Source organism: Amphibalanus amphitrite, unplaced genomic scaffold, assembly GCF_019059575.1.
Source record: "Amphibalanus amphitrite isolate SeventyFive unplaced genomic scaffold, NRLGWU_Aamphi_draft 001295F_arrow, whole genome shotgun sequence".
NCBI lineage: Eukaryota > Metazoa > Arthropoda > Thecostraca > Balanomorpha > Balanidae > Amphibalanus > Amphibalanus amphitrite.
This window is the reverse complement of record NW_024882788.1, coordinates 1-141,017: the sequence shown is the minus strand read 5'-3', so window position 1 is coordinate 141,017 and position 141,017 is coordinate 1. Positions and strand designations below refer to the sequence as shown.

The 141,017-nt window shown below is 50.5% G+C and overlaps 8 protein-coding genes across 11 annotated transcripts; 3 read left to right on the top strand and 5 right to left on the bottom strand.

Annotated features, from left to right (window-relative positions):
* Window positions 1-1,662: 1,662 nt before the first annotated feature.
* Window positions 1,663-4,779, bottom strand: LOC122371941. The gene is made up of 2 exons (XM_043348741.1): window positions 4,117-4,779; window positions 1,663-2,307 (listed from the first exon to the last, which is right to left on the bottom strand). Exons 1-2 carry the CDS (start codon window positions 4,688-4,690, stop codon window positions 2,117-2,119), a joined length of 765 nt encoding a protein of 254 aa, XP_043204676.1. The 5' UTR covers window positions 4,691-4,779; the 3' UTR covers window positions 1,663-2,116.
* Window positions 4,780-49,745: 44,966 nt separating this feature from the next.
* LOC122371943 (periostin-like) lies at window positions 49,746-78,520 on the bottom strand. The gene is made up of 16 exons (XM_043348743.1): window positions 78,221-78,520; window positions 65,494-65,592; window positions 65,136-65,252; window positions 64,688-64,781; window positions 64,092-64,265; window positions 56,052-56,183; window positions 54,568-54,736; window positions 54,242-54,350; window positions 53,820-53,920; window positions 53,336-53,473; window positions 52,812-52,927; window positions 52,341-52,531; window positions 51,848-52,013; window positions 51,487-51,609; window positions 51,041-51,227; window positions 49,746-50,687 (listed from the first exon to the last, which is right to left on the bottom strand). The coding sequence occupies exons 1-16, from the start codon at window positions 78,322-78,324 to the stop codon at window positions 50,581-50,583; spliced, it is 2,127 nt and encodes a 708-aa protein (XP_043204678.1). The 5' UTR covers window positions 78,325-78,520; the 3' UTR covers window positions 49,746-50,580.
* A 3,366-nt stretch (window positions 78,521-81,886) lies between these two features.
* On the top strand, window positions 81,887-86,511 carry LOC122371946 (PI-PLC X domain-containing protein 1-like). The gene is made up of 4 exons (XM_043348745.1): window positions 81,887-82,059; window positions 84,332-84,464; window positions 84,899-85,032; window positions 85,304-86,511. The coding sequence occupies exons 2-4, from the start codon at window positions 84,341-84,343 to the stop codon at window positions 86,369-86,371; spliced, it is 1,326 nt and encodes a 441-aa protein (XP_043204680.1). The 5' UTR covers window positions 81,887-82,059; window positions 84,332-84,340; the 3' UTR covers window positions 86,372-86,511.
* Window positions 86,512-90,462: 3,951 nt separating this feature from the next.
* Window positions 90,463-100,211, top strand: LOC122371945 (xaa-Pro aminopeptidase 3-like). Its single transcript, XM_043348744.1, has 8 exons — window positions 90,463-90,694; window positions 91,476-91,606; window positions 91,945-92,767; window positions 93,230-93,330; window positions 93,874-94,017; window positions 97,373-97,493; window positions 98,974-99,147; window positions 99,531-100,211. The coding sequence occupies exons 1-8, from the start codon at window positions 90,601-90,603 to the stop codon at window positions 99,542-99,544; spliced, it is 1,602 nt and encodes a 533-aa protein (XP_043204679.1). The 5' UTR covers window positions 90,463-90,600; the 3' UTR covers window positions 99,545-100,211.
* Window positions 100,212-100,480: 269 nt separating this feature from the next.
* Window positions 100,481-104,224, bottom strand: LOC122371940 (origin recognition complex subunit 2-like). 2 transcript variants are annotated; one of them, XM_043348739.1, is made up of 5 exons: window positions 103,992-104,199; window positions 101,917-103,533; window positions 101,391-101,553; window positions 100,994-101,099; window positions 100,481-100,738 (listed from the first exon to the last, which is right to left on the bottom strand). In XM_043348739.1, the coding sequence occupies exons 1-5, from the start codon at window positions 104,039-104,041 to the stop codon at window positions 100,707-100,709; spliced, it is 1,968 nt and encodes a 655-aa protein (XP_043204674.1). In that variant the 5' UTR covers window positions 104,042-104,199; the 3' UTR covers window positions 100,481-100,706. The 2 variants fall into 2 exon arrangements, with proteins under 2 accessions (XP_043204674.1, XP_043204675.1); XM_043348740.1 differs by having other exon boundaries at window positions 100,481-101,099; window positions 103,992-104,224.
* A 1,223-nt stretch (window positions 104,225-105,447) lies between these two features.
* On the top strand, window positions 105,448-120,559 carry LOC122371939 (transcription activator BRG1-like). 2 transcript variants are annotated; one of them, XM_043348738.1, is made up of 23 exons: window positions 105,448-105,862; window positions 106,120-106,526; window positions 106,757-107,321; window positions 107,628-107,965; window positions 108,326-108,532; window positions 108,846-109,007; window positions 109,211-109,507; window positions 109,861-110,001; window positions 110,405-110,616; window positions 110,993-111,117; window positions 111,637-111,929; window positions 112,123-112,365; window positions 112,663-112,776; window positions 113,063-113,301; window positions 113,548-113,697; window positions 113,980-114,112; window positions 114,407-114,564; window positions 114,776-114,896; window positions 115,214-115,522; window positions 115,851-116,098; window positions 116,539-116,668; window positions 119,563-119,737; window positions 120,098-120,559. In XM_043348738.1, the coding sequence occupies exons 1-23, from the start codon at window positions 105,658-105,660 to the stop codon at window positions 120,208-120,210; spliced, it is 5,085 nt and encodes a 1,694-aa protein (XP_043204673.1). In that variant the 5' UTR covers window positions 105,448-105,657; the 3' UTR covers window positions 120,211-120,559. The 2 variants fall into 2 exon arrangements, with proteins under 2 accessions (XP_043204673.1, XP_043204672.1); XM_043348737.1 differs by having other exon boundaries at window positions 109,855-110,001.
* Window positions 120,560-123,534: 2,975 nt separating this feature from the next.
* Window positions 123,535-137,161, bottom strand: LOC122371935 (glycine-rich protein DOT1-like). 2 transcript variants are annotated; one of them, XM_043348734.1, is made up of 3 exons: window positions 137,149-137,161; window positions 124,606-124,632; window positions 123,535-124,315 (listed from the first exon to the last, which is right to left on the bottom strand). In XM_043348734.1, the coding sequence occupies exons 2-3, from the start codon at window positions 124,620-124,622 to the stop codon at window positions 123,826-123,828; spliced, it is 507 nt and encodes a 168-aa protein (XP_043204669.1). In that variant the 5' UTR covers window positions 124,623-124,632; window positions 137,149-137,161; the 3' UTR covers window positions 123,535-123,825. The 2 variants fall into 2 exon arrangements, with proteins under 2 accessions (XP_043204669.1, XP_043204668.1); XM_043348733.1 differs by lacking the exon at window positions 137,149-137,161 and adding an exon at window positions 125,007-125,198 and having other exon boundaries at window positions 124,606-124,649.
* An 860-nt stretch (window positions 137,162-138,021) lies between these two features.
* Window positions 138,022-140,847, bottom strand: LOC122371936 (keratin-associated protein 21-1-like). Its single transcript, XM_043348735.1, has 3 exons — window positions 140,799-140,847; window positions 140,030-140,469; window positions 138,022-138,033 (listed from the first exon to the last, which is right to left on the bottom strand). Exons 1-3 carry the CDS (start codon window positions 140,845-140,847, stop codon window positions 138,022-138,024), a joined length of 501 nt encoding a protein of 166 aa, XP_043204670.1.
* Window positions 140,848-141,017: the final 170 nt, after the last annotated feature.

Sequence of the window (141,017 nt, the reverse complement as noted above, 5' to 3'; positions counted from 1 at the left end):
GTCATGTTTATGCTTATAGATCCTTTTCATGTGGATTTGAACTCAGTTCACTCAAAAATTATTTTTGATCGACTTCTTCGTGAATCTGGACCAGTGTGCGTGGGCCTGAATTGGGGAGGTCCTTTGAACAGTGACGATTGGCCTATGAACAACAAATTAAGCTACGAATGCCTACCACATTATGCTCGTGCTCATTGGCAAAACAAATAAGCCTGTTTCTAGAGACACCGTTAATAAATTTCAAGATTCGTTGGCAATAGGCACTAGGCACAAGGCAGCGGTCAACTCCACGAAGTTCAAGCTCAATGCCTATGCCAGCTGCCACGTAGTTTCATGTTTCACTTCGTCTACAAAATAATTATACATCGCAAGTAATAAGTTCAAGTTATACTTTATGAGCATTCTTATTTGGGAATTTATGTTTAAACGAGCAAAATTGTTTTCCAATTTCTTCTGGAAGCGCCTAATGTACCTCAAGCTGCTGGCAGTATCAGCTCTCATGATAAAGGGAGCTATTTGTAAGAGCAGTTCGAGCTATTTACTCAGGCTGTGCGTTTGCTCCAGAAGCCGATACTCTCCGTACTATCGACTCGGGTCAACAGTGGCGCGTCGTGTTTGTCTCGCAGCACGCGCCGGTGGCCGCTCGTGCCCAGTTATCGCTGCCGAGAGGTGCAGCTGTTTGTGCGCCAGTATCGGCCTCAGGGGCTGTTTGTGTCGGGTGAGACGACCGTTTGTAGCGGCCACACGCGTCTGTTGTCGGCAGACCTGACCGTGTCCTCGGGTGATCGTCCCATTAACAGTATTTCTCTGACACCTTACAACCCAGCGAGAATCGGCGCTCGTAAATCCTCCACGTCTGGGAGCCGACTCCCGCTCGTAGAGGCTCGTGGAGCTGATGGGCGCGTGCTTAGGGCAGCATCGAGCCCAGGCGTGAACGGTTCATGGCCCGGGGCGGAAGGGCTACTGCCGGGTTCGGGTTCGCCCTCCGCTGTGCCGGGTCGTTGGCAGGCCAGTTACCCTCGGTACGCGTGCCAGGAACCCCCCCCCCCCCCCAGCACCCTCACACCCTCCCCAACTGATGGTCCCATCACACACCAATCCCAGTCGCTGCCCGCGGAGGGGTCATTTAATAGTGGCCCGATCGAGGAATTAGCCGGCCCTTATTAAAGGTCGGGCCGTGGTATAAATCAAGTTAACTGGGTGGCTCGATACAAATTAATCACAGGGGTGCTGGGCCCGCAGCGAATGCCGCTTCACACCACTGTGTTATTTATTTCACGGATGACCCGGCGCAGGAATGCGTCTGACCCACGCCCCAAGCCCGGACTGCATTCAGGAAGCGGCGTCCAATCCAGCTTTTTGTTTGTGCGTGCTTTGTGGCCAACGACAAGCGCGTTCAGTCTCTGTTAAAGTTGTCTGACGTCGGACGTCTGCATGTTTTGAATAACAAAGAATGCTGATAAATCATTCGGCGTCTTAATTGCTGCCGTGCATTTTGATAAACAGAAACTGAAGTTACGAAACTGTTATAAATCAGGGAAGTCGCCTGTATCTGGGGGAAAAAAAAAACTTCAATCGCTACGCCTGAACATTGCTCGATATGCCATTAGACGCTACCTACAAATAGACGTTTGAATCCCTCGTGCTGGAAAAGTTTGACGGTTTTGATTTGTCATGTTTATTGCTGTCAATATAATACAAATGCAATATGTCACGCTGGCACCCTCCCAAAACAGGAACAAAGCAGTAATAATGTCATGAAAACACCGGCCCACCTTATAACGCACAGCACTTCAGAGGCATGCTGACACATACACTTCAGAAAGGGCGACAAAAGACATCCACCAAAGTCGGCAGCGAGCCGTCGTCATCCTACACTGACCACCTGAAGTCACCTCATGGTCATCATAACGGCATTGTTCTACATGCACCGCAACGCAACGGCTGCAGCCTCACTCAACATCAACATTGGCAGCTAATCAATGGCAACTCGGGTTCAACACCTGTGCAATTTCACATTTGTGCACAGATAACGGTTCATTGGTTTTCGTCATCGTCGTCGGACGTGTCTTTTATCTGCTGTTCACGTTTGGCCTTAGGATTGATCACATGTTGACTATGAGAGCAGCTGCTCATCCTGTAGCTCGCTAAGTACCGACTGTCGGCTAGGTGCCGGGTTCCTCTCCTCTGAAAGCGCTACGTTGAGAGCTCCGGGGGCCGGTGGCTGAAGTGAGGACGAGACGCGTTTCTTTGGTGGTTCCTCAGCATTGACCCACACGCCGGCACGCTTTCGCGTCTGCCAGAGGTCTGCAACAGAAGAGATAGTGGGTTAGCATGTTGTCAGGGATGGAGAAAGTACACACGTTTTATAGCATGAACCACTGCTGACACTTACACGGATGCCGGTTTTTGATGAGCTGACAGCAGCTGCAGTCGAGGTAACAAGCAAGAGATAAGGATCATATAATTGGTCAATCGGAGTGTAGGACGCAATGTTTCTGGAGAGCTCTGCTCCCGACCCGGCGGCCGATCTGTATCTGCATCTCCCGGTGAGAGGTCTGAGCCCCGGGGCGGCAGGTGTCCAACGGCCGCGTCCGCCGCCTCATTAAAAACACGCACACACTCCTGGTAATGCCTGCTGAGCAGCACATCTGGCGAAAAACAAACGTTTTTGTCGACCGCGAGATGCGAGCTGCGGCGGAAGTGCTTTCACTTTAATGCCCCGACTGCCTGTTTTGTGGGATCCGCGTACATGTTTCGCCGCTGATGAGTGTACCAGACACGTTTAAGTTATTTTCTTTACAAGCGGTGTAATTATCGAAGTGAATTGCTCTGTAAGAGATGCTTCAAATGTATTACACGCCGCTTCGAGTCCGCTTCAAGGCGTTTTACTATGCCGGTTTTGTGGAGTAACGGCCGAAAACTCGGACACGCGGGGAAGGATATTGGGTTTCCGTGCCATCCGAGACAAAGAAGTGAGGGATCGATTTAGACGTCCGCCTGTCAACGGTGTCAAAGAACTCGACGCGACCATGTGCTATAAACGGCTCAAAAAGGTCCGTTAAAAACGCCGGCCGCGGCGTCCCTGTGGAGGCCGTGTTGACCCACATTTTTGCCGGCCTGTCAGCGGCCTGTCAGGCCAATCAAAGCTGAGCCGGGACAGGCGCCGCGCTCAGCCCGCCCATGACCGGTCGGCGCGACACAAGAGACCGTCTCCAGCGGCGGCGGATCGGGTTCACGAGCTCATAAAAATCGGGTGTCGAATGGCCTCCGGTCGGCTATCCCAAGGCTGGAGGACGTCCCCAACGGTCGTCTGGCCATTGTGAGCTGTATCGGACAGGAAACGGGATCAGACGCGACAAAAACTGGACGGACACAACAATCTGATGGTGCCTGCGTGTCTGCTCCGAGACGCCGTTGTAAGGTAAATAAATTACCAAGACGATCCATGGAGGCACACACCGGCTCACATCACGCGTCTCGGAGCGCTGCTTTAATTGGTAGTGCCCTATGAAATGCTCAAGCATCTCGAACATTGGTATCACAAGACAAGATTAACAGAAGAAGCCAGCTCGTCTCAATCCAATCGGCTAATTATCTGTTCCGTGTCGTATCCCTCTGCAGTTCTGCACCGTCACTGGATCCATTAGCTGGTGACAGGTCGGCTGTGTGTGCCTATCCGACTGTCTCCGGGCCTTCCTAGCTGGCTGGCGGCGTCCCTCGGCCGTCGCCCCCTCCCCCTCCTCTCCGACCCGGCGCCTGTTTACTGTTTACTCCCGCCTGGAATGTTGCCGCCGAGGAGGGGACGCCGGGTAGAGGCGCGGAGGCGGCGGGCAGAGCAGAGGAGCAGGTGGTGCGGCGCGGGCATTTAACGGCGGCGCATGGTGGCGGCTGCCTCGTGGCCGATCAGGGTCGAAGGCCGGAGAAAGGAAGCGATGACAGGGACGGGCACACCGAACAGCTGTCTCGGACGGCTCGAAATGATACGAGGAATGACCGGGGCTGGTAGAGACTGATTTATGAATTGGGTGTAACAAATTTACGATTATTTATTAAATGATTTGTGAGAGATTAAAGGAAAAACTAAAGGCTAACTCAGCACCTGCGAGCTCTTACCTGTGAGGACAGCTTGCTTCAGACGGGTGCTCGTCACGCCTTCCCTGGCAGCTCTGGAGCGAATTGAACTAGCTTCACTTTGGCAGCAGTTGAGCTGAGACGCCTCCGGCAGCGATTTTGTCGGGGCGTCGTCCACCGGCTGGAGCCCGATCCTGTGTTTTCCGGGGCAGGTGAGGGCTGACCGCGCGCTGTCCAGGCCGTCGGTTGGCTCGCCCAGGGGACAGTCGAACTGTAGCCTCCTGGCCGACCGGTGCATAGGGGTGTTCTCACAGGGGCTCTGACAGACGCCCACCCTCTCCCACTGGAACCGGCCCTCCAGCGGCTCCATCCGATCAAAGTCGAAGTTGTAGCGGCGCCGATCGGCGGCCCGGATGGCCGCCAGCTCTCGCTTCACGAACCGGCTCACATCGTCGGCGTCGACAGCAGAGAAGAGCCTGCGTCGGGCGCGACGACCGGCGGTGACCTGACCCAGGGTCAGTCGGCGCTGGATGGTCCGGTGAAGAAGGGTCGCTGGGCTGGGCGGCGGGACCGCAACCTTCAGCGCGACTTCTGGAAGCAGTCCGGTACACTGCATTGTTGATGGCTCGATACACTCCTCTGCCTTCACAAGTCTGACACCCTCACAGCCTCCTGATTCTCGCCTCCCCGAGCAGCGTTTGCCGGGAAACTGCCGGCGAGACCGACCGAGATCATCTCCACGCGGAGGCAGGCGCCGCGCCGTCACCGAGCAGCCAATCAGAGCACGAGCCGCCGACGATCGACCAATCAGCGGCCGAGCGGCGGAATCACTGTAATTGGGATATGGATGGAGACTGCAACTTCGCAGGGGCTAATAACACTCGCCGTAGACTGCAACGCGATACTGTGTATAGCACCAATCTCCCAGTTTCCTGTTGCTCGTATACGGTGACGAATAACTAGCGTGATATGAGTCTAGACAGGAAAGCAAACATATTTCAACCGTGTGTGAGCTTAACATCAGCAATCACGCTGAGGGAATGGAGAGTCCGACCTTTTTCATCGGTCACGGCTCTCGGGTGACTTGAAGGCACATGGTCTCGGGACTGGGCAACAAGTATTCGGGTTAATTTTTGGTCGTTAATTTCATATTTCCATCTTGTTTAGAAATGCTTTCTTCATCATGATGCATTATATAGACGTTTTGTCTGACATGTAAGGCTCAACCCATAACTGAAGAACCAAGACGGTGAAACGTAATGCCATTCAGATGCTTTGTTTTAGAACGATGATTATTGATCGGTTATATGGACTCAGCGTACGGAAATGATTTAATCAAAGACCAAAGCAAATAACTTAGACCAATGTTATGAAACTGAAGAATGTGATAACTAGACATCCATGCAGTTTGTGCATGGGTCCGAGAAAATGGATCTGGGATCTGATCTCATGGATCCTGATCTGGGTTCCGATGGAATTGCAGATCCAACTCTCAAATTTATCGAGCGATCCACTGAGATCATATCTCCGGGTATATTTTTAATTGAGATTCAGTAAGATCATAGATCTTCACTTTTTTTTGTCAACGCAGAAATCCTAAAAGAATCACTTTTTGCAGCTCACAGAAGTACTGCTTTATTAATTGTATGTCATTGCCCGTCTAATTCATAGTTTTGTGGCACTTATTGACATAGAAACCTGGTTTCAAATGTTGTGCTTAGTGGGATCCACATGGATTATAGATCCATGTTTTTTTATTTATCGTCATATCCTATGAGATCATAGATCTAGGATATATTTTCACGCGAAATCCGGTGGGATCATAGGTATATCAAAACTTGCAGTTTGCTTCGAGATCCACTGAGATCATAGATCCATCACCCGGATCCATGCACAATTGCACAAGTCTGGACTTGTAATGTTTAGTCAATCTTATCAAGTCATTCAAACGCTTGCTAAGATTTCAAGTTACGACTGGCTCAAATTATAAAAATGATAAGCTTTCTGTCATAAAACGTTTTCAAGTTTCGAGTGGTGTTCTGTTTGGTCCGGTCCGCAGAACTATGCAAATCGTAGATACAAAGAAAAGTTCTTTTTCCCACCGCTCTGGTCAGTCAGAACTTTTTGAGAATTGATGAATTTTGATTGCCTAAAAATATTATCAATAGCGGTGGTGGTCGATTCCCATGTTCATATTTTTCATGGTTTCAAATAAACTTGAAGTCGGGACAAACTCGACCGTTGTGTCCTAAATTGATGGTCTACAAAAACGTTTCCCCTGTCCATAAGTGTTTGTTGAATGTACCGCACAGAAAAACCGCCAAAGATCGGTCCTTTTGGTGCTGAATAATCTCTGTTTGAAGTGTTCCTGTGTCTACTCTGCATTGAGTGGCTTTTTGCGTGTCTGCCGGCCAGAGATACACATCTGGGCGGCGGAGAAAAACGCGTCGGCTACTGTACAAGATCACAGGGAGCTGGCGCGCTGCTGGGCCGCCCTCCGCCTGGGAAAGGCCTCAGACGCCGGCCAGAGGTCCAAAGATACCCCTCCAACGGTCGTGACGCTGGACGGCAGGTCGTAGATCTACATCCAACGGCCCTCGGACCCCCTCCCTCCGGCTGGTCGCCGTCAGTACAGGTCCCCTTCAACGGTCACACGGATCCCCATCCCTGGCGCCGGGAGAGCTCATTTGTATTCGCTTTTGAAATTATTTATCTTTGGTTGCTTGTTGGTTTAGGGCTACCTACTTGGCTAGGTTTTCAAGTCAAAAATGTCTAAGCTTATATGTTAAGTAAACAAACATACATATATGTAAGTATGTGAAACCATATTCATGCCAGAAAAGGGTACATTCCAACTCTCCATCCATCCTTTTAAATGGTAATTTTTGACGAAAACTCACTTCTCGGACACAGTGTAGTCAATAAAAACACCGTTTTGGACTGAGGGACCTGTGAACCCTGACATCCCTCAAGGCTGAGGCAAGAGTCTGCGGTCGGTCCGGACCTTCCTGTTCATCCTTTTGTTCCTGGGTCCCATCCCAATTTATGAGCCGGCCGGGCGTCTCGCAGTTCATTCAGGACTCAGTTACCGGCTTTAACCCGATCACCGAAGGATAAAGGGATCCTTACCGGCACGATACTTTTGGATAGTCCCACGTATGTCTGGGAGACACGCTGGCTGTCGGACACTGACCGTAGCCATGGCAACGGGATCATCCCGAAACAATCAGAACAGTCAAACCTGTCCGTCAATTGTTGCTATGAACTCGCTATGGACGCTTAGAGGCGTCTCAGGTGTTTTTTTTTTTTTGCTGCTATTTTGTGTGTATGGTTTTCAAATGTGTGTTAGCCCTGAAAATAGAACTGTCTGTGATTCATGAAATGACGCAGGATAAAAGTTTCTTTATTTTCCAATCCGAACTTTCTATGGCTGGCCTCATGCCCGTTGGGAAAGAGAGCTCGCAGTGTAATTCAAGACGTGACCGGGGAGGCGAAAGTACAGACACTTTACGTGAGAGTGCCATCACAGCGCGTGTCTGAGAGGGAGATCTGACCGGCCGGCCTTGATCTGCGACCCATACGTCACCGCGGCTAAAGTAGGTCCTCGGGCCGCTACACGATACGTCAATTAGCCACACCGGAGTTCGACCCGTCTACGGCCCGGCGCCGAGCCATTCATCCCGCTTCGACCCAGCCAGAAAGGGTTCTACCATATATCTGTTACAGGGAGTATGCGATTTCAGTTAGTTTGCAACGACCCTAGGGTGGTTGTAACCTCCCTGAACGATCAGTTTGTTTGCAACGACCCTAGGGACGTTACAAAATAACTGCTCGTTCCGGGACGTTGTAACGAAACTAGGGTCGTTGCAAACTCCCCAGTTAGTATGCAACGAACCTAGGGTTGTTACAAAATAACTAGGGAGTTTAAGAATTCATCGAGTCTCGTTTCACAGGAGGGCCGTCAACAATCTTTTCCAATGAAAATCTTGTTCAATCTAGTTCAGCTTAACCCTATTAGTGGCAGGGGGGGGTTGTTTTCATCCACCCCTCAGGTTTTTCGGGAATATCTCCGAAACCGCTTAAGCTACGATGCTGAAATTTTCTGACTTTTCCTAAAACTAAATTGGGCACATTCCCTGAAAATTTCAAGTTCATAACTTTACCAAGGGCGGCTCCAGAGCACTGGGAATTGGGGGGTCCTATTCGTGAAGCGAGTCATTTGGGCGATGATCACGATGCTGATGTATTATAACTGTATGCACCAGTTTTATCATGTGATAACATATACAAAGTTATTGTGCATCCTCTTTTGACACGTTTTTGCTATAATAGGCGGATCCAGGCGTCCAAAAAGGGGGGTTATGTTTTACCTCCCAACATAGGTGCCCTGACACCGCCTATGCATGACCAATACAATTGTAGTCGTTCTCTCATAAGAAAATTGTAACATAACAAGACCATTACCACCCTTTTTAGAAACAGTACCAACAAAAACCTTATTTGCTATACTTTTTGTGTACCCCCAATCTCAATGATCTGTATCCGCCTATGATTTTTGAAAATGCATATTTTTAGGATCCATGTGAATTCCTGGTTCATTCTTTATCGATCGGCAAAAGTTGCGTTAAGATTGGTTCAGAAACCTGGCCGTGATAAGCAGTCTAAAATGTATCTGCAATTTGCCCGTTTTTACCCCCCTCAACCCCCCTTTTGACATTTTCTTAATTTTTTTTTTTAGAAATGTAGATCACGTTGAGCGAAGTCGAATGCCGTTTGAATTTTGAAAATCGGTCCGTTAGATCTCGAGATATCAAGGGGGGGTCGTAAACAGCCCCCCCCCCCCTGCCACTAATAGGGGTAGCCAGGAGCCTGCCACTAATAGGGTTAAGAGAAAAGGAGAACACAATTTGAACATTCAGCTCAGGAGTATATGTGGTGCCCGGGACAAGGTACTTACGTAACTGTGATAATTTTGGCTGCATTATATCGCCAGCATATGCTTACATGTAGAAAATAGAGTTACTGGGGTAGGTGTGATGGATATCCGTCGCTCTCCGTGTGCGGGTTATCCCTCACACTTTTAGGGGTGCGGGTCGGATAAAACCCCTCGTTTTTTTCGCGATTATCTCGCGCTAAAAGCGGCCGATCGTGACGAAACTTTGAGTGTCCTCGAACTTATCTACGTTACTGGTTACACATTCCCTATACAGTACATGATCCTGAAACCAATGACCTTTGACCTTTGATCTGATTTCTGAGACCATGGCAGACCGAAATGATTTGCTGTTTATGTTAGCGCACACTAAATTGCGTTTCCAGACTTCTATTGTGATTACATATAAACGTGCCAACATATGAACTGATGGTTGTCCCATGCATCACGATGGGTTTCAAGTTGACTTGTCAGTTGTCGGCCAGGTCAAGGTCATTGACGTTTGGTGACTTCGGGTGACTGTTCCAAATTGTACGATTTTAAGGATTTTTTTTTAGCTTATTTCGAATCCAGCATTCGTTGAGACATTTGAGAAGTACGTATAGTTGTGGTGCCAATGCAACTTGCTACGAAGCTGTCGCTGGTGGTTTAGGTGCAGCTGCTATAAATAGGTGGTGCGGGTGGGACGCCTATAAGTACTTGACCCAAACTTACCCAAACCAGCCTAGCTTAATCCTCGCCCCCTAGTTTTTTTTTCGCGATAGCTCCGAACACGCCAGCAACTGAGAGCTGAAACTAGGCATACCTGACCTTTGATTCAATCCGGATCTTGTGACACCAACCAGATTTTCAGGTCAGGTTAGGTTACTGACCTATGACGTCATAAGTGGACGGTCCTCAGATGCCGCAACTTCGCAACGCCCTCAGTCCCAGAGGAGCTTTTACAGGGGATGAAACTTACAGAACGTGCATCTCCTATGTAGAAGTCTCACTACTTGTATTATTGCTTCCAAATTAAGCTTGATCCTCACTTCGCTCCAGTACTGTAGTGAATACCCTACCGGAGACCGAGTTTTACCGAGATACCCAGCTCGGCGAGCCGTGCGATAGACCAGAGGTTTGACATCCGGGGCCGTGTGTCATCCGGGAGTTTCAAACGCGCGGGTAGGGATGCGGACGTGACCTGTGGTCGGTCAGCGTTCGGCGATTTCGGCCTCGGGCGCCTCTGACGTCAGAAGCATGACCCGGCACTCGGGCGCAGCGCCCGGCGAGAGACGGGCCGCAACCGTGGTGCAGCTGGACGCGCGATCGGAACGGAATTCAGCCAGGACACGCATCGTAGGTCAAAGGTCAAGGGCACATATGGCCGGCGGGCGAGACCAGCGGCCGAAACAGAAGTCGCTGTGAGGCGAGGGCAGTGATCTGACGCCGGCCTGGGCCTGCACGATGTCTGATAATGTGTTCTGCTCTACTGCGGGGTGCTTTGACTGCGCTAGTTTCAATATTGCGTGTAATAATCATAAGCACAGTATGATTTAAAACAATAATGTCAATATAATCTGAACATATATTATAAACATTTTCAGATAATTGTTAACCTGCGCCAAGCAGGTGCTCGGCGCCAACCACCTCCCTCCCCCCCCCCCCACTAACTCGGCTCCTGCAGGCCACGCCCACGTATGCGACACGTGTAAGCGGCATTCGAAAAAGCTCGAAAATCTAAAAGAAAACGACTGTTTGTTTGCTTCGTGCAATTGGAAAAATAATGTCTGAGAAGGGACTCTCCTCGGCCAGCGACGTCTAGGACATAAATTGATTCCCTGCTTCAGAAAATGTGAGAAAAGGTTTAGCGTAGGTTTAAGTCCGTGTAGCACTCAAGTTGCCAAGCGTGTCAAATATTTTCTCACCCGTAACACGCCCATCCAGCGCTCCCCCACCCAATCATCGGCCTGACCACTGCACTGTGGCGCTCTCATCATCCCTGATTGGATAGAATGTGACCCAGCTATGCGTCACGCTCACGTGCCCGCCATTATCACAGGTCATTCCCGTGTCCCTGCCCCAGGCGCGGACTGACAGTCACAAGGTCCACGCACTGCTTCAGTCTGACATGCACCTCACCGGGACAGCTACCCTGGCGATACGGGAGGGGTTCGGGAGGGTAGGTATTCAATGCAGTACTAGAGCCAGGCGCGAATCAAGCTTAATTTGGAGGCAATAGTACCTCTAGGATTTTTTCCTAAAGATCACATGAGGTCAGGGGTCGGTCACGTGACCTCAACACTATAAGTCAATTGAGAAAAATGAAAACTGCTATTCTGGCGCCGGGAGCAATCTCAAACTATTGCAAGCACACGGATCGTGATTTCATGCACTCCTTGCAAAAGTTAGATGCTTCAATTTTGCATTGTTGACGTTGCGTGATTATGACGTCACTAGGGTCATACGAGCTTTTCGTCAATAACTCCTGATCAAACTGAGCTAGCGAGTCGGTCAAGCCACCAATGGACTGAGGAAGACCTGCCGAATCGAATAAAATGCAACATGACCTCTTTTGACCAATTTCACGACCTAGGGGTCTCTGACCTGACCTTGACCCGAGGTCAACACCTCAAGTTGACCTCATCCTAACAAAAAGTTTACCATTCGACACGCCTGAGCAAGGCGAGCACGTTTATGCAAAAATCGCGCTCTGCAACTGTTTTTTAAAAAAGTTATTGATCAAAAACCGAACCCGTGTCTTGGGTCACATGACCCGACCTCAGAGGTCACCAGTTGACCTGAGACCTTAAAATCGGGTACTAGCTGCTGTGTCTCCTAACGGCACACACGCTCGTTTTTTTCCGCGACGCTCTAAATCCAACGGGGGCGAAAAACGACGAGGGGGTCGTACCAGCCCTCCCCCCGGCCGGCGCGTATGTAGAAAACCAACAGGTCCTGCGGGGTTAACTCTCGCCCTTATTGGTGCTTTACTAGCTGCAAACGCACAGGGCGGGGTTAGGTTATTCGTTGACCTTCCAGGTCAGGCCAGTGACTCAAAAGTCGGGAAAATCGGGACCTATGACCTTTAACAGGTCATACTTTGGAGAGTTAGTTGATACGAGGTTTTTCGGGGCGCTGATCACGAATTTCATGTTAGCTTTGATCACCGATGATGTCTTGATGCTTTTAGGCCAGGTCGGGTCAGGTCAGGTCAGGTCAACCAGTAGGCGTCTTGCTAGCTGTCCATAATAGGTGTCAACCAACACTGACAGCTTCGTGACATTGTAGGAAGGCGCCAAAATTACTTCGTAAATGTTCAAATGGGTGCTAAATTCGAAATCAGCTCGAAAAACTAGCCTAAAAATATATGAGCCCAGAAGAAGTGAACTAAGGTCATCTAAGGTCAATGACCTTGACCTGATATTCACGTGACCTTGACACCCACCATAATGCATGGGACCACCATCATTTCACATGTTTGAACGTTTACGATCACAAAAAGACTGGAAACGAGCGGATAATGGCCGTTTTTACGAAGGGCTTCCTGGCGAATGTCCATCTAATTTGAACAAATCTGTACCAAATGTGCACCTAATCTACACAAAATGTGTACTATAGATGGCCGTTGTGAAATACTCCTGAGCTGAATGTTCAAATTTTGTTCCCCTTTTCTTTTTAAATGAGCTAGATTGAACAAGATTTTCATTGGACAAGATTGTTGACGGCCCTCCTGTGAAACGAGACTCGATGAATTCTTAAACTCCCTAGTTATTTTGTAACAACCCTAGGTTCGTTGCATACTAACTAGGGAGGTTGCAACGACCCTACTGTTAACGCCAGACCCCTTGAGACCCTAATTTTTCGCGATTACTTATAAATGCGTGAAGGAATTTCAACCAAGCTCAGGACATGGCCGTTTCAAGACAGGCCGAAACTTTTACAATTTAGATATTTTATCGCCATTTCAATATTTCAGGCACTTGTCATTGACTCGTAATGTTAAATTTCGAGCAAGATTTTCATCCGGTGTGTAGAGGCTATCACCAGTCAGTCTGTGATACGTTATGACGTCACAGCTAAGCCCCGCCTCTGTGGTCTTGGCCTGCGGCGGTTTCGGGCCGGCGCGCGGTCACTCTCGCTGTGGCGGGGAGCGGGGACGGGCGACGGTCGAGCGGTGCCGAAAGCCGGCGGAGTTGTGCGTAGCGTCTTGGCTGACAGTGCCCAGAGAGCGACATGATGACTAAGGAGTCATAAATGCTCAATGCGCATTGCTTCTACAATGCTGATATGTTCGCTGATATTTTTTTTTATATAAGCTGCATATGACGGGCAGATGGCATATAACTGACATAAGGTTAGGAAATATTCACCTGTATTTAAAGCCTATGGCGTTGCAGATAATGCGATAATGGGATGTCGGATGTCACCAAGTAGCTGCCGATTTGTACATCGCTATGCAACCATCGAACAACGCAATAATAAGTTAATTGCCTGAGCTTCACATCATACGGCTCGCTCGTATTTCAAACAGATACCCTACATCGAAAATCGTATTTGTTAGGAATCGTTAACGTTTGTTCGAAGCACGACTGAGTAGTAGGTTGAGGAGTGATGGTCCTCTTGGTCCTATATACAAGAGTCAACAAGAGCCCAACATTTACTTGACCGTCTGCTGCAATTGACTCATAGCACGTGAAGCGTCAGCGAAATTCATAGTCCTTCACAGATGGCAGGGGTGTCGTTTGTACAGAGGTCGCTGATGGGCACGGGTCAATGCCGCAGTCGTGGGCGGAGCCTAATGTCATATGACGTAGAAAGCCTCTATCCAGGATGGAAAAACAGTTAACATTACGAGTCAATGACAAGTGCCTGAAATATTGAAATGGCGATAAAATATCTAAATTGTAAAAGTCTCGGCCTGTCTTGAAACGGCCATGTCCTGAGCTTGGTTGAAATTCCTTCACGCATTTAAAAGTAATCGCGAAAAATTAGGGTCTCAAGGGGTCTGGCGTTAACAGTAGTTTCGTTACAACGTCCCGGAACGAGCAGTTATTTTGTAACGTCCCTAGGGTCGTTGCAAACAAACTGATCGTTCAGGGAGGTTACAACCACCCTAGGGTCGTTGCAAACTAACTGAAATCGCATACTCCCTGTAACATATCCACCTGATAGCGACAGTATCTCCGGACCAGTTCATCTCCCCGCTCCGTTTCCGTCTCTGGGCGGCGGTAATCAGTGCCGTGGGTCGTTTCCAGTGTTCCAGTAAGTGGATCTCGTCAGGGTCCCATCACCCGGGGCGTGGTATGACCGTCTCTGAGAGTGCCGCGGGATCGCCCCCCGGCGACCCGTCCGTCGTGATAATTCTGGAAATTGTCTCTCAGGCGTGTCTGTGGGCCACGTTGAGAGCGACTCAGGTGTATGCCGTAGCTATTTCTCACCGGCTGCCGTTGTTAGGTCGAGACTTGAGCACCGCAATTTTGCAGACTTCATCACAATTAGTCGCGTGGTCCGGCGGCGCCCTTTGATGAGTCGGCTCACCAGCAGCGTCCCCCAGTCCGTGCCGTCTTATTTACCTCCCAAGATGACGTTTATGGGGGACGCTAATTGATAAACGTATAATTATGTCAATTTGGTGCGTGCGGTGTGTTTCGGGGGTTGTTAAATACCCCTGTCTGAAGGGTTGGTAGGCGCCGTGCCGCATCCACCCACAGGTGTTTCAATGGTGATGCTGTGCTTGATTCCGAGGAAACAGGTGCTACTGAGTAAATTAAACACATAAAACATGATTTGTGTGAATTGGATGGAGTACTCTTGACATGAAGGTGGCTCAAAATCGAAGATAGGTAAGTCTGGCGAATAAAAATCTAGCGAAATGGCATTATCGATCCACATTTTAATTGAAACAGCTTGGTGATGATTGATATATCAGTCTAGCCCAGAAGGGACCGCACAGTACGTGTCACCTGTATAATTCCCGGTGAATTGTGACCGGTCACAGCTCTGAGGCCCTCTCCGCCATACCAGTGTCAGTGCTGGTGTGGGAGATATGCGCGATACAGCGGCGTCGGTCCGTATTTGGGCGCTGGGAGGGCACGGACTGGCGTCGGTGTGCGCTCTGCCGGTGGTCGATCGAGGGTGATGTGTTTACTGAGAGGCGCTGCGGTCGGGACAGGAGTGCTGTCAGGAGTTTGTGGTGGGACGCCCAGGAAGACATTATTTTGACCCCAGGAAGGTGACCGAGGGAGACGGGCGCGCGTAGGATGGGCAGATGGGCAAATGGAATTCGTGGTGGGCAGATGCACTGACCGGCATATGGACTGATGGACATGCGGACAGAAGGACAGAAGGACAGACTAACAAACAGACGGAAAGACGGACAGACGGCCAACAGACAGATGGACAGACGGGCACCGTCCGAACCATCCCTATCATATGCATAGACTCTACGAGTCTCGGAAGTCGACTTGCAGTGCCCACCTCAGAACATGACGAGATTTTGATCAAGTCGGCTCCGTTGTCGGCTCCGGATCGGCTTCGTTGAACCATTGACATTCACTAAGCCACTAGCGAGGATGCTGGAAATGGGTCTCACTCCCCCGAACATTTATTTATGGGCTATCCACACAGGCGTCAGGCAGGCGGTTCCCTCTGCCCTCCCCTCATTGTGCTGTCCCCACCTTAGTCGATTGTTTCTCCGACGGCCGGTTGACCAGCCGGTCATAAACTGTGCCATCCCTAGCCGGAGGATGACCGGACCAATTAACTCATGAGACCGAGACACTCGGCTCAAACTGATGGAGAGACGGAGACGGCGAGAGGTGGAAGGCGGAGGTTCAGTTACTTCTGATGGCTTCTTCAAACGATCGCGGCGAGTGTGGAATGCTCGGTGTGGGTGAGTGCACTCATTTTAGACACCCATTCTGTAGATTGTAGAACTATACTCGTCAGACAGTCAGTGGGGTCACGAGTCAGGTGAGCTGGCGGAGTCATGGGTCACGTCAGTTGGTTAGGTCGCGGGTCAATTCATCCGGTCGGCGGGTCTGAGACAGGCCAGATCACACCTAGTGAAAATGAGTCTACGGAAGTGTTGTGTAAAGCCTAAGCCGAATTAAGTCGGTCGCTAGAGACGACACAGGTCAGTTGGTTAATCCGAATCGCGTCAGCCGTTGAGTCCGGTTGAGTCCGGTAGGGTCGGGCCAGCGCGGCCGCCCGCTGGGCTTAGTTCCCACGCTGCAGCAACAGGGTACAAAAACCAGCCACGCTCATAATGACTCCCGACATAGCGCCGCCGTCCGTGCGGGGCCGATCAGGCTCGCGGCTCAATGGCGGGCCAATGGGAATGTGGGGATCAGCGTTCCATGCAATGAGACACGGTGACTGATTGGGCTTTAAACACACCGGCGAGCGGTCCATAAAAGTGCAGTCAATGGGACATCAAAGGGTGCTATGCTCGCGGCGTGCCATCGTACACCGGATTATAAAATGATGATGATATGTTGGATGATCCGTCTTTGAATTCGGTCAATTTTTACGAAGTGTGCTTGGATTAATCGAAATAAACAGTGTAAATGGATGATGTATAGAACTGAAACAGCATTCCAGCAGATGCTGATATTTTTCTTTTTCAGTTGAATGCCTGTGGCCATTAGGAGCTGGCAGGTGATCGGATTCCTTCATTCAGCAGACAGCTGAGCTATGCCCGCTGCTGAAGTAAAAGTGGCCGGCATTCAAATCGGGATCGACCGGGGTCATGGGCCGTGGCGTCGTCAGTCAGGTCATTTTGGTCACCCCGCTGCATCATCGCAAGCGATAAAGGACCACAGTCATTTATAAATAGTCACTTCTTTACTATAAATAGTGGTGTTCTTTCATGGACACTTATTCGTGATATTGAATGCTTTATGCCCGATTGATGGATGAAAATAAGAGTGAACTTCTCTTAAGTTAATCTTCTCAAAGCACCACTTGTAGAATTCAACGACGTATAAATCCCATTTGTTTGAAATATCAACGCGTTGATACCATCTAGTTCTTTAGCAGGACGGACCAGTACCTATTTTGAAGCTCTTCTCAACCCTTTCCCTTTCCAGTGCAGTGGTCTGTTCAGTATCGGCGGGATCTGGACTCATCCAATTATCCACTCAAGCGTTCCAGAAAGGGCGCCTCGGAACACGTGTTTCAGAGGAAACCCGATACCGTTTTAGGACTGAAGGGGTGTCGGGAGCCGCGAAAACTGTCCGTATTTCCATTTGTAATCGGGCGTCGTCCGGCTCGCGCCTATCGTGTCATCGTAGACGTCTCGGTCGAGATGACTGGACGCATTCTGGACAAATTTAACCCTGCCCGCGGGCCGAGACGCCGCTCGCGACGCTCGGCGTCTCGGCCGACGTCGCGACGCCGAGCATTCCAACCTCTTTCACAGATCTGTCAAAGGCCGTCTCCCGCGGCGCGACGCTGCCCTGACAAAGCCGCGGACCGACGGCGGGTATTTGTGTGGCACTTGCGAGTCCCGGGCGCACTGCTGGGCGGCGCTGCGCCGTGCTGGGACGCTGGAGTAAGGGGAGCGGAGGGCGGTCCTCCGGCCACCGACTGAACGCCCAGCACGGGCCGCTGGTCCTCCGCCCCCCGACGGCCAGCTGTTTCCGGAGGCGTGGGAGGCGGTGGGAGGACCGAACACGGTGGGGCGCTGGACTATTGTCCCTATAGGTGACTGGAATACCTGTGAAGTGGTCGGGTAGTTGGACGTTGACTTCATGTCATGCGACGTCTGAATTGGTGTGGATTGTACTTATTCTTCGAAAAATGGGTTTGCACGGACACGGATTCCGGAAGTTATATAGATAGCGCAACGAGTTTACATAAATGTTACTTTCTTTTTTTAAAAATTATCCCTCCTCGGTTCTTTCAATTCCGTTGCCACAAATTTCAAACTAGCCAATAACCATTGATCAAGTCTGCTGGTAATAGGAGGATGTTTTCATCAATTTTTTATTGCTGTCATTATATTCCATTTATTCTAAAGCGTTTAAAAATAATTAGGCGCCAGACGAGTGAAAAGCAAATAATATAGACAGCAACTGAGATGCACACCTGTTCCGGCTATAGCGGCTCCATTTGTGTCTTTACTACCACCACTCCCACGGCTTAGCACCACACTTTCCGCTGACTACCGCTTGTCGCGACGCCTCAAGAGCGTCTGTTTTTCCTTCCGATCGTCTGCCCTGCTACCATCAGCCAACCGATAATAACACGTCCCGGACAGATCTCCGAGGAGCGATTGGCCGTCCTCTCTCTGCAGCCTCCCGTTTACAAACAGCCAGGTGGACCAATCAGCCTTCGCTCTCCGTGATTTTCCCGTCCAACCCGGACCGGCTGCTACCGGGGTTTGTCCACGCCCGGTTTATGAATGTTATCAGTCGTCGGATTGTGGGATGTTTGGGTAATACGCCAGCCAAATTACGCGATAATCTGCTCAGATGGTCTGATGCATCTTGTTGGATTGGCGAGGACTGACCGGGTGACGCAGGGGAGATGAGAAAATCACCCCGATGGATCAGCGCCACGAAGGGTGCTGATTTGCGGCTGGTTGACGGCACCGGTAAATTACCCGTGACAGGGTATCATTTCCTCGTAAGGCGGCGGGAATCTGAGACAGTTGTGCGGACGTCTGGAGTCGGCTTTGCCTGGCTGGAGTGGTGAACACAGCAAATTAGCGAAACAGATTCGGCTTTACATCTGTTTCTAGAAAGGGAACGTTATTAGGCTGGCGGGTCACAGATCACGTGTACAACGATGGAAAGCGCTGCTTCCTACGGACTGGACACATTGCGAGAGAAGTCGCTGTGTTTAGCAAACTGGACTCAGGTCACGCACACATGGGGAGAAGTCACACGCATACAGTCACGATTTCATCGGGAGAAGTCATTACGTTCAGTCGCAGCTGACCACGTGTCCTGCATCTGGGATCAGTGTGACACTTTCACAAACAAATGCCGCTCACGTTCGGTAGTGATTCAACAACAAAGTGAGTGATGGCGCTGAGCAACAAACCATTTATTTGAAAAGCTGCCCGAGAATAACACAAGATCTATGTGGATTGTGGAAATTTCAGATTAGTTATTCAATACCTTCCTCCTTAGAATGTGTGTACCTATCTCTTTTTAGGCTACTTGAATCAGTTATAAGCTTTCCTTATGAGGTATTTTAGACATGAAGATGAAACGCTCAAACAAGAATCAACTGAACTTCACACTAGACAATTTTAAATCACACCAGTTTAAGCGCCACCCCTTATCACCCCTGCCTCGAATCCAAACCTTCTCATCACACCACGATCGCTCGCCGATGTATCCGGGGACTCACTGCCCTCCCATCGGTTCCTCCCCTGATTAATGGCTCGGACCACGGCCGGACAACTCAGTCAGCGAAGAAATGAGTCGGGCTGGGAAGAGCCGCCGGCCGTCCGAGATGAGATGAGGGAGCCTGGAGGCACTTCTGCCGGGACTCCATGAGTCTCCAAATCAGCAGGCACGGCGCTGGCAGCGGCTGGGGCGGCGCGGCGGCGGCGGCGGAGGCGGGGGCGGCCGTGGTGGCGGAGGCGGGGGCGGTGACCGCGGAGCAGACATGGCAGGTCGGTGGCTCTCCGACAAACAAACAGGCCCATTACGGGCGGCTGTGTCCACAGAGCATTGTCTCCATCGGTGACAAATGATGTCCAGAGCACGTGGGAATGGGCCGCGGGATCCGCCGGACGCCGCAGGACGAGGCTACCGACCGGGACAGGGCGACCTGGGACAGATATCGGCAACAGATGTTGCCAGTGCTGTGGCTGAGAAACTCGGCTAATGAAGTGAATATGAGTCGTCGAATTTAGTGAAGTGCCCAAGTTTTCTGGGTTGTCTCACCAGCCTGCTTAGTGCTTACTGAGTTTTCGAGGGTTCATTGGGATGCATTCGTTAGGCATTATTTATGCTTGCCCATTGCAGTCTATCAATGCTATTTTCGCTCTGTTGTCTCCTCCCTCACTTCTCACATGCCTTTATCGCCTCTCTCTCTCTCTCTCTCTCTCTCTCTCTCTCTCTCTCTCTCTCTCTCTCTCTCTCTCTCTCTCTCTCTCTCTCTCTCTCTCTCTCTCTCTCTCTCTCCCTAACCTTGCTGCCGGCTAGCTCGGCCGGTGACCGTGCGATACGTACCCCCTCCCCCCGAATCAGACCAACCAATCAGCTGAGTCCCTCCCCAGTGACAGCGCGTGCCCAACCTAATCCACACGTGCCACGATAAAATTTAGACACATCGACGCCATTGATAAAGCGGAAAGTGTAATTATGTCATTTTGTCGGCCTTTTAACGACCCCCTGGCAGAGTCATTTTCATAGATAGGCAGAGGTTCGGCACTTTAAACGGCGTTTGACCTTGGAGGGCAGATCCAGAGGTGGTGATCCGGGCCCGGTCCTGTCCACTGAGCACGTGACATGAGCGATAACTGATGACTGACGTGGCCCACGCCGGCGCACGTGACGACAAGATGCGGGAAAGTAGCGCCAATATACTGTACGTGGCCTCGGTAAACGTGGTTTGGGTGTGCGTGGTGCATTTCAATTCAGAGCTGAGGTTACGTGCACATTTAAAAGAAGAAATTTAATGTGAAAAAGCATGTTTTATAGGGAGGTTGAGCTGAATTAAATCGTCAATCCATTGAACCAAGTGTATAGTATGTCAATCCTATCGCAATGTGTCCATGCAATAAACCTACTTAAAAACATTGCATTATCATTCATTATCAATGGCAGATTGTCATCTTGTCGCTTTATCAAGTCCGATCGTTGGTACTCAGCTGTAGGTATCTAATATACTTCTTTCCATTCACAATGTTTAAATCCTTCCCGTCTTACCATGCATGCGGGCCGTCTACTCTGTTCTTATTCTCTCCGTCTACCCGGGTGCTGCTTCTTTCCACACTGCATTCACCGTGCGCCGCTTCTTTCCACACGGCGCTCTAATTCTCCCAGTGTGCCGGGCGTCGGTCATGATCCACATTCCGACACGAACCGACGCCCGTCCACAATGGACCGACCGAGCTGCTGATGGCGGCCGACGAGCTCGATTCGAGCTGCCGTTTTTACCCGGCGCCCCGTGCTGCTCGCCGAGCTGATAAAGGAGCGGCCAGATTAGCCGTGACCCAGACCGTCACGCTATTTTGCTCGGAAGGCAGTCCGGCGGTGGTCGACGCTTACGGTGGCAACCGTGAGGTTCATGAGTTATTCGGCCAGAGATGACCGATTTGTATCGCATGGATTCCCCCGGGTGCATACCAACCAAGCTTTACTGACCAACAGTGAAAATCTGAACGTAACGTAATGAGTCATTTTATTAGAATGGGTGTCAAAATATAAGCCCACACAGGTTCCTCCCCTCACACTTCACAATCACTGTGACTTATTTACTTTCTTCTTACGTAGCGACCAGAAAGCTGTTCAGTGGCTGCCGACTTTACTACTAATGTAATTAACTGCAGTCCCTGCCGCATTCGCTGCACCTCCTCAGTAATCAATATGCCACTGGTTAATCCCCGCTGCTGCCATGCTGCACCTGTTCAGCCACAGCCGCCGCCAGCCATTCCCGACTTCAGAGCTTCTAATGACAGGCCGGCGACCTCTCACGCGCTGAACACACTCCTTATTACAGAACCTGGTGTGAAATTAGGCGTCACGTGCCTCGGGCCCGCTCCTCCATCACCGCAGAGGTGCCGCGCAGGCGTCATGTCTCGCACGCACCTGCTCGGCTCGGGGTGTTCTTCTCTCTGCACGGCTACTGTCCGGGGCGAGTGGGTGGGGATTCCTACTCACGCACTGGTGGTAGACTGAGGCTTTTGTGTTGTCTAGTCGGTTGGAGTTGACTACTCTGGTCACTGCCAGAGGTTTGTAGTTTGTTCACTCCATCTCTGACTTCTACCAGCTCTCTCAAACTGAAATATCAAATATGTAACTTTAATTGATAATAATAGACCTAGGACTACAGAAGCTTATTCCGGTTTTGCAATTGGTTTATCAGTGTTAACTGCATAGACATTTGACAGAAGAAATTATCATAAACAGACAAACGATCAGCATATTGGTAATCAATTTATTGGAATGGATAGACATTTAATTCGGACCCTTTCAGTTTCCACAGATACTAGATATTTCAAAATATTTCAATTATATTGCAATGCTTCGACTCGGACCCTTTCCACAGATACTAGACATTTCAAAATATTTCAGTTAGGTATATTGCAATACTTCGACGGCATTCCCAACCGTATTAATGAACGACAAAGTGGCTGTTGCAGCTATGGCGCAATCGCCCCTAACACGGGCAGCAGCCGGCAAAGATCCAAAGCGATAATGCAATTCAGAGAGATGATCAGAGTGATGCCGCTGCCCCGCAGCCACCCGCAGTCCGTGCTGAGTTGCGTGCGCGGACCGGCGTCGGGCGCGTCTGCTCTAATTTGACCTGTCTACTGCCTGTTCTCCACACGTCAGGACGCGGCGCTTCTTGATTTAAGAAGTGAAGCCTGTCAGCGGGAGATGAGCAAAAACGATTCGCGTGCTGGCTACTGAATAACGAATGGTGCTCGGCCGGCGCACTGTATTTAGGGAGGGGATGATGTAGGAGGCTATTCCGGTAATATGCTCGTTTGGAGCGAGATATACGGTGTGATGAAGCTGATTGTAGCGCTGTTACTTTCTTGGCAATTATACACATCGAAGAAATCTAAAAAAGAAAGAAAAAAACGTTTTACACCAGTCCAGAAATTGTGATGACATACCTATCATTTGGCTGTTCCCAATCCACCGACCTTGACAGATGACAGGTGTCTATCACTTATAAAAATTTGCAAGCATGGTCAGGTATTTGAAGCCTCTTTTCAACCACATAGAAAGGGATGCGTTCAAAGGAAGTTCTTCCCTTTATGCTCCAGTTCAGTTTCTGTGCTCGATACCTACCTCCTGTTTATCGTGTTGGGGCCGGGCTCTGGCGTTAAAATCCCTCATATTGAAATCCCTTAGACGAGCCCATGCCGTCATGGCCGTCAGCCGTCAGCCGCCAGGCGCCAAACGCCATCCGCGCTAGCAGTCCACAGTCTATCAAAGGTCAGCTGCGACCCCCATTGTCTTCCGACGCCGCCACCCCTGACCTACGGGACCACGCCGAATGTGGCGTCTTCGCTGGCCCTCTTAGCATCACTTGAAATTGGAATGTGTCCGGGAGTGCCGGAATAGTGGAGTGGTCCGGCGTTCTGCCGGCGCCCGGGGCCAAATTCCGGAACATCTCACTCGGCCGGCTGGCCAGACAGGTGATGGTCGGCCGGCATGTGTCTCGTTAAGAGCCGTCTGCGAGATTTAAATTGCCGCACGGCGTCTGCCCCTCAGCGGATAATTTACGGCTGGATAATTGCTTCCTGAGGCGCGATTCGGCGTTCGATGTTATATGGTCGTGTCGATGCCATTAGCAGGACTGTGAAATGGTGAGAAAGGACAATGACTTTATTCCACACCGACAATTTTAGTAGTGAATAAACAATAGCTTTATGCTGTACTTTTATTTAGTATTTACATAGCGCAGTGGCCAGCACTGTCTTGAGCACGCTTATTTGGAACGGCAACAGTCTTTGCATATTGACGTTCAGTACAGCTTATGCTGCAATTGGGTACCATGATATAGGAGCACCAAGGAAGCTTCAAGAAAACGTCGCTCTGCCTACCAGCATCACATCTTGTTACCGCTAGGCAGACCGTGAAGCTCGCCTTTCTGCGACCGTCGCGTCGGCGCGTCTCCGCCCGCGAACCATTTCTCATCCCATAGAGAGCATCTCTGGGTGGCCATTAGCGGCCCCATAGAGCGGCGATTACCGCGTGTGTTTAGAGCCCGCGGGACGATCGCTCCTGTCCCTGGGTGGTCCGTGACGTGGCGGATACAATTAATTAGTGATTCATTAGGGTCTCTCGGAGCCCTTTCATTTCCACCGCTCTCCATTTGTCGAGATTCCAAGGATTGATGTGGGAGTGAGTTTAAAGACACGAGGAGCGGGGCGGTCCATGACCTCGCCGCTGAACCTCGCGGATAACCACCGCGGCTCTGTCTTTCAGCTAAGAATATAATTATAGGGACGGGGAGCTTTTCCATTGCTGGTTCTTTGGAAAGGCCAGCTATATTGAATAGCATATAAAAACAACGCATTGCCTGATTTATTGCTACAGCATGTCTTTCGGTATTAAATAATGCAAAATTTATACTACACACCGATAGGATTGATTTATACTGCCCCATGAAATTCCGTGCAAGTTCGCAGACTTTCGCACGGCTGCGGCCATCCATCTCTGCGAAAACCCACGGTTTATGGTCTCCCCCGGTGGTCCTTCCCCATTCATTCTCCCAATCGCCAACAACAACCTCCGGCTTTAAAGCGTCGTCTGCTCTCGTTTACCTTACGCCGGTACGGCCCCATGTCCGGCCGTCTGTTCCCAGCTCTCCATACTCCCAGCCGTCCCCCAGGAACCCCCGAGAGCGTGATCAAAGGATTACGGCCATTGTTGTGTACATCCGACCGGCCGGAATGCGTAGCGCGCTTTTTCCCAGGTATGCCCGTTGACCGTGGCGAGGGCACATGTGGCGACGGCGACGGCCCGCAGCCCCGATAGACAGATACTGATCCCAGACGGCGGTGGAGCGCATACCTCGCCAGCTGGACCCCGGCTGAAGATGCTGACAAACACGGAGACTCAGTGCCGGCCGGCCACCGCCCGGCTGTGCCCTCCTGTATGACGCGGGACGGACGGCTGTGTGTGTGGGGAGGGGGGAGGGGGGAGGAGGGATGAAGAGATAACAGGATGCGCTGGTCACAAGGTCGGGGCCCGGACGCGTGATCCCCAGGGAACGCACGCAGGGAACGCAGGGGGCTGGCGACAAGGGAGGTAATGACATTCCATGGTCATGGGGTATGCATGACGTCATGTGTCGTCCCCCCATGTGGTCGGTCGGGCAGTGCGGATGAATGGAAAAGAGGGCGAGAGTGAAGGGCAGGTGGTCAGACCCAGGGCTGCGGAGTCGATGGATTTTCGGCGACTCCGACTCCGACTCCGACTACGGCTTTCAAAAACCAGCTCCGACTCCGACTCCGACTCCCGGCAGAATTGTCGACTCCGACCGACTCCAACTCCCGACTCCGACTCCGCAGACCTAGCAGGGCTGCGGAGTCGACAGATTTTCGGTGACTCCGACTCCGACTCCGGCTCGGGTTTCTAAAATCGACTCCGACTCCGACTCCGACTCCGGTCACAACTGTCGACTCCGACCGACTCCGACTCCGACTCCGACTCCGACTCCGCAGCCCTGGTCAGACCTCCCTCGTAACCCAGCTCCGGCTATCACAGGTCCCATTCTGTCCCGGTCGCGCTGATCACCGATCTGAAAATAGCGCAGTACAAAATGCCGAGTGAAGCCCTTCGGAGGGATGACGGGTAGGGGAGGGTATACCAGCCGGAAGCCAAAAATAATCCTGCATTTCCGATTGTCGTGGGAACTGGCAATTATTATAACCTGGCATTGGTATTCAGCTGAGTCTTACCGACGCTAGCTTATTCATTCCACATCACCGTTTGAGCATATGTCGCCTCTACTAGGCCCAAGGAGCCTTGCTAAAGAAGAAATATAGCGTCATTTTTCATATTCATTCGTAGCGTTAGAGCCATCTTTTTTTTTGTACGCCGCTGTAACTTCAAATTATTTTCCAACATCGACGCAAGCACTAGAATTCACGTCCCTTTTTGTAGTTTTTTTTTTATCCGATGAGCGCGCGAACAAAGAAATAATAATTTTCTATCACACAACACGACGAACACTGAACAGTAAGGCGTAATGACATGATGTGGAGATGGAATTAAATTGATGAAATACTAGGACTTACTCCACAAGGAGATCGGAGATTTTCATTTCGATCTCCTTGTGGAGTAAGTCCTAGTATTTCATCACTGAACAGTAAGCGTATGCTAGGTCAGAGGTCGCAAACGGGAAGAGCGGCTTTTGTCGAAACCTGTCACAGACACTCTCGCCACAGAAAACGGTCCAGACACGGAACGGCTGTGACACTCGTCTCCTGCTGGGAGGGTCCGGGGCGACACGCGACATGACACGTGTCAGATCGGGTGTCAGGCGCGATACCAGCGGAGATGACGGTGTCGTGTGGCCCGCTGAGATGTCACCTATGCGAGCGAGGCGGGAGCGCTGGCTCGAGTCTGGAGTTGGACTGCTGTGAATCGGCGTAGACGGCTGACAATGTCGATTTATAAATCGACATTGTCAGCCGTCTACGCAATATGCAAGCTGAACTTTATCGCTGATGGGTAAAGGATTTACTTTATGACATAATGGATCCCTCTGGCCAAGGAAATTGCTATCGTGTAAACAGTGATGTACTCTCCAATGTCCATGTGTGTTGCGAAAAGAATATTTGTCGTTTACTTCTTTGGAAATCATATCACAGCTCACAGCACACCGCTGCCCGGCCGAGCTGCAAATGCATCGAAACTGGGTGCTCCTATATCGTGAATAGCGACTGAGCCACTCTCCCGGAGATCTTGGTAATGGCTGCTCGAGTTAATGTGTGGTATGTAGCGTCGAGCGATGGTCCCTCAGTACAACAACCTTAATGGTGAGTGATGTTTTTACCGAATACGGAGGAGATCTCTATCCGGTGTCTAACCAAATACTAGTAGTTTCTGTGAGTATAATGAGGAGTATCCTTCATTACCCAGCCACCACTTGTCTACTTACCTCCCCCCCCTCGAACCCTTCCCTCTGCACCCCGCCGTCCTCGACAGGAAGCACCCCGGTGGCAGCGGTGGCGGTGGTTAACGAGCGACCACCTCCCCTTCCCGAGTGATCACCTCCCCTTCCCCAGCGATCACCTCACCCTTCCCTACCCATGTTTGTGGGCAGAGACGGTCTATTTTGGCCGCCGGGCCCGGTCAGGGTGGTAATTTGAATGCTCTCCTTGTGGGCTGGACCGACTGTGGGTATACCACAGACTGATGGACAGATTAGGAGTAAAACAGGGAGGGCTCAGGCGCCACTGAGGGCTACAAATGGACCATTTTAACATTTCGAGGCCGGTGATTGGCCTATTGGCTATTGGAACGAGCATATGACACGCCACGTAACAACAACCAGCAGTAAAACTGTGCTCATGAGCAGCACCATGCTTACGTGTTTATTGTAAGATCATGCTTTTACACAAAAACCGTTTCGCATACGAAAGCCGTTTTAGACTGAAATGAATATCAATTTTTTTGTGGCGAAGTGGCGAAGAACGGAAGGTTTGAAAGAAATGGTTAAAACAGACTCCTACAGCTGTTCAGCAATCATTTGCATTTCAGTGTGAAAATCGTCTAGTCCACCCCTACATCACTTTAATGATAAACACTCAGAAAACACTTTGAGAACATTTTTGAATAAGGGCTCATATGAGTGCCAAAACAGGGCTCAAATCTGTATGATTTTAAAATCGGGATCAGTTAGGCGCCCTTTTCGGGCTCAAAGTACATTAGCCCCGAAAGCGGCATCAGTTCGTCTTCCTTTTCGGGCTCAATTCGAGCTGCGTTTTAGGGCTCCATACGACATTCCGCCATTCCGTCTTTTGCTGTTTTCAGTGCCATGTGTTGGTGTACCTACCGCCGTGATTTCAAAATGAATGGTAAGTTATTAGTTATCAGTTATCGCTATCTTTTAGAAAAAATCAAGATGTTGATGCTCATGCCATTTTAATCCCTTATCAATTAATGTAACGGAAGTTAGCAGGGATTCAGCAGGGGTTCAGCAGGGATTCAGCAGGGATCGACGGCCCCTACGATTTCGCTGAATTTTGGTGGAGAGGTGCAGAATGGTGTCCTCTATCGAAAATCCTAGTGCCAAAATGCGGGGAATCCATCAGGGGGGCCACAAATCCCAAAAAACAGTATGCCCTCAGGGCACAATCGACGAACTTTGGAAACCCTACTTCTAGCCGTCAAAACAGCTAAAAATGCACGTCATTCGAAAGAGGACAAAATTTTACGTGCAACGGTACCAAATTTAGGGGGCTAGCGCCCCCCTGAACCGAACAAAACAGCTTCAAATATATGGGCCCGGGAGTATGCCCTCGGGGCATAAACAAACGTTTTCAACAATTTCAGGCCTATAACATCGACAAAATCCAGCAATATGCACATCATTGGAAAGAGCGTAATTTCCCAAACAAAAAACCCAAGTAACATTTTTCGATGGGGCCCACCTGGGGCCCACGGGACCCAATTGAAATTTGGGGCCCAATGGGGCGGCCCCTACGATTTTCTTCAAAATTTGCACAGACACTCTCCTGGGCCCCCTCTTCAATCTGGCTGAAGAAACCTACCGGGGAATCCAAAGGAAGGGGCCCAAAGAGGGCCCCAAAGAGGCCCTTTCTAAGTATTGCCCCTAATTTCGCGACCAACCCCGGCAATATGCACATCATTGGAAAGAGCGTAATTTCCCAAACAAAAAACCCAAGTAACATTTTTTGATGGGGCCCACCTGGGGCCCACGGGACCCAATTGAAATTTGGGGCCCAATAGGGCGGCCCCTACGATTTTCTTCAAAATTTGCACAGACACTCTCCTGGGCCCCCTCTTCAATCTGGCTGAAGAAACCTACCGGGGAATCCAAAGGAAGGGGCCCAAAGAGGGCCCCAAAGAGGCCCTTTCTAAGTATTGCCCCTAATTTCGCGACCGACCCCGGCAATATGCACATCATTGGAAAGAGCGTAATTTCCCAAACAAAAAACCCAAGTAACATTTTTCGATGGGGCCCACCTGGGGCCCACGGGACCCAATTGAAATTTGGGGCCCAATGGGGCGGCCCCTACGATTTTCTTCAAAATTTGCACAGACACTCTCCTGGGCCCCCTCTTCAATCTGGCTGAAGAAACCTACCGGGGAATCCAAAGGAAGGGGCCCAAAGAGGGCCCCAAAGAGGCCCTTTCTAAGTATTGCCCCTAATTTCGCGACCAACCCCGGCAATATGCACATCATTGGAAAGAGCGTAATTTCCCAAACAAAAAACCCAAGTAACATTTTTTGATGGGGCCCACCTGGGGCCCACGGGACCCAATTGAAATTTGGGGCCCAATAGGGCGGCCCCTACGATTTTCTTCAAAATTTGCACAGACACTCTCCTGGGCCCCCTCTTCAATCTGGCTGAAGAAACCTACCGGGGAATCCAAAGGAAGGGGCCCAAAGAGGGCCCCAAAGAGGCCCTTTCTAAGTATTGCCCCTAATTTCGCGACCGACCCCGGCAATATGCACATCATTGGAAAGAGCGTAATTTCCCAAACAAAAAACCCAAGTAACATTTTTCGATGGGGCCCACCTGGGGCCCACGGGACCCAATTGAAATTTGGGGCCCAATGGGGCGGCCCCTACGATTTTCTTCAAAATTTGCACAGACACTCTCCTGGGCCCCCTCTTCAATCTGGCTGAAGAAACCTACCGGGGAATCCAAAGGAAGGGGCCCAAAGAGGGCCCCAAAGAGGCCCTTTCTAAGTATTGCCCCTAATTTCGCGACCAACCCCGGCAATATGCACATCATTGGAAAAAGCGTAATTTCCCAAACAAAAAACCCAAGTAACATTTTTCGATGGGGCCCACCTGGGGCCCACGGGACCCAATTGAAATTTGGGGCCCAATGGGGCGGCCCCTACGATTTTCTTCAAAATTTGCACAGACACTCTTCTGGGCCCCCTCTTCAATCTGGCTGAAGAAACCTACCGGGGAATCCAAAGGAAGGGGCCCAAAGAGGGCCCCAAAGAGGCCCTTTCTAAGTATTGCCCCTAATTTCGCGACCGACCCCGGCAATATGCACATCATTGGAAAGAGCGTAATTTCCCAAACAAAAAACCCAAGTAACATTTTTCGATGGGGCCCACCTGGGGCCCACGGGATCCAATTGAAATTTGGGGCCCAATGGGGCGGCCCCTACGATTTTCTTCAAAATTTGCACAGACACTCTCCTGGGCCCCCTCTTCAATCTGGCTGAAGAAACCTACCGGGGAATCCAAAGGAAGGGGCCCAAAGAGGGCCCCAAAGAGGCCCTTTCTAAGTATTGCCCCTATTTTCGCGACCAACCCCGGCAATATGCACATCATTGGAAAGAGCGTAATTTCCCAAACAAAAAACCCAAGTAACATTTTTCGATGGGGCCCACCTGGGGCCCACGGGACCCAATTGAAATTTGGGGCCCAATGGGGCGGCCCCTACGATTTTCTTCAAAATTTGCACAGACACTCTCCTGGGCCCCCTCTTCAATCTGGCTGAAGAAACCTACCGGGGAATCCAAAGGAAGGGGCCCAAAGAGGGCCCCAAAGAGGCCCTTTCTAAGTATTGCCCCTAATTTCGCGACCAACCCCGGCAATATGCACATCATTGGAAAGAGCGTAATTTCCCAAACAAAAAACTCAAGTAACATTTTTCGATGGGGCCCACCTGGGGCCCACGGGACCCAATTGAAATTTGGGGCCCAATGGGGCGGCCCCTACGATTTTCTTCAAAATTTGCACAGACACTCTCCTGGGCCCCCTCTTCAATCTGGCTGAAGAAACCTACCGGGGAATCCAAAGGAAGGGGCCCAAAGAGGGCCCCAAAGAGGCCCTTTCTAAGTATTGACCCTAATTTCGCGATCGACCCCGGCAATATGCACATCATTGGAAAGAGCGTAATTTCCCAAACAAAAAACCCAAGTAACATTTTTCGATGGGGCCCACCTGGGGCCCACGGGACCCAATTGAAATTTGGGGCCCAATGGGGCGGCCCCTACGATTTTCTTCAAAATTTGCACAGACACTCCTGGGCCCCCTCTTCAATCTGGCTGAAGAAACCTACCGGGGAATCCAAAGGAAGGGGCCCAAAGAGGGCCCCAAAGAGGCCCTTTCTAAGTATCGCCCCTAATTTCGCGACCAACCCCGGCAATATGCACATCATTGGAAAGAGCGTAATTTCCCAAACAAAAAACCCAAGTAACATTTTTCGATGGGGCCCTCCTGGGGCTCACGGGACCCAATTGAAATTTGGGGCCCAATGGGGCGGCCCCTACGATTTTCTTCAAAATTTGCACAGACACTCTCCTGGGCCCCCTCTTCAATCTGGCTGAAGAAACCTACCGGGGAATCCAAAGGAAGGGGCCCAAAGAGGGCCCCAAAGAGGCCCTTTCTAAGTATTGCCCCTAATTTCGCGACCGATCCCGGCAATATGCACATCATTGGAAAGAGCGTAATTTCCCAAACAAAAAACCCAAGTAACATTTTTCGATGGGGCCCACCTGGGGCCCACGGGACCCAATTGAAATTTGGGGCCCAATGGGGCGGCCCCTACGATTTTCTTCAAAATTTGCACAGACACTCTCCTGGGCCCCCTCTTCAATCTGGCTGAAGAAACCTACCGGGGAATCCAAAGGAAGGGGCCCAAAGAGGGCCCCAAAGAGGCCCTTTCTAAGTATTGCCCCTAATTTCGCGACCGACCCCGGCAATATGCACATCATTGGAAAGAGCGTAATTTCCCAAACAAAAAACCCAAGTAACATTTTTCGATGGGGCCCACCTGGGGCCCACGGGACCCAATTGAAATTTGGGGCCCAATGGGGCGGCCCCTACGATTTTCTTCAAAATTTGTACAGACACTCTCCTGGGCCCCTTCTTCAATCTGGCTGAAGAAACCTACCGGGGAATCCAAAGGAAGGGGCCCAAAGAGGGCCCCAAAGAGGCCCTTTCTAAGTATTGCCCCTAATTTCGCGACCGACCCCGGCAATATGCACATCATTGGAAAGAGCGTAATTTCCCAAACAAAAAACCCAAGTAACATTTTTTTATGGGGCCCACCTGGGGCCCACGGGACCCAATTGAAATTTGGGGCCCAATGGGGCGGCCCCTACGATTTTCTTCAAAATTTGCACAGACACTCTCCTGGGCCCCCTCTTCAATCTGGCTGAAGAAACCTACCGGGGAATCCAAAGGAAGGGCCCCAAAGAGGGCCCCAAAGAGGCCCTTTCTAAGTATTGCCCCTAATTTCGCGACCGACCCCGGCAATATGCACATCATTGGAAAGAACGTAATTTCCCAAACAAAAAACCCAAGTAACATTTTTCGATGGGGCCCACCTGGGGCCCACGGGACCCAATTGAAATTTGGGGCCCAATGGGGCGGCCCCTACGATTTTCTTCAAAATTTGCACAGACACTCTCCTGGGCCCCCTCTTCAATCTGGCTGAAGAAACCTACCGGGGAATCCAAAGGAAGGGGCCCAAAGAGGGCCCCAAAGAGGCCCTTTCTAAGTATTGCCCCTAATTTCGCGACCAACCCCGGCAATATGCACATCATTGGAAAGAGCGTAATTTCCCAAACAAAAAACCCAAGTAACATTTTTTGATGGGGCCCACCTGGGGCCCACGGGACCCAATTGAAATTTGGGGCCCAATGGGGCGGCCCCTACGATTTTCTTCAAAATATGCACAGACACTCTCCTGGGCCCCCTCTTCAATCTGGCTGAAGAAACCTACCGGGGAATCCAAAGGAAGGGGCCCAAAGAGGGCCCCAAAGAGGCCCTTTCTAAGTATTGCCCCTAATTTCGCGACCGACCCCGGCAATATGCACATCATTGGAAAGAGCGTAATTTCCCAAACAAAAAACCCAAGTAACATTTTTCGATGGGGCCCACCTGGGGCCCACGGGACCCAATTGAAATTTGGGGCCCAATGGGGCGGCCCCTACGATTTTCTTCAAAATTTGCACAGACACTCTCCTGGGCCCCCTCTTCAATCTGGCTGAAGAAACCTACCGGGGAATCCAAAGGAAGGGGCCCAAAGAGGGCCCCAAAGAGGCCCTTTCCCTCTTTGGGGGAGGAAGAGGGGGCCCAGGAGAGTGTCTGTGCAAATTTTGAAGAAAATCGTAGGGGCCGCCCCATTGGGCCCCAAATTTCAATTGGGTCCCGTGGGCCCCAGGTGGGCCCCATCGAAAAATGTTACTTGGGCTTTTTGTTTGGGAAATTACGCTCTTTCCAATGATGTGCATATTGCCGGGGTTGGTCGCGAAATTAGGGGCAATCCTTAGAAAGGGCCTCTTTGGGGCCCTCTTTGGGCCCCTTCCTTTGGATTCCCCGGTAGGTTTCTTCAGCCAGATTGAAGAGGGGGCCCAGGAGAGTGTCTGTGCAAATTTTGAAGAAAATCGTAGGGGCCGCCCCATTGGGCCCCAAATTTCAATTGGGTCCCGTGGGCCCCAGGTGGGCCCCATCGAAAAATGATACTTGGGTTTTTTGTTTGGGAAATTACGCTCTTTCCAATGATGTGTATATTGCCGGGGTCGGTCGCGAAATTAGGGTCAATACTTAGAAAGGGCCTCTTTGGGGCCCTCTTTGGGCCCCTTCCTTTGGATTCCCCGGTAGGTTTCTTCAGCCAGATTGAAGAGGGGGCCCAGGAGAGTGTCTGTGCAAATTTTGAAGAAAATCGTAGGGGCCGCCCCATTGGGCCCCAAATTTCAATTGGGTCCCGTGGGCCCCAGGTGGGCCCCATCAAAAAATGTTACTTGGGTTTTTTGTTTGGGAAATTACGCTCTTTCCAATGATGTGCATATTGCCGGGGTTGGTCGCGAAATTAGGGGCAATACTTAGAAAGGGCCTCTTTGGGGCCCTCTTTGGGCCCCTTCCTTTGGATTCCCCGGTAGGTTTCTTCAGCCAGATTGAAGAGGGGGCCCAGGAGAGTGTCTGTGCAAATTTTGAAGAAAATCGTAGGGGCCGCCCCATTGGGCCCCAAATTTCAATTGGGTCCCATGGGCCCCAGGTGGGCCCCATCGAAAAATGTTACTTGGGTTTTTTGTTTGGGAAATTACGCTCTTTCCAATGATGTGCATATTGCCGGGGTCGGTCGCGAAATTAGGGGCAATACTTAGAAAGGGCCTCTTTGGGGCCCTCTTTGGGCCCCTTCCTTTGGATTCCCCGGTAGGTTTCTTCAGCCAGATTGAAGAGGGGGCCCAGGAGAGTGTCTGTGCAAATTTTGAAGAAAATCGTAGGGGCCGCCCCATTGGGCCCCAAATTTCAATTGGGTCCCGTGAGCCCCAGGAGGGCCCCATCGAAAAATGTTACTTGGGTTTTTTGTTTGGGAAATTACGCTCTTTCCAATGATGTGCATATTGCCGGGGTTGGTCGCGAAATTAGGGGCAATACTTAGAAAGGGCCTCTTTGGGGCCCTCTTTGGGCCCCTTCCTTTGGATTCCCCGGTAGGTTTCTTCAGCCAGATTGAAGAGGGGGCCCAGGAGAGTGTCTGTGCAAATTTTGAAGAAAATCGTAGGGGCCGCCCCATTGGGCCCCAAATTTCAATTGGGTCCCGTGGGCCCCAGGTGGGCCCCATCGAAAAATGTTACTTGGGTTTTTTGTTTGGGAAATTACGCTCTTTCCAATGATGTGCTGTCGTACTGCGCTGTGGGTAGCGCGTGGCTGGACGGACGGTCCGTGACAATCTATTGATCTGTGGCTGATCTATTAGAGTGTCCGTCCGAGAGCCGTACGACGGCTGACAGAGCCTGGGGGTCGCGAACTGGTGTGGTAACCGTTACGCCCACCTGGGACGCCCGAGTCGGTACGGCACTTGCGGTGTCGTAACCGGATCGGCGGGAACCAGCAGAACGCTGTTGGACCGGCGGTGAAAGTCGGAACCGAGCACTCGCCCACCAGTGGGGCGTCTGGTCGAGCAGGTCTACCCGCTAAGGCAGCCTGAGCACGAACCAGTGGCAGGGTCCGATCAATGACCGTGGTCCGACCAGGGTGTCAGCGCAATGGCCAGTCAGAGGCGTCTTTAAGGGCGCAGAAGCCCACCTCGGTCGACTGTGGCCGGTGCAACCTAGTCAGGTCGTTTGTGTGAATCTCCGTGTTCTTCCTTCGCCTCAGAGTAGCCGCTCTTCTCCAAATGCCCGAGCCGTTTTCTATGTGTATTTGTCTTGTAGCGAACAGCAGAGTCGAGAAACGAATTGACAATGTCGTTTTTTTTTTTTTTTTTTTTTTTTTTTTTTTTTTTTTTTTTTTTTTTTTTTGAATTTTGCATCCCCGCTAGCACAAGGCTATAGCAGGGGAAGGGAAGCCGAAAACCGCGGTCACATGCTGGCCGTTCCTAGTACTACCAATATGCCCGCAGGCGCGGCGAGAGACAAGCTTAACGTATGAGTCACCGTCCGGCTGCCGGGAGAGCCCCTACCGCGACCTTTGCTCACAGTCATGACGTCACGACAATGGGCTCCTAAACGTACGGGCAGCGGCCGCCTCAGGGGTGCCGCCGTGACCTTTGCACGACACGTTCTATAGCGTATGGCACAGCGGTTACTAGGAAGGTTGAGGCCAGCGGCAAACAAACTTGACGCGCAATTGGCAACAGGTAACAGATTGATTAATAAAGCGGCGACAATATAAATGAAAATGACAACATGAAATGACAAATCGCATAGATGATCCCTACAGTACCCCCTCGCCAGACATGTCGCGGACAAAAGTGACATGGCGATATCTTACCGGAGGTCGTATGACGCGGCCGGAGCGGGTCGTCCGTAGTATCGGCTGAGGCTGCAATGGTGCAGCGTCAGCCTGAGCGACGGCTGCAGGGCGATTTGGTGCGTCTCCGTAGATCAGAAGCTCCGGGCCGCTGGGCTCATTGCTGAGCTGTGGCGCGGCCGGCGGGCCGCTGGACTGAGTACCGTGCGGCTGCACAGTCGGCAGGTCAGGCTGTCGATGACCGGATTCGTCTGGCGTCTCCAGGAAGGCGGCCTTACACCGGTCGATGCTGATGACTTCCTTTTTCTGTCGACGGTCGATGGTGATGGTTTTGGTGGTCCTTTCGGTAACCGGGAACGGTCCGTCGTATGGAGCGTCCAGCGGGTAGCGGTGACAGTCCCTGCGCACGAAGACGTGTGTCGCCGTCTGGAGTGCCGTCGGGACGTACGTGGCGCGCTGGACCGGACGTGGGAGTGTCGGCCGCACCTGAGACATGGCGCGCTTCAGGTCTTGTACGAAACCGGCCGGTGATGCTGCTGAGGCTTGGCTGCTGATGAAGAACTCACCAGGAAGCCGCAGTGTGGTGTTGCCGGTATTGCTGCTGTTGCCTCTGCTGCTGCTGTTGCTGCTGCTGTTGCTGCTGCTGTTGCTGCTGCTGCTTCTGCTGCTGCTGCTGCTGCTGCTGCTGCTGCTGCTGTTGCCGCTGTTGCTGCTGCTGGACGGTCGAATGGTGCCTTGCTGGAGCATCTTGTTGAACTCGGCACGTGCGATTTGAAGGCGCTCCAGCGGGAGGCGTCGTGGCCGCTGGTACACCGGTGGACCCTTGGTGACGATGTGGTGCGTCACGTTGTGCTTCACCGGTGTTGGTCCAGGTTTTGGTGAGGTCACATCCGGGTACCGGGCGAGGACAACTGCGAAGCGAGCAGCAGCCTGCTCCCGGACGAGACGCACTCCGATGGAGCACAGCCTTGACCGCTCGGCGCTGGCGCAGACGGTGCCGTCCCGCAGGAGACGCTGGTTGGCAACGTCCACGACGAGGTGATGTGCGGCCAGGAAGTCGGTGCCCAAGATGGGTGTGGTGACGTCAGTGACGAAGAATCGATGTTTCAGGCGGTGCTGCTGACTCAAGGTGACGTCCAGCAGGCAGGTGCCGTGCACCGCGATCGGTGAGCCGTTTGCCGCGACGAGCTGCTGGCCGACAGGAGCAGGGGTCAGCGTAGACCCGTTGGGCAGGCAGCGGCGAGGCAGCACGCTGACCTGCGCCCCGGTGTCGACTAGAAATTGCCGGTCCGTCTCCGTGTCCCTCACGAAGAGGAGTGGCGCGGCAGGAGGGGCGCCCGTGCTTTGCGCCATCAGCACGGGGCGCCTCAGTTTTCCGAGGCGATCCAGGAGCACGGCAACTTGCATCGGCGCGCTTGGGCGCCGAATCGCTGGTGGTACCAACACAGCGTGTCGTCGTGCGGCGGCGTTGAAGGACGAGCCGGTGACGGGCGGCGAGACTGGCGAGACGCCTGGCGCGGCCGGGAACGGCTGCGGTCGCGTCGCACGGCGTCCTCGAGTCGTCGGTTACTGGCCTCCAGGCGCTCCATCTTAGCGACCAGGGAGGCGATGAAGGTGTCCAGCGCAGGGGTTGCAGCTGGCGCTGGGGCTGTCACTGCAGCAGCGATGGGCGGTGCCGGCTGTGTGTACGGCTGTGCCGCGATCGCTGATAGCCGTGGGTCGGGTCCGCTAGCTTCCAGGTACCGGTCGGCCGCTTCTGCCAGTGCGTCAAGCGTGCTGTCGGCTGGCAGGAGGGCGAGGGCAGCACGGACGGGCTGCGGTAGCCGTTGTTGAAATAGGGTACGGAAGAGCTCCGTATCAACCGGGGCGTCCCCGGCTGCGGCAAGCTCGTTGCGCATTGAGCGTAACAGCGCCGTCGGCTTCTGATCGCCGAGCTGCTGGCGGCCGAGCAGGGCTTGTAGTCGGTCGGCGCGTGACTGTGCCAGGCGGGCTTGGAGCGCTGCACACAGCACGTCAAAAGACCGAGATGACCGGATGACGTCCTTGACCTGGACGGCGATGTTGGCGGGGAGGTTTGCGACGAGGAGCTTAAACCTCAGCTCGTCGGAGTCGACCCCGCTGACGTCGAAAGCGCACTGCACCTGCAGTAGCCACAGGTCGGGCTCTTCCGGAGAGTATGGTGGTAGCCGGAAGCTAGCCATGGGCCGATGAGTTGACTCGGAGGCTGAAGCTGGAACGCTGGCCGAGTCTTGAGCTGCGGCGCCGGACTGTGCGCTGTCCGCGGGCATGACGAGAGGCTAAGGTCGAACAACGGAGATCACGTCGGGGTCACCAATTGTCGTACTGCGCTGTGGGTAGCGCGTGGCTGGACGGACGGTCCGTGACAATCTATTGATCTGTGGCTGATCTATTAGAGTGTCCGTCCGAGAGCCGTACGACGGCTGACAGAGCCTGGGGGTCGCGAACTGGTGTGGTAACCGTTACGCCCACCTGGGACGCCCGAGTCGGTACGGCACTTGCGGTGTCGTAACCGGATCGGCGGGAACCAGCAGAACGCTGTTGGACCGGCGGTGAAAGTCGGAACCGAGCACTCGCCCACCAGTGGGGCGTCTGGTCGAGCAGGTCTACCCGCTAAGGCAGCCTGAGCACGAACCAGTGGCAGGGTCCGATCAATGACCGTGGTCCGACCAGGGTGTCAGCGCAATGGCCAGTCAGAGGCGTCTTTAAGGGCGCAGAAGCCCACCTCGGTCGACTGTGGCCGGTGCAACCTAGTCAGGTCGTTTGTGTGAATCTCCGTGTTCTTCCTTCGCCTCAGAGTAGCCGCTCTTCTCCAAATGCCCGAGCCGTTTTCTATGTGTATTTGTCTTGTAGCGAACAGCAGAGTCGAGAAACGAATTGACAATGTCGCCGAAAACCGCGGTCACATGCTGGCCGTTCCTAGTACTACCAATATGCCCGCAGGCGCGGCGAGAGACAAGCTTAACGTATGAGTCACCGTCCGGCTGCCGGGAGAGCCCCTACCGCGACCTTTGCTCACAGTCATGACGTCACGACAATGGGCTCCTAAACGTACGGGCAGCGGCCGCCTCAGGGGTGCCGCCGTGACCTTTGCACGACACGTTCTATAGCGTATGGCACAGCGGTTACTAGGAAGGTTGAGGCCAGCGGCAAACAAACTTGACGCGCAATTGGCAACAGGTAACAGATTGATTAATAAAGCGGCGACAATATAAATGAAAATGACAACATGAAATGACAAATCGCATAGATGATCCCTACAGTGCATATTGCCGGGGTCGGTCGCGAAATTAGGGGCAATACTTAGAAAGGGCCTCTTTGGGGCCCTCTTTGGGCCCCTTCCTTTGGATTCCCCGGTAGGTTTCTTCAGCCAGATTGAAGAGGGGGCCCAGGAGAGTGTCTGTGCATATTTTGAAGAAAATCGTAGGGGCCGCCCCATTGGGCCCCAAATTTCAATTGGGTCCCGTGGGCCCCAGGTGGGCCCCATCAAAAAATGTTACTTGGGTTTTTTGTTTGGGAAATTACGCTCTTTCCAATGATGTGCATATTGCCGGGGTTGGTCGCGAAATTAGGGGCAATACTTAGAAAGGGCCTCTTTGGGGCCCTCTTTGGGCCCCTTCCTTTGGATTCCCCGGTAGGTTTCTTCAGCCAGATTGAAGAGGGGGCCCAGGAGAGTGTCTGTGCAAATTTTGAAGAAAATCGTAGGGGCCGCCCCATTGGGCCCCAAATTTCAATTGGGTCCCGTGGGCCCCAGGTGGGCCCCATCGAAAAATGTTACTTGGGTTTTTTTGTTTGGGAAATTACGTTCTTTCCAATGATGTGCATATTGCCGGGGTCGGTCGCGAAATTAGGGGCAATACTTAGAAAGGGCCTCTTTGGGGCCCTCTTTGGGCCCCTTCCTTTGGATTCCCCGGTAGGTTTCTTCAGCCAGATTGAAGAGGGGGCCCAGGAGAGTGTCTGTGCAAATTTTGAAGAAAATCGTAGGGGCCGCCCTATTGGGCCCCAAATTTCAATTGGGTCCCGTGGGCCCCAGGTGGGCCCCATCAAAAAATGTTACTTGGGTTTTTTGTTTGGGAAATTACGCTCTTTCCAATGATGTGCATATTGCCGGGGTCGGTCGCGAAATTAGGGGCAATACTTAGAAAGGGCCTCTTTGGGGCCCTCTTTGGGCCCCTTCCTTTGGATTCCCCGGTAGGTTTCTTCAGCCAGATTGAAGAGGGGGCCCAGGAGAGTGTCTGTACAAATTTTGAAGAAAATCGTAGGGGCCGCCCCATTGGGCCCCAAATTTCAATTGGGTCCCGTGGGCCCCAGGTGGGCCCCATCGAAAAATGTTACTTGGGTTTTTTGTTTGGGAAATTACGCTCTTTCCAATGATGTGCATATTGCCGTGGTCGGTCGCGAAATTAGGGGCAATACTCAGAAAGGGCCTCTTTGGGGCCCTCTTTGGGCCCCTTCCTTTGGATTCCCCGGTAGGTTTCTTCAGCCAGATTGAAGAGGGGGCCCAGGAGAGTGTCTGTGCAAATTTTGAAGAAAATCGTAGGGGCCGCCCCATTGGGCCCCAAATTTCAATTGGGTCCCGTGGGCCCCAGGAGGGCCCCATCGAAAAATGTTACTTGGGTTTTTTGTTTGGGAAATTACGCTCTTTCCAATGATGTGCATATTGCCGGGGTTGGTCGCGAAATTAGGGGCGATACTTAGAAAGGGCCTCTTTGGGGCCCTCTTTGGGCCCCTTCCTTTGGATTCCCCGGTAGGTTTCTTCAGCCAGATTGAAGAGGGGGCCCAGGAGAGTGTCTGTGCAAATTTTGAAGAAAATCGTAGGGGCCGCCCCATTGGGCCCCAAATTTCAATTGGATCCCGTGGGCCCCAGGTGGGCCCCATCGAAAAATGTTACTTGGGTTTTTTGTTTGGGAAATTACGCTCTTTCCAATGATGTGCATATTGCCGGGGTCGGTCGCGAAATTAGGGGCAATACTTAGAAAGGGCCTCTTTGGGGCCCTCTTTGGGCCCCTTTCTTTGGATTCCCCGGTAGGTTTCTTCAGCCAGATTGAAGAGGGGGCCCAGAAGAGTGTCTGTGCAAATTTTGAAGAAAATCGTAGGGGCCGCCCCATTGGGCCCCAAATTTCAATTGGGTCCCGTGGGCCCCAGGTGGGCCCCATCGAAAAATGTTACTTGGGTTTTTTGTTTGGGAAATTACGCTCTTTCCAATGATGTGCATATTGCCGGGGTTGGTCGCGAAATTAGGGGCAATACTTAGAAAGGGCCTCTTTGGGGCCCTCTTTGGGCCCCTTCCTTTGGATTCCCCGGTAGGTTTCTTCAGCCAGATTGAAGAGGGGGCCCAGGAGAGTGTCTGTGCAAATTTTGAAGAAAATCGTAGGGGCCACCCCATTGGGCCCCAAATTTCAATTGGGTCCCGTGGGCCCCAGGTGGGCCCCATCGAAAAATGTTACTTGGGTTTTTTGTTTGGGAAATAACGCTCTTTCCAATAATGTGCATATTGCCGGGGTTGGTCGCGAAATTAGGGGCAATACTTAGAAAGGGCCTCTTTGGGGCCCTCTTTGGGCCCCTTCCTTTGGATTCCCCGGTAGGTTTCTTCAGCCAGATTGAAGAGGGGGCCCAGGAGAGTGTCTGTGCAAATTTTGAAGAAAATCGTAGGGGCCGCCCCATTGGGCCCCAAATTTCAATTGGGTCCCGTGGGCCCCAGGTGGGCCCCATCGAAAAATGTTACTTGGGTTTTTTGTTTGGGAAATTACGCTCTTTCCAATGATGTGCATATTGCCGGGGTCGGTCGCGAAATTAGGGGCAATACTTAGAAAGGGCCTCTTTGGGGCCCTCTTTGGGCCCCTTCCTTTGGATTCCCCGGTAGGTTTCTTCAGCCAGATTGAAGAGGGGGGCCAGGAGAGTGTCTGTGCAAATTTTGAAGAAAATCGTAGGGGCCGCCCCATTGGGCCCCAAATTTCAATTGGGTCCCGTGGGCCCCAGGTGGGCCCCATCAAAAAATGTTACTTGGGTTTTTTGTTTGGGAAATTACGCTCTTTCCAATGATGTGCATTGTGCATATTGCCGGGGTTGGTCGCGAAATTAGGGGCAATACTTAGAAAGGGCCTCTTTGGGGCCCTCTTTGGGCCCCTTCCTTTGGATTCCCCGGTAGGTTTCTTCAGCCAGATTGAAGAGGGGGCCCAGGAGAGTGTCTGTGCAAATTTTGAAGAAAATCGTAGGGGCCGCCCCATTGGGCCCCAAATTTCAATTGGGTCCCGTGGGCCCCAGGTGGGCCCCATCGAAAAATGTTACTTGGGTTTTTTGTTTGGGAAATTACGCTCTTTCCAATGATGTGCATATTGCTGGATTTTGTCGATGTTATAGGCCTGAAATTGTTGAAAACGTTTATTTATGCCCCGAGGGCATACTCCCGGGCCCATATATTTGAAGCTGTTTTGTTCGGTTCAGGGGGGCGGTAGCCCCCTAAATTTGGTACCGTTGCACGTAAAATTTTGTCCTCTTTCGAATGACGTGCATTTTTAGCTGTTTTGACGGCTAGAAGTAGGGTTTCCAAAGTTCGTCGATTGTGCCCTGAGGGCATACTGTTTTTTGGGATTTGTGGCCCCCCTGATGGATTCCCCGCATTTTGGCACTAGGATTTTCGATAGAGGACACCATTCTGCACCTCTCCACCAAAATTCAGCGAAATCGTAGGGGCCGTCGATCCCTGCTGAATCCCTGCTGAACCCCTGCTGAATCCCTGCTAACTTCCGTTACATTGGGCCTGTTCCAGCGCCTCCAGAAGAAATTCTTGACTGGAGGCTCTACCAGAGGTTTTACTGGAGGCGCTGGAACGCAATCTGGAGATTTCTGGAGATTGGCGTCAGAGATACCAAAAGAATGACGATTGTTCTCACTTGAAACGCAAAATTTGTTTTCAATTTTAGTTAAAAAGATAAATAAAATTATAGCAATGTAATTTTCTTTACATTCAAGTTGTAAAATTATCAGTCAAATGTCCTTTGTTTACATTCGTGATTGTCACATGTGCGCCATAATTGTAGACCAGAGCCTCCAGAGAAATTTGGACCTCTCAACTCTCTGGAGGCTACTGGAGGTTTCTGGAGCTTTGGCGAGAGCTTTCTGGAGCTTTCTGGAGGCGCTGGAACGCTCTCTGGAGGATTCTAGAGCTTTCTGGAGCTTTCTGGAGGTTTCTGGAGGCGCTGGAACAGGCCCATTATCAATTAAAATTGTGGTGGCATTTGTTCAGAAAAGGTCTGATCTACAATTGTGGCGCCGTTGATACGAATACGCACGGGTTTGATTATTCGTTTTTCTTGTATTTGCGCCACATGAAAGCATCATATCTGGATTCAGGATGTCAAATAGTGTAAGAATGTGCAAAAATTTTGTCTGGTTCTTCGTGATGATGTGATTGAAGCAATGCTTTCAAGGGTAGGTAAGGATTTTGTTACTTGTTCGTAATGGTTATCTTGATGCTCAACTAAAATTAATCCTAACCTTGCCTACTAACCTATTAAGTTAAACTTAGTACCAATACCTACCAACCTACAACCTATTTGGATCTTTCATATACTTATAACATGCTGCTGCTTCTGCTAACATGCTGCGGAATGCTGGTTGACATGATGGAATGCTGGTATGACAGTGTTCCATGTTTCAGAATTTTAGGTGAATAACCACACATGATGGGGAAAATGTTTTCATCCTAAAAATATGACAAGTGGCTTTATTTCATCTTTGCTAAAAAAAATATGTCAAAAGTTTGATTCAACAGCCAGCTGCCAGGTTACGCATGACTTGACAGTTGATGCATCTACTCTACATCATTTCATTTCAGATCCTGTGAAGGTTCTGACAAAATCTGAGGTAAAAATGGCATTATGCAGTTTTGCGGAAAGACTAAATCTATCTCATTTTGTCTTCAGATTTTTTTTATTGGGACACCCAATTGAAATCCAATTTTAGAACACTGTGACACCATGCCTGTGTGCCAAGTAAGAGGAAGGGTCTACAAGTATACATCAAGATAACCAATTATGGACAAGTTGAGACTTGAGTCATGAGCTCTTATTTGTGGTTACAATACCTTCAACTGCATGATTTTGCACAACTTCCATACAGGCATCCAGACTGGAAAAGGTTCAAGTCCATACTTATTCTGGTGCTTGAATATGGCAGTTCAAAGATGGAAGGCATATGATGCTACAAAATGAAAAAAAATAATTCAACTTACAAAAAATGGGTATTCATATCTATCCTAAACTAAACTAACCTAAACTTACCTAACCTAATCCAACCCAACCCAACCACCCCAACCAGCCCAGCCCAGCCCAACCCAGCCCAGCCCAGCCCAGCCCAGCCCAGCCCAGCCCAACCCAACCCAAAACCTACAGTCTAAAACCTAGAGCTAAAACCTGCAGCCCAAACTGGAAAACATCCATATGGTACGCCGGACGCCCGTGAAGCCGTCATGCGCCGAAGTTCGGCGCAAGCTATTTTGCAATTTGCGCTGAAATTTCTGCATTATTTGCGCCGAAGGTTAGTGCCCTTTTGCGTCAAAATTAAGCCACTTATACAAAAAGCACGTTTACATCTGCTGGCCAAGGTTTTATAAACCAGACAGAACGCTCTGGGCCTTAACCACTCCTGACTCCCATGTTTGAGCGTCCAAATTAGTTGATGTTTCCATGGAAGCTGAATACCACAATACGTGTAGCGCACTGTAGCATCGTGCCGTGAAATAAGGCTCGGGACGGAAGTTCCGGGGTCACAAAAATTGGTGTGGCGGTGTTGTCGCGGCTGGCGGGCTCCAGCAAGGGGTTTAAGTTTACGACACCACTCTTGTTTCAGGAGAGGTGTCAGCGATTCGAGACTACTTGGGCATGCGGGCAGCGGGGTCGGCGTGGCTGCCTGCGGCTGCGGCCACACATCTTGGCGTCCTGGAGGCGGAGATGCTGATGGTGGCATGAGTCATCACTGGCTGCCCGATTTCCATGCTCCAAGACTCGCCGTGAGGGCCGAGGCGGGCGTCGTGCCGATGGAGAGATGAGGAGGGATGCGCTGGCATCGCGCCTACTGGCGAAGGCGCTCTCCCTCCCGTCGGAGGACCCGCCGCGTCGTGGCGGAAGCCCCCCCCCCCCAACCGTGACTGAAGTCAGTGACCGGCTGGAGAGAGCGCGGGGGAGCGGTGTGGGACCACTGGAGTGGCGCTGCCCGCCGAGGCGCGCTTATCCACGAGACTGCCCCCGTAGACGCCAACAGACGGCGTCACGGTCCACCTGGACCTGCTGCCGATCGGGGCGTCCGCGACAGCGAGGAGGAGTGCTGCGGAGGCGTGACTGGGAGCGCTCCCCCAGCGTGCGACGTGGGCCTGGGTCGACGGGTCTGCGACCGGGGGAGTAATAGGAAGGCGGCGCTGGGGTCCTCACCGAGCACCCAGACAGTACAACATTGGTACTGCGGGAGGCGGCGGGGAGGATTTGCTCCATTTACCGATCTGAGATGGTGGCGCCCAAAACGGCAAAGCAACATCTCCTGAAGCACCCGTCCTTCGAGGAAGACCCCATAATCATTTGCTCCGACTCGCAGGCGTCGCTGGCGACGCCACGAGGTGGACAAGTGGCCCAGACACCCCCCCCCCCCTCATCCCCTAGGTGCCGCCATCTGGGAGTATATGATGGCCCTAGTGGCTGTAGGGGGCCGAAGAATCCACCATAGAAGGAGGGCGGCGATAGCCCGATTAAGCTGGGCGTCCAGTGGAGCCTCGGCTCTATCATGGGCATTGGGCAAGGACTCTGCGAGCACCCCCGTCTCCTCCATCTTCGACGGCACTCCAGTCAGAAAGCTGTCCCCACCCGAGTTTCCCAGCAGCATGGGCCACATGAAACCGAACAGCGCCGAGCCGCTCGACGCTGAGGACCAGGCGAGAGTAACAGTGAAAAGGTGAAACGCTCGAAACGGCGCGCGCCGCCGGCCGAGGGCGCCGAGCCGGCCCAGGCCGGCTGCGGGTCAAACAGAAGCCGTCTCCGCGGCGGCCGCCCAGTGACAGCGACTCGGACTGACGTCGAGGCACCGCTGCCGCCTCCGCCGACCAACCCGCCGCCCAGCAAGGGCAGTTTGAAGGCGGCTGCGCCGGTGAAGGTGGCGCGGCCTGGCAGGGGCCGCGGCCGGCCCACTCCCAGCTACCCGTCCCGCGAGGTGCTCAGTACCACCGACTCGTCCGATTCTGAGGCAGCGCCGTCGGCGGGCCGCCGCCAGCAGTGACGACGACCGGCTGGCGGCGTTCGCGCGGGACTTGTCCGACTCCTGGTACTCGGACTTGCCGCCCAAACTGGACGCCGGCGGCGTGAGCACCAGCAACGCCAATAAAAAGTCCACCTTCATCCGGCTCTTCTCGCACCGTGTCAAAAGGACTACGCCGCGCGGCCGGCCGGCCAACTCGAATGAGCGCAGCGAAGGGCACACGTCCCCGACGGCGGCACTGGCGCCTCCCGCCGCGCCGCTGCCGGCGTTGCTGGCAACGCCGATCCAGGCCCATCGATTTCTACTGTTTTGTTGCCTACGTGCCGCTGCCGCCGCTCAGCCAGCACAATGGCGTGCCGGTGTTGCGCTGTCGGATCGAAAAGCGGCTCGTGCAGCGGACGGACGGGTGCGGCCCGCGCGATGAGCCGCCGCCGCACACCGAGCTGCGCCGCGCGGACGTGAAGGTGGAGCTGGCAGCGGCCTGCTCAGTCCCCTCAACGGCGTCGACCGGCTCTCCGGCGATTTGCGGTCAGAAACGCCGCCGCTTCTGGGACCAAGGTGTCAGAGCGCGGCGCTGCCCGTGAGACGTTAAGTTAGCACAGGCAATGTCGTCTGCACTCCTTGCAGTTCATGTTGAATACACAACCATGTTGCGAAGTAATAGGCGCCGGGGTTTTCAGTTCATAGAACTTTTTCCCTGGCTATTACACCCCACAACCGAACACTGACACCTTGCACAAGTATGACTGTGTGTATGAATGTTAATAAATACATGAACCAATGTTGTGTTTTCGGTTCCAGTACCTTCTTTGGGCACCTCGGCAACAAGTAAGTAATCCGTTAGCTTTGCCACACCTAAGATAGGCTCCCACGTTGTTATTTGCTCCCGGGTTAACATAAACCGGTTTAACGTAACTTTTGCATCCCGGCCAAAATTGCCGGTTAACTGTCCCACCGCTCGAGACTGGCGCTAGGCTGGCCGAGCAAAAAAAAAGTTTGTCCGCGGCTTCGTCTTATTCGCAGCTGCTGGACACGGGGGAGGGGGGAGGAGGGGCTGCATCGGACGAAAAGCGGGCTCTGGTATTAACTGGATTTTTTGCCAGCTGGCGCCGTATGGTGGCGCTAGCAGAGCTTGTTACATATCAATGCTAGATATAAAAGAATGAATATTTACCAATCAATTTTTCATTTAAAGCCATTTGAAATATTTATGTCCATCCTACTACCGCGCTTAGGTATATCTAAAATTAAATACCTTTCGTGCGTCGCCAGCTGGCCAGCCAGCTGACGCAATCCAGCTTTTACCAAAGCCCCGAAAAGCGATGACGTGAGCCCTAATATTGGCTTCACCACACAATTTGAGCCCTCAAACTGGAATCAGGTGAGCTCGAAAATGGGGATCAGGCTGAAAACTGGTATCATAGTGAGACTAGTTTTAGAGCTTGACACCGATAATGGGTACTGACTGAGCTCTGTTTCTGCGATCAATGATACCGATTTAAGGGATCGTATGAGCCCATGTGGCGCTAGCTCAGAAAGTATTCTCGAAATGTGCTGTCTGTTTTGAATATGGTACATTAGCCCGAAAACTGGTCTCTGAGCCCGAAAATCGGGACACTGTTTTCTCAGTGAATCATATCATCTTTGTTGTCTGGCTCGTTCAATGCCAGACAGCTGGTGCGTCTCTCGGAGTCTTGGCGCGTTTGCCTCAGGGTCCTATACATCGGACGCCGCATTCCAGTTCGTTATCTGTCCGTTCCCGGTTCCTGCCATCTGCTGACGGCCACGCCCTGGGTCCTGGCCATCCCAGCTGTCGGCCGGACATCTCTGCTGTCTGCCGGATATCTCTACTGTCTGCCAGACATCCCGCTGTCTGCCGGACATCTCTGCTGTCTGCCAGACATCCCGCTGTCCACCGGATATCTCTGCTGTTCGCTGGGCAGAGCAGAGCGAACTCCGGATATCTAGGACCACAGATAACAGCAGTAGTACTACTGTTATCTGTGCTAGGACGCTTTATATTCCATCTGTCCGCCGGACATCTCCGTTGGCTGCCGGACATCCCCCGATGCGGATCCTTCATTAGGACGATTCCTGCAGCTGTTCTCAAAACTTCAGTGTCAAGACAACTCAGAGTTCAGTACAGCCCGCCGTTTCACCTGTTGGTCCATCACGCCTAGAGTCGCCCAGAACATATCCCGAGAGTAAAGACCGCTAGTCTGCCTTCACTACTCTAAAGAAAAAAAATGAGCAAATAAAAGTTAGGCACGTTATTTGTTTATGGTTTGGCAAATTCGTTGTCAGAGAGGTCGTGAGTTGTAAGAGAGGTCTGTCTCTGCAGATGAAAAATGATGAGCTAATGAGCTGCCAGATGAAACCTCTCTAGACCATGACCACTGTCCGGCCTGCATTTCCAGAAAGTTTGCCGTTCCTACAGCTTTTACACTGGCGGTCGTAACTAAAATTTTGTCGATTTCGGGCGCCAAGGGAGAGGCATTTTCCCCGAATGCCCCCCCCCCCCCCTGGATCCGCCAGTGAGTTTTTACATCGGCCAGCTGTCTGCAGGACATCCAAAAAGCTGTCCCTTCCAGCTGTCCGCTGACGTCTCTGATATGGTTGGGTTAACCGCGCGGCAAACCAACCGTTCCAAAGGACAATGCGCTGTGGTCCACCCGGCATTCTCTCTCGGCAGCCTTCGCCGGCCGACTGACGGCTATTTCGGCGCACAGCGCCACCTCCTCGTCCCAGCCGAGGTCCCAGCTCCCCTCCCTCAGCTGCCGACACCAGAGACATCTGTATGAGGGTCCGTACCGGCAGGACACCTGGCGGGTTCTGCGACACCTGAGCGAACGTCATTTCAGCGAACGACATTTGAGCGAAACATTTTCAGCGATTATCAATTTAAGCGATTGGCTTTTTCAACGATTGTCAAGTCGGCGAATTCAATCACAGCGATTATCAACTTTAGCGAGGACCAGAATCAGCGAAACCAGATTGAGCGAACATATGGTGGTCAGTGGGAGACCAGTTGAGCGATGCAGTTACAGCGAATGACCGAACGCGACGAAAGTCAATCATTTGCTACTTTTCGGAAATTATTGCACCTCTTTACGTATCATTTGAATTTTGAAGAAACATATGTACATCGGATGACCAACAAGGGGTGCATGGGAGGGGAAGGAGGCGGGCAAAATTTGAATTGAAAATGTGGAAGGTGAGAGATAGGGCGACGGAAGGAATGCCAAGGACCAATAACAAACTAGAGAGATGGCACAGGGGAATCCAGTCTATGTTTCAGGGACCTCACCCAAATATCTGGAAATTCGTACGGCGCTTGGGGCAAGAACAAATTTTACAACATGGGGAACTGATCTAACTTCAAGCGGGGCAATTTCGCGAAAAAAAAGCACAAGCAATATTGATCTCTGAACAAACGTTTGGTCACCATTTTTGACAAAGAGCAGGGTGGGTTAGGGGGGGGGGGGTGAAATTGAACCGTTGGAATTTTTGACAAATGTAGCATTAAAATTGGAGCTCAATGCCTGACCTTTGAACGCGCGACATCCGCCATCCAGTACCGGATAACCATGATAAATTCCGGAAACATTCGTACGCATACGCTCGCAAAAGAAAAAAAAAATCCACCGTTACAGGACGATGAAATGTTTCGCTGTACTGACAGTCGCTCAAATTGTAGTCGACGAAATATAAGTCGCCGAAACATAGCTTTCGCTAAAATTGATAATCGCTGTATTTGATAATCGATGAACTTGATAATCGCTGAATTGCCATTCGCTGAAAATGGTTCGCTCAAATGACGTTCGCTCAAATGACACTCGCTAAAGTCGCTCGCACCGCACCTGGCGGCGAGTATGGGATCAGACGAGGTCGTTCTTTACGTCTGCACTCATTCTAAAAACAAACTGTAGGTATATGTTAACCGTGTATGTTCAATAAACCATAACCATCGTCTCCGATACAATGCTCGTTCTTCCTCCACAGTATACATTCCTCCATGGTATACTTCCTCCATTGAACCACGCGACGTTAATTACTAATATGTCCTCGAGTAGACGTTGTTCTGTGAGGCATAGACCTCTGTGTACCGGTGTATACGGTGGTCTGCGGCGCGGCATTAGTAGATGTAACATAATTAGTAAATCTGCTAACAACTAACAGGGGTAACAAGAAAGCACTGTAACAGAAGAAGACTTACAAACATCTATATGTCCTAAGGAAGGCGTTGTTTTTCGGCAGTGATGCGCCACAAGTGCTGCTGTAGCTACCAACCTCCGGCAGTGATAGGTTCAGGTAGATGAGACGATGGGGTAGGACATGCTAAAAGTAACACTTAAATCGGTTAGCTCTAACGACAGCACGCTGATACTGAAAAATGGCAGCTTTCAGCGCGTATACTCGCTAATCCAACTGCCCATGGTTTGGCACGGCACGCACAAACGACATTATATTGAAAATCAGATGAGTCAAATATCAAATTTCATCTCGAACAAAGGATAATAACAAATCAACAACATTCCGACCTAAACTTAAATGGCAGTATTTTTATGAACGAGAGGTAAAACAAAGAATACATTTTCGAGGAATCGGGTGACTGCAACCGCGTATGGCCGCTACTTTCCCCTCATCTCCCTCCCTCGCTCCGCCCTTCTCGCGACATCCAACTAGCCCCAGCAGCTGCACTGGTTGAACCTCTGCAGCTGAATGGCGCTCTCTGTAGGCGGGAAGACTCCAGAGTGTTCGACGACTAGCCACTGCTGGACACCACCTTGGAGAAGCTCGACGAGTGAGAGGTCGACCCGGAGCTGGAGACCTGGGTCCTCCGAGTGTGCGAGATCACCGTCTTCTTGTAGCCTGGCAATAAAGACGTAACGATTAGTCAATAAGGACATCAGAGTGTGGCCAGTCACACTTCTCCTGTACGGGGATGAAGTGGATAAGATCATGAGGTTAATTGCTATCGGATAGCAAAATGACTTTATAATGTTTGTTCAAAACAGTCTCAACATGCGTCTGACGAATATAACTATAATGTTATGGCACCTTTTCTTTAAGTGTTTGCACCCGAAACTCAAACAACACCGGCATCATCCCTTGTGGACCCGAATTCAGACAAAAATACGCAAACAAGCAACATTGAAAGGTTTTACCTATTTGCCCTTCTATGTATTTACAAAAATCGCGAACTCCTGTCCCAAGTCCCTAACCATTGGTGGAAATGACTCTGCGCGAGCTGCTACTGCTGCTACTGCTGCTGCTGCTGCTGCCGCCGCTGATGTAGCCGTGGCCGCCGGCTGTCTGTCGTCGCTCACGAGGAACCAGAACTCCGTCTATCAGGTGCAGGATTCCGTTGGCATTCGTGATGTCCCACTCCCGGACACGCACTCCGTCCACCTGCAGATGATGATGCACTTGTCACAGCGGTGGTGCACACCTATTGTGGATATTTGAAGACGATCAAGACACTGTGATGGACATAAGCTTACCATTTCAAACCAACGGTTAGCTCGTCGGTAAACTCCAAAACTCGTTCTACTAGGACATAGAAAACATTTCGAAGCAATGGCTCGTCCCCGTGTTAGTTGTAGACCAAGTAGCGACAATTGGTGTACCTATTTGATTTGCTTCAGGTAAGCATAACCGACCAACTCACGGTGAACTGGTTTCCTTCTCTGCGCAGATCCACCGAGCCTTGCTTGGTGGCCACCTGGTAGGTCAGATCCGGCTGGAACGAGCCCGAGCTGAGGATTCGCGTCGAGACGTGATTCTTCACCGTCTGGGGACAGCAAATACACGTTGGGAAATCATGTGTAGCGAAGGGAAGCTAGTGGGCCAGTAAGAAAGTTTTCATAGAACAAAGGTCACAAGGCAGTTCGGTTACACAAAAACCCTTTACTAACTTTACGTCCTGAAAAGGAAAGTAACATCGCAACCCCACATCCAACGACTCGCATCAGGCCACAATCCCCGCCGAGCTGACCGTGACCACTAACCTTGACCTAACATGACCCTACCTTGAGGAGGGTCTCCCTGTCGTTGAGGATGGCGTCCATCTGCGTCTGCCCCAGGGCGCGGAAGGCGGCGTCGGTCGGAGCGAATACGGTGGCCACCCCCTGCAGCTGCAGCTCCAGCGCCTTGGCGTCGTACGCCGACGCACGCTCCATCGCGGCCAGAAAGAAACTGGGACAGGAGACACGACCAGAGCTTAGAGATGTGAGAAGTGAAACCCACCCAGACATCGGGAAAAAAGAGAAAGGGTATTTTGACCGTTGACATGAAAGAAAAGAAACAACGAAACGGAGAAAGTCGACATTATGATAACCTTAAGTCGCCATTTCTTGTCATGTTCGGCTGCCTTTGCGATCTGCCCTTCGATAATGCTAACGAAGAATATATCATGCAGCGGAACTTCAGGGTCTTTCGAGATTTTATCGTACGAGCTCTTTCGAAAATGGTTTCTCTGGTTTTCACCTTTCTTTCAAAGAACCCTCGCAATGCAACGCTCACCTGAACTCGCCCTTCTCGCGGAGGATCTCCTCGATGGTCTTGTTGGAGGGCAGCAAGACGCGGTCGATGATGTGGAGGACTCCGTTCTGCGCCTCGATGTCGGCTCGCTGGATGATGCCGTTCTCTACAGCCAGCGCACTGCGGTGGACCTGGAGCCGCAGCGGGTTCTCCTCGTCCAGAGACATCTCCACCTGTGGACGGTGGGTTAGGTCACTAGTCAGGGAAGCTCGGGAGGTCAGAGACATCTCTACTTGAGGAAGGAGGGTGAGGTCAGAGGTTGTGGTCCAGCGTCAGGGAACAAGCAGCTCTGCATTGACTTGAAACTTCACTGGACAAAGACAAAACAGCGCACTGTACAGAGTAAGGCTGCATTATGTATAGGTAACTTCACAAACGTGGAAACGTAGAAAACGTGAGGCATTAAGTGTTTCCGCTATGCGCCCTGAAGGTCACCAGAGTTGAGTGCCTGACCTGGCCGTCGGAGATGCCGTTGCTCAGGATGCGTCCCTGGGTGCCGTGAAAGAGCAGCAGCTGGCGGGCTGCCTCCGGGTCCGAGCGGGCCTTCTCCATCACCGACTCGGACACCGCTGAGGGGCACGAGACCAAGAAGAGAGGCTTGTGATAACAGCGGTTTACAGATAAACTCCGCGACAAATATACATAGTTCACCGCTTATGAGGTGTGACTGCCTCAACAGAGCTAAGCTGAGCATATATTAATATCAGACGACGACAGTCACCTTGAAATGTTGCAATTATTTATCGGCAGTCTTTAAGAACTTTTGAAGATATTTGATTGCCTATCGCCTTATGCATCGTTACCACATTCGGTGAGGGACCGAACATATGACTTGACCTTTGCTATCATACAGTTATTGTCTGTATCAGCCTCGAGCTCAACCTTAGGCTGTAGGTCGTCATTGTACCGAGACAAACGTTCTCATGCAGCCCATGACATTATACCATTACAGCCCGATTCCCAAGCCGTCATCGTACCGAGGAATGCGTTCTCGTTGGGCACGAAGAGCGTGTAGTCGCCGAAGTCTCCGAAGGCCTCCTCCAGGCCGGCGACCCGCACCAGACTCAGGAACGTTAGAAGGCTGTACTTTTCGGCCAGCTCCAGGAAGTTCATCGCTGGAGGAAAGTGGAGAGCCCACTGGTCACTCATAACATTGGCGTAGTCGTAGGCCATGATAAAGGATTCAGAGACTTGGTATATTACATTATTGTGAACAGTTAGAAGGAAAAATATTTGCTAACAACTTAAACCCTTCCCAAGCAATACCCCTGTAAAAGACAGAGGTTTCTTAGAACGATTCGTCGCGTACAATGCGCAACAGCACAAGTTCATCCATACACCGATCCGTCTGGTGTTATACGGAGGTCGTCAAAATCTTTGTGCGATGATAATCATTTGTTCAACAAGTGAAACTTAGCGTTTATACATACGCTGATCTAAATCGCTCTACAGACGACTGACCTCTGTCTGGGATGAGCAGCTCGTCCAGCACGTGAACGACTCCGTTCTGCCCTGACATCTCTTCTTGGCTCATTTGGGCCCGCTCCACAAACACTGACTTTCTGTGGAAAAAAACTCATCGGTCAACTGCGCAAACAGCACCATTTTGTACTGAGCGCCCTTAGACTGTACCGCAATACACGTAGGCGCTACGGAACGCAAAATCCGCCCTCTGGGACTGAATGGCCTGCGCACGCCATTATTATGATATAACGATTATCATAAGGCTTATCTACTTAGTTCCATTATATGTCGGAGACCATGGTCGGAGTTGACAGAATTAATTCCGTGCAGTGGTTGGCAAGTTGGTATCCACAACCCATCCGGTAAGCGGCCAAGTGGCAGAATGACACGAGCCTCCACCAGTCAGCGGCTCGGCTTACTTGTCGCAGTTGAAGGCCACCTTGTTGTCTGCGTCGGTCCTCATCTTGTGCTCGCCAATCACAGCCGATTTACACACAGGGTGGGGCACCACGTGGTTCTTCAGCAGAGCTGAAATGATTCCGGAAATTATCACAATGGAGTCGGCTAACGATGTCAGCAAAAGAAACGTTTCATTTGTATTGGGATGGCATTATAAGTAACACCACTGAAGTACTGAAGTGAGTACTGAAGGACTTTCGATATGGATTGTGAACAATGGTCGAATATTGCAGAACAAAATTATCATTCGCCAATCAAGCTAAAATATGTGGCATAATTTTATTACCGTGGCGAGCCGCCTTATCGCTGAGTATTTTCTCCAGTCGCTTCTCCGGCAGCTTCTGGAAGGCCTCATCAGACGGTGCCATGATCGTCAGGGCATTCGGCATGCGGCGCAGTTCCTGGATGTACCCCGACTTCTCCAAGGCGTCCGTCAAGATGTTGAACCGGCCGTCCTGAATAAAAAAGCGACAAGCAAGTGTCGAAGACGGCCACGAAATGATGCATCTTTGCAATGACCAAAATGCTTTGAGAAAAAATTATATTCTCGAAAGACTGCTGATTGCTGTAGTCATAATGAAGACGACATATAAGGCTACGGATTATCCCTCGCATGTGTAGGGGGGGGGGGGTCGGATGGACCCCCCCCATGGTTTTTCGCGAATAACTCGCGTAAAAAGCGGCCGATCGCGACGAAACTTTCAGTACCCTCGCATTGATCAATTTTATACCTACCCTGAAAATTTCATGACCCTGACCCAAATGACCTTTGACGTGTGACCTCTTTTCCGAGACCATGTTTGGCCGGAATCGCGATTTCGCGTATGTCGGCTCGCACTAGCCGCGTGTTTGCAAGCTTTTCGTGGTTTCAAACGTTCAAACATGTGATTTGATGTTACTCCCGTGTGTGTCAAGGTCACCTGAAGGTCAGGTCAGGTCATTGACCTTTGGTGACCTCGGGTGACCTCGGGTCACTTTTTCGAGTTTTACATGTTTCTAGGCTAGTTTTTGGAGCTGAATTCGAATTTAGCAACCATTTGAACATTTACGAAGTAGTTTTGGTGACTTCGTAACATGTTACGAAGCTGTCAGAGGCGGTTGACACGTACTACGAATACCCGTCACGACGCCTACTGGTTGACCTGACCTGACCTGACCCGACCTGGTCTAAATGCTTCAAGACATCATCTGTGATCAAAACTAACACGATATTCGTGATCAGCACCTCGAAAAACCCCTTAGCAGCCACACTTTACGACTTTCTAACAGGTCCCGATTTTCCCGACTTTGGGTCATTGACCTGACCTGGAAGGTCAACCAATGACCTAGGACCTTAAAATTGGGTATCATCGGCTTCCTCTCGTCACGGGCAACATGCTCGTTTTTTCCGCGAAGCTCTAGCTCGATCAGGGGCCAAACGGCAAGGGGGGGGGTCCAACCGACCCCCCCCCCCCCCTACACATTAGAAGCTGGCAAACGCCGCACACATGCGAGGGTTATAGTCAGTCCATGCGTTGGGTTTATTGTCCGAGACTGCTCTTGCTCCATTGTCAGCAGAACCAAGCGGTAACCTCCAATTTCCTTCAGCGTTGCGTTTGACAATATCCAGCAATATCCGACAAGAGAACAGTCTGGCTGTACTCGGCTACAGAGCGGCAACATCTGATCTGCGTTTCCGTCACTCCTCATCATTTACCGTATATTTTCCCCCATAAATCTCAACCTGGATGACAGCCATTCTACCGTGTAGTTTCCCTCTGATTTCCACACCTGGATGACGAGGTCGACCACGGAGCTGCTGCTGATGGTGCTCGGATCCAGCACCGCTCCGATCAGGTGCAGCACGCCGTTAGTGGCCTTCTGGTCGCGTCGGATCAGCGGGTTGCAGTTGACCGTGGTCATCTGCCGCGACGGGGACACGGCACGTCAGAGCGATATCACTCACTGAAACGCTCATCGGAGTTCGCGGAGACGGCCTATTGAGAAAAGGCTTTCGACATGCTTATAAAATGTTTAAGATATAAAATGATTGATAAAATAGACCAAAGAAGAAATATTCCAAGCTTATAAGTTTTATACTAAAGACTAGAGGTACAGGTTTACGCGATAACTGTATGTTTTGATTTATATTATGTTACGGGTGCATTAGTTTGGGTGATTGACTTGTATTTTAAGATGTATTATTTGGATAGATTTGGATAGCTGTTTTTAATTAAACTGTAGGGGTTGGTGATAGGTGCGGGGTGTTCAAGTGTTTTGTATGGTAGTACCCTACCCTACCCTACCCTACCCTACCCTACCCTACCTTACCCTACCCCTACCCTACCCTACCCTACCCTACCCCTACACTACCCTACCCTACCCTACCCTACCCTACTCCTACACTACCCTACCCTACCCTTCCCTACCCTACCCTACCTTTACACTACCCTACCCTACCCTACCCTACCCTATCCTACCCTTACACTACCCTACCCTACCCTACCCTACCCTACCCTACCCTACCCTTACACTACCCTACCCTACCCTACCCTACCCTACCCCTACCCTACAATCCCCTACCCTACCCTACCCTACCCTACCCTACCCTACACTACCCTACAATCCCCTACCCTACCCTACCCTACCCTACCCTACCCCTACACTACCCTACCCTACCCCTACACTACCCTACCCTACCCTACCCCTACCCTACCCTACCCTACCCTACCCTACCCTACGCTAGCCTATAATCCCCTACCCTACCCTATCTTACCCTACCCTACCCTACAATCCCCTACCCTACCCTACCCTACCCTACCCTACACTTACCCTACCCTACCCTACCCTACCCTACTCCTACACTACCCTACCCTACCCTACCCTACCTTTACACTACCCTACCTTTACACTACCCTACCCTACCCTACCCTACCCTACCCTACTTTACCTTACCCTACCCTACCCTACACTGCCATCGACAATCCAAGTTTCAGCTAAATCGGCCCAGAAACGGCTGAGATATTGCAAACACAAATTTATCGTATTTACTGGCGAATCCCCTTGGCGAGGGGTGCCCGGCGCCGGTATTCGTTGTCAAAGGTCAATGACCTTCCGGCTCTGATTATTTCCAGTCAGTTTTTAAGCGAACAACTGAGCCTAAAGCACGTGCCCTCTGCTCGGCGCCGGTCGCGGCCCCATCACGTGCACACCGCTGAACCCACCCCCTCAAGAATTTAATACGACAAATGAGTGCACGCGATCGACTTACAGCGAAAATTTCACCCCCGTAGCCCTTACCGTTCCCGAGCAATAGCCTGTTTTTGCCGATTCTTATGCTAACCCTATGGCGCACATGAGCACGCGCCACGGGCGCACCCCCGGCCGCATCGTGCCCAAAATTTAATACGACCTGTTCATTTACGTGACCCATGAGTGGTAAAAATTTCACCATCCTGCGTCAATCGACGGAGCCGCAATAAGCGTTTTTGGGAGTAACCCCGACGGCGGCGTGGGCGTGGGCGGCGGCGGACTTTTTAAGATTTATAATAGTAGACTAGAGATACAGGTTAACGCGATAACTGTATGTTTTGATTTATGTTATGCTACGGGTGCATTAGTTTGGGTGATTGACTTGTATTTTAAGATGTATTATTTGGATAGATTTGGGTAGCTGTTTTTAATTAAACTGTAAGGGTTGGTGATAGGTGCGGGGTGTTCAAGTGTTTTGTATGGTAGTACCCTACCCTACCCTACCCTACCCTACCCTACCCTACCCTACCCTAACCTACCCTACACTACCCTACATTACCCTACCCTCCTACCCTACCATACCCTACCCTACCCTACCCTACCCTACCCTAACCTACCCTACACTACCCTACATTACCCTACCCTCCTACCCTACCCTACCCTACCCTACCCTACCCTACCCTACCCTACCCTACACTACCCTACCCTACCCCTACCCCTACACTACCCTACCCTACCCTTCCCTAACCTACACTACCCTACCCTACCCTACCCTACCCTACCCTACAATCCCCTACCCTACCCTACAATCCCCTACCCTACCCTACCCTACCCTACCCTACAATCCCCTACCCTACCCTACCCTACCCTACCCTACCCCTACACTACCCTACCCCTACACTACCCTACCCCTACACTACCCTACCCTACCCCTACACTACCCTACCCCTACACTACCCTACCCCTACACTACCCTACCCTACCCTACCCCTACCCTACCCTACCCTACGCTACCCTACAATCCCCTACCCTACCCTATCCTACCCTACCCTACCCTACCCCACCCTACCCTACCCTACCCTACACTTACCCTACCCTACCCTACCCTACTCCTACACTACCCTACCCTACCCTACCCTACCCTACCCTACCCTACCTTTACACTACCCTACCCTACTACCCTACCCTACCCTACCATACCCTACTCTACCCTACTACCTTACCCTACCCTACCCTACCCTACCCTACCCTACCCTACCCTACCCTACCTTACCCTACCCTACCCTACCCTAGTCCCTACCCTACCCTACCCTACCCTACCCTACCCTACACTACCCTACCCTTACACTACCCTACCCTACCCTTACCCTACCCTACCCTACCCTAACCTACCCTACCCTACCCTACCCTACCCTACCCCATACACTATACCCTACCCTACCCTAGTCCCTACCCTACCCTACCCTACCCTACCCTACCCTACCCTACCCTACCCTACCCTACCCCACCCCACCCCACCCTACCCTACCCTACCCTACCCTACCCTACCCTACCCCTACCCCTACACTACCCTACCCTTCCCTACCCTACCCCTACCCCTACCCCTACCCCTACCCTACCCTACCCTACCCTACCCTACCATATACTACCACCGACAGTCCAAGTTTCAGCTAAATCGGCCCAGAAACGGCTGAGATATTGCAAAAACAAATTAATTGTATTTACTGGCGAATCCCCATGGCGAGCGGTGCCCTGTGTCGGCCTTCGTTGTCAAAGGTCAACGACCTGCCGGCTCTGATGCTTTCACTCAGTTTTTTAAGCGAACAACTGAGCCTAAAGCACGTGCCCTCTGCTCGGCGCCGGTCGCGATTCTAATGCTAACCCTATGGCGCACATGAGCACGCGCCACGGGTGCACCCCTGGCCGCATCGTGCCCAAAATTTAATACGACCTGTTGAATTACGTGACCCACGAGTCGTGAAAATTTCACCCTCCTGCGTCAATCGACGGCGCCTCAATAAGCGTTTTTGGGAGTAACACCGACTGCGTAACCCCGACGGCGGCGTGGGCGGCGGCGGCGGACTTTTTAAGATTTATAATAGTAGACTAGAGGTACAGGTTTACGCGATAACTGTATGTTTTGATTTATGTTATGTTACGGATGCATTAGTTTGGGTGATTGACTTGTATTTTTAGCTGTATTATTTGGGTAGATTTGGGTAGCTGTTTTTAATTGAACTGTAAGGGATGGTGATAGTTGCGGGGTGTTCAAGTGTTTTGTATGTTGGGCCCTTTTTGAACTCAACCCTACCCCTACCCTACCCTATCCTACCCTACCCTACCCTACCCTACCCTACCCTATCCTACCCTACCCTACCCTGGCCTACCCTACTACCCTACCCTACTCTACCCTACTCTACCCTTCCCTACTACTCTACCCTACTCTACCCTACTCTACCCTACCCTACCCTACCCTACCCTACCCTACCACACCCTACCCTACTACCCTACCCTACCCTACCTAACTCTACTCTACCTAACTCTACCCTACCCTACCATACCCTACCCTACTACCCTACCATACCCTACCCTACCCTACCCTACCCTACCCTACCCTACCCTACCCTACCCTACCCTAGTCCCTACCCTACCCTACTACCCTACCCTACCCTACCTTACCCTACCCTACCCTACCCTACCCACCCTACCCTACCCTTACACTACCCTACCCTACCTTACCCTACCCTACCCTACCCTACCCGTAACCTACCCTACCCTACCAACCCTACCCTACCCCTACCCTACCCTACCCCTACACTACCCTACCCTACCCCTACCCTACCCTACCCTACTCCTACACTAACCTATCCTACCCTACCCTACCTCTACCCATACCCTACCCTAACCTACCCTAAACTACACTACCACCGACAGTCCAAGTTTCAGCTAAATCGGCCCAGAAACGGCTGAGATATTGCAAAAACAAATTAATTGTATTTACTGGCGAATCCCCTTGGCGAGCGGTGCCCTGTGTCGGCCTTCGTTGTCAAAGGTCAACGACCTGCCGGCTCTGATGCTTTCACTCAGTTTTTTAAGCGAACAACTGAGCCTAAAGCACGTGCCCTCTGCTCGGCGCCGGTCGCGATTCTAATGCTAACCCTATGGCGCACATGAGCACGCGCCACGGGTGCACCCCTGGCCGCATCGTGCCCAAAATTTAATACGACCTGTTGAATTACGTGGCCCACGAGTCGTGAAAATTTCACTCTCCTGCGTCAATCGACGGCGCCGCAATAAGCGTTTTTGGGAGTAACCCCTCCTGCGTAACCCCGACGGCGGCGTGGGCGGCGTGGGCGGACTTTTTAAGATTTATAATAGTAGACTAGAGGTACAAGTTTACGCGATAACTGTATGTTTTGATTTATGTTATGTTACGGGCGCATTAGTTTGGGTGATTGACTTGTATTTTTAGGTGTATTATTTGGGTAGATTTGGGTAGCTCTTTTTAATTGAACTGTAAGGGATGGTGATAGTTGCGGAGTGTTCAAGTGTTTTGTATGTTGGGCCCTTTTTGAACTCAACCCTACCCCTACCCTACCCCTACCCTATCCTACCCTACCCCCTACCCTACCCTACCCTACCCTACCCTACCCTACTACCCTACCCTACCTTACTACCTTACCCTACCCTACCCTACCTTACTACCCTACCCTACCCTACTCTACCCTACCCTACCCTACTACCCTACCCTACTCTACCCTACCCTACCCTACCCTACCCTACTACCCTAACCTACCCTACTATACCCTACCCTACCTAATTCTACCCTACCTATCTCTACCCTACCCTACGCTACCCCTACCCTACCCCATCCTACCCTACCCTACCCTACCCTACCCTACCCTAGTCCCTACCCTACCCTACCCTACTACCCTACCCTACCTTACCCTACCCTACCCTACCCTACACTACCCTAACCTACCATACCCTACCCTACCCTACCCTACACCTACCCTACCCTACCCTACCCTACCCTACCCCTACACTACCCTACCCTACCCTGCCCTACCCTACCCTACCATACCCTACCTTACCATACCCTACCCTACTACCCTAACCTACCCTACTATACCCTACCCTACCTAATTCTACCCTACCTAACTCTACCCTACCCTACGCTACCCTACCCTACCCTACCTTACCCTACCCTACCCTACCCTACCCTACCCTACCCTAGTCCCTACCCTACCCTACCCTACTACCCTACCCTACCCTACCCTACCCTATCCTACCCTATCCTACCCTACCTTACCCTACCCTACCCTACACTACCCTAACCTACCATACCCTACCCTACCCCTACCCTACCCTACCCTACCCTACCCTACCCTACCCTACCCTACCCTACCCTACCCTACCCTACCCTACACTACACTACACTACACTACCACCGACAGTCCAAGTTTCAGCTAAATCGGCCCATAAACGGCTGAAATATTTCAAAAACAAATTAACTGTATTTACTGGCGAATCCCCTTGGCGAGGGGTGCCCTGTGTCGGCCTTCGTTGTCAAAGGTCAATGACCTGCCGGCTCTGATGCTTTTCACTCAGTTTTTTAAGCGAACAACTGAGCCTAAAGCACGTGCCCTCTGCTCGGCGCCGGTCGCGATTCTAATGCTAACCCTATGGCGCACATGAGCACGCGCCACGGGTGCACCCCTGGCCGCATCGTGCCCAAAATTTAATACGACCTGTTGAATTACGTGACCCACGAGTCGTGAAAATTTCACCCTCCTGCGTCAATCGACGGCGCCGCAATAAGCGTTTTTGGGAGTAACACCGACTGCGTAACCCCGACGGCGGCGGCGGCGGACTTTTTAAGATTTATATATTATATAATAGTAGACTAGAGGTACAGGTTTACGCGATAACTGTATGATTTGATTTATGTTATGTTACGGGTGCATTAGTTTTGGGTGATTGACTTGTATTTTTAGCTGTATATTATTTGGGTAGATTTGGGTAGCTGTTTTTAATTGAACTGTAAGGGATGGTGATAGTTGCGGGGTGTTCAAGTGTTTTGTATGTTGGGCCCTTTTTGAACTCAACCCTACCCTACCCCTACCCCTACCCTACCCCTACCCTACCCCTACCCTACCCCTACCTTATCCTACCCTACCCTACCCCGTACCCTACCCTACCCTACCCTACCCTACCCTACCCTACCCTACCCTACCCTACCCTACCCTACCCTACCCTACTACCCTACCCTACTCTACCCTACCCTACCCTACCCTACTCTACCCTACTCTACCCTACCCTACCCTACCTTACTACCCTAACCTACCCTACCCTACCCTACCCTAATACCCTACCCCTACCCCTAAACTAACCTACCCTACCCTACCCCTATCCCTACACTACCCTACCCTACCCCTACCCTATCCTACTACCCTACCCTACCCTACCCTACTCTACCCTACCCTACCCTACCCTATATCTTACCCCTACCCCTACACTACCCTACCCTACCCTTACACTACCCTACCCTACTCTTACACTACCCTACCCTACCCTACTCTTACACTACCCTACCCTACCCTACCTTTCCCTACCCTACCCTACCCTACCCCTACTCTACACTACCCTAACCTACCCTACCCTACCCTACCCTACCCCTACCCTACCCCTACTCCTACCCTACCCTACCCTACCCTACCCTTACACTAACCTACCCTACCCTTACACTACCCTACCCCTACCCTACCCTACCCTACCCTACCCTACCCTACCCTACCCTACACTACACTACCACCGACAGTCAAAGTTTCAGCTAAATCGGCCCAGAAATGGCTGAGATATTGCAAAAACAAATTAATTGTATTTACTGGCGAATCCCCTTGGCGAGCGGTGCCCGGCGTCGGTATTCATTGCCAAAGGTCAACGACCTCCCGGCTCTGATTTCGCTCAGGTTTGCAAGCGAAGAAACTGAGCCTAAAGCACGTGCCCTCTGCTCGGCGCCGGTCGCGATTCTAATGCTTACCCCATGGCGCAGATGAGCACGCGCCACGGGCGCACCCCCGGCCGAATCGTGCCCAAAATTTAATACGACCTGTTGAATTACGTGACCCACGAGTCGTGAAAATTTCACCCTCCTGCGTCAATCGACGGCGCCGCAATAGGCGTTTTTGGGCGTAACCCCTCCTGCGTAACCCCGACGGCGGCGGACTTTTTAAGATTTATAATAGTAGATTGTTTTTCATTTCATGATTTTTCCTATTCGTGTTATGTGCCTATGGTGGCTTATAATAAACGGTATTATTATTATTATTATTATTATTATTATTATTATTATTATTATTATTATTATTATTATTATTATTATTATTATTATTATTATTATTATTATTATTATTATTATTATTATTATTATTATTATTATTATTATTATTATTATTATTATTATTGTTATTATTATTATTATTATTATTATTATTATTATTATTATTGTGAAATAGTTAAATACCGTGTAGCTCACGTTGAGCTGAGTGTTTCATGCTCGATGGATCGTTCACTGACCTGGTTGGAGTACTTGCTGAGCCGCAGCTGCGCGCCACTCCGGGTCTCCACCAGCTGGTCAGCACGCATCTCCTTGGTGGTCAGCTTCCCGTCCAGCAGGTGGTACAGCAGGACCGGACTGAGCGGGTTACCGGCCTGAGCCTCCAGCGAGCCCCGCAGACTCTCAGACATTTGCTGCGAAACCGGCGCCACGACCATCATCGACATTTGGCTCGTGACAATCTCGGAAAGTGGGCATTGGGACAGCCTAGGATAGCAGAAACGCAGCTCTCAGAAAACTGCTAACGCGATGCAGAGACCACCAATGCTAGTGATGCTGGGAACTCATTTCTGAGAATGAGTACAGTGCACACTGTAGCAGCGGAAGACGTTATTCCAGTGCGACTCGACAAACATTTGTCGTTTATCCAACTTCAATACCTACCTAGCTGCGATGTACCTACATACATATGTAGCTATAGTTATGGCAAAGCAAAACACATTATATGTAGTGTTTTATGTGCTGTATATGTAAAAGCCATGCTAATGATTTATGATAATGGCCATAATCGTGCGGCAATCCCTATTCAAAGAAGAGGAACTATTTCCATTCGTACGTCGAAGGCCTCGTTGGTTGGCAGGAACAGTGTGAAGGCGCCGTCTCTGCGCAGTTCCGACTCCAAACCGGCGTCGAGGATGGCAGACACAAATCTGCGGGTCACAGCGACAGTAAATGTACCGATCATCGGCGTGACAACAGTCATCAAACGACAGGGGACGAGGTAACAAATGATAAATCAATTAAATGTCAATTAATGATGAACTATGGGACTCCATCTACGGTAAACTTTGGATAGTATATTCCCAGAAATGTCAGGTATATCATAAGCCCATATATTCTACGTCTCATAGCGTTTTATTTCTTGTAGACCATAACACTTGGCATCCAACCTTTTTCTCGTAAATAAACCCAATCAAATCACCTTGCGTTTAAATGCTTAAATTTCGATTTCCCCAAAAGCGGACACAATAATCTGTAAGATAACATACACGGCTGAAACTTACCGAGTGGCTCCGAGGTCTCTGGCGGTTTCCAGGAGGTTTTTGAGCGGTTTGACTGAGGTACACCCTTGGTCTCCTCCGCTTTGCTGGTATCCCTCGCAGCACTCGTAACGGATCATCCTGAAAGCCAACACTCAGCGCTGATCCTTTTCTTATGAAAGGACTGAAGGGCCATGTGCAGTTTCAAGAAGCACCTCGATCGTTCAATAAAACGTTCATAAAACAGACGTAAGAAGACACAAGTGCACTTGGGGAAGGGAGGTCGAGCAGCACAAACATCGCATATGCATTTCGTAGTGAACAATATAAACACAACATATTGGCTGTAATTAATCATGAATGGGCTCAATGAACTACATACGTCTTTTGTCCGCATATTTCTCGGTTGATCCAGAAGCGACATTCGGTCCAGATTTCAATGTCCGTCCCCGGAACTTCTTCCACCACGCAGGCATGCGGTCTGAAACGGTAAAAAGGACATGTGGCCGAGCGGTTACTGGTTATAGTTACGACCGAAACAAGTGCCGATGCTTTTCCAGCTCAATCGCTCACAGAATGACTTCTTTGGATGGCCAGACCTGATCAAACCCATTACTGAACCCCCTGGTCGAGGTCAATCGTCAAACATTTACTGATCAATCATGATTTGTTTCCAGTGACAGATTGGGATCGCACACTATCGGAATCAGAGTTTAAGGAGATTCGTCATTCCGCAGTCCGTAATCAACAGTTACCGCCGTTGTGGGACCGTTCTTGGGCTGTAAACGCACGCATGTTTCCTGTTAGTGCATACCTCAGCCTGTCGTCTTATGATGACAATGCCTTTTAAGTCGACAGTCGTGCCTTATAAATCGTGTCAGTTAAATTCACTACAGCAAACGAAACAATATCGGCATAACTTTGTGCTAACTACAAAATCAGGAGCTGTTTTGCTACCGTGCGCTTGAGGGAGATAGCCGTATATTTTCTTCAGGTAGCTGGGCGTTCATCACATACCAAGTGAAAAACATGTCGTGCGCTCAGCCGGTAGCATAGCTAATTAATCTGGATAACCGACAGTAGACGTTTGCCCTTTCGCCCAGCCCTGCTTACATCACCCCTCACGCCTACATATCCTCCGTTCCGACTCGACCGAGCAGCCAGCAGGCGGTCAGTGGGCGGCGGTTTTGATGCCAAGCTACCGACCCATCCTGGCCTGCACGCACGTAGCTGTCACTTTCAAACTACGACGTACTCCATAGCGAACGCCAGTGGGCGAGGCGCCGGCCAAATGGACCGCCAGGCGGGGGCAGACGGCCGGCCGGCGCGGTGGGCGGGAACCACACGGCCGTGCTGACTTTGGAGAGAATGAGACAAACACTGGGTTGAGCCGACGCCAGTGCGGCGACTGACACTAATAGACCGACAAACGGTGGTCCCGAGCTGTCGCCACCACCGGCGGTGACCTGGCTGGCTGGCAAAACACCGCATTGGACGGACGGAGCGAAACGCCGCCGCGACGGACCACAACGGAGAGACACACAGGTGGTCAAGAGGACAGCCGAACCGGATGGAATGGTTGAATGAATGAGTGAATGAGTAAATGGATGAAAGAATTGATGAATGTATGGCATATGGATAAAGAGATAAATGGTCTAAAATGATCACGAAATAAGAATGGCGTGGTCATTGGTCATGTCGTCTTGCTGGACACTAACCCGTAAATCCGTATTCAACAATTATTGGCAAATACATGCGTACAGTTGATACCTTTTGTTTTCAAAAATAAACAAATGAACGCTGGGACTGAAATCATCTGCACTCGTGCGTTGAAACATTCTTGGCACGGCCAACTGTTGCAGTGTGTATGAGCTATTTTGGTCGCTGCACTTGGCCGACCTTGCCCTTGCAGCCATGCTCTGTCATCTGGCGAGGTTGGTGGACGCTGTGGACGCGGTGGACACTGGTCGCTGTGGACACGGTGGACGTTGTGGACTCTGTGGACGTTGGATGGTGGACAGTGGACAAAAGACAGGACGACACTTGGGCAGTGAGCATGACTCATCGCGGGAAGTAAACGGAAATTTGAATTAAGGCATGCACCTCCTGTTTCCAAGTGTGCTCGCTGTGATTATTTCCGCCAGTTTACAGATAAAAATAGATCGTCTGGCTACCAATGACCCATTAGTAGACTGTGTATGCGCGGAAGTGCTTACATGCACCAGAGGCTAGCAGGGGCGCGGGAACTGCTTTCCGACTGGGGGGGGGGGGGGCACACCATAATAGAGGTCAACCTAGGGTACCCCCAAATCTAGTTTTCTCACCGGTTTTAGGCCACTTATTTTTCACCCCTCGGCTTAAAAAAAAAAAACATTTGCAAAAAAGTGTGGTATTCCGTCTCAAAGCTGTGGGGGCACCGCCCCCACGGCCCCAGAGTTGGGGGGGGGGGGGCAAGCTGCCCCCACTGCCCCCCCCCCCCGGCTCCCGCGCCTACAGGGTGTAACGAAATTATCCGGACACCTTTCGTCGCGCTGTAATTAAGAAGCAAGACAATCTGATATTTTCCCTTTTGAATGATTATGTAGCCACCTTTCATAAGAGCGCAGGTACAAATTTCTGGAGCATTCCAGCCACTGGGTTTTCCAGCACAGTGGGTTTCATGTAGAGCAGCGCGTTACTAACCTGTGCCCACAGCTGGGCGGCGCTGGTGGCGGGTGTCCCCTCATTCATCTCCTGCTGGACAATAGTCCATAAGATATCGATGGAATTGGGATGGGAACTATTTCCAAGCCATAGCCCGTTAGCCCAGAAGAACAATAGGTCCTTTCGGCATCACGTCTCATACTGCTAGGGACTTGAAGGTGGTGCGCCGCCCCGCATGAAGACTGCGCGACTTGAATCAGGCATCAGTACGCGTTCAGAAACCGAGCCCTCCTGTGCCGTCTGGTTCAGTGGCTCCAACCAATCGCTAGCCATGATGTTGCGCCGGTAATACTCGTCACTGATAGTGGTTTTCTGTGGCGTCATGAACAGCTTGAATATTGCACAGCAGCTGAACATGCTCCAGGTCTGAATTTTGGCCGGATGTTTGACGCCGGCGACGGCCGGCATGTTTGAGCTGCTGGCAGCCCACACATGGCCGATTTGACGGTTCAACGGACATCGCAGCTCGAACAGCTTCCCATCTGACCAGGCCAGCTCATTCATGTCTTCCTTCGACCAGTGAACACGCCCTGGCCTGAGGCCAGACGTGGTGGACTGGTTGTTTTCCCGTCAATTTCATTGGCTTTTTCACTTTGAAGAGCAGTTAAACCAAGCTAAAGGGCGGGTAACGGTGAATCATGATGTGGGACCTCTTATTATCTGCCTTGGTAAGAATTCGAGTCAGTTTGCGATTTATTGGTGCCGTTTCCTTGTCGCTATCCTGACAACTCTCCTCACCACTTGGCAAAGGGCGCCCTTCGCGATCGAGGCCGGGCTGAGTCTGCCACCAAGTCCACGCTTATTACGTCTCAGGCAGATGTGCTACTGGCTGCTGCTGATGTCCAGCTGCTGACAGACCAGCTTCTGGCTCATGCCACCATGCCACCAACACGTAGCCTTACTACGAAACGAGAGACTGAACTCCCTTCTCTCCATTGCCTTAAACGAAAACTATCAAATGAACCCGTCGGCGACTCGACTCTTACTCAGAGCAAGAGTCATTTCGCAAGGTCAGGGTCACTGCTGAGTTGAGAGCAGCTATCAGAGGTATGCATTCATCCAACTTTCCAGCTTCTAACATTAAAAAAGAAACTTTGCGAGCAGATATGGCGAAAAAATAGATGTCCGGATAATTTCGTTACACCCTGTATGGAGGCTAGCTGAGCAGGCGGTGAGTGGAAATCGCCAGATCGGCGATATTTCTGGCAACGACTGCAGCTGCGGCATCACCGATCTGATTGGTTTGGTAAAAGAAAACTGACTTCAGTTTGTTTGGGCTGCACTAATTAATGACTTTTGTTAATAGCCTTGCTGTTAACATCAAGTTGAGTGATGAGTAGCTCGTCCACTCATGGCACAAATGATTATGACTCTTTGATATCGACCCCTAGAAACAGTGTACCGAAGCAAACGAGTAGGATGAAAAACACCCACGATGAACGCGGCCATAATGAAGATTATATATGGTCACGCGTCATGCGTATATTATAGAATCGTAAAACGTGCAGCCTATGGCCTAATGTAAAGCCATGGCCTATGCTCCATAGTAAATCCTTCTTTCTGCTTTTTATATTTTTTCCGCTAACTTATATTCTGGCAGCTGTTAATCAAGATCCAAGGAATAAGTCAGGTATAGACTTTGAATGTGTATATTTAGGTTGTCCAGACTTGTAAACGATTCAAAAAAATTCAATCAATTCAATCACGACTCACTTGATGAAATGACCGATTCAATCATAACTCAATCAAACAGTCTGATTTTCCAAGCGATTCAATCACGACTCATGGACCTTGTGATTCAACTCAATCACGACTCATCCCATTATCAGTGATTCAGGGAATGACTCAACTCATGATTTAACTCAACGCGATTCAATCAAGATGTTATATAAAATATATACATATGTGATATCAATTTAAGACATTTTTGGAAACTGATACCAACCAAATACACTAGGAAAATACCAAAAAACATAGAAAAGTACTAAATCTATGCTTGCTCACAAATGTCCTGATGAAACAGGGTATTGAAAATATAAAGATTAACATGGTATCTAAAACATGTGTGTTGAGCAATGTGCGCCTGCTTACTGCTACTGTTAACTTGATTACTATACTGATTTTAGGGCACTGGAAAGAAACTTTACATTCATTTTTTCATCTTCATGCATTGACATTTATGTATAATTTTGTGTTTACAGTTTGATTAAAAACTTAAAACAAAATTTTTATGTTTTTTCAATACTGATAGCTGTGCGCATTTATAATACTGACAAAATACCTAAAATTTTTGCAGTGCATTGTGTGTGACTATGATGCAAATGCCACATATATTTCTACATAATATAGTACTAAATATGGTCATAACTTCAATTTCCAGCACATGTTGATTGAATCATTTTATTAATTCAATCAACTTGAATCGATGAGTTGCCGATTCAATCACTAGCAGTTGCCATGTGTGACCGATTCAATCAGGATTCATATGGTGACAAGAGGTTGTAGGGATCATCTATGCGATTTGTCATCTATGCGATTTGTCATCTATGCGATTTGTCATTTCATGTTGTCATTTTTATTTATATTGTCACCGCCTTATTAATCAATCTGTTACCTGTTGTCAATTGCGCGTCAAGTTTGTTTGTTATTTGTAAACCGGCCTGCCGCTGGCCTCAGCCTTCCTAGTAACCGCTGTGCCATACGCTATAGAACGTGTCGTGCAAAGGTCACGGCGGCACCCCTGAGGCGGCCGCTGCCCGTACGTTTAGGAGCCCATTGTCGTGACGTCATGACTGTGAGCAAAGGTCGCGGTAGGGGCTCTCCCGGCAGCCGGACGGTGACTCATACGTTAAGCTTGTCTCTCGCCGCGCCTGCGGGCATATTGGTAGTACTAGGGACGGCCAGCATGTGACCGCGGTTTTCGGCGACATTGTCAATTCGTTTTTCGACTCTGCTGTTCGCTGCAAGACCAATACACATAGAAAACGGCTCGGGCATTTGGAGAAGAGCGGCTACTCTGAGGCAATGGAAGAACACGGAGATTCACACAAACGACCTGACTAGGTTGCACCGGCCACAGTCGACCGAGGTGGGCTTCCGCGCCCTTAAAGACGCCTCTGACTGGCCATTGCGCTGACACCCTGGTCGGACCACGGTCATTGATCGGACCCTGCCACTGGTTCGTGCTCAGGCTGCCTTAGCGGGTAGACCTGCTCGACCAGACGCCCCACTGGTGGGCGAGTGCTCGGTTCCGACTTTCACCGTCGGTCCAACAGCGTTCTGCTGGTTCCCGCCGATCCGGTTACGACACCGCAAGTGCCGTACCGACTCGGGCGTCCCAGGTGGGCGTAACGGTTACCACACCAGTTCGCGACCCCCAGGCTCTGTCAGCCGTCGTACGGCTCTCGGACGGACACTCTAATAGATCAGCCACAGATCAATAGATTGTCACAGACCGTCCGTCCAGCCACGCGCTACCCACAGCGCAGTACGACAATTGGTGACCCCGACGTGATCTCCGTCGTTCGACCTTAGCCTCTCGTCATGCCCGCGGACAGCGCACAGTCCGGCGCCGCAGCTCAAGACTCGGCCAGCGTTCCAGCTTCAGCCTCCGAGTCAACTCATCGGCCCATGGCTAGCTTCCGGCTACCACCATACTCTCCGGAAGAGCCCGACCTGTGGCTACTGCAGGTGCAGTGCGCTTTCGACGTCAGCGGGGTCGACTCCGACGAGCTGAGGTTTAAGCTCCTCGTCGCAAACCTCCCCGCCAACATCGCCGTCCAGGTCAAGGACGTCATCCGGTCATCTCGGTCTTTTGACGTGCTGTGTGCAGCGCTCCAAGCCCGCCTGGCACAGTCACGCGCCGACCGACTACAAGCCCTGCTCGGCCGCCAGCAGCTCGGCGATCAGAAGCCGACGGCGCTGTTACGCTCAATGCGCAACGAGCTTGCCGCAGCCGGGGACGCCCCGGTTGATACGGAGCTCTTCCGTACCCTATTTCAACAACGGCTACCGCAGCCCGTCCGTGCTGCCCTCGCCCTCCTGCCAGCCGACAGCACGCTTGACGCACTGGCAGAAGCGGCCGACCGGTACCTGGAAGCTAGCGGACCCGACCCACGGCTATCAGCGATCGCGGCACAGCCGTACACACAGCCGGCACCGCCCATCGCTACTGCAGCGACAGCCCCAGCGCCAGCTGCAACCCCTGCGCTGGACACCGTCATCGCCTCCCTGGTCGCTAAGATGGAGCGCCTGGAGGCCAGCAACCGACGACTCGAGGACGCCGTGCGACGCGACCGCAGCCGTTCCCGGCCGCGCCAGGCGTCTCGCCAGTCACGCCGCCCGTCACCGGCTCGTCCTTCAACGCCGCCGCACGACGACACGCTGTGTTGGTACCACCAGCGATTCGGCGCCCAAGCGCGCCGATGCAAGTTGCCGTGCTCCTGGATCGCCTCGGAAAACTGAGGCGCCCCGTGCTAATGGCGCAAAGCACGGGCGCCCCTCCTGCCGCGCCACTACTCTTCGTGAGGGACACGGAGACGGACCGGCAATTTCTAGTCGACACCGGGGCGCAGGTCAGCGTGCTGCCTCGCCGCTGCCTGCCCAACGGGTCTACGCTGACCCCTGCTCCTGTCGGCCAGCAGCTCGTCGCGGCAAACGGCTCACCGATCGCGGTGCACGGCACCTGCCTGCTGGACGTCACCTTGAGTCAGCAGCACCGCCTGAAACACCGATTCTTCGTCACTGACGTCACCACACCCATCTTGGGCACCGACTTCCTGGCCGCACATCACCTCGTCGTGGACGTTGCCAACCAGCGTCTCCTGCGGGACGGCACCGTCTGCGCCAGCGCCGAGCGGTCACGGCTGTGCTCCATCGGAGTGCGTCTCGTCCGGGAGCAGGCTGCTGCTCGCTTCGCAGCTGTCCTCGCCCGGTACCCGGATGTGACCTCACCAAAACCTGGACCAACACCGGTGAAGCACAACGTGACGCACCACATCGTCACCAAGGGTCCACCGGTGTACCAGCGGCCACGACGCCTCCCGCCGGAGCGCCTTCAAATCGCACGTGCTGAGTTCAACAAGATGCTCCAGCAAGGCATCATTCGACCGTCGAGCAGCAGCTGGACAACTCCACTCCACATGGTGCCAAAGAAGAGACCCGGCGAGTGGCGTCCTTGCGGCGACTACAGAGCGCTGAACGCCCGCACCGTACCAGACCGCTACCCGCTGCCGTACCTGCGGGACTTTTCAGCCGACCTGCATGGGTGCACCGTCTTCAGCACCATTGACTTGGTGAAGGCTTACCACCAGATCCCGGTGGAACCTGCCGACGTCCCCAAGACAGCCATCACGACACCGTTCGGCCTCTACGAATGCGTTCGGATGCCGTTCGGCCTCAGAAACGCCGGACAGACCTTCCAGCGTTTCATGGATGAGGTCCTCCGCGGCATACCGGGCTGCTTCGTCTACCTGGACGACATTCTGCTGGCCAGCCCGACTGCCGAACACCACCTGCAGCTCCTGGACCAAGTGCTTCAGCGCCTCAACACCTACGGCGTCGTCGTCAACAGGCACAAGTGCGTCCTGGGACAGGAGCAGGTGGTGTTCCTCGGCCACTCGGTAGACGCCGACGGCGTCCGCCCGCTGCCTGGACGAGTCGAGGCCATCAAAGACTTCCCGGAACCGACCACTCAGTCCCAGCTACGGAGGTTCCTGGGGATGGTAGCCTACTACCACCGCTTCATCCCCCAGGCAGCCGAGCTCCTGCAGCCTCTGCACGCCTTAATCACCCACAAGGCAAAACGCTCGAGAGCGCCTGTCACGTGGACAGACTCGGCGCGGCAGCGTTTCCAGAACGTCAAGGACGCCCTGGCCGCGGCGACGCACCTCGCTCACCAGGTCCCGGACGCGCCGCTCGCCATCTTCGTCGACGCCTCGGACTGCGGAGTGGGCGCCGTCCTCCAGCAGCACGTCGCCGGCGAGTGGCAGCCCCTCGCTTTCTTCTCGAAAACGCTCCAACCTGCGGAGAAGAAATACAGCACGTTCGGGCGCGAGCTGCTCGCTATGTACCTGGCCGTCCGGCACTTCAAACACGCCATCGAAGGACGGTCAGCAATCATTTTCACAGACCACCGACCACTGGTAACGGCCATCGGCTCCTCGTCCGACCGCTACTCGCCACGAGAGGTCCGCCACCTGGACTACATCGGCCAGTTCGTGTCGGACATCCGCCATGTGCCTGGCAAGGACAACGTGGTCGCCGACACGCTGTCACGCACGGTCTCGATGGTGGCCCAGCCGCGCCCCCCGCTCGCCGACTTCACTGCCATCGCCAAGGCCCAGTCCGAAGACGGCTCGCTGGAAGACCTCGAGGCCTCAGACACCTCACTGCGCCTGCGCCACATCCCGGTCGGCGATGGACTCCGTCTGCTATGCGACGAGTCCACCGGATCGCCTCGGCCGGTCCTCCCAGTGGCTCTGCGCCGGCCCTTCGCCAAGGCTCTGCACGACCTGTCGCACCCTGGCGTCGAGGCCACCGTCAAGCTCATCTCTAAGCGGTTCGTCTGGCCCGGTATGGATCGCGACGTGCGCCGCTGGACCCGAACCTGCCTCGCCTGTCAGCGCTGCAAAATCGGCCGGCACACCAAGTCTGACGTCGGCACCTTCCAGCCACCTCAGCAACGCTTCGACCACGTCCACGTGGACCTCGTCGGCCCGATGCCTCCGTCAAGAGGGCACTCGTACCTCCTGACGTGCGTCGACCGGTTCACTCGGTGGCCAGAAGTCATCCCTCTGCCGGACATCCGCACCACCACGGTCGCCCGCGCCTTCCTCGAGCACTGGATCGCCCGATTCGGCGTTCCGTCCATCATCACGACGGACCGAGGCGCCCAGTTCGAGTCGGCCCTCTGGTCGGAGCTACAGCGATTCCTGGGCTGCCAGCGAACTCGGACGACGTCCTACCACCCGGCCTGCAACGGTATGGTGGAACGCCTGCATCGCCAGCTGAAGGCCAGCCTCCGTGCACACCAGGCTACGTCATGGACGGACGTGCTGCCGCTGGTGCTCCTGGGCATCCGCTCCACCATCAAGGCGGACCTGCAGGCGACGTCAGCCGAGCTGGTGTACGGCTCCTCACTGCGGCTTCCTGGTGAGTTCTTCATCAGCAGCCAAGCCTCAGCAGCATCACCGGCCGGTTTCGTACAAGACCTGAAGCGCGCCATGTCTCAGGTGCGGCCGACACTCCCACGTCCGGTCCAGCGCGCCACGTACGTCCCGACGGCACTCCAGACGGCGACACACGTCTTCGTGCGCAGGGACTGTCACCGCTACCCGCTGGACGCTCCATACGACGGACCGTTCCCGGTTGCCGAAAGGACCACCAAAACCATCACCATCGACCGTCGACAGAAAAAGGAGGTCATCAGCATCGACCGGTGTAAGGCCGCCTTCCTGGAGACGCCAGACGAATCCGGTCATCGACAGTCTGACCTGCCAACTGTGCAGCCGCACGGTACTCAGTCCAGCGGCCCGCCGGCCGCGCCACCGCTCAGCAATGAGCCCAGCGGCCCGGAGCTTCTGATCTACGGTGACGCACCAACTCGCCCTACAGCCGTCGCTCGGGCTGACGCTGCACCATTGCAGCCTCGGCCGATACTACGGACGACCCGCTCCGGCCGCGTCATACGACCTCCGGTAAGATATCGCCATGTCACTTTTGTCCGCGACATGTCTGGCGAGGGGGTACTGTAGGGATCATCTATGCGATTTGTCATCTATGCGATTTGTCATCTATGCGATTTGTCATTTCATGTTGTCATTTTTATTTATATTGTCACCGCCTTATTAATCAATCTGTTACCTGTTGTCAATTGCGCGTCAAGTTTGTTTGTTATTTGTAAACCGGCCTGCCGCTGGCCTCAGCCTTCCTAGTAACCGCTGTGCCATACGCTATAGAACGTGTCGTGCAAAGGTCACGGCGGCACCCCTGAGGCGGCCGCTGCCCGTACGTTTAGGAGCCCATTGTCGTGACGTCATGACTGTGAGCAAAGGTCGCGGTAGGGGCTCTCCCGGCAGCCGGACGGTGACTCATACGTTAAGCTTGTCTCTCGCCGCGCCTGCGGGCATATTGGTAGTACTAGGGACGGCCAGCATGTGACCGCGGTTTTCGGCGACATTGTCAATTCGTTTTTCGACTCTGCTGTTCGCTGCAAGACCAATACACATAGAAAACGGCTCGGGCATTTGGAGAAGAGCGGCTACTCTGAGGCAATGGAAGAACACGGAGATTCACACAAACGACCTGACTAGGTTGCACCGGCCACAGTCGACCGAGGTGGGCTTCCGCGCCCTTAAAGACGCCTCTGACTGGCCATTGCGCTGACACCCTGGTCGGACCACGGTCATTGATCGGACCCTGCCACTGGTTCGTGCTCAGGCTGCCTTAGCGGGTAGACCTGCTCGACCAGACGCCCCACTGGTGGGCGAGTGCTCGGTTCCGACTTTCACCGTCGGTCCAACAGCGTTCTGCTGGTTCCCGCCGATCCGGTTACGACACCGCAAGTGCCGTACCGACTCGGGCGTCCCAGGTGGGCGTAACGGTTACCACACCAGTTCGCGACCCCCAGGCTCTGTCAGCCGTCGTACGGCTCTCGGACGGACACTCTAATAGATCAGCCACAGATCAATAGATTGTCACAGACCGTCCGTCCAGCCACGCGCTACCCACAGCGCAGTACGACAAGGTGATTCAACCGACTCAATCACAGTGAGTCGGCATTTTCAAGCGATTCATGAGAATCGATTCAATCATAATTGAATCGCTTACAAGTCTGGTCTCAGCAGTTAGTTTTCCCATTGAAATCCCGCAAAGATAACGAATGTTTAACTTCGAACAATGCACTTTCTAATGCTAACAACTGGGAGCTCAATATAACCCATCTAAATTATTTCTGATGTTAGGTAGCAGCAGTGCGAAGTGGCGACGATTGATCGGAAAACAGTGCTAGTGCCAAGTCAAATATTACCCTGGAAGCCTACCTCACGTTGTCTGGTAAGCACAGACCGCGGCCAAAATGAGCACCTGAGTCACTCGAAGAAATAACCATGGCTGCCGCTCATCCTTCCCGGAAAAGTTTTTCGAAGTTATTTTCAGTACATATATGTAGATGCGCTGCTAGAGGTGCATTCGTTTGCACGTTTAACATGTTCGTTTCGCCCATAACGATTTACTTTGTGTAGCATAAAAGAGAATCGTCTTGTTCATTTTATGCTCTTTTTTGTATTTATATTGACTATCTCTTCTCTCTGCCTTTTTGTTCCACTAGAGAAGAAAATATTCGACGGGATCGAACTTTTTTCAATGTTATACGGCTTTATTAGTTGGCACTTGGCACGCAAAGTTATCATCTTGTGAGCAAATGTAACAATCACAACAAAAAAAAATCGGAAAAATTGGGCCGTAAGTGCTCCTGGCGAACCAGTAGCGGCGGAACACCTTCAATTAAGGGGGGGGGGGGGCACCGCCGACTTTTGGTCCCATTCTTTCCATACAACGCCCATAGGGCTAATGTTAAAATGCCAAAATCAAAGGGGGGCACGGTGCCCCGGTGCCCTCCCCGTTCCGCCGCCTATGTGGCGAACTGATCTTTGATCTAATCAAAGCTAGATCCCGACCAATCTACTGTTATATGAGGGCATTTCGGGTGCTCCTTTTGCTTGCCGGCGCGGATTTTAATATTTGACGACCATCATAATTGTTCCGTCACGGCACATTAGTCAAATAAACTTTTAGTTTTGCAAGCAGACAGGAAATTTGCTTGAAATATACAAAAAATAGTCGTTTTAACAATTTATTTCTGCTTACGGCGCTACGACAAGCTTTATATTGGATTTCTCCGCTGAAGCTGTCTGTGCTTTCCTATACCGATGGATTTATTCGCACGTATTTCGTGCAAAACAATCCAATCAGATTTAGTTGATGACGCTGTGGAAGTCGCCAAAACATTAACCCACATTAGGTATATTGCCTATTTTGGCAGAAGCAGGAGACGAAGCTTCGGAGCTCAATCGGTGTTTGCTAAAAGGTTTGTTGCATGCGATAAGGGTATACGATATACGAATTTTCCTATGCTTCCATTTAATAAAGCATAAGATACTTTTGAATTCAATTGGCAACCATAGAACTGACCAAGGCATAGTCATACCTACACATATTTCTTTTTGAGCCAGTAAACATAAAGAAATAATGTTATGAAACTGCGCACTGTGTACTGTGTAGGTCCCCAAACAAATTGCACATCTCAATTTGGTCTGGACATAAAAATTGTATTATTAAACAAGAACGTTTCAAACAAGTCAACAATAGTAAAAATAAAAAATGAAACCCCACTATTCAACACGTACCCCTGCTCTCTGGCGATTTTGATGCTCCACCAGGGTATCTTAGCTCCGGCTGTCACTTGCAGGAGAGCCAACCACAGCACTGTGAGTCTCCAGTCAGCGGCCATGGCTCGTCTTCACTACTAACGCTCGGCCAGGTCAGGTCAGGTCAGACCGAGCGGGCGAGGTCAGCTCCTGCTGAGGCGGCTAGATCACCACGTTGTGCTGCCACGGCTCAGCCCAGACTGCTGGCGGCTGGTCAGGAGCCGCCCCGGTCACCGCCGCCCCCGCCCCCGCCCCCGCCCGAGCCGCCGCCGCCGCCAAAGCTCGGAGCTGGCGCGTCCGTACACCTCGCCAACGGAGGACGCCAAGAGACAACGTGTAATGATTGATGGGAGCGAGGCAGCGCCAACAGAGTGGACCAACGAAACTGTCCGCTCGGAGAGGGGGACAGCTGACCAGAGGTCACAGCTGTTTGGGGTCAGAGGCTGAGTCAGAGTCGCGGGGTTCCACCGACTGCCAACCACTACAAACTGAAGTGACTGTTTCTACATAAAACTGGCGCCAGATGAAGCTGTAGGTACTTACCTACTTGATTCAAGGAATACGTCATGGATGAGACTGTGAGTAAGCGCCGTCTGCAAATTTAAACAACAAACAATCGGCGCTGCCAATGAGGATGACAAGTTCATTTACTTCTGGGTTGTTGTTAGGTGGGTCAAAAATAAACCATTGGGCATTTTTACCGTTTTATCGGATCGAAGACTTTGGAATGCTAGACATCATAACAAAACATATACTTTTCCCTTGTCGTGGTTCTTTTTCGGGCTTTTCACTAAATGATAGGCAAGAACTACTTTGTAAAAAAGAAAAACATATGTTTACTTTTGCCTTCATATAAACGTGTTTTATCTGAACCCGCAGAAAAGAGGCTGAAATATCTTTTTATCGCTTTATTAACTTGCTTTGCATTAGATAAATGAGTTTCCAAATCTGCTTTCTGAATTCTGAATATGCTGTTTTTTTCCAAACGAATACAGGTGCATATAGCGATTTTGTGTATACCTATCTACATTTTATCACAGTTCTTCCGTAACGTATAAACTATGAACACTTTGTACAGTAATATGCTTAGGCAAGAGACAACGAGGAATGTTTGAAACTTGCTGCACATCTTATGCCAGGCTCTCGGCTCTCCCATTTTTATAAATGTGCCGTGAGTTTGTTACACCCTCCTACAATCTCATACAGCTGATTATCTTCGGCATCATCTAGTTCTCATTGCTAACAGCTCTGCAGTGCATGCATACCAACGCCGTGCCACGCCCTGTTAGCTGCACTGAGGTCATCGGCCGTGGGTAGCGACTGCACTCGATACTTCAGTGGGCTCGTGGTTAACATGGCTCGATTACCTAATTGGGCACCATTGGCTGACCAAACGCTATGTGGAGAGCTGCACAAACACGATGCATTCGATGCTAAGGTTTTTCTGTAAAGAGAGTGACTCAATTTAATCAAAAAGAGCAGAATATGCTCAATCCGGTTGCAATGAGAATAAGGCAATAGGTATTTGTAAAATGTGATGATTCAATTTTGGGCGACCATAAACACCAAGGCTTCATTTCAGTAGGAAGTACAGTCATTGCAAAATTGTGTACGTAAACAATAAAGTCATAAACATAGGATAAGATAGCATCACCCGCCGGTCCTTACACCACAACGCAGTGAATGACCGCGCCATGACTGCACGTAGCCTGCTCGGCTGCTCCCTTGCCTGTTGCCGAGTGGCGTGCCGGAACCGATTCGTCTCCGCCCCAGCACCGTCTGCACGGCCGCCGCCGCCGCGCTGCCTCCCGCCGGGCAGATATCAGCGTGCTGCGCCACGGAACGGCGCAGTGGCGCCGTATATGCCGCAGTGGCGCCGTATACGACCCTGTGGCAGTCCCGCCCCCGGCCGCTGTAGCCGGTGACAAATGTGAGCACTGGAAGAGGTACGGCCGCCGCACCTGTGTCAGCCCTCGTCTGTCTCGCCCTCACCCTCTCAGTGGAAGCGCTTGGTGCCACCTGCTGCACAAGAAGGTCGCACCCCGGTCAGACTAGGTTGCAGCAGGGTGGCAACAGCTACTGCAAATGGAGCAAGTGACAGCGAGCACCAGAGTCAAAATGGAACGACATTTGCTTGCATCAGGCAGACGGTAGGCACAACTTTTTTAGAGTTAAAAGATAACAGATAAGGCAGCCATAGGCGGCGGAACGGGGAGGGCACCGGGGTACATAGCCTCCCTTTGATTTTGGCATTTTAACATTAGCCCTATTAGTGTTGCATGGAAAGAATGGGACCATAAGTCGGCGGTACCCCCCCCCCCCTTAATTGAAGGTGTTCCGCCGCTACTGAAGGCAGCAGCAAATAATATCTCATCGATTGCTGAAAACGTTATGGCTGATAGTTACACTGGAAATAAAATGAAATTCAAAACCAATAAAACCCGTAGTCAGTCGTAGAGTACATTTCAAAGCTTATCAGGAAATCTATACGCCAGACAATATGACTGAAATGTCACTGAGTTATCGGGCCACAAAGCGAGTTTTATGGGTCTGGTGGGTGTGGGAACCCACCCACACTGCATCCTACGGATGCCGCTGTACAGAGGTTTGTGACGTCATCCTCAGACAGAAATGCAGCGGGATGGTCAGTCGCTCAGTTTGGGCTTGAGAGAGGGATTGCAGTGCTTTTTTACATTTTAATTTTCATTCTATAATAGGTAAGATAGTGGCCTTTTTGGAATGTGCTCACGGTGCAATGTCGTGGAAGAAATATGCAATAGGAATAGGTACGGCCCTCCAGGTATTAAGTGGTTGGTTGCCAATATCACAATAAGCGATGTGCATTGATGAATACGTCTAATGGCTGTTGAAAACCATTGGCGAACTGTGTACACGAACCCTCTTCTCATTTATGTTGAGTCATATTACAGGAGTGTCTCTGTCATTCAAAGTTATTACACCAAAAGCACATAGGCTAACCAACCACTCTTTTGCTGGAGGGCCGTACACTGCCGCAGAGAACGTATTGCGGTGCAGTCTATAATGTAGTGCGGTCTACCAGAGTCCGAGGTATTGCGGTGCAGTCTACCCCAGAGATGTAGGTATTGCGGTGCGGTCTACCACTAAGGCAGCGTTGCATTGGCAGATAAAAAAAAAACGGTCTGGGACGCTGCGGGGGCATATCCCCCAAAAAAGTTTCTCCAAATTTCAAAAACTCATCGGATTTCGATTCTTCGCACTGCTGTGCCGTTAAAAAACTTGCCTTATAAAAGTGGTTTCGTTTTCGCTTTGTTCTCGAAAAAACGCAAATATTCGTCGATTTCGGGCGTTGCGGGGGGGGGGGGTATTAGCCCCAAATGCCCCCCCCTGGATCCACAGAGGAAGCATTGCGGCACAGTCTACTACTGAGGAAGCATTGCGGCGCAGTCTACCACTGAGGAAGCATTGCGGCGCAGCCTACCAGAGGAGGTATTGCGGCGCATCGCCATAAAGTGAAACATATCTAGACGGTGCATTTTATGGATTTGGCTAAGTGCTGCTCGCGTATGCCGTGAACAAAAGTTGGCAGTGAATAGCAATGACCAATGACCATGTCATGGTTCTATCCGTGATAGTCTACCGCTATACTTTTGTGGCTCTCGCCTCACCAAACAAATCCTATCTGATAGTGAGCTGTGAACACTGCCAGCTGCTATGGCGTGGACCCGTGGTATGCGTTCACCTGTGTTACTCACACGACCACTGGCCTGTCGACGGAAGAGGCTGGTCACTGCACAGTAGACTACGGAGGTCTCACTTACACCAGACGTCGGCTACAGGTGAGAATGATGCACTAATCCAGTGAACAACTTTTTGGGAGCACTGGTGGAGAGATTGAGAAACATGGAAAGGCTATAGTAAGACAGCAAGCAGACTGGTTATTGCATCACCTTTTTTTGTATTGATTCAATCAATGTATTATTTGATTTTTTTTCGATTCAATCACCGTTCCATTCCTTCAAAAAAAAAAAAAAAAATGGTGAATCGATTCCTTTCGATTCAGAGAATAACAAAATAAATAAAAAAGGAACGATTCACGTTTGATTCAGTCAAACATTTTTGAACAATTCTTTTCTCGATTCGATTTGTAAAAAGTCAAATCAATATTTTGGCTATTTTTTTTACATAATGCATTTTTACATCTCAACAGCTCCATTGTTGCATTGCACACGTGCATTGTTGATAATGAACTATGTTCACTTCATTTTTTTTTTTAGTTCATGAAACGTTAATTTTTTATTCAATTAAGTATTAACCGGTAACCCTGATTGCCAATGCGTTCGATTCAATCATAGCTTGTGAATCGAACGATTCTGACGATGGATTGAATCAAACTTTTTCGACTCAACATTTTTTTTTAAATTCAATCCAATCGATTCAATCACGGGTGAAACGAACATCAGTCTGACAGCAAGGATAATCGAATCACGGTTAACGTTTTGTTACAGCTGTCCCTCAAACCCATTTGCATAGATCGTCTTTCAATCAGGATATGTTTAACATGGGTTAGGTTCCTAACTTCTCTTTAAATGTACTTACGTTTAGTTCCGATGTATAGGCTGGTAAGTGCAACCAATCCGGCTATTTCTTAGATAAAAAGGCATACAATCGTTCGTAAATTGTCTTATTGTTTTAGATAACCAGTTCATTCAAACATTTTTATTTATCCCGTAACTGGAGCATGCAGACCATAAAATAATCCTTGATGATACTGAGGATAGTGTATAATTGTCCTCGTGCTTTGTTTAGGCTAAAATCACTTGTGTTTCTTCAGGACAAACACCAAGCTAAGATCACTCCAGCGCGTGATATTTCAAAGCAATTTGTTTAAATTGTATTCAAAAGTTCAAAGACATTCCCGGTAGACCTGATAGCATCATCATTACTTGATGAGACAGGGGAAATTGGGGAGACAATTGAGCACGTGACAATCTGACTACCAGGAGACACCCGTTTATTCAACGATCGCCTGCAGGTAACATATCGCATCGTCTATTGCCATGCCCGGTTCTGGTGATGAGCGCTGAGCGATGAGTAATTATGTCAAATGTGATGATAAATAGGACAATGATTTTTCTTCAACCGGAATTCAAAGCTGGATACAATACGACTTTGAAGCAGCCAGAAGAGTTTTAAATCTTTGAATTTCTCGAACAATTAGGTAGGGTAGACCGGGGCAAGTCGCCCCGCCGAGGTAAAACGCCTCACCGATGTTTCTCGGAACTGGCAAGGTTCTGGGGAAACATTCTCTCTTCTATAAAACGTGCACTATATGATCATTATATGAGCAAACTGGAAAGAAATTGTGATAACTCTTTAGGGAGATATAGCCAAAAATTTGTTTTTGGAGTGATTTTTATGTTTTGTAGTCAGATTATGCATCATGGCGTTCTTTTATGGTCCACATCAGGTTAACGACTTTTATGTATTTTGAACAACTAGTGTCTAACACTTATAATAATGGGTTGGTCCGTTTTAAATTATGTCTTGCTGGAGTGCAAGGCGTTGTTCTCTGATCGAACTACGTGATGGGGTAAAACGCCCCAGTAGGTCGCGGGGCAAAAAGCCCCATGGGGCGTTTTACCTCATGTGTTGTTCCGAATACCCACTTCCTAATGTTCGGTAACTGTCGAACAGTAAGTTTCTATGCAATTTTAATTTAATTAATTCTATGCAATTAATCTTCAATCTAGAGTATGGGGCTTCTTGCCCCAGGCCGTGGGGCGTTTTGCCCTGGGGTTGGGGCAAAATGCCCCATTTGCAGTTGCTTCACAAATCACTTCCTAGCTGGGAGTTCGATCATAAGTGAATGAATTTGAGGGGTGGAATTTAAAGTAAAATGTCCAAAGAACGCATTGAGCACAAATTTGGCCTTCCAGGTGATGTGGGACAAAAGTTATGTAGCAAAATGAATTATCTGGGGCGTCTTGCCCCAGGCTACCCTATTCGAGCTGCCTTATTTCTAAGCCACAAAAATGTCTAGCAAAAAAAAGACGTAAAAGGCCTCGTTATGCTTTTCGTTTATAAAACTGAGCGACGTTTTTTTTACAGGTCGCCGCCATGACACCTGTGTGGTCGCTGCTGCTGCTGCTGCTGATTGGTGGCATGGCTATTGGTCATGACGTCACAGCACGTCAGCGATCGGCAAGACCTCGTCCTAGACTCCAAAGTGTCAGTCAGCCTCGTAAGTGATTTGCAAAGGTATGCGTGTCACGTTACCATCGTATACATGTAGGTAGGTAAACTAAACATGTAAACTAGGAAGACACTGACTAAAAATATTTTGGTTTAGGCAATGATTGACAGCGTGACATACGAGTGCGTTTCACTTTGAAACCGATTGAAAAAAACAAGCATCCTAAATAGGTAAACCTGCCTTCATCAAATAGCATTATTCAACTAGCCGAATTTTAAATGTCTAAGAACTTCGTATTCAGTTCGAATAAAAAGCTCGTCAAGAACACGGATGCAAAATGTGAAACATCACAAACGAACAGAAGTCGATGACATAAAAAATGTTTCGCCTTTTGTGTTACCGCCAGCTGTATAACTCCCACGCCGCGCCCAGTTTCGCCCACACTAATGACGTCATCCCTCACGACCATAACTGCTCCACAGCCTGTCCGGGTGATGACGTCACCGATGTGTTCATCGTCATCAATTCGGTCGGTCTTGTAGACGACAGCGGAGCTGCCATATGGCGCCGGTTGGAACTGGTCTGGCACACCGCTCAGGTGCAGCCCGACGATCAGGTGAGGCGGGTGACGTCATCTTAGAGACAGTTCATGCCCGTCATCGATTCAGATTAGTGACTTCATATACGGAAGTCTTACGCCTACTCCAGTCTACAACAAGTCTGCGTCTGAAAAAGTCGTACCTATAAATAAGTCGCCTCAGATGGTCGAAATAGTTAGTTCGAAATTGCGACTATAGTGGTCACTGCAAAACATTTTCTTCTGTTGTAAATTTGCATATCAAACTCAATATATCTATGGCATCACGCTATCTGCGTCTTCCCGCCAGGTGCTGCTGTACGACTCGTGTACCCCGGATCCGGCCTCTGACCCGGTGGTCACTGTCACCGCCGCCGACCACTCGGACCACTTCTTCGTCACGGACGTTACACTGCCCACGTTCAACTTCTCGGGCACTCCGGCCGTGTCGACATGTCTCGGCTTCTGCACCGAGTACCGCCGCGACGGCGCCGTCATCGCCTCCAGCTGTCTCTTCACCCGACCCGACTGGATGTCCCAGATGGCGGCCGACATCCAGGACTTCCACCTGCACGAGGTGATGCTGCCCGGCACGCACGATGCGGCCTCCTACACGAACTACAGAGGAGAGAGTTCGGATGATGATCTCCTGCAGCGGTACGCCTCCGCGCAGGAGGAGACGCTGCTGTCTCAGTTCTACCTCGGCGCTCGGTATTTCGACGTGCGGGTGCTGTTCGCGCCGGCGACCGCCGAGAGGTTCTGGGTGAGTCACGGCCTGGTTCCCTTCCGACCCTTCCACATCGCCATCGACGACCTCGTCGCCATGATGGAGGCCTCCACTGAGATCGTTATCTACGAGATCGGTGGGTTCGAGGGCTCGTTCGACAGCCACCCGGAGGCATACGAGGAGTTGCTGTCGCTGGTGGTGCCCCGTCTGGAGCGGTGGCTGGCGCCGCGGCCCGCTGAGGCACCCCACCACGTGCTGCTCTCCGACCTGTGGGCGGCCGACACTCGCCTGGTGCTCAGCTGGGACCGCGACCCGGCCGGACGCGACTACCTCTGGCCGCGCGTGCCCAACTCGTGGAACAACGACGACACACCCGAGGCACTGTACGAGACGCTGCGGCGCGCCATGGACGAGGCACCGCGAGACGAGATCTGGGCACTGGCGGGCGAGATGACTGAGCACACTAGCGACATCGTCTTCGACCGGCTCGAGTCGCTCCGGCAGATGGCTGATCTGGTCAACAGGAACGTCTCCAGGATGGTCCGCTACGACTGGTGGGACAAGAGCAACATCGTTATGGCCGACTACTTCATGGGAACGTACAACGTGGACACGGCCCTGCTGGTCAATTGGCAGAGAGCGCACTGCTGAATGTACCGGGGTCGATACTGAGAGGGAGACTGATATTTCTGGATAACGGCGAGTTGAGTGCGACTAAGTAAAACGACGAACGAGAACGGCTGACGGCTGACGCTGCGATCGAGACGAAGCAAATATACATTTTTCTACTGGTCGTTGTATGTTTTGAACAGTAATAGGTAGGTACAGCTATATGATGGCAAATGACAAATGACATGAGGGTGAACGACTAATAGAAGGCTCAATTGTATGTTAAGGGTTGAATGAATGATGATGGTCAGTGGTCACGATAGAGCGAATCCGTCTTCAATTCATAGTAATTTGCATGTCAGTGCTCTGCGCTGTTTTATTGTCCAGGCCAGGTAACAAAGTGTTGGTTTTATTATTAATCAGATATATCTTACCATGTTGAGTAGTAATAGACAATATATATATATATATATATATATATATATATATATATATATATATATATATATATATATATATATATATATATATATATATATATATATATATATATATATATATATCTTACCATCATTATCAAATCAAAATATCAAATCAAATCAAAATATATATATATATATATATATATATATATATATATATATATATATATATATATATATATATATATATATATATATATATATATATATATATATATATATATCTTACCATCATTATCAAATCAAAATAGGTATTAACCCTCGCCCGCACATGGGGGGGGGGGGGTTGCCACCCCCCAGGCAGGTAGTCTTTCTGCTCTGCACTCAACATTTTTAGAGCTAGAAGGCTGATTTTTCGTATAGCTGCTCCTCCATCCTTTCTTGATGTCCACTGAAAATTTCAAGTTTCTGTGGTTTTTGGTTTCGGAGATATGACCTTGTTTTTCAGGTCATGTCATGACCCAAATGGCCAATTCTCAACATCTTGCGTTTGCCATGGGCCTTGTGAGCTTTTGACACCCTGATTTCGGCCTTTTTTGCCAGTCTTACCTCCCACCTATCATGGAACATGTTGTTCGACGATGTACAGGGGTCAAGGTCAGGGTCAAGGTCAACCTAGGTCATTAAGATAATTGCGTTTTAGGCAAGCTGAATTTACTTTTTGTGAAGTTTTTTGACTGCATTTTTTGGTAAAAGCTTCTCAGATCATGATTTCATGTAATATGGACCCAAAAACAATCGTTGTACACACATCAGTAGGTATACATACAGACACACACAGACATACAAACACATATAATTGACCTTGACCTAACTTGACCTGAAATGACCTCAGCAGCAAAAATCTGGTCGGGTACTGTGACAAAGAGGTTCTAGCTGGCTTGGTACCAGAAAACAGCATTGTCATCGGTATTTGCAGGCACGTAGCTAGGATTTGGCCAAGGGAGGGGCGGAGGAATCCCGGGGGCCTCCTTTCTACAGAGGGCCTCCTCCCTAAAGGGGCCTCCTTTCTACAGAGGGTCTCATGCCTACATAACTACATATACAACATAATGCAGACTTTTGTTCAGCTTTCATATGGCCAGCGCACTGGTATGTTTCTTTATTCTTACCGCTGTCGCGGTAAGAAACATACGCATATCACAAGACTCCCAGTGGCATGGTAACTGGCAAAAAAAAAAAAAAACTCGGGCGCCGGCGGCGGCGACGGCGGCGGCCGGACCGCAGCAGGAGGGGGGCGGGGGGGGGAGGATCTGCGAGGAATGGATGGATAGATGACGGTCAGAGTACCTAACACTTGGTGTATTATCATATATCGTTCAAGCGCTTAACCGTATTCCGGGCGGGCTCTGAAAGACTCTGGATCGGGCGGGGGCCTTTTTGGCCCCCGTCAGAACTCGAAAAGCACGAATCGTAGCGACAAACGGCAACGGCGTTTGATAGTTCGTTGAACGACTTACAACTTTTGTAAACAATTTTTTGGGTCAGGTCAATATTGAGGTCGCCAGAGGTCATAACAAATAACATGGTTTATAACGACCTACATAGATAGGTCAACTTCAAAATCTGACCTAGGAAGGTCACGCTGGGTACCAATCGGCGCGTCATGATCAGGCGAACGGTTTGGTACACTAACAACTATCTAGCCCCATCATGTCGTGATTTATTGGCTAAAAACTGTTGATGACCTCACCTCACCTCAGATGATCCTTCCCGGTGCCCCTGTCAGTAAATGCCACCTGGGTGCTTACAGATCAGATAATCTGACCTGACGTACCTAATTCAGAAAGAATTGGGTGGTTTTGACTCGTTTTCTCGAAGCAGGACACAGTTCATTATATTTTCCAATAGGATTGTCACGATTCTGACCTGACTGACGTCTGCAAGATTGAAACTATACGGTTATCAATTTTTTATGTGTGAATGATGCCACGTTTACTTGCCGTAAGTAAAACATGGTTTCGTTAGTAAATTTTCCTATGGTCCAGGTGGTTTGCTTCATTTACGCCGTAGATGAAACAAACAATCGATGGATAGGTATATATTAATTTCCCGGTCAAATAAATTATTATGAGTTGTGCGAAGCATGGCTATGGGAATATCACCACGGTCTGATAAATGGTTTGGGTAATTGCATCCATCGTAAAAATACCAACACAGCCACAGAGGGCTTCCTCTCTACAGATTGCCTCTTATCTACAGAGGGCCTCCTCTCTGCTGAGGGTGTCTTTCTCTCCAGAGGGCCTCCTTTACAGAGGGCATCCTCTCTACAGAGGGCATCCTCTCTACAGAGGGCATCCTCTCTACAGAGGGCATCCTCTCTACAGAGGGCTTCCTATCTATGTAGGGCCTCCTCTCTTCAGAGTCTCGTCTCTACACAGGACCTCCTCTATACCGAGGACCTCATCTCTGCAAAGGGCCTCCTCTCTTCAGAGGGCCTTCACTCTACTGAGGGCCTCCTACCTACAGAGGACCTCCTTTCTACTGAGGGAGTCCTCCTCTACAGAGGGCCTCCTCTCTTCAGACGATCTCCTCTCTACAGAGGGCCTCCTCTCTACAGAGGGCCTCCTTTTTACAGAGTGCCTCTATTTTACAGAGGGCCTCTTTTTTACAGAGGGCCTCCTTTTTGCAGAGGGCTTCCTCTCTACAGGGGGTCTCCTCTCTAAGGGGGCCTCCTCTCTACACAGGGCCTCCTACCCACAGAGGGCCTCCTCTCTACTGAGGAGTCAGAGGGGCCTTAGCGGTCAGACACAGATACTAGTGGTTATTCACAGGAGATGAGAAGGGCCCTAGCTGTCACTTGTCAGGCTGGTCAGAGGGCCCTGATTGTTCTGACGTCATTTTTTAGATTCCCGGGTGAATTTCGTTCGCCTCCGACGTGATTTTGGCCAACGTGGGCCTTCGGCCCACGTTGGATTCAGGCCGAAAGGATTCAGGCCAACGTGGGCCTTCGGCCCACGTTGGCCTGAATCCTTTCGGGAGGCCTCCTGAAAACCCCAAGGGAGGGGCGGGCGCCCCCTCCGCCCCCCCCTTGGCTACGTCCCTGGGTATTTGATAAGCAGCGCACTTGATATCCAACGGTGACCCAAAACAGCAGCATTTTTTAGTTTGACCTGACCTGGAAGGTCAATGACTGACGTGAGAAGGTAAAACTGGGTAGTTAGCATTGGATTTGTCTCTTCCCAAAGAATCTTTTTGGTCTTTACCGCTAAGCTCTATCTCCAATAGGAACGGTTACGGAATGGCGCAGGGGGGTGGAACCCCCCCCCCCATGTGCGTTCTAGGATGGGAAAATGGCATGTGCGGGCGAGGGTTAAGGAAATATAGGCGAGATATTATTCAAATAATCTAAAACGTAGGTCATTAGACCGAAGTGCAGCCAGCAGAGGTTGAAAGGAGTGGTTCAATTCAGTTCTGCCAAAGTGTGGGAGCCGGAGGCGGACCGCGGGGACTCGTTCTCGATGTAACTGGAATATAAGCACGTAGATCTTATTTGCTTTATTCCCCCGGTTCAGGGCTCAGGCGCTTCACCCAGTCCGAGACTCGACTCGGGAGTGTCATATTCTGATATTTCCGGAGAATCAACTAAAAAGCAGAGGGCTGAACACATCACGATTGCATCAGCTTTTCTCCGAAGTCGGTTGCACTTGCATCACAACCACCGCCACGGGTTGCATTGCATCAGATGCTTTCGGAGGAAAGTTTTCCTCACAGAATTACTGCCAACTCCTTCAATTTGTTTGGAAGCAATTTCAAGGTCACAGCGAGTCTGGCGCAGTAAGAGCAAACATGGCGCACGCGATGGAGCAGGTTAGGAGATTTTTTGCTCCATTTTTAGCGAAAAGCAACATTTCTAGAAGAATATGCATTCAACATATAAGAGGTATGTGTCAGCTTTTGTATCTCCTCGTCACCAGTGGTTTTTGGATATCAATAACTCGCAAAAGGGGCAAAAGTAGTCTGCATGCATTTTGGGCTTCCTGTGTGCTGGATGGGTGGTTTTTTCTTATTTGTTTTTAAAGGGAGAATTACTTTAATTTATGAATATAAGCAATCAGAAAAACTAATTTTCCATTTATACATAAAACTATGCTTTATGCAGATTGTTGGGAATAATGTTCTAGATTCAACAAAGCTTGCAAACTTGCAAACCAGCTCATTTAAGATTATACAAGAAATCTACTGTTTCATGCCAAACTGTCTTTAAAGTTTAAATGACTCTGAAGAATGTCATCGAATTATGTTTTGCTGCTTGGTTGAACAGAGACATTTTGAAAAACTAGTGCAGAACATGCAATTTGTTTTAGAAAAAGGCATATTGATACTCCCCCAACCGCCTTCACCAGGCCGGGGGAGTTTGAGCTAGTACTGGTAGATCCAGGGAGCATTTGGTGCAATTTGGGGCAAATTCTTCCTCCCCACAGCACCTGAATTATGAAAATATGTGTTTTTTCTAGAATAATGCAAAAACTTAGCATTGATTATGGGCATATTTAAGTGACAAAATCCAATTTGTCTTTTCTTTACTTTGCTGAAAGGATGTTATTTATTCAATTTATCGCATTTTAAGTGTTAATTATGATCAATGATGTGAATGTGCAGTTGCTTCAAATCACCACATGCTGCCTTATCTGAAAATCTGACCATTATATGTCCTGCTCCAGAGTTATCTACATCACACCTTCTGTACAGATGTCTAAGCCACCAGACATCTGTCAAGTCAGCGTCTCCCCTTCAGACCTCATATGGCCAGCCGTTCAACTGCACACACCCTCATCTGATGAAGGAGGGAGAGGTAAGTCATAACAACCACTGATTGGTCTGATAATGTTAGCAGGAGAGGAGAGACATGTGGTGGTAGGGATCACAGGCTGTCTCTATTGGCTGCTCATGTCCCACATACTCTGGGATGAAATGGAAGGATGATCTGTTATCTGAGTATCATTGCTGTCCACTGTCCAGCTAGTGTAGCTTTCCTGCCTTCTGTGCTGTCTTATGACAAAAGCCTAGCTGATATATTCTGACCCCTGGTGGCCCACCCCTAACTACTGCCCATGACATGAGGCCTGTCTCCAATGCTGGAAGTCTAACATCTGATCACTAACTCGGCACATCCGCCCCCATTACCGTCAGGTGACGCCGGGTCTGACGGCTGACGAGTTCGCCGACCGTCGGCGTCGTCTGATGGAGCTGCTGGCCCGCCAGGCGCCGCAGCAGCAGCCTCCTCAGCACCAGGTGGTGATCGTGCCGGCGGCGCGCGTCAGCCACCTCTCTGAGGACATCCCGCACCCGTTCCGGCAGGCCACCGACCTGCTCTACCTGAGCGGATGTCAGGAGCCGGAGGCGGTGCTCGTGCTGCACTCAGAGCCGGGCCGGCCGCCGCCCGAGCACACCGCCACGCTGTTCGTGCAGCGCAACACCGCACACCGTCAGCTGTGGGAGGGCGGCTGCACGGGCCCGGCCGCCGCGCCCGCCATGCTGGGTGTGGACCGGGCGGCCGGGACTGCCGAGCTCGGCCGCTATCTCGAGTGTCTGGCCGCCGACTGGGCGGGCACCGGCACGGCGGCAGTCTGGTTCGACTTCTCTGCAGTGGATGTGCACGGACCGCTGAGTGGTACCGTGAGGGATCTGGTGACATCCCTCCGCGGCGCTGCTCTGGAGTCACCACGCCGTGCCATCCAGAGTCTGCGCCTGGTGAAATCTACAGCCGAACAGCGACTGATGCGGAAGGCCGCCCGCTGCGCCTCCGCCGCCATACGGGACGCCATGGCGGCCTCCCGTCCCGGGGTCTCCGAGCACGAACTGTACGCCCGCGTGGAGTTCGGGGCGAGAATGCGCGGTGCTGAGCGGCTGGCCTACCCTCCAGTGGTGGCCGGTGGTGATCGCACCAACGTGATCCACTACACCAACAACAACCGGACGGTGGACGACGGCCAGCTGGTGCTCATGGACGCAGGTACGTGGCAGGCGGGTGAGGTACGGTGGGTTCTTCACAGAGGATTGTTATCCTCTGTGATATGGAGTTTGTTGCTGTCAGTGCTCGCTTTCTGCTGTGGGTCCAGGACACGCATATCGTTGAATGTGCCTGTCTCAGTGTCGACGTAACAGCGAGTCGCCGATTATATTTTTCCGGGCACCAAAACGACGGGAAAATCCCGCAGTGTGACCACTATGTCACACAGTCACACCCCATGTGGTTTTGTGTCTCTGCCATTATAATTCCGTTGTGTCACTATTTCTCCTTCACAGGTTGCAATGTCTTTCCTTTCATCATTTTCTTTTTGTGCCACCGTAGGCTGTGAGCTGCACGGCTACTGTAGCGACATTACCCGGACTTGGCCGGTGAACGGCGTCATTATTTTACCGTCACTGTGCCTGTCCAGTGTCACTATGTGACCGTGTCCCTTGTGTCATACAGGCTGTGAGCTGCACGGCTACTGTAGTGACATTACCCGCACCTGGCCGGTGAACGGTGTCTTCTCCCGCCAGCAGAAGCTGCTCTACAACACCCTGCTGGAGGTAGGTAGAGCACGTCTGCGTCACCGAATTTCCTGTGTCGCCGATTTATAAGTGTATTTATGAGGTAGGCGGACGAAGAATGAGCTTCAAGAGGAAAAAAATGGCCCAACCTTTTCTATTGGTTAGTTTTTGATTTTGTCATCCCGTCTTCCTCTGGCGCTAGTTACACGACTGTTATGTGTGGTGCGTGCTGAAGTTGCGACCCTTTCTGGACCTATGAACCACCCCAGTGTAACTACCCTGTGTCCCCTGTAGCCTCGACAGGTACAGGAGGCGTTCATTGACTTGGTGCGGACGTCACGACCCTCTGGACGTATTCACCCTGTGTCCCCCCGCTTGCTGCCACAGGTACAGGAGGCGCTCATTGACGTAGTGCGGACGTCGCGGCCCTCTGAACCAGATATACACTGCCCCAATGATACACTGTATCTCCGGTGTCCACAGGTACAGGAGGCGCTCATTGACGTGGTGCGGACGTCGCGGCCCTCTGAACCAGCTAGACACTACCCCTATGACACACTGTGTCTCCTCCGGTGTCCACAGGTACAGGAGGCGCTCATCGACGTGGTGCGGACGTCGCGGCCCTCGCTGGACGGCCTGTACGGTCACATGTTCAGGATGCTCTCTGAGCGTCTGGCAGACCTCGGCTTGGTCGGCTTCAACCGCGAGAAGGGACAGCTCTTCAGGGTGAGTCAGAGTCACTACAGACTCGGGCAACGACACGCTTCCTAGAGATCCCTTTGCAGAGGGGAATGGTATGAATGTTAAAATGCCCACTTACCATATTCTTGTTACTGTAAATTTTACGCTTGTGTAATGAACTGAAGTTGTTGAGCGGGTTTCGCCTGTGGCCGGTGTTGTTTAACCGCGATTAGACGTTTCAGATTACGCATTATAGAGTAGAGCTGCTACTCCGGTGCATGACTGCTATAATCAGCTAGACTTAGAGGTTGTTAGCTGCCGGATATGTAACCAGGCCTGTGCAGGGCAAAAGTTTGAGAAAATGTGCAGAATAATGAGTATAACGTTCAGGCGATTTAGTACTAAAATTTCGAAAACACTATTTGTTTGGGTGACATCTAGTGAATTGCATCAGCTCAAAATGAGCCAATTTTTATGCGTGACGTAATTGCATGGTGTGTAAATGTAGCTACACTTAAAGAGCACCATTTATTGCTGGTTCACATTTAACCACACCAATGTGCTAAATGTATTTTATGCGTCGTATACCTCCGCCAGGTTTGCAGCCATTTTCGGTGTTTTGTCTCCTCAAATAGCCAACACGGCGGTGTGCTGTGGACACCTCGCTGTAGTGTGCCTATCTGATCTTCCATTTTTTGGGCAATTTATCAGGAGTCAGGACCATAGACTACTCCATATCAGTAGTCGTCAGTAGTAATACAGTATTCGATTGGCCTCGAGTGGGACTGATTCTAGTAGTGATTTGATGGAAAACGATTGTTTTTTAATTTTCATTTTAAAACAGCTTTGACTGCTCTGATTTAAAAATCAAAACGATCCAATTCTTTTTACTACATATACATTTGACTCATAATCGACTACATTTGGGTACAGATAATAGAGCCAAGTGCCATTTAATTTGTATCTATCTCTGACCTCAATTTATATGCGTGTTTGTCGTAATGCCCACTTGTTTGTGGTTGTCGGGTGAACCGAAAAATAAATAAATAAATAAATGCCACTGACCTTTTATAACTGATGTACTAACTCACAATAGAATATGACATCTTCATACATTTGGCGCATATTTCGGCTGTAGGGACTACAGACTGGTCAAAAATGAAAACACTTCCCGGCTTTATGGGCACTGGCGTGGCCTGGCGTGGCGCTTGAGGCCTCCTGTATCGCTGAGCCCGGGTGTTCTGCGAGCACATTTATCGCCTGGTCCTAATCATGGAGCAGGTGCCGAGACCATGCTAAGGGGATTGGGACTTGGGAGTCTATAGTAATGCCGACCGCCACTGCGTTGCTGGATTGTTGTCTCGTTTTACTAATGTGGATGTCTCACCAGCAAGTCGCCTGCATCCTTAATGCCTGCAGTTGGCGTGCTCAACAGCCTTTGTAGTGCGCTTTGTGAGTAACAGTGAATCCCACCGATTTGCATCATGAAAGTTAGCCGTAATACCAACCTTTTATGATGATGATTTTTGGTGATTATGCACGACTTTAATTAATTGGAGATGTGAGACATCAAATCGCATTGCAAGGTACCATTTTAAATCAGTTTACAGCTCTGAACTGATATCTTTTTAGAACATGTTAGATTGAGTGTCGAACGACCTGCTTTGCGATTTGGCGTGGAATACCTGCACTCGTCAGCTGTTCTCCCCTGTGACTAACGCATCGTCTCTTCCGGCCACGGATTTCACTTAAGTTCAGCGACAAACTCATAATCGCTTCTATCATTTCTGTCTTTTTGTTGCACTTCTGTCACTATCTGGGTTATCTCCGGATTTGCAGTAGAATAGCGTGCCGATTGACTGCAGTAGTTTAGCGTGCCCCCACTCGAGCTGACATGGTATGCCCGCACAGATCAACCAGGCCCTCATCAGGCTGGGTGTGACCCACCGGGTGTTCGAGGAGGTAATTCACGGACCCGGCCGAGGGGCCCCGCTGTGCCGCTTCAGTCGGTCGCTGCAGCCGTGTCGCTAAACACGCTCTAGCTTCGCGCCACCACGCTTTGGCAGTAGCCGGTCGAAGTCACCCGGCAGTGTCTGATGTCGTGCTTTTGGACCGTGCGGTCTCTGGCTTCAGTCGGCGTGCTACAATAGTGGTCACTGGCTTGGTGTGGCCGTGTGATGATCCTTTGAAGTCAACCTCGTCGGTATTTTGAGAAAAATATGCGCTAGATCCAAAGTACAAACTCCTATTGTGGCGTTTTGGAAGGAGCGTTAAAACAGATCAGTTGGTTTGGCCTTTGTCGTCGTTTTGATCAATGTTTGTGTCGACTTTACAGCTCGACTAACGCTGTAGCACTAACAATGTAAGATATCCACTGGTTGGGTTGGTAAGGCAACATTTTGTAATAATTTACAAAGGTCTTGCTGGCATAATCGTGCAATGGTCATGAAAATATGCTCGTCAGAACCTTTTCCGCCTTTGTCGCTCCTAAATATGCGCAGAACATTTAGGGCAGGCCAGATTAGGGACAATTAAACGAGGATCCAAAGGCGTCCGATTTTGCTTATGGTATGGTCGATACTAAATTGGGGCTTGCATCATTACAGGCACTTAACTTTTACGGGCTGTACTTATTGTTATTGGCGCTTAGGTGTGCTTCAAGCGCTGCAATTTATTCTTAAATGGGGAATGGGGAATAGCTCGCCTGGCTTCCTGGCCCACTCACACGAGGCGTTTTCCGTGTATCATTCGATGTACACGCTTACACTGATGATGTTACCAAATACACCGTGACGTCCGTCGTACAGCTCGTATCTAACAGCTAACCGCTTAGGATCGGTATTATATGTTACATTCGCGTATCTCTACTTATTGTGACACAATGCACTGTTCGTAGTTATCACAGTCACTTACCTCATAGCTGTGTTTCTAGGCAATAGTGTCTTGTATCTAGCTGGTAATTAACGGTCCAATCACCCTAATTACCGTTGGCAAGGTCCTGTGACGTTTGCTCTACAGACTATTCAGAACTGTCCATTGTTTGATGACCCACAATGATCCGTGACTACCGATGATCGAGTATCTATGTATCCTCTGTCCGCAGTGCTAATGTGACCTCCGGATGCCCCAATATTATGACCTTTTGACGCAACACTGCACACTGTACTGAAGGATTGGTCTAACTTGTGAATTTCGCCCATTGCTGATATGTGACCTCTGGGCTGATCACCATACTGACATGTAACCTCTGGACTGCACGCTGTTCTGACCATAGAGAAATAAGATATAAGATCTCTATGGTTTTGGCTTCTGACCCATGACACCTGAGCTGTACGCTGCTCTGACCTGTGACCTCTGAAATGAGCGTTGCTCTGACCTGTGACCTCCGCGCCTTCTCCAGTCTGTGCAGCGGTTCTGCCCGCACCACGTCGGCCACTATCTGGGGATGGACGTTCACGACACGGGTCTGATCCCTAAAAACCTGCCGCTCCAGCCGGGCATGGTCATCACCGTCGAGCCAGGTAAGTACGCTCACAGGTTTTACCTATGGTTAGTTGATATCAATTTGTTTACTTTAACCCGCGCCCCGTAGGGGGGGGGGGCGAAACGGCCCCCTGTCCTTTTCCGTCGATATCTCCTAAACGACTGGAGATATCGCCACCAAACTTTCAGGACCGCTCCGGGCATCAATTTTACACATTGTGACCAAAAATATTTCCAGAGGCTATGATAGGTTGGCCACAAATGACGTCAGAATGACGTCATGTTCTGTTATTTTCGACCGAAAAAAGACCTTCGCGAGAAGAGCTGTCAGGCCTACAGCTTTGAAAATACAGAAAAATGATCTGACATAAAAAGTGTAGAATTGACAGGGCTACAAAACTGCTATCTCGGATTTTTGAAATTTTTGAGTTTTGACCCCCAAAAATAAAAAAGTAATTTTTTGGAAATATTAGCTAAAAATCCAAAAACTTTTTGGAGTTTCGAAAAAAAAAAACCGGAATATATGTGATAGTACCTACTGTCTTCTATCTACATACCAAATTTCAGATCGATATCTCGTTTTTGGCCAAGTTATAGCGAAAAAACTGTTCAAAAATGATGACGTCAAATTTTCAAACTCAATTTTTGTCAATTCTAGACACCGTAGGGCAAAACAAAGACCACCATTGGACTCCCCGTGACGAGCTGCATCGAATCGATACCCATTTTATGCAAAATATCAACTTTGAAATTTGACCTAATTTGACCTGACCTTGACCTGACCTTCACCAAAACGACCTAAGCTGGCCCCAAAGGCTGCCTGACCCACATAATCGCATTTGTCATGTAAAATGAACCATAAAACATGTATCACACGACACTTTCATATTGTGACCCCCAGGTGACCAGTGACCTGGACCTCTGTGACCTGACCTGATATCAGTGACCTCAGATAGCGAAGTATATGTTTGACGAACAATGTACCATCGATGGTTCTCAAAACCTTACTAATTTACTCGATTTCACAACACATTTCTTGAAATGCCTGTGAACGGTGAAAATCCGACCTTTGACCTGACCTGTGACGTCATCGGTTTGACCTAGGTCAATGAAATTTGGTCACAAGGTAGTTCCCTGGTGGGGCTATCGAACGCCGTTTGAATTTTGAAAATCGGCCGGTAAATTTCCGAGATCTTAGGGGGGCCGAAATGCCCCCCCCCCTACGGGTGATAGGGTCCGCCGGTAGCCCTACGGGGCGCGGGTTTAGTCACTATTTCAAAGAAGGCTGGGATTTTTTTGCTTTTGAGTGACTTCCTTTTTTAAAGCGAATGCCGCATAGCCTAGCGTGGTATACGGTAATACGCAAGGACGTTGCGAGCATATTTGTAGCATGCTTGGTACTTCCATATTTCGATAGTTTAGATCCGTTTTTAGATTCGTTTCTCCGTCACAGCGGCAATGCTCCCCTCTCCCAAATTGTTATTGACTAAGCTCCCCTCCCCTCCCCTTTTGTGATAGGTCTGTATATCCCGGCGGCCGACACGAGCAGTCCGGAGGAGTTCCGCGGCATGGGCTTCCGCATCGAGGACGACATCCTCATCACGGAGACGGGCTGCGAGGTGCTCTCCGAGGAGTGTCCCAAGACGGTGGACGCCATCCAGCGCGCGGTGGGCGGCCCCTCACCGACCGACTGTGAGTTGGCGCGGATAACGGGGTCATGGTGCTTTCGGTCACATTGATATTCGCTAAATTTGATAATCCGCTAAATTTGATGATCGTTCAAATTGATAATCACCGAAATGACTGACGCTTAAAATGGTTTCCTCAAATGACGCTCGCAAGTCGCTCGCGCCGGGGTTTTCGGCACGAGGGTACGGGTCTATAAACTTAGGGCATGCAATAGTGGGATATGGAGGCATAGCATTAGCAACGAGTAAATTAGGTCATGTACTAGCACTCAGCAGCCATGGGGGCACAAGGCAACACGGGTTTCTTGGGCAAACCTGACTTATTGGGGCAGACACCTCCCATCCCAGAGCGTAGATCCCTGTGAGTATTGACGCCTTTCTGCTCAGTTTCAGCGGTATAGCCGGCCGGTCACTACCTCTCCTTGGTTAGTCGACTTTGGAGGCGCGAACGTGAGCGAGGCGGCAGAAAGGATCGAGCGGAGAAGATAGGTCCATCCGAGACCGACCCGCCGCTCCCACATCTCAGGATGAACGAGGCGTGTTTGGTTATGCGTGTTTGGTGCGTGTTTTGCTATCCGTGTTTGGTGCGTGTTTTGTAATGTGTGCGAGTGTGCGTTTTACCACAGGCTGTGGCAGTGCCGTTGTATACAGTTCTATTTTGATTGACTGTGAAAGTGGGGTCAATGTATCTACGCGTGCGTTGTATGTGGATGTGTTTTGATACGACAGTTTAGGAGTCTCTCGGTATTGTAAAAGCGCATAACCTGAACCCGGTTTTCTTCCCCCAGTAGTCTGTAAGTGTTCAGTCTTGTTACCTCTAAAGCCTTGGAAAAATATAGGCAAAACAACTTTGTACTTACCACCCTAGGATCGTACGCAACCTGCGTGCCATGCAACCGAACCCGGCTGTGCCCGAATGCTTGCCCGTTTCGACATATTTTGATTATTATAGGTGCCAATATGCGCCAGTCATCTGGTGCGGTAAATGAGGGTATCGGTTTGCTGTGTATTTTGTGTGAGCCTCATATCGGATAAGGGTAAAATGGAAATGCACGTGACGATGACAAAGTCTTTGTATGTTTCGCTGGCCGTCAGATATACGAATGTTGGTAACAACAAAGGGAGATCTTGGAAAGCATGCAGTTATAGGCTGTTGGTGTTTAGCCACATCAGCCAAATCCCTGACACATGCGGTGCGGGCAGCAAGGTGTTCAGCAGTTGCGGTGATATATCATACATTTGCATTGTAATGCGCTTTGTCGCACTCAAGAAATTTAAAGTTGTAAATATGGAGGGTAGGAATTGTCTGAGAAAAACAAACGCGTTAAAAGATCAGCTACAAAAATCACAGCATATGTATTTACCAAGAACATGGCAGAAAAACATCACATACTTGGAAAAGTTCTCGACTAACAAGTCGGACACTGACTGAGCACTCGACAAGGAACAACGCCCGGCAGGCGACCGCGCATCAACTTGTCCACACGCCCAACACTGAGTTTGGCAACTGAATTTGAACTCGCTAGCAAGGAAGGCTCTCAGCTATGCAGTGTGACTTCATCCTCAGATCCACAAAAGTACATCACAGCTGTCCTACGCAACAGGCCCACATCAGCCAGTTATCCTGAGCGTCGGACCCGTATAACGAGCTCCTATGACTTCCAGGGCTACTGAGCTCTGAACTCCTCGGCCAAACAACTTCCCCGGTCTCCCCTCTCCTAGCTAGCTGTCCTCACAGCTCGCCAGGAACTCTGATATGAGTGCCGCCTCCAGAGGCACCGTCAGCTGCTCCACGCCGTCATGGGACTGACGAGTGCGGATCAGTTTGTGATCGCGGAACTCTGTCAGCTGCGCGCGCAGCGCCACCTGAGAGCTGACGAGGAACGCGTCCCGACACCGCTGGTACAGCTCCGAGAGTGGCATGCCGTCAAACGTCTTGTCGCTGGCCCGCTCCACCTGTTGATCAGACGGGGGGGGGGGGTGAATATGAGCTGGGGATGCAATAGATAGGGAAGAAGTGGGGGGGGGGGGGACGGCGAACAGGACTGAATGGTAGACAGTGCTTGAAGATCAATAGACAGTAGACGGTAGATTGAAGTGAAATGGATTGAGCGTGAATAAGATGCGGTTAAACGAGACACAAAATGCACGCCACTGGCCCAGATTCGTGCTAGCTTCGTGCGAAGTAAAATTCGACTATTTCTCAATGCTTCCAGCCGAGACAAGAAAGGTTTGCCATGTTCTGACCTGGTTTTTGGCGAGCAGTATGAAGATGCCTCGCGCGTTGGGTGTGAGCGACTTGAAGACGTGTCGCAGGGAGGAGAGCGCCAGGTCGGCCGTCTGCCGCACCAGCAGCGAGTTCTCGTATGAAGTCTCCTCCGTGTAGGGAAGCAGCGTGGTGGCGTCAAACCTGGGCAGAATGGGGCATAAGTCACAATGTGGAAGTTCGCCGTTCGGCTGCCAAAATAATTTTTTTAGGAATGACCAGTTAGCGACGGGATATGACGATCGAAAGCATCTCAGTGGCACGATCGATACGTAACAGTGATAAGTTACCTACTTGGCTGATAATAGCTCATCGATGAGAAAATGGACAATGCATAATGACAGGATACACATTACACAGCACACGACGATCACGATGCTAGGTACTACTACATATAATGGTGTCCCACCCGGGAAATCAGGAAAAGTTGCCGAAGTCTAACAATTTATTTATGATTTTCCTCAGCGAAATATTTGTCGAAAAAAAATGTCACCATCCAGCACTCACCAGAGGAAGTTGAACTGGGCCAGCTTGTGCTGGTCCCAGACCAGCGGCGAGTTGATGTGATCCGCGGAGGCCAGCAGGTGGACCCTCGGCAGCTGCGCCAGTCGAGCCAGCACGTACTGCATCTTCTCCGCGCGCATCATCGGGCCGTCGATACTGTGCACCAGCAGAAACAGGGCAGGCGCACCGGGCGCCGCCAGTCGCCGCTCCACTGCCTCCAGCTGGGCCTCCAGCTTGGAGGGCGGCGCCGGCACGTCCAGCGCCTCCTCCAGCAGGGTGAGCAGCAGCTGGCGCGGCGTCACACTCGGGTGGTAGCCGCTCACCACCATGTGCAGCCGCTCGCGCAGGTGCTGTCGCCGCAGCCGCTCCAGTACGTCGCGCTTGCTGCCGAGACCGTGCAGAAGGATGTTGAAGCCGTGACTGACCGCGGCCAACCAGTGGGGGAACATGATCTCGAGGTCGGTGAGCAGAGCGGCCCGCTCGGCGGCGTGGTCGGTCGGCCGGGCGTCCAATAACGCGCGCAGAGCGGCGCCGCTTAGTCGCGGCTCCGACAGCCGGCTCAGTGTGTGGTTGGACGTCGGCCCGCCGGCGCTGTGCAGAGAGAAGTAATCCTCGGCGCTGACTGCGGCCGGTTCCAGCTCCGGCCGGCGGCGGGGAGCGCCCCCACGGCCTCGGACCGCTGCCGGCGGCACTGTGCTCGTCTGTTCTTCCTCTTCTCCTTCTTCATCTTCTTCCTCGGACTCTTCATCATCGTCCTCCTCTTCCTCCAGCGGCGCCTTGTATTCGTCCTCCGAGGAATCCTCGAGTGGCGAGACGTCACTGTCGTCGTCATCATCCGATACGGCGATGTCCTCCTGCTTCAGCTTGGAGAGGCGCAGCTTCACCTTTCGCCGTACTGTCTGCGGCGTCTTGGTCGGCAGGGCGGCTGACGCCCGGCCTCGCGGCGTCTGAGGCGTCCTCCCCGCCGCCGATTTGGGCGTGGAGGGTGTCCTGCCGTTTCGCTGCGGCGGAGGCGGAGAGCGTGAACGGGACCGCGACTTAGATCTGGATCGTGAACGAGCTGGTGGCGGAGATCGGGATCGAGATCGGGATCGATTTCGATCGTCAACGGTCCTGGAGACGGGCCGCCGGCCTCCCCGTCGGCCGCTGCCGATGGAAGCCGGCAGACCGGAGCAGCCGCGTCTGGGGGTGCCCGGCAACTTGATGTCTACCGCAGACGTCTTCACCGGCGACTTTTGTGCAAACTCTTCTGCCACGCGGCGCAAGTGAGAGCGTCGGTGGCACCTCTGGAATCCGAACACGGCCGTTCCGCGGACAGTGTCCTCGACCTCCAGCTGCGCCGAATTCAGCTCCGTGAGCGCTGCGTTTGGCTGTGCAGGAGGACTTTCTGGCTCAGACTCGGAGTCAGGGTCTGCCACTGACATTGGTGTTTCAGCACGGTGGCTTATAAGGTGCTGTGAATTCCGCAGCAGTTCGCCCACACGAGACATTTTTGGTGCAGTTTTGGAGATGCAGCATATCTTCTCCAAAGCATCAGCATCATCCAAAAAGCGGACAGAAAGTACTCCATTGATGTCTTTAATGGTGGAATCCTGGCGAGTCCTCATCGTTCTAGAGGAACTGGTGGAATAAGTGCATTTGTCACACCACAAAAAAATGTTAGCTGATGCTTTCTTACATGCTGGAAAGTTGAAACCTACCTATAAAATTTTGAGCTTATTTCAATCAATGAATGCAGGCCCTCTAAACTCTGAAGCCGAGTAGATTTCAACACATATTTATTCAATCCTCTGGCACATGCAACTTTTACAAAATTTTCTTGGTTTTTTTAAATGTCTAGCTAAGCTATGATCCACATTCAACAATGTTTTAAAATTGTTATAGATCAAGATCCTGCAAGCCTGAAAATGTAGGTAGCCTTCCAGTCAATTTGCTAGGTAAGACTAGGTACTGTTGATACGATGCTTGTCCTTTAACAAGTAAAATATCACTTATCATCAAGCCATCAGCTTAAAGAGTATTAGGAAAATATACCTATTACCTATATTGATATAAACAAAATTATATTAATATCTTACTTGTCTCCTGAGCCTGAATCTTTTCTCGTTCGCCTTCCCGCTGAATTCATCACGATTGTATATCTTGGTATTTCCTCAAATTACGTAATTACGGTAATTACGGTGAAAAAGTTCAAGATAACTCCACAAATCTTGATCTGTCAGACGAAGCTATATAAATCCACGTGTCAAACGTCCCTTCTCCCTGCGATAAGAATGAAGATCTTTCGCGCGTAAACTTTTTGTAAAATATCGCTTACAATTTAGTAGCTGCATCCATTCATATTTTGAAGCATGTGCGTCATACATGGCTAAGAGACATATAACTTTCAATTTTTGTTCGAAAATAATAGATTAAACACTGGGTGCTGCTGACAGAGGCCTACAGCAAATCAAATGTCATTAATTTCATGCTAGCGCGCTATGTGCATGAAACATCCAAGAAAAGAACAAGAACTTCACGCTGAAAAATTCACGGATTGCGTAGTAAGTTGTCGCGTGCCGTAAACATTATTTGGGAATGGTCGGAATGGAGTGTTTGATTGTTCATAAAAAGGATTTAGTTGATGCTGTAATAGTTGTTTAATAGTTGTTATGGTGAAAAACTGCTGATTACACCTTTTCATGTCCGTTCTTGAATCTTGATCTTAAAGGAAATAACTTCTGAAGGTCCTGCCCCCCGCCCCGCTTGTTTGCTCCCGCCCCTTTGGCCTCCAACCCAATTTCAAATATTGTTTATTTGAAAATGGCTCACCTCCAGTAATAATAGTTATTATTGTCAATTAATTTCACACCAAATACATGTGAAACACAGCCTGAGCCCTTCCAACTACACAGGGCTGTTCGGGTCCTTGAAGCTGAGCATAGATCTGTGCCGCGTGCATCATACTTGAGTAATGTCAGCCACCTGGCTCCGCCCACTCTCAGCTGGCACACTACGGCCAAGCCGCAAGCGTTGCTGCTGCCTATTCCACCTGTAGTGAACCGTTACACGGGTGGACTGGACTGGTGATTGTGGCTCAAATTACAGTTAAATTGGGTTCAAATGTGGTAAATAGCAATGTGCCACTGAAAAGAGTTATAATGATGCCCAAAAAAGCATAGAAACCACTTACAATAAGAAATATTTGGTGATAAACTTTCATCCGCGCGACTTTCATCTCCTGCAGCACCAAATTTCAGCCTGCAGGAACAAGAAGTAGGTATGCTTTGCCTTCAGTAGGTGACGTCACACAGACGATGACGCAATGATGTGGGCGGGACTAACGGGCGACATAGCCCTCACTGCACATGCGTGCTGCAGCATATTTCATTTTGGCTGCGCAGCCGAACAGAACAGCCCTCACAACAAGTAGCCAACAAACAATTTGATTTATTTAAATAATGAATTTGACATTTGAATGATGCATGAGTCGCCAGGCTGATTACAGAATACTGATTCAGTCCTCCAACTGTCCAATTGTACCCTGACCTTGCACCGATTTTTGTGACCTGGTGACCTGACCTGAGAAAACTGAAAACTGAAATTTTCAGGGAATAGGTACATCAAAAGGATGCCCCAGATTTATTACTTCTCCCTCCTCTCCCATGACTGGAAGATTTAGTAGGTAATTCCCGCCTCTCCTGTGACTGGCTGGTTTATTGACTCCCGCTTCTTCCCGTGACTCTGGCAGAGTGACCGTCGGTGATGTCCGACCAGCGATCCTCAGTCTCGCCGTCCGGGGTCGTGCCCACCCCGCACGGCGTCGGTCTGCCCCGGGGCATACAGCACCAGGCCGGGCCCGGGCCGCCGCTGGCCCAGCAGTACCCGAGCATGGCCAGCCAGCAGCACCACTGGCAGATGGCCCAGCAGCAGCAGCAGCAGCAAACCGGAGGATTTCAGCAAGGCTCTGGTAAGCATGGTCGGATTGCCGGGCCAATTCTTACGTAAAAATACATGATAATATTCACTGTCGTCCTAAAGCATTCTTATTCGATCTCGTTTGTATTTCTTTTGTAGATAATTCCTTCAGATTTTTGTTATGGCTGGTTTGCTAATTAAAGCGATAGTCTTTAAATAAAATGCGCGCTTGCTGGTCTTTAAACATTGAAAGCTCTTTGCATGTCGCTCGTGTTGGAATATTTTGTACATGTATGTATCCGTTTCCAGACGGCGGTTACGGCAGCCTGCAGCACCCGTCGCCGGCCGGCCTGTCCCAGCACTTGTCCCCGGGCGGTGACCCGGCTCACTCCCTGCACCCGTCTGGACCGGGCGCGCACCACCAGTCGGCCGGGATGACCCCGCCGGCAGCCCCGGCCACCAGCCTGCCGCACCTGCCGGCGCCGGCCGGCCCCACCCACCACTACTCGGGCGGACAGCACTTCGCGCCGGGCCGGCCGGCAGCTCCACCGGCCGGTCCACCGGCCAGTCAGACCGACCAGGAGCAGGCCGCGCCCGGGGAGTACAGCCTGGGCGCCCTGCACGCGGCTATTACTAACATGGAGGAGCGGGGACTGCAGGAGGACCCGCACTACGCACAGCTGCTGGCCATGCGTGCAAAGCAGCTGCAGAGCCAGGTAGGCACGCTCTGGGTCCTTGAGGCGGCGACAGACTGACGAGGGGTTTGCTGGGAGGTAGCAGAGACTGTTAGTGGGACCACTGAGAAATGAAAAAAACTGCCGAGGCTGATGAGGGAGGCTGGGGCTGTCGCAGGGTCACTGAAAAGCTGCAAGTGATCATGTGTAGGTATATTGATCATGCATTTGTGCTGCGCGGAGCTGACTCTCATTTTTTGTTTTGTTGACAGCAACATCAGCAACAGCAGCAGCAGCAGCACATGAGCCCACAGCAGATGTCACAACACATGCAGCATCACCAGCAGCATCAGCAGCAGTCCCTGCCACAGCAGCAGATGCCGTCAATGTCACAACAGCAGCCGATGTCTCAACTGCCGACGTCACAACACCAGACCATGGTCCAACACAGCATGCCCCAGCAGGCTGTATCAATGTCACAACAACCCATCATGTCACAACAACAACCCATCTCACAACAATCCATGTCACAACAGCAGCCAATGGCTCAGCAGGCAATGTCTCAGCACCAGCAGCATCAGCCCGCGCCTCAGATGGGTCAGCAGCCCCAGCAGCAGCCGCCTCAGGCCGCCCAGCAGTCGCCCAACGGGTACCGGGCGCCGCCGCCGGCCGCCGCCGCGACGGGAGACGGCCGGCCGTCCCCGGGGCCGGACCGCGCCTCAGCCAGCGTGTTCCAGCAGCCGCAGCTGCAGCAGCTGAAGGCACAGATCATGGCGTACCGACTGCTGCTCTGTAACCAGCCGATACCGAGCAACTACCTGAACCTGGCCATCGCAGGTGAGGTGGCGACCGGAGTGGGAGGGGTGGTGATGAGGGACTAGGGATGTGCAGCGTGTTTGGTATTTTTGTAAGTTGCACTGTCTGAATTATTTTTATCAATAATACATCTTCTGCTTTCTGCTGATATCATGTGTAATGCAGTGTATTCTAGCATGGTCCTGTCATAAGCATTGCGTATTACGCAGACCCAACTCCGTCTTGGTTTTGCTACTATTCTGTGACATTTTTTTATTTTTTTTTCACAATGATTTTTGGATTGTTCCACGCACATTGATCTCACTCCAGACCATGTCTGCCATCCAGGAAAGCGTCAGGCCGAGCAGCCGTCTCCACAGCGGCCGGCGGCTCCTCCACAGACTCCTCCCCAGCTGGGTGTGTACGGTGGCGGCCGACCGGCGGCGGGGGCGGCTGTGTCGCGGCCGTCCGGCCCTCCGCTGACCGCCCCGCCGGCCGCGGCTGGCGGACCTCCGCCGGCGCCGCCCGCCGCTCCGTCTCCCGGTGCCGTGCCGCGCGCTCAGGGACCGCCCGCCGGGCCGGCCGGGCCCGCGGCTGCCGCTGTCCCTGCAGCAGGGCCGGCCCAGGTACCGCCGCCGGCCCAGCCCCAGCCGCACGGAGCCATGCAGCCGCTCAAACAGAACCGGGTGAGCACGGGACTTCTTCAGTGTCGAGTTTACAGTGATTGAAACGACTAGACACCGCGTCCGTGTACTTGTCCTCTCTGAAGACATTTGTGTATTATGTTGAAAATAGATCTACTAAAATGTATCAAAAATAGAGTACAGGAACGATGTCATCCAAAGCCGCTAGCAGTCGGCAATTCAGTTGTGACACGGTCTCGCTTTCTCACGATTTTTACAAGCCGTCGCCATTTCCTCCCCTTCTTCTGTTATTAACAATTTGGTTACCGCTTTCCTACACGCTCCTGAGCGTTCGCTTTCTTCAGCTGCGGCATTTCTGCGTCTTCGGCGTCTCCCAGTCTTGACCCCGTGCCGCCCCTTCAGGTGACCCCCGTGCGTCGTCCTAGCGGCCTGGACCCTCTACTTCTACTAGACGAGCGGGAGACTCGCCTGGCCGAGCGCATCTCCCTACGTATTAACCAGCTGAGCCTGCTGCCCGGCGAACAACTGCCGGATGATGTGCGCATGCGCTCTCAGATCGAGCTGCGTGCGCTGCGGCTGCTAAACTTCCAGAGACAGCTCCGACAGGAGGTACGGGTCGCGGCAGGAGACAGGAAAAGGGTTAACTGTATTGTTGGGTTTGCTAACTCGCCAAGGAGCAGCTGTGTACGTTGTCGGTTGACTATCGTCAGTGGATGATCATCCCTCACGATGTTATGCATTAGCTAGATTTGGATTGTAGTTTCACGGTTCGACAAAACATGCTAACCGGCCTCCGAAACTCTTTACACATATGCGAGTTTATCGTATTTCGGCCTTCTATTACATCTGAGATGGCTGCTTTCGCCAGCTTGAAGAAATTTCGTGGCTTCCAATGACCTCTACCACTCTGACCTCCGCTCAGGTACTGGAGATGACCCGACGCGACGCCACTCTGGAAACTGCCACAAATCTGACTGCCTACAAACGTAAGAAGCGCCAGGGCCTGCGTGAGGCCCGCATCACGGAGAAACTGGAGAAGCAACAGCGATATGAGGCCGAGAAGAAAAAGCGGCAGAAACACATGGTGAGTAACAGACTCGTCGGCGTCCGAGCGTTGTAGAGGTTGACGTTTCACGTTACCAAATTATGATTGGTAGGATACTGGGTGGTCTCTGTCATACAGGCAACAGAAGTTAGTCATTATTTAAGCAACGTGCTCATTTTCTGGCTTCATTACCATGGTTTTAGTAAGTATTTCTGACCTTGCAACCACTCTCCCCTGCACAGGAGTACCTGGCTGCGGTGCTGCAGCACGGCAAGGAGCTGCGCGAGTTCCACAAGGCCGGCCAGCTGCGACTACAGAAGCTGAACCGCGCCGTGCAGGTACACCACGCCAACACGGAGCGCGAGAAACAGAAGGAGCAGGAGCGCATCGAGAAGGAGCGCATGCGCCGCCTGATGGCTGAGGACGAGGAGGGCTACCGCAAGCTGATCGACCAGAAGAAGGACAAACGGCTGGCGCTGCTGCTGCAGCAGACAGACGAGTACATCGCCAACCTCACAGAGATGGTCAAACAGCACAAGGTAAGCCGATAGCTGCTGAATGATTCAGCTGTTTCCCGTGGTGACTGCTGAATTTGGTTGTGATTTGGCGCTCAATATTCAGGTAGGGAAGTTATTTTTTTCGTGTTTAAAGATTCTCGCGAGAATATGGAATAGACGGAGAAGAAAAATGACTGCATAGCTGGAGGAGAACAACCTATCGGCTAGATAAGTAAATATTTTTGTAATAGACTAATAGTTTTGGTGGAGTAATTTATAAATCTAAATCGGGAATCAACCTTGGCGTTAAACTTTTGCTTAAGCCCGCCGTGTGCTATGCTTCATCGTGCATCTTCTCTGACCGAGCCCACCCCCATGTGAACTTCCTGTTCCAGGCGGAGCTGCGCCGTAAGAAACTAGAGCACGCCCGGGCCCGTACCGAGGGGGACCCCAGCCAACAGAGGGTCATCGTCACCAACACGGAGAGCGGCCTGACGCTGGCCGGAGAGCAGGCGCCGCTGGCTCACGAGCTACAGGTGAGCTAATGGGGGTGCAACTAGGCTGTGTCGTTGATTTCAAGCGCACCAGCTGCTGTGCAATATTCTGAGTGCCGCTTTTCGACCCTTGTCTCCCCATCAGGATGTGAATAGTGGCTCAGCCTAGCTGACGCGTGGCACGGGCTGGATTGTGTTAAACGTTTAGCATGTCTTCAGATCTGGCTGGCGACCCGCCCGGGCTGGGACGGGTTAGATCATGATGGGCCCTGTTGTAATGTTTGCCGTGCCTTCAGGCCTGGCTGGCGGCCTACCCCGGCTGGGACGTGGTGAGCCGTGTTGTGTCGTTTGACTGACGTGTGTAATTGCTGCCAGGCGTGGCTGGCGGCCCACCCGGGCTTGGTCATGCTGGGCTCCTTTATAACGTTTTCCTGTATGCTCTCAGGCCTGGCTGGCGGCCCACCCGGGCTGGGACGTGGTGCCCGACCAGAACCTGGACGATGATGAGGAAGCCGGAGAGGAAGGAGCCACGGAGGAAGAAAAGGCTGGAGAAGAGGGGGAGAAGGACGGAGGAGAGGGGACGAGCGAGACCACCGTCAAGACCCACGCCGTCGACGACGAGTATAAAAAGGCTGAGGGGGAGGCCAACTACTACAGGTACGGCCAGACCCACCCCCTGTCCCGCCCCGCCCCTGTACCCCTCCCCGGTCCCGGTAATGTCCGAAACGACCGTAGTGCGGCGAGATAGACCCCGAACGAGAGCGATGCATTGTCACCTCCCAGTGGTTCTCTCTTTGGTTATCGATTGCTGGACTCGATCTCTCTGGACCCGTAGTGAGTTTGCCATTCTCTCAGAGAGTAGCATGTGTTCCGTTCGCTGAGCTACTCTGTCTCATTTCATCTGTCAGTTTTTCAGTCTGTCTCTCCGGCTCTGTAGTACGTTGCGGGTGCATGTGGCGGCCGCCGGCGCGCTCCCTCCGTCCCTCTCTCTCCGACTCTCTGTCGCTCACACGGGTGCTCTGTCTTTCACCAGTATCGCGCACGCCATTCATGAAACGGTCACCGAACAGGCTTCCATCATGGTCAATGGAAAACTCAAGGAGTACCAGATCAAGGGTCTAGAGTGGCTGGTCTCACTCTACAACAATAACCTGAATGGTATGCTCGCGGCAGAGGTGACCGACTGGCTTCAATGGCCTGTTGGGTTACCTTTGCTGTGATTAAAAGCAACTGTGTGGTGTCGCTATTGTTGTGTCAGTGTTGTTTGCAACGCACCCACCTAATTTCGTTTTTAAGTGCAGAAAATCCAGCTTTGTACTGACTTTGGTGTTAGTTTTATTTTTGCTGGCTTGTTGGATGATTGTTTGTATATACATCACTTTCACGTGGGCTGCTTTTCATGAAAATCATGTTTGTCCCCAGCCTTGTACTCCAATGTCTTTCACGATTGCTAGATGTGATTTTATGTATCTTCACCTCTCACATCCGTTTTTGACGTCGTGAAATCATTACGATTTGCCTCTCTGGGGCTTGTTTCTGCACCTGTCCTGCCTTCAGCAATATTTGGCTCCCATTAGCGGCACAATTCATCCACGGCCCACCATTTGCACAATGCACAGCTCAAAGCAGCCACCCTTTCCCACCACATACAACACAACCAACCCCCGCCGTCAACAGGCATTCTGGCTGACGAGATGGGTTTAGGCAAGACGATCCAAACGATCGCGCTCGTCACCTACCTAATGGAGAAGAAGAAGGTGAATGGGCCGTACCTCATCATTCTACCGCTGTCCACCCTCTCCAACTGGGTGCTCGAGTTCGAGAAGTGGGCGCCCTCGGTGCGCGTGGTGGCCTACAAGGGCTCACCGGCCGCTCGGCGGCACATTCAGAACCAGATGCGCGCGTCCAAGTTTAACGTGCTGCTCACTACCTACGAGTACATCATCAGAGACAAGGCGGCGCTCTCCAAGGTTAGTGGTTGGATCGCTGCTGATATTTTGATGTTTGGGTGGTTAGCGGTTCGGATTTACTCTCTGGGTTTGTAGGTGTGTCAGTGGTTTGACGTTAGCTTTGATGAAATTTGCTGAAAGTATTTTTGCGATAAGGTATTAGCATGCGTCCCAATCAGCGGTGCTAACGGAACTTTGTGACGCGCACCCTCAGAGCCGATGGAAGTACATGATCATCGACGAGGGTCACCGCATGAAGAACCACCACTGCAAGCTGACGTTCGTGCTGAACACGTCGTACAACGCGCCGCATCGGCTGCTACTGACGGGCACGCCGCTGCAGAACAAGCTGCCTGAGCTGTGGTCGCTGCTGAACTTCCTGCTGCCGTCCATCTTCAAGGCGGTGTCTACGTTTGAGCAGTGGTTCAACGCGCCGTTTGCCACGACCGGAGAGAAGGTGGGTCTTGGTCTGCCGCCCGCTTGTTTGTCGCCTGTTTCTCAGGTCGCTAATCGAGCACCCGTCATGCTGATGTTAGGTGTGTAGTCAAAAGACGAGATTCGTGTGAATTTCGGTTGTAAGATGAGGCAAACGTGTTTCGAGATGGCACCAGTTTTTGGCATTTTGACGCGACCATGTTTGCCGGCACCTGCTGGGTGTTTGTTTTGGCTTAGGCCCAGAGTGTTGGTGGAACCACCCTGTCCCTCTGTCTAGGGTGACTTTACTTGGCCATTAATTCCGTATTTTCGGCCGCAGGTGGAGCTGAACGAAGAGGAGACGATTCTCATCATCCGCCGTCTGCACAAGGTGCTCCGGCCGTTCCTGCTCCGCCGGCTCAAGAAGGAGGTCGAATCACAGCTCCCCGACAAGGTACGGCTGGTGCTGTCTGTTAGATATGGTAACTTAGCTAAGATATAATTTATAGTTAGTGGAGGATGAGTGAAGTTTATAAGTTTTGTTACTGCATAACATAGCAATGTCATGTTCCAATCGCTATATAAACGGTCAAACACCGCAGACCTAGCTGCATTCAGCTACGCACCTACGAAACATGAATAAAAGCGGGTACAGTGTCTTTATTTGAACGGCTTTTGGGCTTCTTTGTGGCCGGTCTTCGCAGTAACGCCTATGGTTACGTCCCTCGCCTACGTTTCAGGTGGAGTACATCATCAAGTGCGAGATGTCTGCGATGCAGCGCCTGCTCTACCGACATATGCAGAACAAGGGCATCATGTTGACCGAGGGGAAGGCCAGCGGAGGCGGCCGCGGCGGATCCAAGGCGCTCATGAACACAATCATGCAGCTGAGGAAGCTGTGCAACCATCCGTTCATGTTCCAGCACATTGAGGAGGCGCACTGCAAGTACCACGGCTTCACCGGTAACGTGGTCACCGGGTGAGTAATCGTGGCGAAGGGTGGCACAAAGAGGGAGACGTTCAGGGTAGAGCTGCGGGTGGTACAGCCGATGTTGGGTCGTGGCATGTACGAGGGTAACTTCGCTGTGATCCTGCGAACACGCTTTTATTGTTTTCCCCGCTGTTTTGTTGCTAACTTTGTCTCCCCGACTAGGTGTAATATCAACCTCACAGTTGTCTACCCTACAGCGATCGGCTCGGTTTGTAACCGCTGTCTTCCCTACAGCCCTGACCTGTACCGTGCGTCGGGCAAGTTCGAGCTGCTGGACCGGATCCTGCCCAAGCTGAAGCACTGCGGCCACCGGGTGCTGCTCTTCTGTCAGATGACGCAGCTGATGGCCATCATGGAGGACTACCTCAACTACAAGGGATACAAGTCAGTGTTCAGGCTGTCTTTGTTGAACCCCTGAACTGAGGAGTATTGGTGCAACTGGAATGCTTCTCTGAATCCACGTAATGTAACGTATGTTACGACAGTATAGTAATTTATGTTTGGCTGCTTTGTTTAAGATGGTCTGGCTAGTATACGACAGTCTGGATTCCGTCTGTCCTTCGTAAGTGCTGACAGACCCGAATATTGTATCAAGTTCAGACTACGGCTGGCAGCTGCGATGCTGTGCTGTTGTTGTTCATGGTACCTTTGACGTCACTCCTTCAGGTACCTGCGACTGGACGGAACCACCAAGGCGGAGGAGCGCGGCGAACTGCTGCGGGCCTTCAACCAGCCCGACTCGGAGTACTTCCTCTTCATGCTGTCCACGAGAGCCGGAGGACTGGGACTCAACCTGCAGGTTTGTGTGGGAATCGGTGATCTTTGGGGAGTCGAGACGTGAAAGGCCAGTCGACCGGTTGATCGGTGCTTTAAATGTGGAGTATTCTTTTTACCAAAGCTATACTTTTGCGAACAGAATAAACCCTACATATTACTGAAACACCGTAATAAAAGATGATATATAGCTAGTGTTCACTGCGATTGGAACATCATGTGCGTATATAGAGTCCTTTTTTGTTTTAGATGTTTGCGTCTTCCCTGCTCTGTAAGACTCGCAGTTTGCCGTGACACACTCAGCTTCCCTGTTCTCCAGACGGCTGACACGGTGGTGATTTTCGACTCGGACTGGAACCCGCACCAGGATCTGCAGGCGCAGGACCGCGCTCACCGCATCGGTCAGAAGAACGAGGTGCGCGTCATCCGACTCATGGCCGTCAACTCGGTGGAAGAGCGCATCCTGGCCGCCGCCAAGTGAGTGATCGTGGCGGCCGCCCCGGATATTTGTTCTTGTGATTATTAGTTTGATTGACCTAATGGCATTGGATAAGTGCAGCATCCGACTCTTGAGCCTTTAGTGGATGCAATATTTCGTTCCAATCGCTGTTGTTCACTATTGGCGGTGAGGTTAGAGTCATCTGGATTAGTTAATCTAACGCCCTCTTGTTGCTGCCGCCGTCGTCAGGTACAAGCTGAACATGGACGAGAAGGTGATCCAGGCGGGCAAGTTCGATCAGAAGTCGACGGGTACCGAGCGGCGTCAGATGCTGCAGAGCATCCTCCAGGACGAGGAGGTGGACGAGGAGGTAGGTGGACCCGCTGTCCGGCACCGATGACTGTCGAGAATGTAGGAGAGCCTGCTGCCCAGCCAGCTGACAGCTCTGGTGGCTGAGACGCGCAGATAGGACAATACAGCCTGGCTGGCCACAGGATGTGGCAGACTGTAGGCTGGATGTCTGTTGCGTTTTGTTTTGAGACAACGGTCTCCTCGCACTCTGCTGTACGTGTCTTGTAGGAGAATGGTCTGTAACCTTCCTCATGCGCTCACCAACGCTATACCAGAGTTCAGAGGTCAAAAATCGTAACCATAACCTTCACCTCTTCTCTCTTCTCTCCCTCCCAGGAGGAGAACGAAGTCCCAGACGAGGAGACGGTGAACCAGATGATCGCTCGGAACGAGGAGGAGCTGCAGATTTACCAGCAGCTCGACCTCGAGCGCCGCCGGGAGGAGGCCAAACTGGGCACGGCGCGCAAACCGCGGCTGATTGAGGAGAGCGAACTACCGGACTGGCTTGTGAGGGACGAGGCGGAGTTGGACGAGCTGACCGCCGAGGAGGACAAGGAGGATTTGTTTGGCAGGGGGAGTCGGGCCAGGAAGACGGTGGATTACTCGGACCAGCTCAACGACCGCAACTGGCTGAGAGCCATCGGGGTGAGTGCTGCCCTCGCAGAGCAGGACGGAGAGCTGGTGGATTGTGGGCTTTGGAACATGTGGCGAGAGAGTGGTTGAGACTAAATGGTGCTGTGCCTTAGGGCAACAATGTAATTGATTATTACCATACACAAGTCTTAAGCATTTTCATCTACAGCTAGAACTACAAAGGAAAGCAAATAGGCTTCGCTTAGACAGCATGTAACTCAGTTATACACGCATGCACGTGTACTGTAGGTCAGTGCAGTTGCGTACGGCGGATCACCATGACCTTCATCAGTCGGTAGTTGGGACCCTAATAACCTTCCGTGTCGTCTCTGGCCTCCAGGCGGTGGATGAGGACGGTAACGAGATACTCGAGGACGAGGAGGAGGAAGAGGACACGGGAAAGAGGAAGGGTCGGCGCAGCGGCGGCGCCGCGCGCTCCTCGGGACCCGGCCGGAAGAGGACCAGAGAGGACGACGAGGAGAAGCCCAAGAAGAAGCGCGGACGGCCCAGCGGTGTGCATGTCGTCAGTCCGCGCATGCGCAAAGCGATGAGGAAGCTGATCCAGGCGCTAATCGACTGCTCCGACCCGTGAGTTTGATCGTCTCGGGGGATCAATGATGCGTTGATTAGGTCGTAAGATAGGTAACAGCCGACGATATAGTTTTTTCGAGTATTAACGGCGTAATTTTTGCCGTCAACTTTCAACAGCTCTGCAATTTGTTGGAAACTTATTTCGGTAGCAGCCTACACCCAGGCTCTGGTCGATTGCTATCTTATCTGACCGCTAATACTTTCACAGACCACTAAAGGAAGTGCTAGCGTCTGATGAAAGTAGATCCCAGTCAGCTGCTGTCCAGTCCGTGCAAACCTGTTACCATTTACAATGGGCGCTGTAATTAACATTGACTAGATACGCATTCCTCACCGTTGCATCACTTAGTAACCACTTATCTTTGACCGCGTTAGTTTGAGCTGACCTGACATCTAACATCAGATTTGTGACCCGACCCGCTCTCTCTCTCCCCAAGGAATGACGGCCGGGCGTTGATCGACCCTTTCTACAAGCTGCCTTCTCGAAAGGAGCTACCCGATTACTACGAGGTCATCCGCAAACCAATGGACGTGCGGAGAATCGTGCACAAAATTGACGAGAGCAAGGTATGTTTCTCTTGTCAGCCGCTGCTTTTCCTAGTCATTCTGTGCTTTTCGTTACGTGGAATATCAATATGTTAAGCCCTGGTGGTGGAAACTTCTTTAGTAGGCTGTCAGTGCTCAGCCAAGGATCACACACCCTGTCAAACTAGATCTAGGATCCGTCGGCATTTTAAATGTCACCTGGGCACTTTTCTCAAAAGCCTTCACCTTTCATTCGGAATACGCGATCGGTTTCGCTAGCTGTCGATCGATTTCGCTAACTCTTGAGCCGGATATTAAGCCTTATTTACATGCGCGCGTTCAGAGTCGCTCTCGATGGCCGGCTGCCTCGGCGGCCGGCGCTCAGCGTTGGAGACCCGTCGAACCAGACCCGACCCGGCCCGGCCCGGCCCAGGGTGGCTCTGCCAGGAAGCAGTGCTCACGGTGGCCACACCGGCCCGGCCGGTGGAGGGCTGTTTATGCAATGTGAGCAGGCCCCGGGATTATCTGGGAGGCCAGGCACGCTCGCGGCGGCCGCTCGGATGTCTCTACCGGAGTACCAGAGCTGTATGAAAGCGGGATGGGTTTCTAGTATGAGGTTGGATGGTTGCGGTGGGAGTTCGGGTGCTGGTAGAGTGAGAGGTATTATTATTGTTGTCTCACTGCGGTAGGATGATTTAATTGACGGTGGTTTTGCATCCCCGCCTGATGATGGTTGTGTAGTTCCACAATCGGTATTGTATTTTTGTCGTAACACGACTCGGACATGACACTGAAAGGTGATGAAAGAGAGATGGCTTGACTACAAGTGTTTGCACATGAGTCGATGCAAGGAAGTGGATGTCGGAATATAGAAGCCCATTTGCTTGTCAGTAGGTAGTTAAATTTGACACCATGCGCTTTGCTTCCGCACCAAGCTGCTTTCTATAGTGGATGCTTTCAACATCAGTGTTCGTTTGGCGTGCTCTCAAACGACTTTTACTCGCGAAACCAGTTTTTTTTTTCTAGAAAAGCATTCGTGGAGCAAAATTTAAGGTCATTCGGATAAGTAGAGGACTTTTTTAAAGGTATCCATGAAATGCGTTCTCCTTTGTTTCTATTGGTAAAAACTAAAATCCATCGGTTTCAAAGTAATTTATTTGCTTTTTTCTTTTGCAAGCTTTTGCTTATTTCTTTTCTTTTGAAAAAGCAAGTCCCTTTGCTTTTTCTCACTTGTCTGCGGTACTTTATTGTGGTGTGACCTGACCTGGCCCGGTTTCTGGTCAGCCTTTGACCCGTAACCCTCCCCAAAGACTAAACTGTCTCGTCTTTTCAACTACTGACCTCTCTCCTAATCTGATCTACCCCCAACCTTATCTGATCCGAGACTTATGATCCCTGGCCTGCCCTTGTCTATTGTCTACAGGGTGTCCCATAAGTTCGTTCTCACATTATATTTGCATGTGAAACAGAGTACATTGCGTTTTGATATACTTGTGACCCCTCAATGTGCTCCCCATTTAATAGGCAAACACATGAACACATGCTGCGGCATGCCAACCGGCATGTTTGGCTGCATAGCAGGCTTAAAGTTAACCCAGACTGACTTGACATGCGCCGTGAGCTCCTCGAGGCTGGAACAGCGCTACGCTTCGACGAGCCTAATTTTCAGCATAACCAACAAATTTTTATGAAATTTTGATCCGATGAGGTGCCTGGCATGTGGTCTTGCCACAAACGCCTGTCACAGTCTCCTTGCACCGCTTTTAAGCTTGGCTTGACCTGTGCACTGATGCACTGTCTTGCCTGAAGATGGGCCTACGACCTCTCGGATGCCATTTTCTCCTCTATAAATGTGTTCATACTCGCGGTTCGAGTTCAGCTTGAGGGTTGAAACTCCTCCTAGATGTTCTTGGAAAAACATTATGCTTCCCAAAGCTGTTTCTGGGACACCAATCGCAACCTGGTCAGCGTCTGGACACCTATAACTCCACAATACCGTGACCTTGGCCTTTCGCATAGGAACATAACGGGACGAAACGGAGGCCTCCTCCTTCGCCCTTATGGGGTTGTTTTCGGGTTTGGACGGGTGTTTCATCTCGAACGTGGACTAGTTAGTCCAGATGACCTGGTTGATGTCCTCAGCCCTTTAGTTTTTTTAGCCTCAGGCATAACGAAACTCATGTTTGGCCATTTTAAGACGTTTTTGACTGTTTTGAGCCCTCCGGTAAGCAAAGCTTAAGTCACCTTGAGTTATGTATCCCGAAAGAACACTCTTAAACAGCTGGTAATCCATCCTGAAAAGTCTGCTTACCAACTTTCTAACCCTTTGACCTTTTTGATGGCCACTTTGGCGCCACACAGTTTTGGCCACATGGCTCACTCCTGAGAGCTGACAAAAAAGAGGATAAACTTACAATGATTGACTCCCGACAAATCATCGGTGTCACTTGCTGACTGTGCGTCCAGTTAGCGATGGACATTGTCTACAGACTGGTAGGCCTCAATCACCCTCAATCGTCGCGAATGGTCACGTGCTGACTAAATACCGAGACGTACCCGTATTGGAGACCTCTATGTTGCGGCGTTAGCCGTCTGTGTAGGAAACGGGCTCTCTAGCAAAAATTATTTTGTCTACAGAAATTAGTTATTGTGGAGCATATTTCTACCAGCCATGGCAACCACGTAAGCTCAGTAACGAACCAACTTCAGCGTGCCTTTAAGCAAGAGAGCCTAAAAACGTAAAATTTAGGTGAGAACGAACTTATGGGACACCCTGTATGTATAACCCGACCTCTGAATTCCGATCTGGCATGCCCTCTGGCCTGACCTATGTTATGTTCCCCAATATTTTACTTATTATTTTATCTGACCTCCCCTGACCTGATCTCTGACCTTCCCTGACCTGACCTCTGACCTGCCCTGACCTGTGCCGTCAGTACGGCGATCTGGATGATCTAGCCGGCGACATTATGCTCATGTGTAAGAACGCACAGCAGTACAATGAGGAGTCGTCGCTGATCTACGAGGACAGTATCGTTTTGGAGCGGGTGTACCACTCGGCGAGACGCCAGGCCGACCAGTACCTCGCCCAGCCGCCCAGCGCTGACGCAGGTCAGTCAGTAACTAGGGAAGGAAGTGGAGGGGCAGGCGGTTGGGGGCGACTCCTCTGTATGTTGGCTTTAGTGTCTGGTAGCAATAAAAATCGCACGTCACTGCTAACATGAATGCAGGGGAGTTTTTAAGCGGGGCTGCGTTTTCTCTGTTATAGCACCATTCTTCAGGATACAATGTTTCCGAGACTGGTTCTGTCGGGTCTTGTGAATTGCCAGTCAAGTCATTCCGAGACACTTATCGCCTGATGCTTCCGCAGCGGTCTTCATTTTCTTCTTCCGTCCTAAATGACCCTTCTCTCTCCGGCTAGTTCGACTCAAGCTATCCGAGTGTCGTCTGACCCTTCTCCGCCCTCCACAGACGAACCCGATGAGGAGGTCCGGCCCAGGCGCGGCCGCGGGCCCGCCAAGAAGCGCCGCAAGCGCGTGGTCGACGAAGACGATGACGATGACGATGCGGCGGAGGCCGGCTAGCGCGCCTGTCCACTGCCAGAGTCTGTGTCTGTGCCTGTCCAGTGCCTGAGGTCACCGGGGATCTGATCCACCGCCGAGCTTTCAGCGACCGAGTGTCGCCGCGGTGGACGCAGCGACGGTGTCCGTGTGTGTGTCTGTGTGTGTATCTGTGACGTCACGTGTGTGACGTCCGGGGTTCGGCGGTAGCGTGCCGTGCTTTGTTGTGCCGTAGCTTAGCTTCGGGTGGCGTGCGGTGCGCGCGCTGGCGGCGGCGTGTCCGCGCGCGGGCGGTGGCGGGAGCGGCCGCGATACGCGGGCGGGAGCTTATTCTGCTGATTGGTTGGAGCACGCGGGTGGATGGGGAGGGGGGGGAGGTCCGTGAATGGATCGGCGGTGATCGCTAACAGCTGCCTCGGCGGCCGGCCGCAGCAATACACGGTGGTATAACGAGATACGCGAGTGTTAACTGAGGAGGGTGGTGGCTGCTTCAGTTGAGCGCTAAGGTATTTCGCACAGGAGGCCGTTACCGATGTAGTTTTTCGTAATTGTGAGTGGTTGGTGACAAGTGGTGACAACTGACAAGTAATCTTGGTTGGGGATGTCGGTGACATAGGCAATGAATCGAAAACGCCTAACCCTGATGTGACACACCGAGCATGAACTTGAACAACTTGGCCGATTTCTGCGAGTTTAGCAAAGCCAGATCTGACAAGAGTTTTACGCACGTGCTTAAAAATCGGCTGAGGGGTAATGGTAAGCACACTTCAACGTTCAACCACTGGTAACGCTAGATTCTAGGCTAAGGACGTAGTATTTGACCCTACGGCCCCATTTCCGACCTCGAACATCAGTTGTTTCGTAGCGACGCCTGTGATACCCACATGGCTGAAAATCCTTAAACCCGTTTATTCCAAATGTCCAACCGCATTGTATTTCTCGCAACTCACACGCACGTCACCAGTCGAGCGTCGAGATCATCTTTACTCTCACTTCACCCTTCAAAAATGCCAGTTACAGAACTCATGCTGAAACGTTATGACAGACCACGGATTACCGCTGCATTGCGTAATGTATAAGAAAGTACCTATACACACGGTTCGCAGCCATCTCATTCACGTGCATGCATAATTACGACAGATCAGTCACTTTTACCAGCTTTGTTCTAAAATCAATACCTCTGGACTCGGGAAATAGTTCTTATCAATTACCAAGGTCGTTGCAGGGCCACACCTCTCCCCACATTGCCCCTCCCCTCCCCACCGAGCGGCGTTCTGTCGCGTGCGGTTGGGGCCGCACGCGGACCGTCCGGTTGACCCGGTGTTACAGCTCTCTGGGTCGGCTGGATCTGCCGGTTTGGCCAGTCCGTGGCTGGAGCTGACTGCACCGTCCCACCCCGGGCAGCTCGGGTCTCTCCTGACGCCACACGAAATGTGGGGAGCGCCGGTAGCACTTGCAACTGACTGCAGCGGTGTTGGCAATCGCTCCAAATGTCCCGATCAATTTCCGATTAGATGTGAACTGGGTGACAGCTTGGGAACAGGATTGCAATGTCATATCTTGTATGATATCTGAACGTGTGAAATTTCTTCGAGTTTATCAATCGGAACTTGGAGGCCGTATATTATTTTCCATTTATAGCATTGTTTCACTAAAGCCGCACAGGGAAATGGTAACAACCACTACACAATTACATATGGCTAAACACATTCGATAAATACAGAGCACAACTGTCCAGTCACTTCAGCCCTCACAGCTGCACCGTTTCAATTTAACTCCTCCCGGAGAACGAGGACGGAATTCCGACCACATCTCCATCTACACCACCGAGCAGTCCTCCGTAGCCGTCACCGATCTGTTCCACATGTCCTGCAGCAATGTCGGCAGCAAACCCTCCCACCTGTCCGCCTCGGAAGCCCCCGGTGGCTCCGAACAGGGCCGGGTCGGCTCCGTCCGGCCCCAGTCCGCCGCCGTTGGCGTCACTGACCACGGCACCGTGCCGGTGTCGCTGGCTGGGCCGGGCGAGAGCGGGGCTCAGTCTGGAGAGAAGAGCAGGGCGGTTATTGTTGGGTCGGTGTCATATTGCAGATACAGGCAGATAGGGATGAAAAGGACCTTACAGAGCGAGAGAGAGAGAGAGAGAGAGAGTATTAAAAAAAAAAAAAATAGTGCCAGTCATTTAGGTGAGGTCGCCGGGTCCTTGTCTGGTATGGTGGAAAACATCAATATTAACTTCAGTAGTTAAATCGTGAATTTCGTCTAGTTTGTGACTTCCTGAAAAAAATAACCAACGGGTTTCCTGCATTGACGTTTTACAAACGCACGAAACGGCTTCAAAAGCATGTGCACATCTCAGCAATACGGATCGACTGTTACAATACGCGGATATAAGTTGCTATGTATACTTACACAAAGCTATAGACGAGCAGAAGACAAACCGAGAATAGCCTCGTCATCTGAAAGGTAGAGAGCTCGGGTTAACATTTGCGAAAGTGTTCTATTTATCTTGTACCTACGTATGCACCCATTCCGACACGGAGCCTAAACGTACCTACTAGGTACAAAAATGCAATATTAATGAGTTGGCGTGCAATGAAGTAATTAATCATCCACAGCAACAATAGTTATCCACGCTCGTCGCTCAAGCGCTCCCACAACAGTTCTTACCGTGTTCGCTGCTGCACTGTTTGCAACTGACCATGGGCGGACGGCCTACCACTTTATACGTCTCCAGCCTGGACGTGGCCGATTATAACCGTAATCCGCCGTCCGGAATCACTAGCCGTTTTAATCCTGACTGATGCAGCCAAACGAGGCTATACGCGTCACAGTCAACGGTTTGTGTGTACGTGTTTATAGAGAACTGCGCAGGATAGTGCCCCTAATTCCTTACTTCTTTTACGAAGAAGGTTTTAGAGCGCTAGGGCAGCCAGTTACGATATTACATAAAGATTGACCCTATTTCTACATATTGGGAAGACTCAACGTTTTGCTGCGCCACTTCTTGGAGCCATGAACTGATATTTTGTCGTGATTTCTGCGTTATTATGTATCACGTATTTCCAATACGGTCGACTTAGTTTTATGATGGAAGACATTATCTTCAAGATAAACAATGTTTGAAAATAAATCTGTTGCACCTAAAAAAGCATATAAAAACAAAATTATATCGTCCGAGAATTATTCATAGGCGGCAATCTTATTCAATTTTCTTATTTGCTCTCTCTCTCTCTCTCTCTCTCTCTCTCTCTCTCTCTCTCTCTCTCTCTCTCTCTCTCTCTCTCTCTCCCCCTTCTTTATTCTCCTTTTCTTTTTCTAGCAGCCGCCGATCCGTCTACGATGGAAAAATGTGGGATATATTTTGTGTTTTATTGTTAAAACATCACGCATCGGCAGTTCAACAAAACTTTTGTTGATCATGCATAACACCAATCAACAAGTATGCTCTGTTACAACTTCATCCAACAACAAAACGAACCGGCGTTGACTAGGCGATTCACACACAACAAAGAACACGTAAAACACTTCCGTACTGATGGCAGTGCTTAATAGCAGTGTGGCACGCACCCATCGTATGCACAATAAAACTTCCCGCTATGATTTGCTGCCAATCGACAAGGAAACGAGCCGGTGGTAGATCTAGTATCCACCACCGAATCTCTGGCCGTATCCACCACTGAATCCACGGCCGTATCCACCACGGAATCCCTGGCCGAGTCCGCCGCCGTATCCACCGCTGAATCCACCACCGTGTCCGTATCCGCCGCCGATCTGGCTGCCGTAGTGCGCCTTGGGTCGCAGCACACCGATGAATTCGTAACCCTCACCGAAGCCGCCGCCCTTGCCTCCCTTTCCTCCCTTGCCTCCCTTGCCACCGCCGCGTCCGCCTTCGATCTCTTCGATGATGACCGTGTGGTAGCCCTTCTGAACGCCGTAGCCCTTCTGGCCGCCGTAGCCGCCATGACTCTGGCCATAGCCGCCGCCGCCGCCGCCCTGGCCGTAGCCGTAGCCCTTGGCGTAGCCTCCTCCGCCGTGGCCGTAGGTGCCGTACGAGCTGATGACCCTGTAGCGACTCTTCTGGCCGCCGCCGCCCTTCTTGCCGCCGCCGCCGCCTCCGAAGGTGCCCACACTGCAAAAAGATAATTTCCGTTAGGTCATCGTTGAATACAGCTAATGAGCTCAATTCGGTATCAATAATTAATATCTGAAACGTGAAACAAATAAGATGACAGATGGTCTTCCCCTGTCAAAGCGAAATAGGAAAATACGCTAAGCAGGTGCACCAAATAAACATGGTGCAGCTATAATCGTTACTTAAGCTTTTGAAGCTACTCGTTTAGAAGCAGGGTGAAAAAACTCGACCGCAATCGAAAGATGACCGTCTATTCCGATATCCGATCTTTCGAGGTAAATACTGACCTGGAGTGGACAGCCATGAGAAGGACGCACAGGGTCAGCGTGATCTGAAAAGACAAAAACGTTCGGGTCATGAATGGCGGACGATACATGAATAGTTGCAATGGTTTACTTCTGAAGACAACTGCGCGGTTATCATTAGATTATTCTACGCTCTAAGACATTTCATAGCTTTTGGAGAATTGTTAACACAATCCTCTTCAATATCTATCGAAATATGCTGAAAAGCGACTCAAAATCAATTTTCGCTAATCTGCTCAACCATAATTATGAGAAAAATACCTGTTGAATATGTTCACTGGTTCATGGATACGATGAATTTAAAACGTAAGCTCATTCAAAGTAAAGTTCTATGCAGATAGGAGGCGTGCCGTTCGGCAGCGGCTGCAGTGCGGAGCTCTCACCGTCTTCATGTTGCCGCTCGGATTGACGCCAGTTGCAGACGACCTTTGGTTTATATATACGAAGGACCGACTGACCGGGCGGGTAACAGTGTTCGGCAATACCCGTCCGGCAGTGAATGTGGCCGCTCGTGCTCGGCCGGCCGGAGAGCGTTGCACACCGCCGGCTACGCCCGCTATCATCACGGACCGGCTCAGAACGTCGGACCGGGCCCACACTGTGAGCGAACGGCAGAACGTCGGGCCGGGGGCCGCACTGTGAGCCGTTGGCAGAACGTCGGACCGGGGCCGCACTGTGAGCCGTTGGCAGACGGTCGACACAGACCCGTCAGTGTACTGTCTGTCAGCGAAAGCTTGGGTTAGATTGTGTATGCTGGTCTGTGTGTATCTGTTTTCAGTTTTAATGTTGTGTGTTTCGTTAGCCTTTCTGGTGGATAACACTCTGTTATCGAAAGTCCATGAGCTTCAGTAAGAGCTTAACTTTCCTCGCAACTCCCGGTCTTTCTGCACATGCAATACTTCCATCAATTTCTATAACCCAAACCAACCTGACAACATGCATCGTAAAACATGTCAATAACTTTTGAAACAGTGACCTTTTTAGCTGACATTGACTCCAAAGTAGGGGAAAGTGGGGTAAGACGGTCAGGGTAGGTAAGACGGGCACACCCTCTGCAGACCGAACCAATAGCGCCACGAGCGAGAAAAATTAGGGCCAGAGTTGCATTTCCCACCACACACCACCATTGAAGCCTGGTGAAGTTGTGTACAGTCAATAATCTTGCATTTCGATTTCTTTAAAAGCACTCATGTCACTGAAAACATCCATAGTGTATTGTGCAAGCTTTTTTTTGTGCAGCGCTATAGAGTTAAAAACTCGCAAACACTTGTGGTACACTCATATGCCACCAGTGTTCATTTACCGCGGCTTTGCTTTATCTGCATCAAATTGTCCGCAACAAATCGTGCTTAACTTTTGACATTGAGTTTGGGGTAAGACGGGCAAGTATGGATCCAATCTGTCTGTAACTGATGAAAACATTTTTGTTGCTGTAGGAAAAGAAGCATTTCTGGTAAGAATATCTTCGATTTCGATACTATGTAACAGGCATCTTAGCAATATTCCTTCGGTACAGTTTATCCTCGAATAATGAGTATGAAAGACGGCTTTACAAGGCTTCTGAACTAGGGCCTATATACGAGCATACGCCTTCTGCACGAATCTCGTATACTGCCTTTAATTTTCCGAAGCACTTTAAGACCAACGAGCGACTGTATCAATGCAGCTAATCTCGGGGATTTATTACCAGCTGTACTCAGTACTGGTCGGTAAAAGTAGCTGGCCGTCTTGCCCTACCCATATGGCCGTCTTACCCCACGGGGTGGGGTAAGACGTTTTTTGCAAGTTTTTGCGAAAATAGCTACAGCCTATTTGTTGATCCTCACCCTCAATCCTCACCACTACCGTGGTCGGACGAGTGGGCGCGGTGCGGGGCAGCCTTGCAGTGCCGCCGGGGTCGTGGAGCGTTACCGGGCTTGGGCGGTCCGGTCGATCGACGATCTCTTTGACATGTTTTGCAACATAAATATTTTTATTCCGTTCTTCTTGTTCCATTGTGTTTCATCATTATTATTGTTGCTAAATACGTTAAGTACTTCTCGTTTAGCAAGCGGCGCCATGATTTAAGTGCGTAGCACTTTTGCGCCAATTGCATACTTTATTTGTTATATTCATCTGTTTGTTATTGAATAAATGGTCTCTCTCTCTCTCTCTCTCTCTCTCTCTGAATCAGCTCTAAGTTTCATCTTCTGGCAAATGGAAATAAAATGTCTAAAAAAAGGTTTCGCCCAGTTTCCTGTCTCTATGTTGTTTCTAACCGGCGGAAAAATGGCTCCAAAGTTAGGATGCCCGTCTTATGCCACTTTCCCCCACTCAATGTTTGACACGGAATATATTCGCCATTACTGTTTAGCATTCGACACAAAATTACCTCGATACCATGAGTGCGTTTACAAAACCTTCCAAGCAAATTTAATTGACTTTTCTTGAGTCTGAATTGTTGTGAGCACTGTTTTGAGAGACATAGACATACTTAAAAATATAATAAAAAAGTAACCGTACTCTCATAATTAAAATCAAAAATCTTAAAAAAGGCCAGATAATCTCGAGGAGCTTTCGGCTTACGCTTTCTTCAACTCCAAAAGAAGTTGAAGAAGGCGTAAGCCGAAAGCTCCCCGAGACTATCTGGCCTTTTTTAAGATTTTTGATTTTAATTATGAGAGTACGGTTACTTTTTTTGATTATATTTTTAAGTATGACTTTTCTTGACTTTTATTTTTGCTTTTACGTGACGACTTTACTTTTTTAACTCATTTAATTGACTTTTTGCCCGGCCTTTAACTGTCACGTGACCTTAAAGTTAGAATTCTAGAAACACTTCATGTACATTTTAGTAGTGGCATTTTGCCAGCATCACCGCTAGCCTTGCTACGATTCTTAGTCAGCGGCGAAGGAAAGTCAATTGCACCTCCTCCCGAACCCCTGCTCATTAAATGGCATTCGCCAGAGGTTTCAATTAATCCAGGATCAATTCTCCCTAGCTGAGAGGACTCATGCCTAACCCGGCGGCCGCTGGGACCCCGCAGCACCCGCCGGCCGCTGGAGAGCTAGGGGCATATAGTTGCCCCCCCCCCCCATTTACTTCTCCAACGATATCGTCGCAACGCGAAGAGATAGAGAAACGAAACTTTGCACACATATTTCTGAATAGCTAGCGGAGATTGTGTTCAAATTTGGTGTCGATCCCATTTGACATGGCGTCACAGTGACGTTAGAAACCCAATCGTAGATTGGCGTCTCTTAGTTTCCTCACGGTATATCCGACATATGAGACCGATAATATAGGGCCGGTAACTGGTCAGGATCTAGTTTCATAAAAGTGTAGGTAGGTACTTAGATATGTCAGAATGACAGCAGGTGCTGTTTACTTCATTTACCGCTATGTTTCATGCTCAGCGACATCAGAAACTTTGGAAAACGGCAAAACATTGTGACGTCACTGTGACGTCATCTAAAGTTATACGACCACCAACCTTCCCTCAAATGTGGCAATATAAATAGCATCATCGTGTTCTTGAGCTCAAACTACTTCTGAAAGGCACCTTTTTTGTTGAAAAATTTCATTTTCAAAATTTGTTGTTGTTTTTTTTTTTACCTGAAAGTGACCTTACCTCAGGAAAATTCAGTTGAAAATGACCCCAAATTATACAGACAACATTTTTTGCCGAAACATTTGGATAAATTAGATCAAAAACATGCGTCACGTGACCGATACATGATATAAAATTTCTGTGACCTATGATGACTGTGGGACCGATTCCCTTCTTCCATATCATGATAAAGAGAGTACACGTGCAAGCTTTGTTACATAGAAATAGCCGTCACTTTCCCCACGTGTCGGCACCGTCCACCGACCCGGCGGGTCGGCGGACCGGTCCTTCATTGTGCAACCACCCTGCATATAACGCACAGGCACTGGCGAATCAGAATCAGAACTACAGTTGCAATACAAGTCTCGGCCCGCTCAGTCGTCTCTCTCCTTCCGCGCCTCCGCGACAATGGTGGCAGCGGCGGTCGAGGGGACTTGTGCCCCTCAACACGGACCCCAGCCTCTACATCTGCACTGACATCGCAGACTGGTTAGTCCGTGCTCCGTGACGGTGTATCGCCCCTACGTCACGTCATCGACTAGGGAGCTGACCATCCTGGACTCGTCATCGTCCAGCAGCACCGTCTCCAGTGAGTAGCTCTGCCCAGCAAGACTATCTGCCCTGCGGCAAGGTCATCAGCTACCCTGGACTACTACGGAGCCCGCCGACAGCGCACGGCTCATCAGCCCGCGCCGTCCTCCTCAGCATCATCGAGTGATGGACACCATCTCGCTGAAGGACTCAAGATCGGAGGAGAGAAGAGAAGAAAAAAAAAATATCAACGCTAAATTCAAGACAACTTGGCACCGAAATCAAGAAAATTCACCCATTATGAACTTTTGCTGTATTTTCGTCAAAAAGTGACAGTGAAATTGTGCTGTGAAATTTGTTTTAACTTCGATGTGTTTCAAAAACCGTACTGTTTCATTATCCGTTTTCGTCAGTGTTCTGTCGTTTGTTGTGCTTCATTGTGGTTGCTCACCCCAAAATTTACGGAGAAATTGCAAGTGCATTTAATTTTTGCCTGCACTTTGCCGTGTCATTTTGACACTAGTAAACGTAAAAAGAGCCTGCTCTCAACGGTATGAACATTCAAATACGTTAATCGTGGTCAATTCACTGAAATTATATTGTATTGATATTCGGCCAGAGATGCCGAGGGCCATGGAGATGCCCAGGGACGGTCCCCGCCAAGAGTGCGGAGGGATCGCCCGGTAGTAGGTGTAATTGTCACGAAACTTACTTATCTGTTCATACCATTTTGTGATACGCTCATATGAACATTTCTTTCTCCGTCAGCTAAACGTTTCCTCTCTTTGTTATGATCGCTTCGGTTCCCTACGCTTCCCTGGGGGAGGGAAGATAATGTGGGACCGATTCCCTTCTTCCATATCATGATAAAGAGAGTACACGTGCAAGCTTTGTTACATAGAAATAGCCGTCACTTTCCCCACGTGTCGGCACCGTCCACCGACCCGGCGGGTCGGCGGACCGGTCCTTCATTGTGCAACCACCCTGCATATAACGCACAGGCACTGGCGAATCAGAATCAGAACTACAGTTGCAATACAAGTCTCGGCCCGCTCAGTCGTCTCTCTCCTTCCGCGCCTCCGCGATATGACCTGGCCTTGGCCTGAAAGATTCGAATTACAAGCTCGGTACCCTCAGGATATCTTAGGCATATAGGGTAGGGTGGGGTAATTTGAACATGTGGGGCAATTTGAACATAGTGTGAATAATACAAAATTACGGAAAATCCATAAGTGGCATGACAATAAGACCAATGAGAGAAATTATCGTAACTAAAAGGGCTATCATATGAACGGGGTTTAAAGTTTCAGGGAATGAAGATGTTGACGCACAGTGTAAAAAATCAATTTCGCAAGGATAAACGCCTAACAACACGTCATTGCAACTTCATTGCAGCGCAAAATCTTGCATTGCTAGCGCCTAATACGCAACGGCTTTTGTTGTACAATGACCTAATCAGTGCCTTCAATCCAAGAAATTTGCTTTTGAACCCTGTTTTTAAAAATTGCAAAATAACTTTTAGCGTGGGGTAATTTGAACATTGTGTGAGAATTTCAATGAAGACAGGGATAGCTCCGAAAAAACAACGCTCCCAGTTTTTCTTTGCCAATATTTTTTTACCCAAAGCAGTAGCAGATAAGTGATGCCAGTTTTAGAAAATTTACGTCTAATATCCGTCTAATGTCTGGCATTTTCGTTGATTTTCCGTCCAAAAATGTTAAAGTCAACTATTTGTCCAAATATGTCCGAAAATCATGCAGCTATCAACACTCAAAACCGTCATTCATATTGCTTATCATGTAATTTTACCGGCCGAAAAGTGTTCATTATATTGAGAGCTTAACAAGCTTTCCATTCGCCAATCAATGCTACGCACGATTACTTGATAAAAATGCTTAAGTGTGGCAGGCCATCGTCCAACGTTGTCCAGACTTCTATACCTTTGTGCAATCAATTCTGAATTGGACATTATAAAGAATCGGAACTCCGAATGTCCAGGTTCCGATTGGCACCACTATAACAGATGAAGTAAGGTTTGGTAGAGTTTTTATCGAACGGAGATGATAGACGTTCTGTTAATTGAAGAGAGGCGAATTCTGTCAACTGACCGGTGTGCAGCGTGCAGATATTGATACTCTGCAACTCTTATTTTTGTTGTTGTGTTGAGTTTTCAAATGATGGTACACTCAAAACTTTTTTACCACCTCCTGGAGGATTCATTTTTACCGAACCCGCAAGACAAGAGTATATCTAAAGGGTACCTCGCTGCTACCATTATGTGCATGTTAACGGTACGTGGGTAAATTGAAGTTATTCGCCAGCAAAGAGTATTATTACCATGTAAATATCAATATTACTCTCGCAATCCTGAACAGGACGAAAACTCTTTCCTCCTAGGTATTGTGACTCGTGTGCAGGTGGTCGTTCCATGCGTGGATCTTGTTTACCCTCGTGAATATAATATTTGAAAGAGTATCAATCAGCCAATCAAAAACGAGATCGGCCGTTTGAAGGTTGAAGGCCGCGCGCATCTGTCAGTTTTCCGCCGTTAGTCTCCGAGAGAGGGTGTGCGCAGTGTCGGTGTGGCGCGAGGTGGCCGTTGGTGATTGTGCTTGTGTGCTGTTCATCGCCTATAGAGCCTCTGCGGACATTTTATTGTAAGTACCGATGTGATGGAGCATTACGTGCTGTTGAGTGGTGCTAGTTTGATCTGTCTTACAGATCCCGCGCACGGCCACGTGGCAGAGTGTTGTAAGTAGGTACAAACTTTGTTGTGATGCATTTTGTTGGTGGCTTAGAAAAAGATAGTGATGCAGTTTTATTATCCCACGTAGACGGGCGACCACCCAGGAACGCTGCCGTTCACTTCAAATGTTGTGGGCTGTGCCTTATCCAATTTGAGGGAGCTATTCAAGCATTCATTTTGAGTATATTCGTATTCAAGTTGCATTCAAGTTGTATCGTGATGTTTGTTTACCGCGTGTGCATCGCTGAACGCGTATGAATAAGTGGAGTCTCACAATGTTCATGGCTGCAGTGAACCCCTCGTATTGTTTGTACGGAATGCCAAATATGTATTGTTGCTCTTGAAGCATGTTTTTTAGTTGATGAGCTCCGGTTAACAGAAGCTTCGCGAAGCTTCTGAAGAGCGTCTGTGGGTCCGTTGCCATCCTCTGGGGGGTTTACACTAAAGGAAAGCGTAAACATTACCATGTCACTAAGGGTAAGCCAGAAGAATATGCTCTCTGTAAGGTGGTAAATCACAGAGTAGATGGCATGCTACTCTTCAGAGGAGGGTCACGTTAAAAAGTTACCCTTCCACAGCGTGTAACTTCGAAAATGTTGCCCTCTAGACGAGAGTAAATCAGAAGAGCTTACCATACAGAAGATGGTAAAAAACGTCTGTGTGTCACGTTACCCCTCCCTGACGGGTTTACTCTCCATGAAAGAGTAAAATTTACCATCTGGAGGGTGGTAAAAAACGTCTGTGTGTCAAGCTATCCGACGAGACCGTTGTGACGCATACCGTACTTTTGACGTTTAAAGTTTTATAGTGTTTCGAGCTAGCCTGAGCTAGGCTGAGTTGTCTCACCTTTCAAGTGATCGGCTGTGATGTATCACATTAGTGTTGCAGTGTACTTGCGTTGTTGTTTCGACAATACAGAGCATACTTATGAAGACAGTGAATGTTGGTTGGTTGTATTATAGGACTGCGTAGAGAATAGGTGTTAGTGTCTGGTATCCGTGTCATTGATGTGTAATGTTGCGCTCACCTTATATTTTTCATTGATAATTTAAAAAATTAGTGGGGATACAAATCCACTTTTCCGCCTAATTTTTAAATTTTCATGTCAAGTAAGGTGCCTCCACGGAGAACACGATACGAGTTTACTCTGTATGGTAGGGTAAACCATTACCCTTGCAATGACTCCTTGCAAGAGTGTAAAATTTACTCCGATGTGAAGGGTCAGTTGGATTTTTTACTATTCTCGTCGGCGTAAACACCCAAGGAGTACAATTATTTTACCCTACTGACGATATTTTAGGGGGACGTGTTATTCTCGGGACGAGAGTAAATTGAAGAAGTTACCACCTGGGAAGGAGTAAATACAAAGTTTTTACCCTCTCGAGAGTGGTAAAAAACGTCTGTGGACGTCTTACTCTTTCCTGGAGGGTAAACTCCCCAGGAATGAGTATATTTACTCCATGGTGGTGGGTAAAATCAAAGTGCTACCCTTCAGCCAAGAGTAAAACAACGGATTTACCACCTGGGAAGGAGTAAATACAAAGTTTTTACCCTCTGGAGAGTGGTAAAAAACGTCTGTGGACACCTTACTCTTTCCTGGGGGTAAACTCCCCGGGAAGGAATATATTTACTCCGTGGTGGTGGGTAATACCAAAGTGTTACCCTTAAGTCAAGAGTAAAATAACGGATTTATCCTCTGGAAGAGAATAAATTAGAAGAGTTTACCCCACGGTACGTGGTAAAAAACGTCTGCGTGCCTCGTACTCCCTCCCAGCGGATTTACTCTCCAGGGGAGAGTAAAAAAAAGTTTTCAGTGTATTTTTAGAATTGCTCTGCCTATTTGTTTATGGGTCAAACAACATCGGTGCTGGCGAGACTATCTTTTTTATGGCAGGTAAAGACAGAATGTTCAAATTACCCCACGGTGGGGCAATTTGAACACACCGTGACTTGGTGGAGAAGTGATGCTATGCTATTCAAGGTATGCTCGGCTCGTCCAAAAATGAGGCTTGCATGATGAAAGCAAGTGACACATGCGCTACTGAAACAGTTTTTCTTCATCCAGGGTTGAGCTGGAATTTGGTACAACGGAGAAGACGTAAAAATATGTTCAAATTACCCCACACTACCCTACCAAGCAGTGCGTAAAGAAAAAATGAGCGTGATTTTACTTGTAAGCTGGCGACCAGAGTCTAAATTGTGAACAAGCCAAAATGCTGACAAGTAAAATCAAAGATGTCTAAACGAAAGCATTTTTTTATATGAACCGTGACCAAGTTAGAGTCACTGTATACTGAGCACTAATCTCATGAGCATGACGCATGTTATGTTCGGTGAGCCTCATGTCCAATGAACTTCCACTAGATACTAGTACAAAAACGTTAACGGTACCTACCTAAACGATGGATTGATTCTCGCAAGCCACACATGACACCATAAACAGCTTGCTCTCTGACCAGAATATCGCCAAGGCTAGTAGACTGTGGAAACAGGATCTATTGCAGCGCCTTTCATCAGCTGGCCGTATTGCCTTCCCCGTATACGGCGTATCTATCCTGTTCCTCGTCCTCCAGCTCCATCGGTGCCCTTCCAAGGCCGTATACAACAGGTCCAAATCCGGTCAAACTGGCAGACTGAGTGAGTGAGAAGTGAGACACTCACAGCTGACGAGAAACCTGTCCGTCGGGACACCGGACTAATGGAGAAACAAGTACCGGGAATGGCAGGTCGGAATGTTGCCCGAGAACTTATTTGTTGTAGTGTCAACAGTTATTAGCGTGGGATTTTTGTGACACTTACCAATCTTCTTATGAAGATATGAATTAGATTACACGACGCATCACAACGCTATTAAGCCATTTCTCTTCATAGTTTACATAGCTGGGGAAAGTCCTTTGAATTGGTCGTTTTTTCTGATCTCCGAAACTACCGGATTGTTTTGCACGTTCCGAACGGTGTTTTGCAGTTAGTTCGAAGAAATGCTTCAGTGTGTCACTAATAATGACGTCACAGGTAACTGAGGTCAGGTCGAAGAAAAGCATTGATGTTTCTCAGCTCGCTGTTGTAGGCTCACTGTTGTAGTTTCCCTCTGAGCGCTGTTTCCTGATAAGATTTATCTGTTGATGATCTGTCTCGTAACTGGTTTAGGGATAAGGATATATGCCTATTGCCTACTGATGCCTAATGCCGAATCATCCGATTCGAATTCTATGACCGATTCCATATGCATATAATGTCCAGGGAAAATACTTAACAATGAAAATGTATAGGGGAAGGTGGGGTAAGACGGACCAGCTAAGGTTTGAGGCCGCATATCTTGCTACACTGCTCTCGTAATTCATATTATTTATAGTCTTCGGAATGCTCAATCCTTTCTCTGTTGATATGTGTAAAGACTAAATTTCAAATTAAAGACATCTAGGTGGTGGATGCTCTTAAAGAGGGACATGTCAAAAACTCCGACAAGAAAAAACTTGGGGTAAGACGGACCACCCAGCAGTGCCTGCTATCCGTTCATGTGTGTTACACTTCTGCTCTGTACTCTTGTAAGAAAAAGTAACCAGAATGGTAAAATAACAAAATGAGCCTTTATTCTTTACTCATGTGTGATGGAAGTGCAGCTAAAAGCTGGGAACATGTGTGTTGATTGTCGTTTGGCATGAATGCATGCTAACTGAGCACTTGCATGCATGGCTCACATGCAACAAAGACTCCTTCCTGAAAAATTAGCTTACTTAAACTTGTGTCAATGTTTTGGAAAAGAACTTTCCATATGCACAGTACAATGGACCACCACAGGGTAAGATGGACCACAGTGGTCCGTCTTGCCCCAAATCTAAATTCTGTCATTATCATGACGTATATGTAAAATAGCCCAACATTGCAAAACCTTGCCTTTCCTAAAGTGTGACTATAACTAAGTTTATAACTTTGTTCTTCACAGTTACGTGCAAAATAGAAACTAATCATGCAATAAAGGCGCCGTAATTGAATCACCCGTAGACCTCTTATATTAGATCGGTTTGACGAAAAACATTTTTCTCAATAACTCAAAAGCTATGCATCCTAGCAGCATGAGCTCAAGGTGGCCATTGTTACGAAGGAAAACAAACATAGTGAGTGCATAAAGCAGTAGATACCAGCAGCGGTTCAGCCGGGAGGGCTGGTGGTCCGTCTTGCCCCGCTGGTCCGTCTTACCCCACCTTCCCCTACATATTTTCACGTAGCGAACCAGTGAGCCATTTATTCCTTTTAAAAGTGATTGGGTCATATGTCTCATTGGCTCCACTGTCGTCTCAGTCGCTAGCAGGTCAAGGTCACTTCCCATCTCAACAACAACCGGTACCCCTGCCAGTTCCTCCTCTGTGTACCTGTTGAGGAAGCCGCGTGACATTACGGCAAGGCTGGATGATCGGACCGGCTCTGCCGAGTGTCGCGATGAACCGGTGGTCCTAACTTGTATCTCAGATCTAACACGTTTCACTGCACCTCTGTATAAAAGAGGAACGACAGGTCTGGCGCCACCGCATTCCGTTCAGCAAGAGACACAATGAAGGTGCGAAGAGTCGAGTCGAACTCTGTGGTGGAAAGTGTGCTTTTCAGGAGTGTGTAGTCTGCGCGAGTGTGCCCCACGGAGTTGGGTGGTGTGATTTTGTGAGCCCTAAAGCGAGCTGGCTAAACTAACAGTGCGAACAACATTTCGGCATTGTCGAAATGTTGGAAATCGGCATTGAAATGTTGGAAATCGGCACTGAACGCCTTGTCGCAGGATGCGACCGTATTCAATGGGCATATAGTTAACTGCACTGGCCGTCTTATGGTGCCAGCTCGAGAGCTTGACGCACCCAAAGTGACGCACGGAAGCGTCCATTTATGTTCGGATTTTCTTCTCGAGAAAATTACGATGTCAAATGCATTCAAGTACATCTAATGAATTTATTCGGGCATGGCATGTGGACATTACCTTGCCAATGACGTGGCATCCTACCCACGCGACAGAAAATAAGCGCCGTGAACTGCTTCTTAGCTGACGCACGACCGAGCAACAACGAAATTTACCCTAAACCTGTGCGTGCTTTGAGTTATGCGCACATATTTGAAGGCTCGGGCCACGCAAATTGGATTGATCGGAAGGATGAATATGAATGAATATACGTGCAAGAGAGAAAACACTTTATGCGTGCATGCATTCATTGCATTGGTATACAACTGCGTGTCTAATCTTTTTTTCGCCCCATTTGTTTCAGATTGCCGTGGTCCTTTGCGTTATCGTGGCTTGTCTCCACCCAACGTAAGTAAAAAATGCGTCGTGTTTTTGCAGAAAAGCCCGAAACTAAGCGAACATGTAGATCTGTCAGCATAGTATTTCGGGAGGGGGGAGCGTCGTTGTTTATGGAGAAGTGAGAACAAAATTTAACTGTAGTGATTCGGGCAGTGTGCATGCATCTATTCCCACCGATATGATTATAATTTTAGCATTCTTTGGGCTTACAAGTTTGTTGTCCCACAGTCTGCATGTCAATAGGCGTGCTAGTAAAAATATCCCGGTAAGAGAGAAAAAGACGCATCACGATGCATGTTCATTGTTCACATCAGTAATCTCGATCATCCCTTTCAGTGTGGGCACCTTCGGAGGCGGCGGCGGTGGCAAGAGGGGTGGCGGCGGCCAGAAGAGTCGCTACAGGGTCATCAGCTCGTACGGTACCTACGGCCACGGCGGAGGAGGCTACGCCAAGGGCTACGGTTACGGCGGGTACGGCCATGGCGGTTACGGCCTGGGCCACGGCGGCTACGGCGGCCAGAAGGGCTACGGCGTGCAGAAGGGCTACCACACGGTCATCATTGAAGAGATCAAGGGCGGTCAGGGAGGTGGCAAGGGAGGCCACAAGGGAGGAAAGGGAGGCAAGGGCGGCGGCTTCGGTGAGGGTTACGAGTTTGTTGGTCTGCTCCGGCCCAAGGTGCATCATTACCACAGCTACGGAGCTCCCATCGTAGCCGGATATGGTCACGGTGGATATGGCGCTGGATATGGCACTGGTGGATTCCCCGTTGGACATGGTGGATTTGCCCCTGGTTATGGTGGACATGTTGTGAGCCAGCCGATTGTGTATGGAGGCGACAGTTACGGTGCTTACTAACAAGCCCAACGATTGACAAGTAGTGAACTGTTGGTTTTTTTGTGTAGGTATTATTGTTTGCGGAGTAGATATCTGTTCACTGCCGATGTTGTTATTGTTGTGTTTTACCTTATTTGAATACATCATGAATTAAACATCATATTTTGCACGAAATTGGACAATCGGCGAATGACAATTTTGCTCTCTGCATGTCGTAATTAAATGTCATTGCCTATTGTGCTATGCTATGTTAAATGGATCATAGACACACATATAGGGTGTGCCAATCTTGAGGAGAATAAGCTTGCTTGCGACTATTTTTCATCGGTGCTGTAACTCACGCCGGACCATGGCTCGGCGCCAGCCTTGCCGGGTCGTGGGTCGTGGTGGCCGGGGGGTGTTTGAACACCCCCGTCTAACTCGGCTCCTGGGCCACGTATCGACAAGGAGTAGGCGGCATTCGAAGGAGCGTCAAAATCATGAAAGGAGCACTTTGGACGTTTTTTCAGGTCATGTCAAAGGTCAAAGGCCAGGTCACCAGAGGTCATCAAAGGTCGAATTCTGCCTATTTCAACATTTTCAATACATAAATCGGTGCATAAATCAGGAACGAATAGAGCTTCAGTACCGCGGAAAAGCGCGTTGGATAACTCTTCTAACGTTTTATTTCTGAAATAAGCCCTCATATTTGACATAAGATAAACGATTTAGCCTTCAGAAGGCAAAAACTTATGTAAGACCGCATTGGGGTGCCGGTCTTACACCTCTACACCTCCCTCCGTCTACACCTCCTCGTCTACACCTCCCTCACCCGCCGCGGAACAAGGCGGAAAACAATTGCATAGTTATACCAACTACCAAGAAAGAAGAGAGAGAGAGAGAGAGAGAGAGAGAGAGAGAGAGAGAGAGAGGGGGGGGAGGGAGAGAAATGAAAGAGAGAGAGAGAGAGAGAGAGAGAGAGAGAGAGAGAGAGAGAGAGAGAGAGAGAGAGAGAGAGAGAGAGAGAGAGAGAGAGAGAGAGAGAGAGAGAGAGAGAGAGAGAGAGAGAGAGAAATGAAAGAGAAAGTCATCTTTTACGACATTGTTATGACATTTTAAAAGCATGAAAGCACGTTTCACAAACAAATGGTGTCTTCTTGCACCTGAAAAGTAGCGAAACTTAAAAAGGCCACTGAGGTCTAAGGTCAATCAATCACAGCTCGGGTGACCTTGACAGCAGTTACAATCCATGGAACAAATGCCTCTCATTTCACTGGTACGCATGTTTCAAATCACAAAAAGTACGGAAACACATGCCGACAGTGCGCGCTGCCCACTGACACACGTCGCATTGCTATGGTCTCGAGAAGAGGTCACAGGTCAAAGGTCATTTGGGTCATCGTCGTGAAATTTTCAGGGAATGTGTCAAATTGATATACACGAATATAAAACAATGATGAAAGCCGTAGCATCATGTTAAAGTTGAATATACCATGTCATGGATCCAAAGGGATCATGATGATAGATCCTGCTCTCCAATTTATCAAGAAATAACCCATGGAAGTCGAAAACAATTACATTTATGCATAAACCAGCAAGGGATGGCAATCCTTAGCACAGTCATTGAATATGCTTGCACTTAGCTCATTTTGGGATGAAAATCGAGAAGACAACACAAAATTTGCCTTTTTCGTCGTATTTACGTGCCATTTTTGTGGTATTGCCTATGCATTACATACAAGAACCCGTAATGCAAGAATCTAAGTTGATTTTTTGACATCATCGCCTGCTTGATTTGTGACGATAGCCGTTTTCACGACGGCCATCTGGTACACATTTGGTGCACATTAGGTGCAAATTTGGTCAAATTAGGTGCATATTTGGCCAGATAAGGTTCGCTGTATTTCTTAGTAACTATCAGCTAGGGTTGCACTAATTGCTTTTATACCTGCTTTGTCAAATTATCAGACATTATTATCAATTAAAACAGCGAAATAAATGCATGATATGAAGATATTTGCGATAGAAGAGATCTGGTGCAGATTTGGTCAAATTAGGTGCATTCGCCAGATAGCCCGTCGTAAAAACGGCTTATAATCACCCTGCATTAGGTATAAAGGTCGTAGCGTGATTCATTTCACGGCATGTATTGTCATTGAAACTCCAGAGACGCACTGACACTTTAACAACAACATAACGACAAAATAAACATTAACAGTGTGATGAGCAATGAGCACCAACAATTAACGGCAACAATGCGACTCAATCAGCAAACGCACCGATTGCCAATTATGAGGCTAATAAACACCGTAACTGTCGCCTCCATACACAATCGGCTGGCTCACAACATGTCCACCATATCCAGGGGCAAATCCACCATGTCCAACGGGAAATCCACCAGTGCCATATTCAGCGCCATATCCACTGTGTCCATATCCGGCTACAATGGGAGCTCCGTAGCTGTGGTGATGAACCACCTTGTGCCGGAGCACGCCGATGAACTCGTGACCCTCACCGAATCCGCCACCCTTTCCTCCCTTTCCTCCCTTGTGGCCTCCCTTGCCTCCTCCCTGGCCGCCCTTGATCTCTTCAATGATGACCGTGTGGTAGCCCTTCTGAACGCCGTAGCCCTTCTGGCCGCCGTAGCCGCCGTAGCCGTACCCGGCGCCGTGGCCCAGCCCGTAGCCTACGCCGTGGGTCGGGGCGTAGGTGACGTGGCCCAGGCCGTAGCCGGCGCCATGGCTCGGGGCGTAGCCGACGCCGTGGCTCGGGGCGTAGCCGACGCCGTGGCCCAGGCCGTAGCCGGCGGCGTGGCTCGGGGCGTAGCCGCCGTGAATCGGGGCGTAGCCGCCGTGAATCGGGGCGTAGCCACCATGGCCGTAGCCTCCGTGGTCGTAGCCGCCGAAGGAGCCAATCACTTTGTAGTAGCTTCTCCGCCGCCGCCTCCGCCCTTGCCCTTATGGCCGCCGCCGCCGCCGCCGCCAACGTCGCCAACCTGCAATGGCAGAGTTTGTTTCAATTTGTGCCATTGAGTGTCATGAAACACGAAAACAATTTTTCAAGCTTGAGTTAATCTTTTAAGTTCAAATCAATTGCAAAATCTATGTGGTTGCTAATGATATAACGTTGTTACAGCAGAACTTTTTACAAGGAATATCTCTATGTGCGGCTATATTTCCTCGAATAGCCTGTACAAAGGCACCTGTCACTGACTTTGGTCGTCTTTTTTGGTCACATTAACGGTGTCCAGCCTGTCCAGCATACTTACGTTGGATGGAGTACCGCGAGCAGAGCACACACGCTCAACGTGATCTGCAATAACAGCACAGAGTTAATTGGTGCTCTTTGCTAGGCCCGCTATAATATTTATATCGTGGCAAGATTTTTAATTAACACTGCTCTTTTGATAAATATTGGCTTATCTTTCTTTTG

Excerpts from the sequence above, each read along its gene's own strand:
- LOC122371936 (XM_043348735.1), bottom strand. The coding sequence starts at position 140,847 with ATGCTGGACAGGCTGGACACCGTTAATGTGACCAAAAAAGACGACCAA. Across the intron at positions 140,470-140,798 it reads GACCAAAAAAGACGACCAAA|GCTACGGCCATGGTGGCTAC; the intron begins GTCAGTGACAGG and ends ACGACCACGGAG.
- LOC122371939 (XM_043348737.1), top strand. The coding sequence starts at position 105,658 with ATGTCCGACCAGCGATCCTCAGTCTCGCCGTCCGGGGTCGTGCCCACC. Across the intron at positions 111,118-111,636 it reads CTACAACAATAACCTGAATG|GCATTCTGGCTGACGAGATG; the intron begins GTATGCTCGCGG and ends CGCCGTCAACAG. Across the intron at positions 114,113-114,406 it reads GACTGGGACTCAACCTGCAG|ACGGCTGACACGGTGGTGAT; the intron begins GTTTGTGTGGGA and ends CCTGTTCTCCAG.
- LOC122371941 (XM_043348741.1), bottom strand. The coding sequence starts at position 4,690 with ATGCAGTGTACCGGACTGCTTCCAGAAGTCGCGCTGAAGGTTGCGGTC. Across the intron at positions 2,308-4,116 it reads GAAGCAAGCTGTCCTCACAG|ACCTCTGGCAGACGCGAAAG; the intron begins GTAAGAGCTCGC and ends CTTCTGTTGCAG.
- LOC122371945 (XM_043348744.1), top strand. The coding sequence starts at position 90,601 with ATGGCGCACGCGATGGAGCAGGTTAGGAGATTTTTTGCTCCATTTTTA. Across the intron at positions 90,695-91,475 it reads ATGCATTCAACATATAAGAG|AGTTATCTACATCACACCTT; the intron begins GTATGTGTCAGC and ends GTCCTGCTCCAG. Across the intron at positions 91,607-91,944 it reads ATCTGATGAAGGAGGGAGAG|GTGACGCCGGGTCTGACGGC; the intron begins GTAAGTCATAAC and ends CATTACCGTCAG.
- LOC122371943 (XM_043348743.1), bottom strand. The coding sequence starts at position 78,324 with ATGGCCGCTGACTGGAGACTCACAGTGCTGTGGTTGGCTCTCCTGCAA. Across the intron at positions 65,253-65,493 it reads GAAATATGCGGACAAAAGAC|GATGATCCGTTACGAGTGCT; the intron begins GTATGTAGTTCA and ends GTTGGCTTTCAG. Across the intron at positions 64,266-64,687 it reads CAACCAACGAGGCCTTCGAC|CAAATGTCTGAGAGTCTGCG; the intron begins GTACGAATGGAA and ends CCGGTTTCGCAG.
- LOC122371935 (XM_043348733.1), bottom strand. The coding sequence starts at position 125,186 with ATGATAGCGGGCGTAGCCGGCGGTGTGCAACGCTCTCCGGCCGGCCGA. Across the intron at positions 124,650-125,006 it reads CGAGCGGCAACATGAAGACG|ATCACGCTGACCCTGTGCGT; the intron begins GTGAGAGCTCCG and ends TTGTCTTTTCAG. Across the intron at positions 124,316-124,605 it reads CTCATGGCTGTCCACTCCAG|TGTGGGCACCTTCGGAGGCG; the intron begins GTCAGTATTTAC and ends ATCTTTTTGCAG.
- LOC122371940 (XM_043348740.1), bottom strand. The coding sequence starts at position 104,041 with ATGAATTCAGCGGGAAGGCGAACGAGAAAAGATTCAGGCTCAGGAGAC. Across the intron at positions 103,534-103,991 it reads GATTCAGGCTCAGGAGACAA|TTCCTCTAGAACGATGAGGA; the intron begins GTAAGATATTAA and ends TTATTCCACCAG. Across the intron at positions 101,554-101,916 it reads GCCCAGTTCAACTTCCTCTG|GTTTGACGCCACCACGCTGC; the intron begins GTGAGTGCTGGA and ends CATTCTGCCCAG.
- LOC122371946 (XM_043348745.1), top strand. The coding sequence starts at position 84,341 with ATGACACCTGTGTGGTCGCTGCTGCTGCTGCTGCTGATTGGTGGCATG. Across the intron at positions 84,465-84,898 it reads CCAAAGTGTCAGTCAGCCTC|CCTGTCCGGGTGATGACGTC; the intron begins GTAAGTGATTTG and ends ACTGCTCCACAG. Across the intron at positions 85,033-85,303 it reads AGGTGCAGCCCGACGATCAG|GTGCTGCTGTACGACTCGTG; the intron begins GTGAGGCGGGTG and ends TCTTCCCGCCAG.